General features: G+C 43.1%; 1 protein-coding gene across 5 annotated transcripts; it reads left to right on the plus strand.

Moving 5' to 3' along the window:
* The first annotated feature begins 845 nt into the window (after positions 1-845).
* On the plus strand, positions 846-116,769 carry MFHAS1 (multifunctional ROCO family signaling regulator 1). Of its 5 annotated transcripts, XM_079909142.1 has the most exons (6): positions 846-3,987; positions 96,555-96,626; positions 97,841-97,967; positions 109,230-109,339; positions 113,943-114,141; positions 116,240-116,769. In XM_079909142.1, exons 1-4 carry the CDS (start codon positions 990-992, stop codon positions 109,255-109,257), a joined length of 3,225 nt encoding a protein of 1,074 aa, XP_079765268.1. In that variant the 5' UTR covers positions 846-989; the 3' UTR covers positions 109,258-109,339; positions 113,943-114,141; positions 116,240-116,769. The 5 variants fall into 5 exon arrangements, with proteins under 5 accessions (XP_079765268.1, XP_079765267.1, XP_079765269.1 ...); XM_079909141.1 differs by lacking the exon at positions 109,230-109,339; XM_079909143.1 differs by lacking the exons at positions 113,943-114,141; positions 116,240-116,769 and adding an exon at positions 112,511-112,530.
* Positions 116,770-144,179: the final 27,410 nt, after the last annotated feature.

Here is a 144,179-nt window from a genome sequence, read left to right on the forward strand (position 1 = left end):
TTTTGTTTAGTCACACTCTCCTTTTAAGCTCCTACAAAGAAACCCAGGGCCCTGCATGCTGCCAGTTCCACTAGGGTGTGGATGTAGAGGATGTAGAGGAAGGGGGATGAGGAATCAGTAAGGGAGGCCAGGGATCCGAAACGAGAGGGAGGAAGAGAAAGATATGATTAGAGGCGCAGGGCCAACAAAGAGCCAGACGCAGGCGAACCCAAGCGCCCTGCACCCGGGACGGACCCCAGGCGCGCCTCCAGCCCAGCGCAGTCCACGCCGCCGGCCTGCACCGGGCGAGGCGCCCCCAGCCCGCACCCGAGGCGGGTCAGTGGCCCCCGCCCCCGGGGCGGTGCCGGGAACACGCGGCGCCTCCGGCGGTCACGTGGGGGCCGCTCCGCCGGGCGGCGCTGCTGCTTCCCGATCGCACCCTCCCAGTGCCGGGGACGCGGCGTTCGTGCTCCCGCCGGAGCCTGGGGAAGCGGAGAGCAGGAGGCGGCCCGGCCCTGCGTCCACAGGATGCCCGCCGCGGAGCCGGGCGCCGCCGTCCTCGTGGAGCAGGCGGAGGCGACGACGCTGCGGGCCGCGAGGCCACGGCGGCAAGGGTAGCGGGGCTGGAGTTGGCCCCGAGGCGCCGAAGGCGGGCGGAGTGGGAGGAGGAGCGGCAGGCATCCTCCGCGGCGCGGCGGGCGGGCGGCGGCCCTGCTGCCCCGGCGCGCCCCTGGCCCGGGAGCCCGGAGAATGCGAGCTGCGCTCCCCGCCGGCCGCCGCCTCCCCCCGCGCCGTGCGCCCGGCGACCCCCGGAGCTGCTTGCGTCGCCGCCGCCCCCCAGCTGCGGGCGCCCGGCCGCTGGCTGCGCTAGGACCCGCCGCCGCCGGTCGCCGAGGGCTGGTAGGAAGGGAGGAGCGGGAGCGAAAGGGCCCCGGAGACTGGCGCCCGCCGGGGCGCAGCGCGGCATGTAGCTGCGGGCTCCCGCGCGAGGGTGTCGGCCCGGCCCCGCCATGGCTGGGACGGACAGCGGGAACCTGAAGACGGTGAGGCTGTGGCGGGACGCCGCCCTGCGCGCCAGGAAGCTGCGGAGCAACCTGCGGCAGCTCAGCCTCAGCGCGGCCGGGGGCTGCCCGGGCACCGACCAGCTCGACTCTCCCGACGCGCCCCAGCTTGTGCTGCCGGCCAACATCGGGGACATTGAGGTGCTGAACCTGGGGAACAACGGCCTGGAGGAGGTGCCCGACGGGCTGGGCTCGGCGCTGGGCAGCCTCCGCGTCCTGGTCCTGCGCCGGAACCGCTTCGCCCGGCTGCCCCCAGCGGTGGCCGAGCTGGGCCATCACCTAACCGAGCTGGACGTGAGCCACAACCGGCTGAGCGTCCTAAGCGCCGAGGTGGTGAGCGCTCTGCGCGAGCTGAGGAAGCTCAACCTCAGCCACAACCAGCTGCCCGCCCTGCCCGCCCAGCTGGGTGCGCTGGTCCACCTGGAGGAGCTGGACGTCAGCTTTAACCGCCTGGCGCACCTGCCCGACTCCCTCTCCTGCCTCTCCCGCCTGCGCACCCTCGACGTGGACCACAACCAGCTCACGGCTTTTCCGTGGCAGCTGCTGCAGCTGGCGGCCCTGGAGGAGCTCGATGTGTCCAGCAACCGGCTGCGGGGCCTACCTGAGGATATCAGTGCCCTGCGTGCCCTCAAGATCCTCTGGCTGAGCGGGACCGAGCTTGGCACCCTGCCCAGCGGCTTCTGCGAGCTGGCCAGCCTGGAGAGCCTCATGCTGGACAACAACGGGCTGCAGGCTTTACCCGCCCAGTTCAGCCGCCTGCAGCGACTCAAGATGCTCAACCTCTCTTCCAACCTCTTGGAGGAGTTCCCTGCCGCGCTGCTGCCCCTGGCTGGTCTGGAGGAGCTCTACCTTAGTCGCAACCAGCTCACTTCCGTGCCGTCCCTGATCTCGGGCCTGGGCCGTCTTCTCACCCTGTGGCTGGATAATAACCGGCTCCGCTACCTGCCTGACTCCATCGTGGAGCTCACGGGCCTGGAGGAGCTGGTCCTGCAGGGGAACCAGATCGCTGTGCTGCCAGACAACTTTGGCCGGCTCTCCCGGGTGGGCCTGTGGAAGATCAGGGACAACCCGCTGATCCAGCCCCCCTACGAGGTCTGTATGAAGGGGATCCCCTACATCGCAGCTTACCAGAAGGAGCTGGCTCATTCCCAGCCGGCGGTCCAGCCCCGCCTCAAGCTGCTCCTGATGGGCCATAAAGCTGCAGGAAAGACCCTGCTCCGTCGCTGCCTCACCGAGGACAGAGTGGAGGGGAACCAAGGAGGAGGGGACAAGGAGAAGAGCCACCCGCCTTCACCTCCTCCCGTGAGCAAGGGCATCGAGGTGACCAGCTGGACAGCGGATGCCTCCCGGGGCCTGCGGTTCATCGTGTATGACTTAGCCGGGGATGACAGTTATGAGGTGATTCAGCCCTTCTTCCTCTCCCCGGGGGCCCTTTATGTGCTGGTGGTGAACTTGGCCACCTATGAGCCGCTCCGCTTTCCCACCACCGTGGGCTCCTTCCTGCATCGGGTAGGGGCCCGGGTGCCTCACGCCGTGGTGTGCGTTGTGGGCACGCACGCCGACCTCTGCGGGGAGCAGGAGCTGGAGGAGAAGTGTCTGGACATCCACCGCCAGATCGCCCTGCAGGAGAAGCATGACGCTGAGGGGCTGAGCCGGCTGGCCCAGGTGGTGGATGAGGCACTGGCCCGGGACTTTGAGCTCCGCTCCGCCAGCCCCCATGCAGCCTACTACGGTGTGTCCGACAAGAACCTTCGGCGGCGCAAGGCCCACTTTCAGTACCTGCTCAACCACCGGCTGCAGATCCTCTCCCCTGTGCTGCCCGTGAGCTGCAGGGACCCACGCCATATACAGCGCCTGCGGGACAAACTGCTCTCAGTGGCCGAGCACCGGGAAATCTTCCCCAACCTCCACAGAGTACTGCCTCGGTCCTGGCAGGTGCTGGAGGAGCTGCACTTCCAGCCCCCTCAGGCGCAGCGGCTCTGGCTCAGCTGGTGGGACTCGGCTCGCCTGGGCCTGCAGGCCGGCCTGACCGAGGACCGGCTGCAGAGCGCCCTCTCCTACCTGCACGAGAGCGGCAAGCTGCTCTACTTTGAGGACAGCCCGGCCCTCAAGGAGCACGTCTTCCACAACCTCTCCCGCCTCATCGACATCCTCAACGTCTTCTTCCAGAGGGATCCTTCCTTGCTGCTGCATAAACTGCTCCTGGGGACCAGCGGCGAGGGCGAGGCTGAGAGCCGGGGTGGAAGCTCCCCGCTGATGGCGCCGCCCGCCCCAAGCCAGGATGCGCTCCGGGCCACCCAGCTCCATCATTATGTGGAAGGCTTTCTGCTGCATGGACTCCTGCCGGCCCACGTCATCCGGCTGCTGCTGAAGCCTCACATCCAGGCTCAGCAGGACCTGCAGCTCCTGCTGGAGCTGCTGGAGAAGATGGGACTCTGTTACTGCCTCAACAAAGCCAAGGGCAAGCCTCTGAATGGGTCCACGGCCTGGTACAAGTTCCCGTGCTATGTGCAGAACGAGGTGCCCCACGCGGAGGCCTGGATTAACGGGACCAACCTGGCCGGGCAGTCCTTTGTGGCTGAGCAGTTGCAGATTGAATATAGTTTTCCCTTCACCTTTCCACCCAGCTTGTTTGCACGCTACAGCGTCCAGATCAACAGCCATGTGGTGCACAGGTCGGATGGCAAACTTCAGATCTTTGCATACAGAGGGAAAGTCCCTGTGGTGGTGAGTTACAGACCTGCCAAGGGGGTCCTGCAGCCGGACACCCTGTCCATTGCCAGCCACGCATCCTTACCGAACATATGGACGGCATGGCAAGCCATAACCCCCTTAGTAGAGGAACTGAATGTCCTACTTCAGGAATGGCCTGGACTGCACTACACTGTGCACATTCTTTGTTCTAAGTGCCTTAAGAGAGGGTCACCGAATCCACACGCTTTCCCAGGTAAGAGGGGAGAGGGATGTGTCTCCCTTGCGGTATGTTTTAAGATGCATTTTGGGAAGATATTTGTTTCTCCTTTGGCAGACTGTTTGCTTAACCTCACTGGCTCCCCAGGAAAGCTTTTCAAGGAAAATAGAGGAGGATTTGGGGACAAGCAAAAGGCAGTAAGTACGTTAGCTATATGAATACAGTCCCCAGTATCATGTATCATACTCTTCTAATAGAAAGACTCAAACTTCCAAGGTGGGTTCCAGTCAAAACATTTCGGATCTCCTTTTCCCTCTTCCCAATTCAGCCCGCCTTTCCTGGAAGGAAATTTCAGATGGTTGAACAGAAGATGAGTGGTGTCTGATGCCGAGCCCTGGGCTATAATGCTTATTAGACACATGTCGAAGGGGTGCTCTGAGTTTGAGATGTCTAGTCTCATATTCTTTTGTTTAAGTTCAGAGTGTGACCATAATGCAGAAATTATTGCTCCTTTTTCTTAAGAAATTCCAGAGAAGAATGTTTCGTAATCGGGGTGAATGATGGATTAGTAAAGACAAAAATGTCAGTCTGTAAGGCATGACTCAATCCTGGGATCACTGTTTCACCCACTGCACTCTAGGGTATGAAAGAGCGATTACTGAAATCTCTAAGGGGAGTTTTTTGGGTATTTCTGGGTAATTTTGTGCTTTACCAACATCTTAAGGCCCGGGTTTTGGTTAAGTGTTAGAGAGTGGAGCTTTATGGAGGTGCTTTGTAAGAGATGGAAGGGACAAGAAACTGACGCGAGTTTTTGTTGGTTTTTTTTCCTCTTTTGGGGAGTGTTTTCCAGCAGACTTTTTTTTTTTTTATTTTTAAACTGTTTCAGGTGAGTGGGAGAATTCCAGGACTGGTAGGATTTTTCAAGCCTGGTTAATTGGTATCTAAGTGTCTATTTGGGAACGGGTCCATTTCTTCACCCTTTGGAACTCTTCTCTAAACAGCTCTGATTTTTGTGAAGCAGGCTTAGTTAACATTCCAAGTGTCCTAAGGACAAACCCAATAATAGCATCACTGCCAGTTTCTCCCCTCGGTCCCCCACCTCTGGGTACATTGAGGGGGGTGATGAAACGGAAGACTGTATGCCACTGTCATCTTTGTCCTGGTCTGAATGCTGCTCGTAATAGTATCGGGAAGGAATTGGACACCAATATTTCCGAAGGTAACATCTCCCTGTTGCCCTAGATCTGGGCTGAGTTTAATTCATCAGCTGAAAAAAGCCACCATATCCAGTTACCAGTCAATTAAGCTGTCCATTCTGTATGATTATCTGGTGTCTCGTCACAGTTGGTAGCCCTTTCAGTTTGTTTTATATTTGCCATTGTCTTTATTCATGAAAGCAAAATTCTTCTCTATTGTGCCACTAAATTGAAGAAAGTGGTTGAGAATTACATATTCACAGAGCATATTATTGAAGGAGCTACTTAAAGCCAGTTCTTAACACAAAGATGGAGCATTAATAAAACTGGTGTTATTAACAACAAAGGGGAACACATAGGTTATTGAACAAGTAAGGATCTATGCAGAGGAATTCGAAGAACTTTGAAGAGTAAACAATGAGGCTGATTTTTTTTTTTCTAATCTCAGCTCTTTATTTTTCAACAGTCATAAATTCCACAAACAAGCTGTCTCCAGATGCAGAGACAACCCCATTCTCTTGTTATTGTTTTGCCTTTTTGTCTTTCAAGGAGGTCACCTGGTTTGCGATCCAGGCTATAGGGAAGAGGTGGCTTTCTCAACGTAAAAAGCAATTAAATGATTGAAAATTGTCAAATTATCTTATGTAGTGAGTAGGAATAACTCATCAGCTGTTTTTATAATATGGACTGTAGGTTTCTGTCTTGTTCATGGTCAGAGAAAGAAATTATCTTTTTTGCTTCGTTCAGGATTGATTTCTGTCAAAAGCAGCAGAGGGTACAGAGTAGCGGGAAAAGATGATTATAGTACATTTATTACATTAAGAAGACAAAGAAAAAACCACATTTTCCTCTTTCATAATTTTCTGTGATAGCCATCATTTGTTAGTATTTGTCACAACTCTGAAAGATTTGAGAAGAGCTAAAATAATGAAAAGCTAGAAGGTGATGTAGGAACAAACATATAACGTTCGGTGTTCAGTTAGTGAGGGCATACATTTAAAAATATGCTCAATGAGTCCCTGGATTATTAAAATATATTGTAACTCAGCAGAAACCTTTGAATCTCTTGGTAGCCTTTTGTTTCTTTAAGAAGTCATTTTGCTTTTTAGAGACATGAAAAAAGTTGGTAGGCTTTTGTTTCTTTAAGAAGTCATTTTGCTTTTTAGAAACATGAAAAAAGTTGGTTACTTAGTTTTACATTTTATTAAAGTGTCAGGTTATCTTGTAAATTAGCAATTTTATATACAATGGTGAAAAAACACTGTTAAATTTGTTTCAGCTTCAAGACATTAAGATTAAATAGGAAATTAAAGTGTCTCCTTTGATTTTATATGGAAGAAACAAAGTTGCATTATCTTAAAAAGTAAGTGTGTGTGTGTGTGTGTGTGTGTGTGTGTGTGTGTGTGTGTGTGTGTGTGTGTGAAAAGCCCATTTTGGCCCTGTGTCTGTGGATGGGACATTGAATTTTCTGGTCTGAGCTGCACTGAGGTAGTTGGCCTAGGGAAGTATAACGCTAGATTTCTCTTTTCTTATTTTGATTTACAAAAGAAATGCAATGTTTTGGAAAATCCTTAGTCACCAGGCCACTTGTTTCGAAAAGTTCTTGTAAAAAAGATCTAAGCACTGTGTCAGAGAGGTCACCTGTTTGTTTCATTTGAGATAAATGGGTTGGGTGATCAGAGGGGCTTTCGGAAACTCAAAGAAGGCCCATGATGCAGCCTACAGGTCAGGTGTGAGTCTTTATTACTTTCTGCAACTTTACTGCCAGCACCTGACCGCCAGGTTGCCTCCTCCTTAACAAGGGAACTCTGTGGAATGTTCTTGGCCTTGAGTAAGTTTCTTCTTGCGGGATATTTATCTATGCTCTCGTTCTTTTCCACCAACATGACATCTAAACCAGGAGAGCTGACTGCTCCTGAGGTTGGATAATGTGTGGCCTACGGATGTAAGATGTGGAGGTGAGGACGGAGGTCCACAGCGAGATTCTAGTGCTCTGCTATTTCAGTATTTGAAAGGATGCTGTGTGTTTTTAAATTGGAAGAGTGCATCTTGGTGAGTTGAACTTGGGCCGCGTGTGATTTTTCATGAAATATCCTACTCTCCAAATTATTCAAGGTCACTCTTAAGAATAATTAGAAAGCAACCCAGAGCAGTAGGCAGAGAATTGGTAGATGATCTTTTATATATTTGATCCCTTTCATTCACTCAGTTGCTTAGCACCCTGCCGCTTCTCCCTAGTCAAGTGCCTTTTGTCCTTGTTTAATTTCTTACACACTCTGTACCTCTCTGAAGCCCTCAGTGAATTTTGCCTTGTTCTGTAGCTGTTTGTGTAGGTCATAATATCTCTTTGATTAGCTTGTTCACTTGCTTCCTCCAAGCAGGAAACATGCCTGAGGCTTTGTGGCTTCTGTAAGAGCCTCTCAACTGTCTGCTGGATGACTGGTCTTTGTGAGAAATCTCTTTTTTGTTTTCTTTGGTAGTCACACACTCTGTCAGATTCCCAGGTGGTACTCTTGCAGTCATCTCGCTTTGTCCTGTGTCCCAGCTTCCCTCCCCCACACTTGTCCCTCTGGTGTTCTCCTCGTCACTGTATTACTGGCCTTGCCCTTGAATGGGCCCTTCACTTTGACCACTGAAGCAAAGCAAAATTCTTGCCTTGTTCTATCTCAGTTTTAGAGTTCCTGGAATTTGAGCATGACCTAGTTGCTTAGATTGAATTAGTCATTGTTTTTAATTTTGCAAAGGTTATTAAATATCTTTCTGGTTTGGCTTTATTAATACTGACGCTGCTCGGCTTTTGTTTTTGTGGAGAGGCCTCTTTGAACTCTCTTGGGCTTTGTTTCATAGAAACATCAAAACCTTCATCATGCAGTGGATGAAAGAAACTCCCTGCGTAACAGAATTCAAAGACTTGAAAGGCCTTTGGAGTGTTCAAATTGTTTTGAATATTAGGTGCCTCTTCTTTAAACTCTAGAATAAACTCTCAAGTCCATCCCTGCACAAGTTTAGAATTTCCTAGAGAAAGTATTTTTTAATTTGTTAACAGACATTTAGTGTCGTCCTCTGCCACCTGCTCGTCTCATCCTCCAGGAAACCTCACCTATTTTAGTTCTTACTCATTTCCTTCATCTGAACACCTAGAACACGTATAGGGTGTACTTCACAGGGTTTTTCTGAGCATTAGGTGAGAGACTGTGTCGAGGAAAGCAGTTACCCCCCCCCCCCACCGTGTCTGGAGGAAGTGAGGGTGGGGATGGCTGACATGGGAGTGAGCATTTCTGGTTGATTTCTCCCTTCACCCACCAACTTGCTTCTCTCTATGGGAGTGTGTTTTGATTAAGGATCTGACCATCCATCCATCAGGGAGCTTTTTTTTTTTTTTTAAAATGCAGGGGACCAGTAGTGCTGGTCTCATCTCTTGCCCTCTCTTGTCTGCTGCAGCCGAGGCCCTTCGGGGCTGGAGAGGAGAGTTGTTTGTGTTTCAGGCTCTGCTTGGGGCAGGCCCAGCCCCGTCTCTGTTCCCCTGGTTCACCTGCTCTGATTGCAAAACCAGGTGTCAGGTTGCTGTCAGGTTTACTGTCCTCTGGGGGCCGGCTACCTTCACTTCAGTGGGGAGGGCTGTGGAGGCCTCATCTTGGCCTGCCTTCCACAAACCTGCTCTGGCACTCGTGAAGCTGACCCTTCGGATCCCAATTTAGTGCCTCGAGTCTGCATGGCCTGTAGAACCCAGAGTGATTGACAGACATCTCAGACAGCCACAGCATACGTACGATGACGTGTCTTTCTTGAACCACCAAGACCCTCTCCGTGAAAGGTGTGGCAGTTTGCTCTGCGGTTGTACCCTCACTTCTCTGAGTTCTGATGTCTCATGTGACGGCACACCGCGCCCTGGATGGTGCCTGGCACAGGGCCGAGCAGGTAGAAGGGATTCAAAGCGGATTGGTTATTTTTGAAGAACTCAAAAAATTCTAGTGTTTCTTAATTGATTCCTTGGCAGAGTGGTGTTTTTTAGGTTGCTTGTGATGTTTTTTATCTCAAAGTGTGTACTTTTTTTTTTTTTTTTTTGTGGTACGCGGGCCTCTCACTGTTGTGGCCTCTCCCGTTGCGGAGCACAGGCTCCGGACGCGCAGGCTCAGCGGCCATGGCTCACGGGCCTAGCCGCTCGGCGGCATGTTGGATCTTCCCGCACCGGGGCACGAACCCGTGTCCCCTGCACTGGCAGGCGGACTCTCAACCACTGTGCCACCAGGGAAGCCCTCAAAGTGTGTACTTTAAGAGAAGCATGTATAATTTTCCCATGGGATTTTTCTGCCACATCAATCCCTGCCCTCTGTGTACATCCTCCTGACTCTTACAGAGATTGGGGAGGAGTGGGCGACGGGCAGCTTATCAGGATGAAGGTGAGTGAAGGGTGGGAGTTGGCTACAGAAAGCTTCCACTACCTGACATCACAGTCACTCTCCTTGAGGCAGTGGGTACTCCCCTCCCTCCTGTCTCATAGCTCTTTTTTTCTTTCCTTTTTCTTTTATTTTTTTGGGAATTTTTGAATTTTCTTTATACAGCAGGTTTGTATTATCCATTTTATACATATTAGTGTGTACATGTCAATCCCAATCTCCCAATTCATCACACCATACCCGCCTACCCCCCGCCCCCATTGTCCACTTTCCCCCCTTGGTGTCCATAGGTTTGTTCTCTACATCTGTGTCTCTATTTCTGGCCTGCAAACCGGTTCATCTGTACCATTTTTCTAGGTTCCACATATATGCGTTAATATATGATATTGTTTTTTTCTGAGTTACTTCACTCTGTATGACAGTCTCTAGATCCATCCACATCTCAACAAATGACCAATTTTGTTCCTTTTTATGGCTGAGTAATATTCCATTGTATATATGTACCACATCTTCTTTATCCATTCCTCTGTCGATGGGCATTTAGGTTGCTTCCATGACCTGGCTATTGTAAATAGTGCTTCAGTGAACATTGGGGTGCATGTGTCATTTTGAATTATGGTTTTCTCGGGGTATATGCCCAGTAGTGGGATTGCTGGATCATATGGTAATTGTAGTTTTAGTTTTTTAAGAAACCTCCATACTCTTCTCCATAGTGGCTGTATCAATTTAGATTCCCCACCAACAGTGCAAGAGGGTTCCCTTTTCTCCACACCCTCTCCAACATTTGTTGTTTGTAGATTTTCTGATGATGCCCATTCTAACTAGTGTGAGGTGATACATCATTGTAGTTTTGATTTGCATTTCTCTAATAATTAGTGATGTTGAGCAGCTTTTCATGTGCTTCTTGGCCATCTGTATGTCTTTTGGAGAAATGTCTATTTAGGTCTTCTGCCCATTTTTGGATTGATTGTTTGTCCTTTTAATATTGAGCTGCATAAGCTGTTTATATATTGTGGAGATTAATCCTTTGTCCATTGATTCGTTTGCAAATATTTTCTCCCATTCTGAGGGTTTTCTTTTCATCTTGTTTGTAGTTTCCTTTGCTTTGCAAAAGCTTTTAAGTTTCATTAGGTCCCATTTGTTTATTTTTGTTTTTATTTCCATTACTTTAGGAGGTGGATCAAAAAAGACCTTGCTGCGATTTATGTCAGAGTGTTCTTCCTGTGTTTTCCTCTAAGAGCTTTATAGTGTCCAGTCTTACATTTAGGTCTCTAATCCATCTGGAGTTTATTTGTTTATGGTGTTAGGTAGTGTTCTAATTTCATTCTTTTACATGTAGCTGTCCAGTTTTCCCAGCACCACTTATTGAAGAGACTGTCTTTTCTCCACTGAATATCCTTGCCTCCTTTGTCATAGATTAGTTGACCATAGGTGTGTGGGTTTATCTCTGGGCTTTCTATCCTCTTCCATTGATCTATATTTCTGTTTTTGTGCCAGCACCATATTGTGTTGATTACTGTAGCTTTGTAGTATAGTCGGAAGTCAGGAAGTCTGATTCCTCCAGCTCTGTTTTTTTCCCTCAAGACTGCTTTGGCTATTCGGGGTCTTTTGTGTCTCCATACAAATTTTAAGATTTTTTTGTTCTAGCTCTGTGAAAAATGCCATTGGTAATTTATCCGTAGATTGCTTTGGGTAGTATAGTCATTTTCACAATATTGATTCTTCCAATCCAAGAACATGGTGTATCTCTCCATCTGTTTGTATCATCTTTATTTCATCAGTGTGTTATAGTTTTCTGCATACAGGTCTTTTGTCTCCCTAGGTAGGTTTATTCTTGGTATTTTATTCTTTTTGTTGCAATGGTAAATGGGAGTGTTTCCTTAATTTCTCTTTCAGATTTTTCATCATTAGTGTATAGTAATGCAAGAGATTTCTGTGCATTAATTTTGTATCCTGCTACTTTACCAAATTCATTGATTAGCTCTAGTAGTTGTCTGGTGGCATCTTTAGGATTCTCTATGTATAGTTTCATGTCATCTGCAAACAGTGATAGTTTTACTTCTTTTCCAATTTGTATTCCTTTTATTTCTTTTTCTTCTTTGATTGCCGTGGCTAGGACTTCCAAAACTATGTTGAATAATAGTGGTGAGAGTGGACATCCTTGTCTTGTTCCTGATCTTAGAGGAAATGCATTCAGTTTTTTACCATTGAGAATGATGTTTGCTGTGCGTTTGTCGTATATGGCTTTTATTATGTTGAGGTAGGTTCCCTCTATGCTCACTTTCTGGAGAGTTTTTATCATAAATGGATGTTGAATTTTGTCAAAAGCTTTTTCTGCATCTATTGAGATGATCGCATGGTTTTCCTTCAATTTGTTAATATGGTGTATCACATTGATTGATTTGCGTATATTGACGAATCCTTGCATCCCTGGGATAAATTTCACTTGATCGTGGTGTATGATCTTTTTAATGTGTTTTTGGATTCTGTTTGCTAGTATTATTTTGAGGATTTTTGCATCTATATTCATCAGTAATATTGATCTGTAATTTTCTTTTTTTGTAGTATCTTTGTCTGGTTTTGGTATCAGGGTGATGGTGGCCTCATAGAATGAGTTTGGGAGTGTTCCTTCCTCTGCAATTTTGAAAAAGTTTAAGAAGGATGGGTGTTAGCTCTTTTCTAAATGTTTGATAGAATTCACCTGTGAAGCCATCTGGTCCTGGACTTTTGTTTGTTGGAAGATTTTTAATCACAGTTTCAATATTATGACTTGTGACTGGTCTGTTCATATTTTCTATTTCTTCCTGGTTCAGTCTAGGAAGGTTATACCTTTCTAAGAATTTGTCCATTTCTTCCAGGTTGTCCATTTTACTGGCATAGAGTTGCTTGTAGTAGTCTCTTAGGATGCTTTGTACTTCTGCAGTGTCTGTTGTAACTTCTCCTTTTTCATTTCTAATTTTATTGAGTTGAGTCCTCTTCCTCTTTTTCTTGATGAGTCTGGCTAATGGTTTATCCATTTTGTTTATCTTCTCAAAGAACCAGCTTTTAGTTTTTCTGATCTTTGCTATTGTTTTCTTTGTTTCTATTTCATTTATTTCTGCTCTGTTCTTTATGATTTCTTTCCATCTACTAACTTTGGGTTTTGTTTGTTCTTCTTTCCCTAGTTCCTTTAGATGTAAGGTTAGATTGTGTATTTGAGGTTTTTCTTGTTTCTTGAGGTAGGCTTGTATTGCTATAAAGTTCCCTCTTAGCACCGCTTTTGCTGCATCCCGTAGGTTTTGGATCATGGTGTTTTCGTTGTAATTTATCTCTAGGTATTTTTTGCTTTCCTCTTTGATTTCTTCAGTCATCTCTTGGTTATTTAGTAACATATAGTTTAGCGTCCATGTGTTTGTGTTTTTTACGTGTTTTCCCCTGTAACTGATTTCTAATTGCCTAGTGTTGTGGTCAGAAAAGATGTTTGAAATGGTTTCAGTTTTCTTAAATTTACCAAGGCTTGATTTGTGACCCAAGATGTGATTTATCCTGGAGAATGTTCTGTGTGCACTTGAGAAGAAAGTGTAATCTGCTATCTTTGGATGGAATGTCCTGTAAATATCAATTAAATCTATCTGGTCTACTGTGTCATTTAAAGCTTGTGTTTCCTTATTAATTTTCTGTTTGGATGGTCTGTCCATTGGTGTAAGTGAGGTGTTCAAGTCCCCCACTATTGTTGTGATTTCCTCTCTTATACCTGTTAGCAGTTGCCTTATGTATTGAGGTCCTCCTATGTTGGGTGCATATATATTTATAATTGTTATATCTTCTTCTTGGATTGATCCCTTGATCATTATGTAGTGTCCTTCCTTGTCTCTTTTTTTAATAAATTTATTTATTTATTTATTTATTTTTGGCTGTGTTGGGTCTTCGTTGCTGTGTGTGGGCTTTCTCTAGTTGCGGCGAGTGGGGGCTATTCTTTGTTGCGGTGTGTGGGTTTCTCACTGCAGTGGCTTCTCGTTGCGGAGCATGGGCTCTAGGCGTATGGGCTTCAGTAGTTGTGGCACGTGGGCTCAGTAGTTGTGGCTGGTGGGCTCAAGAGCTCAGGTTCAATAGTTGTGGCACACGGGCTTAGTTGCTCCGCGGCATGTGGGATCTTCCCGAACCAGGGCTCGAACCCGTATCCCCTGCATTGGCAGGCAGATTCTTAACCACTGCGCCACCAGGGAAGTCCCCTTCCTTGTCTCTTGTAACATTCTTTATTTTAAAGTCTATTTTACCTGATAGTATTGCAACTCCAGCTTTCTTTTGATTTCCATTTTCATGGAATATCTTTTTCCATCCCCTCACTTTCAGCCTGTATGTGTCCCTAGGTCTGAAGTGGGTCTATTGTAGACGGCATATATATGCGTCTTGTTTTTATATCCATTCAGCCCGTCTGTGTCTTTTGGCTGGGGCATTTAATCCATTTACATTCAAGGTCATTATTGGATGCATGTTCCTGTTAACCATTTTCTTAATTGTTTTGGGATTGTTTTTGTAGGTCCTTTTCTTCTCTTTTGTTTCCCACTTAGAGAAGTTCCTTTAGCATTTGTTGTAGAGCTGGTTTGGTGGTGCTGAATTCTCTTAGCTTTTGCTTGTCTGTAAAGCTTTTGATTTCTCTATCGAATCTGAATGAGATCCTTGCTGGGTAGAGTAATCTTGGTTGTAGGTTCTTCCCTTTCATCACTTTAAGTATGTCATGCCACTCCCTTCTGGCTTGTAGAGTTTCTGCTGAGAAATCAGCTGTTAACCTTATGGGAGTTCCCTTGTATGTTATTTGTTGTTTTTCCCTTGTTGCTTTCAATAGTGTTTCTTTGTCTTTAATTTTTGCCAATTTGAGTACTATGTGTCTCGGCATGTTTCTCCTTGGGTTTATCCTGCCTGGGACTCTGTGCCCTTCCTGAACTTGGGTGGCTATTTCCTTTCCCATGTTAGGGAAGTTTTCGACTGTAATCTCTTCAAATATTTTCTCTGGTCCTTTCTCTCTCTTCCTTCTGGGACCCCTATAATGCGAATGTTGTTGTGTTTAATGTTGTCCCAGAGGTCTCTTAGGCTGTCTTCCTTTCTTTTCACTCATTTTTCTTTATTCTGTTCCATGTCATAGCTCTTTCTTTCTAACTAGCCCCCTACCCTTCCTTGACATTGGCCTTAAGAAGTGGGAAAGTATAAATGGTAAGGAGAGTGAAGGTCTGATGGTGGCAATGCAGGAAAGAAGGTGTTTTCCGTGGTGTGTCCCAGCTGTTTTGCCTTCTTCCAAGTGCTGTTGCTTTCCAGAAGCTCCTTCCAGGTTTCTTGCTGGTTTGAGTTCAGGGGAGACCGTAGAAGAGTTGCTGGCCGGAACGAACGCAGCGATGGTTCGTGTGTGCTATACTCTGTGGTAACAACTCCCAGACACCACTGCCAGCGGGCCTGACTTATTCATGGAGAGCAAGGAGAAAACATTTTCAGTTATTTTTATTTTTGGCGCAGAATGCAAGAAAACATTTTCTCATTTTTCCTTCCTCGACCTAATCTCTTAGCTGCAAATAGTGATGCCTTGTTTCTTAAAGAGTAAATTAGCGAAAAACCATCAGCAAACTTCTTTCTCTTTAGCTGTCGGTTTACAGATGGCAAGGAATACTGAAGGCGAAAGAAAGTGGGAGTGGGGAGCATGGGAGCAGGGGAGAGGCGTTCGGGTCCTGGTGAGTTACTGAGGTGGGTTCGCATGGCCATCGCGAGCCTGGAGCCTGTTTGACCGCCTCAGGAAGGAACTTCCTGCCCTGGACTGGCAGCCCTAGGCACCCGGGCTGTCCCAGCTGTTTCCTTCGCTTTTGCAAATCTGTGCACAAGGGTGCTTAGGAGAAGGGCAAGGAGGAAAGGAAGTTGTGTTAAGTTGTGTAAGTTGTTGTGTTAAGTTGTATCAAGACTGCTCTTTGAGGGTTCCCTGTTTTGTGCCTGCCTTTCTGCTTTTTGGGTGGGGTGGCTTACCGAGTCTAGCCCTGCTGCTTTCTTCCTCCTCTTCCTCCTTTTTATCCAGGTGAAATTCACATACATGAAATTAACCTTTTTTTTTTTTTTTTTTTTTTGCTGTACGCGGGCCTCTCACTGCCGTGGCCTCTCCAGTTGCGGAGCACAGGCTCCGGACGCGCAGGCTCAGCCGCCATGGCTCACGAGCCCAGCCGCTCCGCAGCATGTGGGATCTTCCCGGACCGGGGCACGAACCCGCGTCCCCTGCATCGGCAGGCGGACTCTCAACCACTGCGCCGCCAGGGAAGCCCGAAATTAACCTTTTTTTAAAAAAAAATTATTTTTGGCTGTGTTGGGTTTTCATTTCTGTGTGAGGGCTTTCTCTAGTTGTGGCAAGTGGGGGCCACTCTTTATCACGGTGCGCGGGCCTCTCACTATCGCGGTCTCTCATGTTGCGGAGCACAGGCTCCAGACGCGCAGGCTCAGTAGTTGTGGCTCACGGGCCTAGTTGCTCCGAGGCATGTGGGATCTTCCCGGACCAGGGCTGGAACCCGTGTCCCCTGGCAGGTAGATTCTCAACCACTGTGCCACCAGGGAAGCCCAACCGTTTTCTTTCTTTTTTTTTTTTTTTTTTTTGCGATACGCGGGCCTCTCACTGTTGTGGCCTCTCCCGTTGCGGAGCACAGGCTCCGGACACGCAGGCTTAGCGACCATGGCTCACGGGCTTAGCCGCTCCGCGGCATGTGGGATCTTCCCGGACCGGGGCACGAACCCATGTCCCCTGCATTGGCAGCTGGACTCTCAACCACTGCGCCACCAGGGAAGCCCCCAACCGTTTTCTTTTAATGTAAAGTTTTTTGTTTTTTTTTGATGAGTAACATAGGCAAAATTAAAGTCAAAATTTTATTTAAAGAATTCGTGTTATGATTCCCTCCACTGCCAATCACCTTAGTTCCTCAATGTTTGAGTCATAATCTTCAAGATAGTCCTTTTAAAAAGAACTTTTGCTCAGACCACAGTTGTCATATTAGTAAGTCCACAATTGTGTTTAGTTGGGATTCTTTGATCTCTACTTGAATAGGAGATGCTTCAAAAATTCCCCACCTGTAATCTTTGGGTTCCAGTTTCTTCAAGCAATTTACTTTAGGGCCCTGGAAGTTAAATTGTAGGAAGTACATTAATATTTTGGCAGATGATCTAAAATGTATTGTTCCTTCATCATTTCTAACATTGAAAAGCTTTGTGACATCCAGTTTTCACTCACGAGCCTAGCAAAACATGTTACAGGTCTCCTTGTCACCACTGCAGTAAACTTACTGTGATGGAAACAAATCCTGTGTCTCAGTGTGGCCGCATCAGTAATATCTGGACACCATGCACGACAGTTCCCATTTGCATCTAGAATGAAGCTTGAAATGAACCATTTTACAGTGAACAGTTCCCTGGCGTTTAGTGTACTCACAGTGCTATGCAGCCACAGCTGTAAGTCAGGTGCTTCTGGAGGGAAGGAGCCAATCAGGTCGGTGGCTTTCTTCCTGGGGCGAATGTTCTGGAACTCTTTTGCCAGACTCTTTGTGGCAACTTTCCTTCTAAGACATGACTTGAGAAGGGATTTTTAAGCTAGGCCTTGAGATGCCACGTTGATGAACCTCCTTTAGCACAGCTGCCATGAGAATCCTCTTCCTTAGTGTTGATGGGAGGACAGAAAGTAGGACATGGAGACTTCTGGTCTGTGCTGTGCATATGTGACTTAATTGGGGGCTGACACACAAAGGACATGTAGGAGAGAAGCACAAATAAGTACTGTGTAATTACTGTCTTCTGTACAGTGCTTTCTTCCCATATAGATTTTGAGTAGAGTTCTGGAATGATTGGCAAGGCCATAGGCAGGTATGAGGGTTAAGGGGATGGGGTTGCATTGATTCAAAATTAGGTTGTTACCAGATTAGGCAGACAAGTGTACCATACGTTTATGAGCTGGATGCTGTCATCAATCACTGTTGGGTACCTTCTGTAAACAGAAGTCTGTACCAAACTGGGATTTTTAGGAGAATAAAATAAAATACCTGGCCGTGGTCATGAGGAGCTGAGATGGGATTTTGGTTGATGTAGTTGTTGACTCTGGTACATATGGAATCTGACTATATATGGAGAAATTCATTGCATGTTTGAGGAATGACTGGAAAAAACTGGCTTTTGATTTTCTAGAAGAAAATGTCATATGGAAAAAAATCAGGTATAATTTTGAATTTGCTTGACATAGTCATTCTTTTCAGTTATCTACAGTTTAGATCATTTGTTTGCAAGAAATCTCAGGCAGATCTCGAGAGGATGCTGAAAAAGGAAAAGGCATTGTTTCTGAGGATTTCTCAAAACTTCCAAAACTAATCAGCCTTTTAAGAGGAGGGAAGTGCCTCCTCTTCAGGAATCTTTTACATGTTTCAGAGTCGTTTATGGATTTGCTTCTGTTTTGAGAGGGATTGCCATCAGCAGTGACTTCTGAACCCCAAAGACTGCGTGAACACTGCCTCCAAAGACAGTCTAAATTAAATCGGGTACTGCCATATTAAAAAGATATGGCTGGGCTTCCCTGGTGGCGCAGTGGTTGAGAGTCCGCCTGCCGATGCAGGGGATGCGGGTTCGTGCCCCGGTCCGGGAAGATCCCACATGCCGCGGAGCGGCTGGGCCCGTGAGCCATGGCCGCTGAGCCTGCGCGTCCGGAGCCTGTGCTCCGCAACGAGAGAGGCCACAACAGTGAGAGGCCCGCGTACCGCAAAAAAAAAAAAGATATGGCTGCTGTTTAGAGATGTCTTTGTTGAGGGACACTTTGTTGGGGTGGTTTACTATTCTTAGCATATTAAATGTTGAGAGAATTAAAGAGTTAATTTTCTTGGGTCCTCCCCACTCCTAAAATGAAGCATGTGATCTGAACATTGTATTAGTACTGTGTTACAGTAGTAGTGAATTTGGAGGTAATAGAACACGCCTCCCTTTCTTTCTTTCTTTTTTTTTTGAAAAGAGGATGTTTAGAAAAAAGATAATGGAGAAGGAAAATATGAAATCAAAATAATATTTCTCCTAGGTACTATTGTTTTATGAACTTTATTACTGTTCCCATGAGATTCTTATTTTTCATGCCATAGAGGTTATTATTGTATTAATCATCACATCAGTCATTCTAAGGATATAGGGTTGGGAGAAAATATGATAATCGGTGACACTGTTGAGTTCCTGTCATGTTCTAGAGACAGTGCTAAGTGCTTCTTATGGGTGAGCTCACTGAATCCCCCCAGCAACCCTAGGGGGTCGATATTGTCATTGTTCTGACTTTCAGGGGGAGAAATTGAATATCAGAAAGTTAAGTGAGTCCCCCAGAATTAGAACACTCTGGGATTTCAGCCCCGACCCTCTGCTTCTACCCTCTGTCCTGCTCTGCCCCTCGGGGTCAGGTTGCCCACTACCCTCCAGGGTACACAAACTCACCTCTGTCCCCCTCTTTCCTAGACATCCATTCTGTGTCACTGCGTGCTGTTCACTGTCTCAGTGTTGGACATACAGGGTCTGGTAAGGCATGGGACCTGCCCACGCAGAGGTCAGCAGAGGTCATGGTCAGGTGCCAGTGAGAGGTATGGTCTCAGAGAGGGGTTCCTGAAAGGGCTGCATTGCAACTGAGTGTGATTTCCAGTCCCAGTCAATCACATGGAGAAGTGCGGAAGGGTATTTCAAATTAGAATGTCTCTTAAAAAGGCGGAGGGCGTTCAGATAGATCAGCAGGCTGTGCCTGGGGATGGGTGTGTGTGCACAAAAGCAGTTAGCAGTTGTCATAAAGAAGAGGCTTCTTGATGGTAAGTATCATTTATGGACTGGTCAGAGTTTGCCAGTGGCCACTGCTGCCCCGTGAGCTAGAGTTTTGGGAGCTCTATCCGAGCTCATTCCTTGTCCATCAGGCAGGGCTCTGTCGAGACCATGGAGGGGATTTACGGCTCAGAGAGCTGGAGGGTGGTTTCAGATGATTTGCTCAGGCTCGCGATCAAGTTACTGTCGGGCTGACAGAACACCTGTCCTGTGTGATCCCTGGCTAAGCGTGCCCCTGGTCCGGTTCTCTGGTCTGAGTCCAGAGAGAACACGCACGTTGGCTGCTCCCCCAGCCAGATGGCTGCATGCCTCTGCGATCACTAGGAATGTATCCAGAACATCGATTTTCCTGACTTGAAATCTTACCATAACAGATCCTGCAATAAAGGCGAATTTAGCTGTAACACAAATAGCATTTTATTCTGGACTGAGTTTCCCTGTCTTTACTTTGGGATTTCTTGTGACACCACAGACTGACTGCAAATACTGTTCTTTTAATTAATTTTGCACCGATGGAACAGGATATTTTATGCACTTTGTTTGGACTCCACTTACCACGCTGTGATGGCGTCTTCTTGCACCTTTCATCATATCACCACTGGAGTTTGTCTTCCCCTGCCTCTCAATTTATCAAAATATACTTAGTTACATTTTAGTTGAAATCCTAGGAGGTGCAAGATATTAAAAAACTTTGTTTTGTTTATATTTGCTTAATAGTTTGACTTGAAACACTTGGAATTTTGTGTTGCATTTTAAAACGGAAGCATTATAATATAGTGGTTATTTGCAAGGGCTCTTGAGACTCTGCTGGGTTCGAATCCCTGTTCCACTTGTTAGCTGTGTGACTTTGGTTGTCATAATAGTTTCTGTCTCATAGGCTGGCCCTGCATGTTGAGTTAATACAAGTAAAATGCTTTGAACAATGCTTGACGCATGGCAGGGCTCCCTTAGGTATTAGCTGCTGCAGCGGATGTTTCTACCGTTATTCCAGAAAGCACAAGTCTAAAGATCTATTTAGAAATCTGATAAGCTTATGGATAAAAGTCTCTTTTCATAGGAGTATAGTACAGTGTGATTCCTATTCATGAATACCTTACGCTTTTTTCAAAATGCATTTTTCCCATTATTAAAACATTTGCAAACTTGGAGTATAAAGGGGAAAAAAATACTCATAGTTGGTATCTAACATAATTACACATTTTGCTCTATTTCTTTTCAGTTTTTTTCCCTTTAAGTTTAGGTTTATTAAAATGTGATAATCATATTTTATAAATAATTAAAAAAAATTTTAACCTAAGCTACCATGAGTATGGTTTCATGTTACTAGTAGCTACACAGTAATTATAAATGCTTGCATAATAGTACATCAAGGAAGTGTTTACCTTTGTTTATTTAAACATTAGACACTTGAGTAGTTTCAAGTTTTGTTGTTATGAGTAATTCTGTGATGACTGTACTTCTTTATAAAAGCTCTTATTTGGGCAGTAATCCTAGAAACAGACTCATTGAGTCAAAGGCAAAGAATGTCTAAGGTTCAGTACATGCTTATGTTGCTTTTCATTTGAGGAACACTGTGCTACCTGCATAGGATTCTAGAATGATTTCACTGCATTTCCTCAGCATTGGGTATCATCTTAAAAATGCACTAACAATGAATGGAAAACAATATATCACTGATAGATCAAATTTTAATTAGGGAACATGCATGTTTTCCTCTATGAATGTTGCCTAATTGTGTTGCTTCTTTTGTGAATTGTCTGATCATGTCTTTTGGGATCGTCTTATTGGTATTTTTTTTTAATCACAGTGATTTCTTATAATCATAGAGTTCAGTTTACATTAACACTTTATATATGAAAGATGATAACCTTTTGACTATCAAACTGTCAGGGAGGGGAACACTTCCCTCTACCCATTTTGGTTCTTTTGGCTGGTCTAATAATTAAGTTGACACAAGGCAGATTAAGAGGAGGAAAAAAACAAATTTAATTTCACATGGATGGGGGTGCTATAGATAGGGGACCTAAGAACTGACCAAAGCAGGCTGTTTATATACCTTTTAGACAAAGAAACAATAAATTTGTGAAGAACTGACAAGATAAACTTAGGCTTGGGTACTAATTAATGAAGAAGCTAAGCAGTTTGTTTATACAGCCTTCTCTACCTTGAGTTCCCTATCTCTGGCGATTAGAATATCTCTACTTTCGGGGTTGGGACAAAGGAGGGTCAGAGTCCTTCTTGTAGTGGCTGTTTAACTTTAATTCAAAATAGTATGTCAAAGTGGCATATTTTGGGGTGGCCTGCCCTGACCCCCTTCATCCTTAAGGTGTTTTTGCCTTTTTGATGTTTAAAAAACTTAGGATGTTTTGAAGTTTTAAATTTCATTTGATACAATGTATTGATAGCTTCCTTTGTGATTGAATGAAATACCATTACTATTTTTCTGAATGCAGAGAAGTAACAGAAGGGATCACACAGTGAACCATAATTCTTTACCCATATAACGTCTACTGACCATAAAAAAGTAATACCTGTACGTGGATGGTATATTCAACAGCAAAAACCCCTCTCACCCCCCTCCCCGAGGCCCCTTTCTCCTCAGTAAACTGTTTCTTGTTATTGCTTTCAAGGAAAATAAAACATGTATTTGCAAATATTTTAACCTGAAAGAGATCATGCTGTAGTCATTGCTCAGCACCTTGCTTTTGGTCACGTAAAATATATTTTGGAGATGTTTCCATATGAGCAGTTATAAACCTATTGTGTGTGTGTACATACACATATAGCATAATATTCTACCAATGGATGTACTGTTTAGTTAGTCGTATATTGACAGACCTTTGGTTCTTTCCAGATTATTTTATAGATTTTTTTTTTTTTTTCTCGGTACGCGGGCCTCTCACTGTTGTGGCCTCTCCCATTGCGGAGCACAGGCTCCGGACGCACAAGCTCAGTGGCCATGGCTCACGGGCCCAGCCGCTCCGCGGCATGTGGGATCATCCCAGACCGGGGCACGAACCCGTGTCCCCTGCATCGGCAGGCGGACTCTCAACCACTGCGCCACCAGGGAAGCCCTATTTTATAGATTTTAAACTAAGTTCTCCACCTTCCAGAATTTTATTTCCTTCAGGGTTGGTGACCCCTCTTTGTGTTCAGGACACTGTCGAGATGCAATTAGAAAAAGACAAATCTCTGAGTCAAATGATGGGACTTAAAAAGGGGCTTGGGAATAATAAAAGCTTAACTCTGTCATTTAAAATAAGGGTAATCTTTTTAATTGGCTTCTGTGATGCCTAGTGGAATACCATTGTTTGCAGCATAATTATGCATTTCCCAGCTTAATTCATCCATTATAACATGATGTAATGTTTAGACATACATAGCAATAATTACAAATCTCGCGTGTCTTCAGATAAATATACCACTGATCAAAATAAGACAGTGGCAGCACGAATAGTGCTGTGTCCATGGGAGACATTAATGAAAAATAATTGATAATGAACCGTATCTCATTGGCTCAAAACATTGCTTGGTAGAAACATGCCTTTCTATCCCAACTGTCATGTAGAGGCCAGTCCCCCTGTGCCAGTGGGGCCGTTTTCACTTCTGCCCTGTAACTAGCCCCAGAGTTCCACACCATTGTATTTTCTAGACCTCAGCTTCGTGTGTTATGCACAGATGTGCCCTGGATATTTTATCCTGGGACCAGTAGGGGTCAAAATTTAAGAGATTATCTGAACTGTCTGCTTCTCTGTGTGTGTGTGTCATGAATAAAGAATGGGTCTAACCCAGCCCACTAAAATGTGTTTGACCTGGAAGAACAGTAAACAATTAAATCCTGGTAGAGTGGCTTGTGTGTTTAAAAAGCTACTTAGTTGTGTATTTTGCTTAAAGCAAACAAAATCATCATCAGTCAGGTTCTTGGAGAAAAGAGATTGTTCACAGGGTCCAATGAAGTGTTTGGTCTTTAAAATCCTCCTTCTTATAGTAAATGTCCAGATTGGTTCAGACAGCATGGAGGGAAAGAGGAAGCCACGTTTTCTGAACATGTTATTCAAGCAAATATTGGCTGGGATTCTTGACTCACCTTAGCTGTACATCGACATGGCATAGCTGAGGTGCCTTTGATTCAGGGGGCTTGTTACAGGTGAATCACATGGGGAAGAGCTAAAAAGAGAGATGGGAATTTTCTAGAACGCTGTGACGCCCCAAACAGCTCACTGGTCTCCTGAGAGCTGGGTCATTTCGTGTCCAGGTTACAGAAACAAAAAATGAGATGCGAAGCCCCTGTAGGAGGATGCATCTGTCTCCTTTACTGACACTACTCACCCCCAGATGGCTAGTGAGTGGCATGGCCCTGGTTGTGCCCCCCTCTAGTTTGGGGCAGGTGTTCTTTTGAATTTCTTTCTTTTATTAAGCCTCTGCGGCTATGCATGCCTTCTCCCCTCCCCGAGAAAAACACACATGCTCACCCTCTGGTCACTGTATAATGTAGTGTGCATTCCCACTGGCTAGTACCTTGTTTCCATCTTTTTACTCTTGGTGTAGGGAGAAGGAAAATTCACTAGTTTTCTGTTTGGTCGTTTCAGGAATTTGCCTTTGGGGCTCTTGGACCAGGCTTTCCTGTAGCCACACAGAGTTTATCGGGTCTGTGTTAACCTCTCAACCACTTCTTGAAAACTGTTGATGCCGCTGAGCCTTGACTGTGTGACAGGGCATAGCATTAAAATCTCACCCAGATAGCGTCCCAGATGATGGCGTCTTGTTGATTACCAGGGCTGTTAAAATTTTTTTGCTGAGCCAAAAAAAACAGGTGACTGTTTCCAGGAATTGAAAAGCTGCTGCACACCCGGTCCCAGGTGTTCCATGAAGGTTGGATCACTCATGTCATCCCTTTTTACAGTCCATAAATCTTCTGATTTATTTTGCCATCTGGGATTCAAGACATGTTTATTCGTGGGGGGATTTCCATTGAAATCAGAGCCCGCTGTCAAGCAGGAGAAAGAATCAGGAATTAGAATGGTGTACATTGTTCTTTGTTAGAAAAGGACCCTCGTTCTTTGGTTGTAGACAAATATTTGCTTTTGCAGAATCTAGTGGTGTGTCGGTGCCTTTGTTCGCATCCATGCGACAAGCACGCTCTCTCGCCTTCTAAGGACTCAGGTGCACACCGGGCGCAATCTGATAATGCTTGGAATTTGGGTGTGTGCTACTGAAAGTACGAATACCTTTCTGCTTCCTACTCCTCTGACTTAGCTAATTTCTGTAATGGGACAGATCTTTATCCCAAGGAGTCTACATAGTTTCCTACGGAGGGTGATATTGGAAAAAATGTCCCTTTAACTATAGCTAGAGATGAATATTGCCATTTCTTGTGTTATGCTAAACCAGCATCAGAGCAAGAGGCCTTACATCTTTTATCTTTCCAAGCCAGTGGATTAGGGAGGAAAGAAGCCTGGATCTCTGGAAAGCCACCCTGAACCTCAGTTTCTTCATCTGTGAATGAGGAGAAATAATTCTAACACTTCCTAAGCATTCGCTCTTGCTATCACAGCCTCCTCAGATGTTATGAGTATTTAAACGAATTCATGCACGCCAAGGGTCCAGAGTAGTTTTTACCACATAGTATTGGGTTGGCCAAAAAGTTCGTTCAGGGTTTTCCTTAAGATGCGATGAAAAACCCGAAAGAACTTCTTGGCCAGCCTACTCCATGTTAGCTCATGATCCCTGTTTCCAGGGGAGGAACTTGGTTGGGTACGTGTGGCAGGGCCCAGGCTGTCCTCCAGAACCTACGTTCTCTGCCACCACCCTATACTGTCTCTCAGGAGGATGATAGCTTTCCACCTGCCATGAACGGGTGGTTGGTTGAATGAAAAATGGAATAACATGTGCGAAAGACGTGTGTTTAACTCTGCAGTGACAGACTGTAAGCGTTAACTGGGAATCTACAGTGACGATAGGGCGGGTGATGGGGAGTCCGGGGTCAATAGGCCTTGATCCCAGGAAGCTGCAGTTTAGGGAAGTGATGCACACAGTAAATGTACAGTTGCAGTGCTGTGTAATAAATGCCAAGTTAAAAAAGATCTCCAGGGGCCAGGAGAGGCCTGAGGAGGGCAGCTCTCTGGAACCCCATGGGTGGGGTTGGATGGGTGGGAGCAGGTCTCTAGCTGAGTGGAGGTGATGCTAGAGGACTTTCTGCAAACCACCAGGTCCCCTGAAGTGCGATGGAGCTGGGGCAGGGAAGGGGGTCGCACAGATTATCAGGAGCCAGTTCTTTTACTTATCAGTGCACATGCCATGTCAATATTTTTTAGCCTATCTACCTGATAAGCTAAAATTCTTGGCAGAATTCTTGGCAGCATGATATAAAGCTAAAATATTTTTAGTTGATTTGATGATTTTTTTTTCCCCCTAGGGTGAGAAGGACATATTGAAGGGTCAGATGGGGGAAGTGTCAAGTGTACCTTTTGTAAGACCACTCAGGGCAGCGGCATGGAAGATGGACGTGAATGGAGTGGGAATAGAGTCAGGGGATCACTCTGAGGTCATTCAGACGTTATATGATACGGGACCCCAGGCAAGTCCCTAGGAATGAAGGAAACAGTCCCGGATGTGAATGAGGGCCTCTCCGCCTGGCTGGGAGATCTTGGGCGAGCTAAGTATGTCTCTGGGCCTCACTTTCCCGTCAAGCTAAGTACCTCTTGGGGCCTCACTTGCCTGCCATGTCTCTTTGATCGGGTGTACGGGATGGGATGGATTTTAACCACAGTGAGGAGAAAACTGGGGCGTGTATTTTTAAAACAGAAAGCAGAAGTGATTTGATAAGATTAATTTCAACAGAACTGATATATGTTGCCTGCTGGCTTACTAGTTTTATTAGGGCTCCCTCCCTATGATGGAAACCAAGTGAGTTCTAGTAGATGTGTCGTCTTAGGTTTGTAAGTAATGTCATTTGCAGAAGAGTAAAGTTCCCCATTTGTTCCTCAATTTGGAAGGATCGTGTAGAAATCAGCAACTTTAAAAATACCCAGCAACCTTTCACCAATTTAAAATATTGAAAGGATAAATGATGCTGATGGCGGCTGGCTGGGCATCATGAATTATGGATGTGGCGTGCCCTGGAGCTCTTTATGGCTGTGCATGACGAATCATCTTTTGTTCTAGTTTATTTTCATTGGGGTGCTTGTAAAAGAAGAGGTCAAAGCCAATGCATTAAAGAGATCTGTTTGGGGTAGGATGATCGTTTTTTGCCATCCTATTCTGTTAGTTGCTTTCGTTGGCGCTTTGTTTATTCATTGTCAAATTGGTCCGCAGTAGGGTGGGATCTGGGGACAGTGGCGGAGGACCCCCTGTGGAGTTAACAGCTGTGGGTCAGGCTAATGATAGAGCAGGGGGCTCGCACACCCCTTGTTGGTTCCCTGCGTCTCTAAAGCAATTCTCTTCCTGCTCCCTTCTTTCTCTGAGCTTCACCCTCTTTAAATTCTTCAAGGCAGTGGGCGGCCATGAAGTAAAAACGGGTTTATGCTCCGTATAAAAGCAGGTGAGGCCTTAAGCACTTTATAACCTGATAATAGTAAAATAAAATAAATTGGAATAAATTATTCACATGCCCATGATCTTTTCTCCCACTAATTTTCTCTAGACTCTCAATGCAATTAGAGAGGATTAAAAAAACATGAAACACAGCAGAAAATTAGTTTGTGCTCTTTTTTCCCCCTCCCCTCCCCTCCCCTGGCCAAGATTCCTTTAGAATCTGAGTATGCTATCCAAGGTACCATTTAAATTTCATACATGAAGTCATGATGACTGTAAGTGGAAGCTGGTGGTCACATTGCTTATTTTGGTCATTCATATCTCCTTTCTGTAGTGAAAGCGCTACCTACTTTGTGAGGGCCGAGCCTCCCAGACACAGATATCAGACCTGGCTCACCTAGAATCAATTAGAAAAGGTCTACCCACCGCATTTCGTTTGTGGTTAGGTGAGCTGTCTCATCTGCCCTAAGACGATCGATTGTGGGATGCTCAGAGGCAAACATCGAAATAGTTGGGAGTGGCTCCAGATCGAGGCTCCAAGGCCCACGGCTGCCTCTGGAAGTGCACATCTACCGAGGGCTGGTCCGTGTATTCATCAGAGTTCCAATGTAGTCAGATGCAAAACGTTGGGGCTATTCTGATTTCAGTGGTTAATTACGGTTTTAGCTCATACTAAAATTAAAAAAAAAAATCTTTGCAGGAAAAACTATTTAACTCAGTTTGTCTGTATTATTAACTAAAAGACATAACACAGTGTGCATGCAATGTAGAGAAATGGGATAACGCCTGGAGGTTACACATAGGTAGAAATTTGCCTGGATACGCATCCACTTAATCCTGTATTCATTCAGCAGAAATTCACGGAGGCCTCCCAGCAAGGGCCGGGCACCAGGGGACTTCCAGCAGGAATCACGCTCAGGGCCTGTCCTCAAGGACCTTGGTCCAGAAAGAGAGATGAGGCTTAGGCACCACTATGAGACATTGTAAAATGGGTCTAGACCCTGTGCCATGAGAATTCAGTAGAGAAAGAGACTCCTTCCAACTGAGTGGGTCATAGAGAAACTAGAATTCCACTTACAGGTGGTGGGAAAGGCATGTTGTGAACAAAGAATTTACAAATGGTCCTTTTTTCTTCTAGGTCTTTTTCATCAATCAAATCCCTGGGCTTTTAACCTGTTAGCTAAAAAAGTGCAGTAATTCATAATTTCTGAATTACTATTAGCCCGTTCTCATGTAATGATACTTTGCATTGCTTTTCAAATCCTGGGATTGAAATAATAATAAAAGAGTAGGAACACTGATTATTTAAAATTTTTTTCTATGCGATACATACAGGGGACATGATGTACCTCCTTTTATTTTTACGCTATTTTTGGAACGTTTATTTTCTTTGCTATCCTAGGAACAGTTAAAGGCATACTTCCAGTAGTGTGAGATTACATTTTTAATTTGTGCTATAAACGTGGAACGGTTTATATGGTGAAGAATTCAGTGGGTCTACCTACACTATTAACCACTGTGATTTTAATAAACCATAGCCTTTGTTTAATTGCATCCTCTGCTAGCACAGACTTGAAGAGCTCAGTCCATCTGCTTTATTGTCGTTTCCTTCTATTGAGTCCTGTTTTGTTTCCCCTTCTCTACTATACGAATGCGTCTTAGTAATACAGGAAATATTGTGACTGTACTATGTGAAGCTGAGCCGTATGCTGAAAGTAGATCATACCAAGCCATTTCTCTCTCTCTCCCTCGTTTTGCTCAGTATCACCTTCTAAATTTATAGTTATTTGCAAATGATGGGATTATACTTTCAGGATTGTCTTGTATCAGATATGTAGCTCCCCATTCTCTAAAGAAGCCTTATTATGCAAATTAGATGCATTTTCTTGATTCATGAATTCATATCGTGATTTTATTTGGGGATCCCTCGAGGTAATCGCTTACTCGGGTGGTTCAGAAGACGGGAGGGATCCAAGTCATACAGTGAACATTTTCCATCACATAAAGGCAGTTCTATCTTCCGCAGAAAATCAATGAAGCAATCACTGTGACAATATGTTGGAGACTGGAGAAAGAAGATCAATCAGTGGTCATTTAGGATCACTGTTCCTTTTTCCCAACTCTAAGAGTGATCTTTACTGGGTAATCACAGAGCCCTCTTCTAGGTCCCCATTTAAATGCCTCAGTTTTATCCTCTGAAAAAACAATGATCAGGTAGGAGAGCGCTTGGGGCAGGCAAAGGCACTTTACCTGGAAGTGGGTAAAGAGCTTCCCCAGGTTCCTTGGGAATATTTTTCTATTTTCCTGCTTCAAGAAAGAGCATAATAAAAATACTTCAGCAGGAAGTAAAGCTCTCCCCAAATTGCTAAGTCCCGGGAGACCCAGGATTGGAGCATCTTCGCTATCAGCTCCTTTTGAGGCTGGCACGTCGGTGCTTCCTTGCAAAAGTGAGCTCAGCAGGGCGTGGAGGACGCCAGCTCTGCAGTGGAAGTGGTCCCTGTCCTTATTGCCCTGTGTTCCCCAGTAAACTAAGAGGACACCAGCTCTCTATAATAACCAGGCTTCTGACCCTTTTTTGGCCTTTTTGGACTATGAAAATTTAGTTTTTCTAAGATACTGAATGTCAATTTTGGGAACAAAAAGTAGTTGGATTAAGGGGCTATAGTTTAATAGCGGTAACTGGATTTTTTTTTTTATTGATGTATAGTTGATTTACAATGTTGTATTAATTTCTGCTGTACAGCCAAGTGACTCAGTTACACATATACATTCTTTTTTCTAGTCTTTTCCATTATGGTTTATCCCAGACTCAATTTTTATATGTAATTACTAGGAATTTCAGAGGAGTCACAGGCAGCTCACCTGGAGCAGCCTAAGATTTGACACCTGAGTGACTTAAGTTGCACTCAGCAGCCACTTTCTAAAATGAAGAGAAGGTGTCCAGAGAGTCATTGATATCATGTGTCATCTGCTGTTTTTTGGCGTGACTCCCCCCCTGCAGGGCTTTCCTGGACCATGACCCTTGTTGAGTTAGCAGTCCTTCTGAGTTAAGGTAACTCGTAATCCCTGCCCTTACCAGCTTATACCGTTTGTCTGCCTTCCCTTTTTTGTTTTAAACATCTTTATTTGAGTATGATTGCTTTACAATGTTGTGTTAGTTTCTGCTGTATAATAAAGTGAAGCAGCTACATGCATACATATATCCCCATATCCCCTCCCTGTTGCGTCTCCCTCCCACCCTCCCTATCCCACCCCTCTAGGTGGTCACAAAGCACCGAGCTGATCGCCCTGTGCTATGCAGCTGCTTCCCACTAGCTATCTATTTTACGTTTGGTAGTGTATATATGTCAATGTTATTCTCTCACTTCGTCCCAGCTTACCCTTCCCCCTCCCCGTGTCCTCAAGTCCATTCTCTACGTCTGTGTCTTTATTCCTGTCCTGCCCCTAGGTTCATCAGAACCATTTTATTTTAGATTCCATATATATGTGTTAGCATACGGTATTTGATTTTTCTCTTTCTGACTTACTTCACTCTGTATGACAGACTCTAGGTCCATCCACCTCACTACAAATAACTCAATTTCATTTCTTTTTATGGCTGAGTAATATTCCATTGTATATATGCGCCACATCTTCTTTAACCATTCATCTGTCGATGGACACTTAGGTTGCTTCCATGTCCTGGCTATTGTAAATAGTGCTGCAATGAACATTTTGGTACATGACTCTTTTCAAATTATGGGTTTCTCAGGGTATATGCCCAGTAGTGGGATTGCTGGGTCATATGGTAGTTCTATTTTTAGTTTTTTAAGGAACCTCCATACTGTTCTCCATAGTGACTGTATCAATTTACATTCCTACCAACAGTGCAGGAGGGTTCCCTTTTCTCCACACCCTCTCCAGCATTTATTGTTTGTAGGTTTTTTGATGATGGCCATTCTGACCGGTATGAGGTGATACCTCATTGTAGTTTTGATTTGCATTTCTCTAATGATTAGTGATGTTGAGCATCTTTTCATGTGTTTGTTGGCAATCCGTATATCTTCTTTGGAGAAATGTCTATTTAGATCTTCTGCCCTTTTTTGGATTGGGTTGTTTTTTTGACATTGAGCTGCATGAGCTGCTTGTAATTAATCCTTTGTCCGTTGCTTCATTTGCAAATATTTTCTCCCATTCTGAGGGTTGTCTTCTCATCTTTTTTATGGTTTCCTTTGATGTGCAGAAGCTTTTAAGTTTCATTAAGTCCCATTTGTTTATTTTTGTGTTTATTTCCATTTCTCCAGGAGGTGGGTCAGAAAGGATCTTGCTGTGATTTACGTCATAGAGTGTTCCACCTATGTTTTCCTCTAAGAGTTTTATAGTGTCTGGCCTTACATTTCGGTCTTTAATCCATTTTGAGTTTATTTTTGTGTATGGTGTTAGGGTGTGTTCTAATTTCATTCTTTCACATGTAGCTGTCCAGTTTTCCCAGCACCACTTATTGAAGAGGCTGTCTTTTCTCCATTATATACTCTTGCCTCCTTTATCAAAGATAAGGTGACCATATGTGTGTAGGTTTACCTCTGGACTTTCTATCCTGTTTCATCGATCTGTATTTCTGTTTTTGTGCCAGTACCATACTGTCTTCATTACTGTAGCTTTGTAGTATAGTCTGAAGTTCCCTGCCCATTTTTAATCATTGTATCCAGGAGTTTCCAATTCTGCCTTTTGAGTTTAGTTTCTTCAAGGAGAGCTAGGTTTTTATGAGGAAAGAATTTCTAAGCTTCTCATTTTTTGAAACTTTTTTTTTTTTTTTTAACTTAGGTGGACTCTTAATTGACTTGTTTGGGACCTAGATATCCTTTTTAGTAGCTAATTCACACATAAAGGCAAAAGAAATCTCAAGTAATCTTTCGGATGAGAACATTTCAGTGCTGTGTTATATGACTTTATGATATCTCATCTTAGTTCCTGTTTTTCTTCCCTCCCTCCCTCCTTCCTTCCTTTATTCCTGTTTTCTTCTCTTTCTTTCTTTCTTTCTTTTTTTTTTTAAACAGAGCCTAGAGCCTGTAGTTGAGTTTATCTTGGGATGCAACTGGGAAAATTCACTTTACCTGATAAAGAAAATAAACTTCAAAAGCATCTGGTAGATAGCTGGTACACATTACAGGAAGGGAATAGCTAATTTTATGCTGACTGTAGTTCTGTAAGATGATGTAAATATGTTTGAATATTTTAGGGGAAAGAAATGTAACAAGTGATTTCACCCAAACAGTTATTTGTGGTCTTCTGCATTTGGACCTGTCTGAAACACATCCAAGTCAACAGAAGAATATTGGGAATGTGAATTTGGTCCAAGGAATGTTGAACATATTTTTGCTGTGTCATTTTCAGTATGAAGGCACTGTGTCACTAATGTGTGAGCTGGAGGGAAGAAGGGGCGGAGGAGTGGGGGCAGGGCCATCTTGTTGCACAGTTCCACTGCAGGCAGCATGAGCAGTGCCCCTGGCATCATGCCCTGAACAGCCCTCTTGGCCATTGGCAACAGGCCTGGTTGGCTTGTGGGTAGAAATATCTTTGTTCACTCATTTATTCATTTGTGGTTATAGCTGGTTAGGGGTGAAGTCCAAACTCAGAATGAACCAGGTCATAGCACCCCAGGGAAATCGGTCTCTAAGGCTGGCCATAGGGGTAGGAATCAGATGGTCAACACAGAGGTTAGCGACGTTTTGTTGATGTGGTCTGGAGAAATCTAAGGGGTAGAGACCAAGAGTCCAGGGGGTCATGGCTGGTAGAACAAGAGCATAAGTGAGAGCCTGTTGTTGGTGAGGTCAACTGGGTAGGAATTCTGTATGCCCCCATCTAAGCAGGAAGTAGATGAAGGGCTTTGAAGCTCCCTGGAATGTGTAGAAGGAGCCACTGTTAATTTCAGAAAGGGATGGGGGGGATGGAGTGGGCAACAGCATCAATTGGAGGTCTTATGCTGTATCCATTGGGAGTGAATTGTCCCATAGAGAATCAATCACCAGTTATTAAATTATTTAAAAATAGGTATTCTAAGTTGAGGGATTTATGCTATCTGACTTCCTTTGAAGGAAGGAACTGCTATGGTGACAGAAAGCAAATCAGGGGCTGATGGTGTGGGCAGGGGATGGACTACAAGGGAACTTTTGTGGGTGATGGAAATATTCCACATCATGATTGTGGTGGGGATGACAAGACTGGATTCTAAGTTGAGGGATTTATACTGCCTGACTTCAAAACTTCCTTTGAAGCTACAGTAATCAAGACAGTGTTGTATTGGTGTAAGGACAGATAAATCAATCAGTAGAACAGAATAGACCCATATATATGGTTAATTGATTTTTGACAAAGGTACAAAATAATTCAGTGAGGGAGAGATAATATTTTCAAAAATAGTGCTGAAACAATTAGTTATCTGTATTCATAAAAATGAACCTTGACCTCTACCTTGTACCATACACACAAATTCACTTGAAATGAATCATAGGTCTAAATATAAGAGCTAAGACTGTAAAATCTTACGAAGAAAGCATAGGAGACTCCTATGCTTATGAAGAAAGCATAGGAGAAACTCCTGTGCTTACGAAAATTTTGCTATATAGGACTTAATCAAAATGCAAAACTTTTGGTCTTCAAAAGACCTGTTAAGAAAATGAAGAGGCCATCCATAGTTCAGGAGAAAATATTTGCAAAACGTATACCTGATAAAAACCAAAACAGAACTCTTACAAGTCAATAATTATAAAACCAAATTAAAAACTGGGCAAAAGATTTGAATAAACACTTCCCCAAACAGGGTGTATGAATGGCAAATAAGCATATTAAAAGATAGTAGCATCACTAGTCATTAGAGAAACACAAATTAAAACCCATAGGAGATATAGCTACCCACCCGCTAGAATGGCAAAGATTAAAAAGACTGACCAGACAAAGTGCTGGTGAGGATTTGTAACAACTGGGGTTCTCCTCATTGCTACTGGGAATGTAAAGTGGTGTAACCATTGGAAAACAGTTTGGTAGTTTCTAATAAATTTAAACATGCATTTACCATACAATTTAGCAATTTCATTCCTTGGTATTCACCCAAGAGAAATGAAAATCTGTGTTTATAAAAAGATTTATACACAAATGTTTATAATAGCTTTTTTCATAATGGCCAAATATTGGAAACAACTTGTCTGCTAAATAGATAAATTGTGGTATATTACTTAGCAATAAAAAGAAGTGAACTACTGATGAAACAGTGTAGATGAATGTCAAGAGCATTGTGCTAAGTGAAAGAAGCCAAACACAAAAATGTACGTACTTTTGGGCTTGAATCCAATTATAGGAAATTCTAGAAAGGCAAAACTGCTGTGGTGAGAGAAAGCAAATGGACTACAAGGGAACTTTTGTGGGTGATGGAAATATTCCACATCATGATTGTGGTGGGGATGACAAGACTGGATATGTTTGTCGAACTGCATCAACTATTACACTTAAAATTAGGGAATTTTATTATATGTAAATTATACCTCATTAAAGCTAATTTTAAAATAAGTTCTGGTTAAAATAATTCCTTCGCTATCCTGAAACACATTTTTTCACATTAACGTGGTATATGCCTTGTGATCCTATCCTTTGTATATGAATTTTTTTTAATTAATTAATTTTTAAAAATTATTTTTATTTATTTTTGTCTGCATTGGGCCTTCGTTGCTGCGCGCGGGCTTTCTCTAGTTGCGGCGAGCGGGGGCTACTCTTCGTTGCAGTGCGAGGGCCTCTCATTGTGGTGGCTTCTCGTTGTGGAGCACAGGCTCTAGGTGCACGGGCTTCAGTAGTTGCAGCACCTGGGCTCAGTAGTTACAGCACGCGGGCTCTAGGGTGCACAGGCTTCAGTAGTTGTGGCACGCAGGCTCAGTAGTTGTGGCTCACAGGCTCTAGAGTGCAGGCTCAGTAGCTGTGGTGCACGGGCTTAGTTGCTCTGCGGCATGTGGGATCTTCCTGGACCAGAGATTGAACCCGTGTCCCCTGCATTGGCAGGCGGATTCTTAACCACTGCGCCACCAGGGAAGTCCTGTATATGAATATTTTGATAAGTGGAACATGTTATGAAGATACATCCAGATTTCCCACCTATGTTTGTGTGATTGGTTATATTCTATTATGTTGAACCATATGAAATTGTTGATATCCAGTAATTTTTGAACTGTAAAAGTGGCAGTTTCCTGTTCAACTAAGAGAAGAAATTTTGTTTGTTTTCTAATTCATTGGAAAGACTTTTGGCAGTGGTTACAGCTCAAGATTATGTGGCAGTGGTCAAATTTCAAGGGTTTTGTAAGCCAAAAAGCCTAAATTTTTGTTCTAAGTTATGCATTTTCTTTTCCCTCATTTTGCTTTTTCAGTTCAGTAGATGTTTCATGTATCTATCGCTTTTAGGGCGTTACACTTGGAATTACAGTGGATGGATATAAAGATGAGTTTGTTGCCCTTGCCCGGAAGAATTTAGGTGATGAAATTAAAAGACATGTATAGACTTTGCCATAATCACGACTGTGAAATACAGCTCTTAGTCACTGCTGTCTCCATTGTAGTAATTATAGAAAGGTATTTGGATTTTCTTACTGAAGAAACAAGTGCTGTGGATGTGTATATATAAATCTATGTGCGTATGAGCCTAAAGAAAAACTAGAAACAAGGTCAGCAATTTGCATAATATTCGAGTCTGCCAAGAGCAAGCATCTCTTAACCTTTTTCAAGAAAAGTCTGTATTGTTTGCCGTTACTTAGTGGATGACCTCACACTGACTCTTTCTTTAGTTATCCATTGACTGTATTGAGCTGTGGGTCATAAGTGAGGTGAGCACTGCTTAAGAAGGTTTGCTTCTGGGTGTCTTTGTGGCCTTTTGTTTGGTGTGCAGAAGATGTGGGGAAAGTGGCTGTCACTTCATCCTAAGACTAAATTTCATTGTTTGTTGACTTGGTGACAGGGGCCACACTACGCATCAAATGAAGAACCCTGGGAAACTTCTAAAGACGTATTCTAGAGCATTCAGTACAACACTGTGTCCAGGCTGGTCAACTTGATGCCCAGTTTTCTTAGGTTTCTGAGTGGAGACCCATCTGAGCAAAATGGAAAACAACAGAATGCATGCTAAATTTATGCCTCCTAACTCTGGTGTATTTCCTCCTTCTCTTCTCCTAAATAAGTCCAGGGGACTGAGAGGGCTATTCTTTTTATGTGGAGTGAAGCTATTCTAGCGGTCAGATGAGATTGTTGATAGTTGACACATAGCACATAGGCTGTTATTTTTGGACCTCTGCCCCAGAAGAGCATGTACCCAAGAAATGATGTTATATAAGTGGGATGGGTTTCCATGTTTTGTTCTGTGCTCTCTTTGTGGCGTCTCACAGCTGTTTGTGTGTGTTACCTCTGACAATAGCCTTTACTTTTGATCAAGGATTTGCAGTTCTCAGAGGGAGCAGGCATACTCAAATTAAGTACTGCAGTCGTTTTTTTGGTGCCATTGTGGGGCAGTGGGAGAGAGTCCATGGTTTGGAGCAGCCAGATGTGGCTCAGTCCTAGATCCTCCACCCTAAGGTGTATAATCCTGGGCAAGTTGTTTAATTTTGAGCTGCCACTTTCCTTATCTGAAAAGTGGGATTAATGCTGCTGTCACTTAAAACTGTTGAAAAATAGACACTAACTGCCAATATTCTTTTTAAAATAGTCTTTTAAAAATTATCATACAGAAAAAAAAATTATCATATAGTAAAATTGACTTTTTTCAGCGTATAATCCTATGACTTTTAACTCATGTATAGATTCATGTAATCACCACCACAATCAAGGTACAGGAAAATCCTATTACCCCCTGAAAACTCCCTCCTGCTGACCCTTTATAATCACATCCTTCCTCCTTCACAAAGACTTGTTCTTGAAAAGGGTCATGGGGTACAAATCATGCTTAATTTATATTTCATATCACTCTAAACTTACGGAAATCTTTAGCTTATGACGAAAAAAATGCATATGTCAGGAATCACTTTTCTATTTGTGACAGGAGAATGTGCGTGTGTGTGCACACGCGCGTGACGCACAAAAAGAGCAACATGGAATTTTTTTCTTCTCCCTTCACCCCTTTCTTAGGAAATACTTACATAATCCTGCACATTGGAGAAGCTAAACTCCAGAAAAGTCTAATTCCCAAACGATGTCCTCTGTTTTGAGATTCTTTCTAATGAAATCATACATTAACATGAAATTTAACAAAATCGTGTTTGGTACCACATTTAACATCAGCTCCAACAAGGTTGTAAAATATGCACTTTGTCTATAAAATCCTTCCATCTTTTGAGGCAGAGTTCTTTGAAAAATGGTATCTGCCCTAAGTTACTTGCAGTCTAATTTAAGAGACAAAACTTAAGACAAGCCTTCCTGTCCCTTATGAGTTGAATTGTACCCCGCCTCAAAAAAAAAAAAAAAAAAGACATATTGGAGTCTTAACCCCCAGTACCTCAGAATGTGATCTTACTTGGAGATAGAGTCATTATAGAAGTAAGTAAAAATGAAATCATTAGGGGCCAATTAGGGTGGGCCCTAATCCAGTATGACTCCATGTCTTTATAAAAAGGGGAAATGTGGACTCAGAGACACGCACACAGGGGAAGGTACCATGTGAGGCGAAAGGCAGAGATTGGGGTGCTGCATCTATAAGCCGAGAAATTTCAAAGAACCAAAGATAGCCAGCACAGTGCAGAAGCTGGGGGAGGGGCATGGACCAGATTCTCCTTCACGACTCTCGGAAGAAACCACCCTGCCAAACGCCTTGATCTTGAACTTCCAGCCTCCGGAACTGTGAGAAAATACATTTCTGTTGTTTCGAGTCCAGCTGGTGGTATTTTGTATGGCAGCTCTAGGACATTAATACACTGTCCTTAATAAAAACTGCCAATTTTCAATGGCGGTTTCTTGGTGTACAGGAAGAAAGGACACTGGTGTTTGGTAAATTTGGAGTCTCAGTGCTGATGACCACTCAGTATATGATGTGGATGTTCCCTGGTGCTGACACCTCCATGTGTAGAACACAGTATTTTCTTGACTCTTTTTTTTTTTTTTTTGCGGTGCGCGGGCCTCTCACTGCTGTGGCCTCTCCCGTTGCGGAGCACAGGCTCCGGACGCGCAGGCTCAGCGGCCATGGCTCACGGGCCCAGCCTCTCCCTGGCACGTGGGATCCTCCCGGACCAGGGCACGAACCCGCGTCTCCTGCATCGGCAGGCGGAGTCTCAACCACTGCGCCACCAGGGAAGCTTCTCTGCTTTACATTTTTTAAAAATGTGGTATTTGAAGGTCCAAATTCATAGGGCATATTTACATAATCTACTTAAAAATTCTCTGATCCCACTGAGACCTCCTGACCTTTCCACTTTTATATTGTCTTCCAGCCCCACTCATGTCCTCACTTCCTCACCCAGTTTAAACTGCGTGGCCCATTACTGACTATTCACCTCAGTTCCCTTAGCCCAGGTTCCATTCTGGTGTTCATGTATTTGAACTCAGATGCAGAAAAACAACCAAGGAAAAAGCAGGCATAGGAAGAAACTTTCTCACCTTCCCACCACTACATTTACCAGCTGACTTGTGTGCACGCCCATATGCCTACTCCGGCTTGCCTGTTGTGATACAGGAACCATCCCTGCCCTGGCCAGTTATTCGCAGGACACCTTCTACTCTCTCTACTCAGAAGCCCTTCATCCTACAGTGAGTGCTGCCCCCTCTCTCCTGCTTCACCAGTTTCCCCTCTGCTTGATCAATCCTTCAGCAGATCATCAGACTGTAGCATGTCCTTTCTTAAAACAAACAACCAAAGCATGTTTTCACTTTATGGTCCATGCTAGCTGTTGTCTCTATCCTGTTTATAGTAAAGTTCCTTGAAAATGTTGTTCATCCTCCACATTTGCATCCGTACTTCCCATTCCTTCTCTGAGTCTCTTTCAGTCCAACTTTGTCCCCACCGCTGATCCAGAGCCGCTCTTGCCGTGCTCTCCAGTGATGTGCGTGTGGTCAGCTGTCAGTTCTCAGCGTGCCCTCCACGTGACCCCGCTGTTGTTCCCTCTGTCCTTCTGGAGACACTGGCTTCCCCAGGCATCCTGTTTCTTCACTGCTTTGGGGACATCATTTGCCCAGCTGGCTTCTTATCTCACTGGGTGCTCAGTCCCCTTTGCTGGATGTGCTTCCTCATCCCAGCATGAAGTGTCCCAGGCCACCAGGGATGGCTCCGGCCTCAGACTTCTGCTCTCTCTCCTCTAGCAGAGATTGGCAGAATTTTCTGAAAAAAGTCTTTTTTCAACAAATCTTTTAAGTTTTGTGGGCCACATAGTCTGTCACAGTTATTCAACTGCCAAGACAGCCCTAGATATTACGTAAATAAATGAGTGCGACTGTGTTCCAGTAAAACTATTAATCGACTCTCATATTTTAATTTCATATTGTTTTTATGCATCAAGAAATACTACTTTTTTACCATTTCAAAATGTAAAAACCATTCTTAGCTCACAGGTCATGTAAAAATAGGCTGTAGCCTGTCATACAAAAATCAGCCGTAGTTTGCTGATACCCGCTCTGCATCACAAAGTGATGTCATCCAACCTTGGTGTTACTGTATCACACATACGTAGATAAATGAAGAATGTATACTTTCAGCTCTAACTATTCCTTGAATTTCAGACTAACGTATTCAGCTCCCTGTGTTATATCTCCACTTGAATGTCCAATAGGCATCTCATGTCTAAAACAGAGCTCTTGATTTTTTTCTCCCCTCTCAAAGCTACTTCTCTGAGTGGGTTCAACTTTAGTAAAAGTACACAGGTAATGCAGCCATCCCAGATTGTGGTGGAAAGGAAGGGTAGGGATTCTGGAGTCAGACGTGTGTTCAAATCCCAACATTCTGCTCCTTGCTAGCTATGGGACCTTGAGAAAGTTACCTGCCTTCTCCCTCTCTTGAAATATGAAAAAGACCTACTTTAAAGGCATGCGAGGATGGCGAATACTGTGCCTGGCCTATAATAGGCTCAGTAGATCGTAGAAACTACAGTAAGAAGCCACCTACATGTAGATATCAGATGAAGGAGAAAATTTTTATAGTCTATTTACATAATAGAATAAAGACAGCTTACCAAAGCAGAGTATAAATTAGAGAAAATGGACATTCAGATAGGTAAAATAATCGATCAGTTTCCACCTTGCACAGGTAGGGCAACCCTGAAAACTGGACGTCTCATGAACCTCTGGCCAGTTTAGCTCTATTGGAGGATGCTATGGGTTGAATTGTGTCCTCCTCAAATTCATCTACTGAAGTCCTAAGTCCTGCTACCTCAGAGTGTGACCTTATTTGGAGACAGTCTTGACAGAGATAATTAAGTTAGAAAGAATTCCTTAGATGGGCCTATTTCAATCTGTCTGGCATCCTCATCTTAAAAAGGAGAAATCTGGAGACAGACAAGCAAACAGGGAAAACACGGACATCTCCAAGCCAAGGAGGGGGCCCGATTCAGATTCTCCTTTGAAACCCTCAGAAGGAACCAACCTGGCGGACACCTTGATTTTGGACTTCTAGCTTCCAGAACTGATACAATACATTTCTGTGGTTTAAGCCACTCAATTTGTGGTCCTTTGTTATGGCAGCTGCCATGGGGCACCGATACAGGAAGGATCAGGTAGACTTCATTAGCTTGGGCACCGATATAGGAAGGATCAGGTAGCCTTCATTAGCTTGGCTTGACTTACAATCTCTACTAACACTTGCAGTTGTTTTTCAGTGCCTCTAAGTTGTGCACCCTGCCCCGTATCGCTACTGACGAAAGAGGGTCATGTCATGAGTTCAGAGCTGCAGTTACTCTCTGGGCTAAGTTCTGAGGTCCCCAGATTCACTGATCTCTAAACACCCAGCCAGTGCAAACCCTAGGAGTCTGTGAATTAGAGCTGTGGTTCCCAAAGTGTGGAGTGTAGATTATCAGTCCCGGGAGATCCTCTGAAAAAGGGTTTCTGGTCAATTTAATTTCAGAAAAACTGTATTTTGTAGAGCTTTTTTTGAAAAACACCAAGTATCTTAGCATATGAGGAAGCTTCTGAGAAGTTCCACAGTTAAGAAATGTGATGAGCCTAGTTTAAGGAAGTATTCTTCAAACTTATGTGACCACAGAGCCTCTGTGTGTGTGTGTGTGTGTGTGTGTGTGTGTGTGTGCATAAAACACTTGTGTATATCCCCCAGAGCTGGTGTTATATAGAATATATTCAATACTTTGAGAAATGCTGATAGAAAAATCTTGCTCACGTTCATCGTATGGCTTTTTTTTTTTTTTGTCTGCGTTGGGTCTTCGTTGCTGTGCGGGGGCTTTCTCTAGTTGTGGCGAGCGGGGGCTACTCTTCATTGCGGTGCACGGGCTTCTCATTGCGGTGGCTTCTCTTGTTGTGGAGCACGGGCTCTAGGTGTGCGGGCTTCAGTAGTTGTGTCACACAGGCTCAGTAGTTGTGGCTCATGGGCTCTAGAGTGCGGGTTCAGTAGTTGTGGCGCACGGTCTTAGTTGCTCCATGGCATCTGGGATCTTCCCGGACCAGGGCTCGAACCTGTGTCCCCTGCATTGGCAGGTGGATTCTTAACCACTGCGCCACCAGGGAAGCCCCATTGTATGGCTTTTTTGACTCAGAATACTTTATCAGTTATGGATATTTTCACTTTTCTTTTACCTATTTGGGTCTGATCCATGAGCATAAACTTTTTTTTTTACAGTTTTATTGAAGTGTAATTGACATACAGTAAACTGCACATATTTCAAGTGTACAGTTTGATAAGTTTTGACCTATGTGTATTCCCATGAGATCATCACCACAATCAAGATAATGAAAGTATCCACCCGAAAGGCATGAGCATTTTTAATATAGTTGTAATCATAGTATCACATAATCACTTTAAGTAGCACTGACCTAGTCTGTAGCTTTAGGTCCCAGTAAAATAAATAACTCAATACTGAACCCTCTTAGCCTCCAAAACTGGATGGGCCTTTTTTTTTTTCTGGCTGCGTTGGGTCTTTGTTGCTGTGTGTCAGTTTTCTCTAGTTGTGGTGAGCAGGGGCTTCTCTTTGTTGTGGTTCGTGGGCTCTCGTTGCAGTGGCTTCTCTTGTTGTGGAGCACGGGCTCTAGGCACGGGGCTTCAGGAGTTGTGGCACGCAGGCTTAGTTGCTCCGAGGTATGTGGATCTTCCTGGACCAGGGATCGAACCCGTGTCCCCTGCATTGGATTGGCAGGCGGATTCTTATCCACTGCTCCACCAGGGAAGTCCCAGGATGGGCCATTTTAACAGTTTTCTCATATATCAAAGCATAATAAAAAGATGTTAAAAAAAAAGTACTTTGATATGTTTATATTTAGATGACATGGGGACATCTCAGTGTATTTCCTTCACTATACAAAAGCTAAGTCTATTCCATAGAGCTATTGAAAGGATTAAATACGACACTAAAAAGCGTAAAAGTGCATTACTATGGCTGGCACATTATAGGCACTTACGAAACCATTTCCTTCCCTTCTTGGTTCTTTAACCACTCCCTACCCCCTTCTAGTTTGAGTTCACATGGCTATTGCTCTAGCTTGGGTTGTCAGGCTCAAAGGTGGGGAAATGACCCAGGTCATTGTATTAGAGCATTTTGTTTGATGCAGCTCAGGTATTGGAATCGTCTTGGTTTTTCTTAGTGTTTAGAAAATGTTTTACCAAAAGTTGGTGTTGGTGGGTTCTTGATGACAATGTGTATGTGTCAACAAATGGTGCAGTTCAGATGGAACTTTCCTGACTGTAGAGGAAAACTTACCTTAGGTTTTAGGCTTTTTTTTTTTTTTTTTTTGGCTGCACTGTGTGGCTTGTGGGATCTTAATTCCCCAACCAGGTATTGAATCTGGGCCCACGGTAGTGAAAGCACTAAGTTTTAACCACTGGACCACCGGGGAATGCCTTGTTTTAGGCATTTTTAAAACTAGTTTGTAACAGTCACTTTTTGTTGGGTTAAAGATAGTTAAAAGTCATATACGTCTATTGAGTTCACAAAACAGAAGACTAATTTTGAACTCATTTTTAACTAAATTATTCTTAGAATTAATTTCATTTTAATTCATCTCACTTAACAGTTATCTGTACTCACTTTTGTTTTTAATTTTATATATGCACTAACTATATATTTTACATATACCACTTATGTGTATCTATATTATGTTTTTAATTATACATTACTTATGTATATTATTAAATGTGGTTGAGGTGACTAGACCATCTGTGGCTGAATAAGAGGAAGAAGAAAATATCTAGGCCCAGAAGATTCACATGTTTATTTTAAGGCAGAAAATGTTTGCATATGTTGGCTTGAACAATATCTCAATTATGGAGTCAGAGATCTGAAAGGGCTATTAAATTAGAAGTAAGCCTATCCTGGGTTGGTTAACTGATAAAAGTTGGGTTGACTATTTAATACTTAAACAGTGGGGGCACATCTGGAATTTATTTACCTTTCGTGAACTTTCTGATTCAACCTCTATTGCTTTGAATTGATAAAGTTTTTGTTTGTTTGTTTGTTTTGTTTCCTTTTTTTCCTGCTTTGTTTAATGGGCTAAATTTGGTTTTGGCTTTTTTATGATTTTTTTTTTCCCTCCCTCCCTCCCTCCCTCCCTCCCTTCCTTCCTTCTCTAGAATTTGGCAGTGCTTTCCAAAGTGTTTCCTTCTGCACTGCCTCCGAAACAAAATTATAAACAAGTTGGCTTCTTTTTTGATATAGTATGAAATAGTGTTTTTACTTTTCTGACTTGTAAAAGTGTCTGGTTTGGAGTAAGTTTTAACGTTAGGCCTTGAAAGATGAGAACTTGAGTTCTACTCATTTCTCTTTAGCACCTAGAGAATCGTGTTTGTTGTTAGGAAAGTGTATGAGCAGAACTGTGTGGCTGCAGGGTTCCCTGCTTGCAGTAATAACCGAATGCATGCCCGTGGTAGGGAATCTGGCTCATAGGGTTGAAGCTTCATGAACACCATCCGTTAACTCATCAACATTACAAGGTGTGTGCTAAGTGCCATGACGATGCTCTGTTCTGCGGATGCAAAGATGAATAGGCTCGGAATAAGAGGCCAATTTCATTTTTTAAAGTATTAGTGTTTTTAACACTGAACTATGAGACCTTGTGAGTAAAGTGATACAAAGTTAATTACCCAATTTTAAGTCTTTGAATTATTGTCTTTTGTGTAATATATGTCCTTGGTTTCCCACTGATGGACCCCAGAGCCTTACCTAATGCCCTTGGCAATGATCACGCCCTCTTTTCTGTGATCTAAGGCAATTCCAGCAGGAAATACATACACACCACCTTTTTCTTAGCTTCCTTTTCTCCCAACTTGCCTTTTGCTTTCTCTCCTATGATCTCAAAATCAAGGGGTAATGAAGTGGCTCTTCACGAGAAGGTGCGGGAGACTTCTAGGCCAGAGATGTTTCTGTGCCAGGCGGTGCACATCACACCTCCTGGGCACCCTCTGAGGATGACATGAGGTGGTCAGGTCTCTCTGACACCGTCCTTGCCTGACCCCACCTGACCAGTGGATTCTGTGCCTTGCCCAGCGCCCGTGGCTGCTGGCACCAAAGACAGCTCGAGATAAAGGGAGAGCTAGTTTTCCAAATATGGGCCCAAAATCTTCCTTGCAGAGCTGTGCGCATGAGTTATATGTGGGGAATCCCTGCTCTCAGCGGAAATGGGGAAGACTGTCCTCTACACTGTGTTCGAAACAGACAGACTCCCAGCCTGTGGGAGCTCCCCAGGCTCCAGGATGAAGAGTATTTGGCTCTGTTAACAACTCAGTTTATTCTCTAATCTGTCTTTTCAAATCTGTTTTATGGCCAGTATCCTCTAACTTTCCCCAGATTACCTCGACAGTAACTTGCTTCAGGTGTAAATAATGGCAGAAAGCGGAATGAATGATCTTCACAATTGTTCAGCTTTCCGGGTTCCCACTTGGAGACGGTGTGCATTTGGTAACGTTCGGTTTCCTCATCCACATGACCCTTAGTGAGGAACCAAATTCAAGCCACGCTACTCTCTGCTTTTACGCAGGTTCCTGTGAGGTTAGCAACACAGCTCTGGGTCAAGGAGAGAAGTTCGTAACTCCTGGAAGTTTCAGAAGCTTCAGCTTAGCTCGGGGTTTGCTTCTTCCTCTGGATGTTACTCCTAAAGGAGGAATGGTGGGTGATGTCCAGTCAGGGAAGAACACTTAGAACACTTAGCAAGTTCATGTGTCAGGATTGTAGAATATAGAGAATTCTAGAATAAAAAAATGTTTACTTTCATTGCAAAAAATAGGAATATTTGTGTGCTACGTTAGGATTTAGTGGCTCCTTTGCCTGTGTTTCCGAAAGCACTTGGTAAGTGCCTCTGATCCTCTGTGGCAAGCTGCATTGTTCTGGTTCTCACCAGACTGTGAGCTCCTTGGGGTCAGACGCCATGTCTTATTCATCTTTGCTCTCACAAGCCGTAGTGCAGTGTCAGGGTCGCCAGATAAAATGTAGGATGCTTAATGAAATTTGAATTTCAGATCAACAGCAAGCAAATTTTATTCTAAGTATGTCCCATATATACATATATTGTTAAATTTGAGTTTTAGATAAGCAACAAATAATTTTTAGTATAAATATGTCTCATGCAATATTCAGATTTAATTGGCGATCCTGTAAACTTGCTAAATCAGGCAACCCTATGTAATGTCCCTTACTTGGAAACAATTTTTTAACCCAAATAGGTATAATTCTATAATGTGACCCCAACTAAGGCCAATCAAGGTGTTCACTGGGCTTGTAGGAGGGGAACTGCAAATAGGAGTAATTCCCTCCTTCACAAATAGCATTTGGGAAGATGAACCATTTTACCTACTACAACTGCATAGCCTTGATGGTAGAAAAATGTAGCTAGGACCTGAATTAATGAGTTTTCTAGTGCTTCTGGCCTTCTCTGAGCCAGGCAGTCCTAACCCAAGTTTTTTTTTTTTTTTTTTTTTTGTGGTACGCGGGCCTCTCACTGTTATGGCCTCTCCCATTGCGGAGCACAGGCTCCGGACGCGCAGGCTCAGCGGCCATGGCTCACGGGCCCAGCCGCTCCGTGGCACGTGGGATCTTCCCGGACCGGGGCACGAACCCGTGTCCCCTACATCGGCAGGCGGACTCTCAACCACTGTGCCACCAGGGAAGCCCCCTAACCCAAGTTTTTTATGGTAATAATGAGCAGCCATTTTGGGAGATTGTGCATATTAACTAATAAAATATTTGTCTGGGTTTATGGAACTGTGGTTAAGAGGTACTGGCCTCTTCCTCTCTTTCTGCTGTTTCTGTTCTTCTGAGTACAGCTCTCCAATGCTCCCCTTCCTTCCCGGAAGATGGGAAGGGGCAGGCAGGACAGGAGTTTGTCATCTGTTGAGCTAGAGGGACATCACTTCATGGGATCACTTCATGGGATGTGTGAGTGTGTATGTGTGGGTTGGTGTATATCCACAGTATAAGTAAATAAGCATGAGTGGGTGTTAAATCCCCATTTTTATAGGAGGAGAAAGTAGAGCAGGTAGGGGTGAAGTCAGCAGCTTGAGAAGCAGACATATAGGCTGAGTCAGGCCGCTGCTGTTGCTGAGAATAGAATTGGGACCTCCTGCCTCCTTTGGGTTAAATGGGTTTTTTTAGGCTATCTTCCCATCTGCAAAGTAAGGTTCTGAAATAGGTCTGGGTATAAATGTTTTTGTGGAAATATAAACAGTTCTGACCTAAGTATTTGGAAGTGAGGATTCATGCCCTTCTCCCAGAATGTAAATTTGACTCATTAGGGCTAACAGCAATTATAGCCTAATATAAGAGACGGTTAACAGACTTTGTTCTGCTGTCAGCCACATTAGAGCTTTGCATGGTGGGGGGCGCTATGTTGGCTCTACCCTATTAGGGAAAGCAAAAATAGGAAGCTTTTTCTCTAGACTTGAGCACCAAATCAATGTATGGTTATTAAAAGCATCAGTGACAAATGGCCATGACAGTTGGAATCTCAGACTTAATGAAGGGCGATGGTGTCCTGATAACGCCGCATTTGCAAAGAAACAAAACGCTCCCATTGGTTTTGAAGCCATGGAGACCCGCAAATGCCAGATAGAAAACTGGGTGTGGTCCCTAGGAGGAGGAGCTTCAAGATGGCGGAAGAGTAAGACACACCTTCCTCCCCACAAATACATCAGAAATACATCTACATGGAACAGCTCCTACAGAACACCTACTGAACGCTGGCAGAAGACCTCAGACCTCCCAAAAGGCAAGAAACTCCCCCACGTACCTGGGTAGGGCAAAAGAAAAAAGAATAAACAAAGACAAAAGAATAGGGATGGGACCTGCGCCAGTGGGAGGAAGCTGTGAAGAAGGAGAGGTTTCCACACACTAGAAGCCCCTTCGCAGGCGGAGACTGCGGGTGGCCGAGGGGGGAAGCTTCGGTGCCGCGGAGGAGAGCGCAGCAACAGGGGTGCGGAGGGCAAAGCGGGGAGATTTCCGCACAGATGATCGGTGCCGACCGCCACTCACCGCCCGAGAGGCTTTTCTGCTCACCCCGGGCGGGCGGGGCTGGGAGCTGAGGCTCGGGCTTCGGTCGGAGCGCAGGGAGAGGACTAGGGTTGGCGGCGTGAACACAGCCTGAAGGGGCTAGTGCGCCACGGCTAGCCAGGAGGGAGTCCGGAGAAAAGTCTGGAGCTGCCGAAGAGGCAAGAGGCTTTTTCTTGCCTCTTTGTTTCCTGGTGCGCGAGGAGAGGGGATTCAGAGCGCCGCTTAAAGGAGCTCCAGAGACGGGCGCGAGCCTCGGCTAAAAGTGCGGACCCCAGAGACGGGCATGGGACGCTAAGGCTGCTGCTGCCGCCACCAAGAAGCCTGTGTGCGAGCACAGGTCACTATCCACACCTCCCCTCCTGGGAGCCTGTGCAGCCCGCCACTGCCAGGGTCCCGGGATCCAGGGACAACTTCCCCGGGAGAACGCACGGCGCGCCTCAGGCTGGTGCAAGGTCCCGCTGGCCTCTGCCGCCACAGACCTGCCCCGCATTCCATACCCCTCCCTCCCCCTGGCCTGAGTGAGCCAGAGCCCCTGAAATAGCTGCTCCTTTAACCCCGTCCTGTCTGAGCGAAGAACAGATGCCCTCAGGCGAGCTACACGCAGAGGCGGGGCGAAATCCAAAGCTGAACCCCAGGAGCTGTGCGAACAAAGAAGAGAAAGGGAAATCTCTCCCAGCAGGCTCAGGAGCAGTGGATTAAATCTCCACAGTCAACTTGCTGTACCCTGCATCTGTGGAATACCTGAATAGACAACGAATCATCCCAAAATTGAGGCGGTAGCCTTTGGAAGCAACTGTAGACTTCGGGTTTGCTTTCTGCAAATATTAAAAGCAGCAAGGGAAAAACAACAAGTAACACAACAAGTAACAACAAAGGGAATCCCCATAAGGTTAACAGCTGATCTTTCAGCAGAAACTCTGGAAGCCAAAAGGGAGTGGCAGGACATATTTAAAGTGATGAAAGAGAAGAACCTACAACCAAGATTACTCTACCTAGCAAGGATCTCATTCAGATTTGATGGAGAAATTAAAAGCTTTACAGACAAGCAAAAGCTAAGAGAATTCATCACCACCAAACCAGCTTTACAACAAATGCTAAAGGAACTTCTCTAGAGAAATGCAAATCAAAACTACAATGAGATATCATCTCACACCGGTCAGAATGGCCATCATGGCCATCATCAAAAAATCTACAGAAAGTAAATGCTGAAGAGGATGTGGAGAAAAGAGAACCCTCTTGCACTGTTGGTGGGAATGTAAATTGGTACAGACACTATGGCGAACAGTGTGGAAGTTCCTTAAAAAACTAAAAATAGAACTACCATATGACCCAGTAATCCCGCTACTGGACATATATCCTGAGAAAACCATCATTCAGAAAGAGTCACGGGGCTTCCCTGGTGGCGCAGTGGTTGAGAGTCTGCCTGCCGATGCAGGAGACATGGGTTCATGCCCCAGTCCGGGAAGATCCCACATGCCACGGAGCGGCTGGGCCCGTGAGCCATGGCCGCTGAGCCTGCGCGTCCGGAGCCTGTGCTCCGCAACGGGAGAGGCCACAGCAGTGAGAGGCCCACATACCGCAAAAAAAAAAAAAAAAAGAGTCATGTACCAAAATGTTCATTGCAGCTCTATTTACAATAGCCAGGACATGGAAGTAACCTAAGTGTCCATCAACAGATGAATGGATAAAGAAGATGTTGCGGGGCTTCCCTGGTGGCGCAGTGGTTGGGAGTCCGCCTGCCGATGCAGGGGACACCGGTTCGTGCCCCGGTCAGGGAAGATCCCACATGCCGCAGAGCGGCTGGGCCCATGAGCCATGGCCGCTGAGACTGCACGTCCGGAGCCTGTGCTCTGCAACGGAAGAGGCCACAACAGTGGGAGGCCCGCGTACCGGAAAAAAAAAAAAAAAAAAAAAGAAGATGTTGCACATATATACAATGGAATATTACTCAGCCATAAAAAGGAATGAAACTGAGTTATTTGTAGTGAGGTGGATAGACCTGAGACTGTCATACAGAGTGAAGTAAGTCAGAAAGAGAAAAAAAATACCGTATGCTAACACATATATATGGAATCTAAAAAAAAAGAAAAGAAAAAAAAAGATCAGAAAAACCTAGGGGCAAGACGGGAATAAAGATGCAGACCTTCTAGAGAATGACTTGAGGATACGGGGAGGGGGAAGGGTAAGCTGGGACAAAGTGAGAGAGTGGCATGGACATATATACACTACCAAACGTAAGGTAGATAGCTAGTGGGAAGCAGCTGCATAGCACAGGGAGATCAGCTCGGTGCTTTTTGACCACCTAGAGGGGTGGGATAGGGAGGGTGGGAGGGAGGGAGACGCAAGAGGGAAGAGATATGAGGACATATGTATATGTATAACTGATTCACCTTGTTATAAAGCAGAAACTAACACACTATTGTAAAGCAATTATACTCCAATAAAGTTGTTAAAGAAAGAAAACTGGGTGTGGTATGTTTTCATTAGTCATGCTAATGACGCATGTAACACATCAGGCACTCCTGAATCCTCAGTGCTCTGGAGGAAAGGGTATGGGGGGGGTCACGTGGTTGCTGGAGCTGGCTCTCCTTGACAGGAAGCTGGCATCCCACCCCCACTACCTGCATCTCTACAACTGGTCTCTGCAGAGGTGTTTCTGAAGAACATTCAGCCCTTAGGAGGGATCTTGATGACCTGGAATTTACACTAAGCTTCCACTTTGCCCATAGTAAATATTTTCTCTCCATCACCGAGGACTTACTGGGAATGGAGGACATGGTGATCACTTGAAGTCTCACAGGCCTGAATACCTTTGTTTTATGGGAGGCATCAAAACTTCCTATTTTTCCATTTACCTTAGTTTTAACATTCCTGCTAGTGTTTTCACTCAGATTGACTTCCTGCATTTGTTTTTATTTTAAGCGCATTCTTTGGTTAAAGTGTTACGAAGTGAATGGGAAGAGAAAAATAAGGCAAGGGGAAGGGGTACGTTATTCAAGAATACAGTTTTGTTTCCAGTTCTGTTTGCAACAGTAGCTAAGTGTTTTCCACTTTCTATTCTTCGCTGTTTCACAACACATTAAAACTCCATTTTTTAACGAATATGGTTAAACATTAGATGGCAGCTCCACATGGAGAGTTTGCAGAGGCTCTTTGGTGGAATCCAGACCTCACTTTTAGGAGGGTTCACGTGCACCTATGCATTCGTGAGGCATTTATTTGCTGACTGTCCATCGTGTCCCCTGAGACCCAGTGTCCTCACCTGCCAGCATACTACTCGTTTCAGTGACAGAAACTTGGCAAATATTAAGCGCCGGAAGAATACTGCATATCAATATTTGAGATCAGACAATAAAATCTAGTTCCTGTTAATCAGACACCCAAGTCAAAATCATAGCACAAATGAGAAGTACAGAGTCTTGTCAGCAGAATTGGGCATCCTGAAAACAACCAAAAGCTTAGTGAAAAAGGAAAGCAAACCTGGTACTTTTAGTTTGCTGTAATTCACCTAGCTCTGGAATTTTCTTCTAAACCCTTGAGAGAAACTTACACACGTAACCCTGGGTGGGACTTTTGGACTCTGAAGTACAAAGGTTCTCTGAAGGAGAAGCTGATCGGCTAGAGGTGATTGGTTCCAACCATGGTAAAACAGTTGATGGAGCTGTCAGGGTGGGTATGGGACCCGCTGGAGGAGGGTGGGGCTGGGTGGAGCCAGTCAGGGAGGGAGAGAAGGAGAGGAGAGGAGGAGATCACATGCGTGTTGAAGGGCCAGACTGATATGTAGTGCAGGGGCCTGGGAATTCAGGGTCTTGCGATATTATTTCTACTAATAAACTTTGTGACTTTGGACATCTCAACTCTCTGGTCCTGTCTCCTAATCTTTAAAATGAGGGGCTGGATTAAATGATTTTTAAAGTCTCTTCCAGGTTAAAAATTCTGCTCTCACTTGGAAACACAGTGTTAGGAAAATACCAGCACCGAAGTATGCTTTTCTAATATGGGAAGTATATATGGATTGGGTATCAGCAAAAATTACTATTGCTAATATTTTCTAAAATGTATAAAGTGGGAAGTTATTCGAGTGTATTGTGGCACCTGGGTTTAGCTATTTGTGTTTCAGTTAATGGAAGAGAACTTTAAGTGACTGTTAACTTTTACCAAGGGGTGCAGCTCAGAGTTAACAGTTTGTAAGGGCTAACTAGTTTACTAGCTGGTAGTTGCCACAGGATTTACAAGTTTGCAGTCTGATTTTTAGTTTTGGTAGCTCCACATCGAGTCAAGAATAGATGATTCACGTAAAATCATCTTCATAAGAACAGGCATATAATATTGGCTTTTCATTGCTGCTCAAGGGAAAGATTTTAAACTGTTAGGTTGAAGTAACTTAATTTCCTTTGCTTTTCTAAAAGTCTCTACCATCCTGAGAAAGTCTAGTGGTTTCTTCAGAGACCTGGCTGCTTTCTGTCTCAGAGTATTTAAGGAAAGTGCATTTTCTCAAAATGGAATTTTTCCTGGGTCACACCAGGCAATCAGGGCTTTGAGCCATAAACCATCTCCTAGGGTTTGGTTCCCTCTGAGAGAGAGGGAAAGGGGAAACTTTCACCCTTGCTAGAGAGTAAAGCTTGTCTACCCCTATGTGTTTGCAGTTTTTAAAAAGGAGTGGTTTATACAAAAGCCTAGCACCCTTGACCACAATAAAGCAGCACTTAGGCTTCTCATTTTGTGTCCAGGAGACACAGATGCATTTTTCAGCCCATGGAAGGCTCTTTTGGTACCAGATTTGGGCAGAATTCTGAGGGAACAGTAAAGGTACAAATGTGTGGCTGGGTAAATATCTTTATAATAACCCCACATTTTATATATATATATCGAATAAAAAAATATGTAAAATATTCCTATATAGTAATATGTATTACTATATGTTACATATTCCTAGATAGTAATATATATTATTATATATATAAATGATCAATATATATTATTACTATATATTACATATTATGCTATATCATTATAGTAATAAATGTTACTGACATAGAATTATATATACATCTGTAGGTATATATAGTTACACACACATACACATGTGGGTGGATGAAGGAATAAAAGTCAGTGAACTGTAAACTTTCAGAGGTAATTGTTTCAGAATGCTGTGTTTTCGGCTGTGTATCTTTACCATGATATTTGGGGAAGAAATGCTAAACTCAGTCAGTTTGCAGTATAAGAGGAAAGTAAGTGTAATGGTGCTTTGAAATCAGAAGTAAGTCTCCCTCCCACTTCCAAAAAAAAAAAAAAGGTTGTTTGATTTAACCACTTTTTTCCCCAGCCGGTTTCATGTGGGGAGGCCCACACTGACTGTGTTTGATAAAAGTAGTTGTGTTTATTTGTGTTAAGTAAACTGTAGGTTGGTGGCTTTCTCTAGTTGTCTGCATTTTTTAAAAGTCCTAATATTAGGACAAAAAGCTTTCTCATTTCTCTGTTGAATAGTTTACTTATTGGTTAAAAATGAGTATCCAGCTCTGTTATTAGTCAGAGGGCTTCCCATCAATTCATGAAGTGTTTCAGTATCTCAGTTTTCGGTTCAATGGTGAGGGGATTTTGAGTTCCCCGGGAGTTCTGTTTGGTGTTTCACTTGTGTCTCTTTATATTAATGGCTTTCATGTTTATTTCTTTGCTTGCGATGGAGAAGGAAATGAAATTGGATGACTTTTTTTTTTTTTTTATGCTTCAGCCCGACTGGCTCTTTATAAAATGGGGAGTAGAGTCACTCCCTCAAAATGGCTAATGAGTTCAACTGTGTGTAAATTGGGGTCATAGTCCTTTCTTTGAAGAATAGGAGGAGTGCTATTATGATAAACACGCTGGAAATGATTAAAGGTAAAATACAGCAGGACACAAGTGGCTGTTTCAAGCCTTTTGGTGGCAGGTGGGACACCCTCTGAGTCCAGCTAAAAGAGACTGAGAAGAAAGGGATCAGCCAGTGCAGCCCTGGCCGTGGGGATAAAACACTAGTCGCCGGGTGAATGTGCAAGCAGCCCACTTACATCAATGTCTATGTTGCGTTCTGTCTTTTCTCACCTTTTATCATAGGATGGGGAAGATATCCCAAAATAGGGAGCGATATTTGTGTACCGCTTTATCCAACCTGTGTGTGCCGTACCAAATGTACCCCCCCTCCAACGTCTGTGGGCGTTGCTCTTAAGCACGGATGTGGTAGGAAATTGAGGTTATTCAGCTCTGCAGGCTGTACTGAGTATTGCTTATACTAAGCAGGATATGCCATCAAAGAATCATTTGACTTTAGATGCCTCCTATTTGAAGTGGTTGGGAATAAAAATATTCCTTTCACCATTCATGATCAGGAAGAACTTTAGTCAGTACACGTTTTCTGAAGGGCTAGAATGTAAGGGGAAGTTACTGCAAAATGTATGCCGTGAGGTGTCTTTATTCAGGCAGTTAACTCATGACAATTTTAAAGATAGGGTGTTTGTATTTCTTAGTGTGTAACCACTCACTGTCTTATCAATAATGAATTCCTATTCTATTCCATATTATCTTTCTACAATTTAAGTGAATCCTATCTGCTTCTGAGAATCTTTCTCTCTCAAGACATTTCTGACTAGTTTATTGGAAACAAAAACCCTGTGGTTGTTCCTTCCAGGGATGATAAAATACATTTATTGTCAATGCATGAAAGTAGAAAGAAGAAAATAAAAATCACTTGTAATCTCACCAACTCTATGAGAGCTGGGAAGCCAATGGGGGTATTGGAGCTGAGAAAAAAAAAATTTAAGGAAATTTTTAATTAAATATTTTTAAAGGACCACAGAGGGGATGTGGTGAATACGCAAGGGGGAAAGCAGGAAGGGGAGGTAGGACTGTTGCAGTAGTCTGGGCAGGAAACAATGGTAGCTTGGAATGCATCCTAGCAGTGGAGCTGGTGAGCAGTGGTCAAATTCTAGATCTGATGGGAAGATGGAACTGAAGGGTTTATTGATAGGCTCTGGGTTATGAGAAAAAGAAGTAAAGAAAGACAAAGAGTTTTGTCCTGAACAGCCAGAATGATGGAGTTGCCACTTATTGAGCTGGGAAAGGCAGGGAGAGGGGGAAATTTTGATGGGAAAAATCAAAAGTTGAGTGTGCGCCCGTGTAGTTTTTTATTACGGTACTTATTCAAAACTTTGTCTCATTCGGTCTCCCTGGTGCTTTTCCACAGGGATAAGTGTGCTTTTATTAATAAATCTCAAGGCAACACTAAGCTTAAGGTATGGAAACTTTAAATCAAGGAAGGAAAAATTCCAGATAAAGATCAGAAAAGGCCAATGAGGAGAAGCATCCCCAGGCACCTGATAGCGGCCCCAGCAGGAGGGTCTTGTAAAAGGCAATTTAATTAAACTGTAGGCGTCTAACTGAGAGTCGTTCTCCAGACAGCCTCACAGAAGCCCTTTATGATCTTTTGTTCGTGCATTAGGCTCTAACTGGGTGTGTTTCCAGGTTTGTTCCAGGTTTGGACTTTGTTACCTGACGTGCTGTGTGATGGGGCTGTTATTACTAAAACGAAGTATGGATTTTCCCATGCATCATAGATCAGTTCTAATCATCTTTCCAATATTGGTTTGCACTGCGAAAGTCGTTTTTTGTTTTTCTTTTTAATGGAACTGTCTCTGCCTTTTACATGAACTAACCTAGAAAACTCCATTATTTGTTCTGATCATGCCTGAGAAAGAATGGCAATTTTTATGTATTTATTTATTTTTTTACGGTAAAGAATGGCAATTTTGAAGCAGAATCTTTTTTTTTTTAAGCCACTTTATTATCGTTGCATATGGCTCAAAGCGAGCTTGTTTAAATCTTTAAGGGCAAAAGAACATGTTCATTTAAAATACCAAGGGAGGTTACAGTTTACTTGGTTTTAAATGTCCTCATAGTCTTTATTCCAGCTCAAATGAGTTTTTTTCCTTCCTCCTTCATCTTTTATTGTTGTTGTCGTTCAACCTCACCCAAGAGTTGCTTCATTAATGCTGATAGTATTTGGGCCTTCTTTTAAAAATAAAGCAACAACCTAAGTGCCCAGGATTAGAACTTAAATTTGCTTATTTAGCCATGTTGATGGAGCATCCTGTGCGCCAGGCACTCTCTGAGGGGCTGGAATGCAGCAGTGACAGTCAACACCCCGGCTGTCCAGGAGCTGAAGATCTAGCTTGGTGTGTGTGTTGGGGGGATGGGTAGGTGATCAGTAACCCAGTATGAAAATATACACGTTAAGCTTTGAGTGAATATAAGGAGAGTCAGGACATAGAGAGCGATGGGCAGTGCGTGGGATTATCTGAGGAGGCATCTGAAGCTGAGATCTGATCTTGCACCAGCCTCCTGGTTTACGACAGAGAAGGTGGATGGAAGCCAGCCCTGCCTCTGCAGAATTAAAGCATTTTAACTGTGTAGTTTTAGATCTTCTCAGATAAGAAGCCGGTGCAAGGGTCCTGCTAATTTTTAACGACGACAGGAGTGATGTATGTGCCCGTGCATATTTTATTTGTATTTTTGTAAAGAAACCTGGTTAAGTGCGAATAGAGCGGTATTTGAAGAAAGTGGTACTGTTTCCCAAAGGGAACAAATAGCACATTTGAAGCCAGCCTCTGGTGAGAACATCTGTGGGTTATTTTTACCATTTTTAAGAGAGGTAGTCATATTGGGACAGTGATCGTATGACTTAGAATCATATCATTTTTAGGTCTGAAATGGAGGAACTTATAGAGACTGTGTAGTCTGATGTCTCTCATTTCTTTGAATGACAAAGCTGAAAAGGACAAGCTCCGCCCCGGGTTTCCCTGCTGGTTAGTGGAGGGGCTGACACCATGGTCCAGGGTTCTTTTCTTCTCCATCTACCATGCTTTTCCGTGTGATTAAAATCTGTGTCTCTATGCCTTTCAGCAAGATGTCCATGCAGTTAGGGCCCCAGAGAAGCACAGATGTTCAGTTATTTTAAATTGATCCTACAATTATTTATAAAATGTCTCTGCTGTTTATAGTTTGTCCTCTTTATGCATAATTCTGCCCCAGATAATGATAAAACAGAGAAATAATTCTTCAGTTTCTACTTTGCCATTTTTGGTTTGTTTTTACCAAACCTTAGTTTTGACCTTAGTGTAAAAGCTGAATTTAAAAGAAATGCTAGTCTCTCATTTTCAGCCTATAAGATATGAGTGGATTTGCTAGTGTTGATGGGGAAGGGGCACGGGGTGACATCCGGGGGAGAAATGACCGTGTCTCTACCTTCCCTTCTCTCTCCTTTTCCCCTTCCCTGCCTTGCCCCATCCACCCTGTATCCATCCATCTTTCACTCTAATTCTTTCTCTCTCACACAGACCTCCTCTTTTTCTCTCTCACATTCTTATGTGCAAACCTATTTTTGTTTGTTTTCACGTTGGTTAAAACCATGCTGTTGTAAATCCAAATTGCCAAACCACAAAGAGATAGTAGAGATAACATGGAGGGGCATGCAGTATTCTTCTGGCTTATTTCACTTGGTATAATATTCTCGAAGCTCATCCATGTTGTGTCATGTGTCAGAATTTCCTCTTTTTTTTTTTTTTTTTTTTTGCGGTACATGGGCTTCTTACTGCTGTGGCCTCTCCCGTTGCGGAGCACAGGCTCCGGACGTGCAGGCTTAGCGGCCATGGCTCACAGGCCTACCTGCTCTGCGGCATGTGGGATCCTCCCGGACCGGGGCACGAATCCCTGTCCCTGCATCGGCAGGCGAACTCCCAACCACTGCGCCACCAGGGAAGCCCTATACCACATTTTGCTTATTCATTCATCTGTCAGTGGACACTTGGGTTGCTTCCACATTTTAGCTCTTGTGAATAATGCTGTTATCAACATGGGCATAGAAATAGTTCTTTGAGATCTTGCTTTCCATTCTTTTGAGTATATACCCAGAAGTGAAATTGCTGGGTCATATAGTCATTCTGTCTTTAATTTCTTAAGGAACTGCCATAGTGTTTTCCACAGCAGCTATACCACTTTACATTCCCACCAGTACTTGTTATTTACTGGTTTTTTGATAGTAGCCATCCTAATGGGTGTGAAGTGGTATCTCACTGTGGTTTTGATTTGCATTTCCTTAATGATTAGTGATGTTGAGCATCTTTTCATGTGCTATTGGCTATTTATATATCTTCTTCGGAGAAAATCAAGTATTTGCTTAACTGCTATTTAAAATATTTTGTCCTGAATGCATAGCAGGATAACTTATTTGGTCATCTGCATCAAGAATATATAAAGATTGTTATACAGGAGAAACTAACAACATTGTAAAGCAATTATACTCCAATAAAGATGTTTATATATATATATATGAAGAGCTTGCCCAAATTAGCAGAGCACTTGCATCATCGTTTAAGAACTGCAGTGTTACGAACATCTGGTTGCTGATTACATATTGATAACAGTTTCTGTGTCAAAATGCCACATGAATATTTAGAGACGCAGAACTTAGTTATGTTTTGCCAGAGTTACAGGCCACTGTTCCCGCATTGCTGTTCCTAACTCAGTCCAACTTATACAAAAACATCTAAAAAAATTTACATGGAACTATTCTTACTCTCTACATTAGGCAGAATGAAACTCATACACATGTAAAGAGGCAGTAGATAAACAAGGAGACGACTATTACTGTGGGGAAGAAAAAGGAAGAAAGATTGGTTCACCTACAGAAAAATGATAAAATTCAGAGGAGAAAAGCAGTCAGATTTTTCAGACCCATGTGAGGAGAAAGGGGGACAAAAGAAAGCCAGCTCCACTTTATTTTTTCTCTCCTGAATTAATCTTGCACGTAAAAATTTCGAGTTCATGGATAGACGAATCTCTACACCCAGAAGTGTTTAAAATAGAAAGCTGGGTACTTTTTTCTAAGAAGTCTAGAGCCATTGATAGTAACAACTTGAAACAACCCAGAGAAGTAGACTTTTTTGAGTGAGACACAATCCAGAGTCTGGTACTACTCAAGCTACACTTTTTGTGGGAAACAACAGAGTAGCCTGAAATTTGCATTTGAAACAATAAACTCCCTCCTGCACCAGAGCCTGCACAGAATTGTTCAGTTGTGTTTAAAAAGAAATCCCTTACTTAGGTGTTTGGTTTTCTCCTCCTCCTCTTCCTCCCTGACTTGTATATGTTGTTTTAGAGCAGGTACATCTTAGGTCAGAGTTCAGCAAACTTTTTCTGTAAAGAGCTACATAGTAAATATTTTCAGCTTTGTAGGTCAGAGTCTCTCTGGCAACTACCCAACTCTGCTGTTGTAGCAAAGTGGAAAAGCAGAGTTGTACCATCTTGGAAGGCAGCCATGGATAATCGTTAAAAGACTGGCCATGGTTATATTCCAATAAAACTTTATTTACAAGAGCAGGCAGTGGCCCTAGTTTGGTGATCCCTGTTCTAACTAATTTCAGGAGGCCATGGGAAGTTTAATCTCAACGCATGGTTAATGAGAGCTGTCTCCAAATGTTGAGACATTTGGAGACAGCTCTCATTAACCATGCGTTGAGATTAAATGTCTCATTAACCATGCATTGAGATTAAATGTCTCTTCTCTGGTATTTTTGGGGTCCCAAATTTTTTTTTTTTTTTTTTTTTTTTTTTTGCGGTACGCGGGCCTCTCACTGTTGTGGCCTCTCTCGTTGCAGAGCACAGGCTCCGGACGCACAGGCTCAGCGGCCATGGCTCACGGGCCCAGCCGCTCCGCGGCATGTGGGATCTTCCCTGACCGGGGCACGAACCCGTGTCCTCTACATCGGCAGGCGGATTCTCCACCACTGTGCCACCAGGGAAGCCCCCCAAATATTCTTAGAGGGTTAAATGATCTTTTAAATTTTTAATTTGAAACCTTATTCAGTGACTAGAATCTTGAGGGAGTAAGAGATAAAAGCTTTATAAATATTTATAAATGCTAAAAATTAAATTGCTGAGATAAAATTTTGTTCTCATGAAAAGATAATTATATAACAAGTTTGGAATTCGCTCTTAATTTTCATTTCCTTGTGGAAACATCTTCATTGTGAGGAAAATTAGGGAATTAATGAACAAATGTTTCCTGAGCAAGAACTGTGGTGTTTAACTGGGGCCTGATGGCATCTACTGGGACATACTTCGTGCTCGAAGGCACTTACCATCTTGGAAAGATGCTCAAGGCCCGTGAGAGAGGATATTTTTTAAAATGTGTTTTAAGTTTTTTGGGGTATTTTACTTTAAAATAAACCCATTTTTGAGGTACAATTTACATATAGGAAAAATGCACCTATTTTAAGCGTTTGATAAATTCCCTGAGTTTTGACATGCAGCCACCATCCCAATCAAGATATGGAACATTTCCGTCTTCTCAAAAGGTGTCCCAACCCTCCCCCTGCCAAACCCCAGACAACCATTGATCTGCTTCCTGTCACCGTAGACTGGGATTGCCTGTTCTAGAATTCACGTAAATGGAATCACAGAGTATGTCCTCCCTTGCGTCTGGCTTAGAGGTTGCCAAACTTTCTTGGCTCACAAGACCTTTAGAGAATCAGTAATTTTTCTTGGAGTCACAAGTCAAAAGCAATACCTAACAGTTCCAATAGGTCCAGAGAACACAGTAGAAGTACTTGGCATGGTGTTCAGTTGTTGCTGCGTTTCCCTCCGAAATTTAAAATACCCTCTGGCACCTGTGAGTTCACCGTGGGGCCCTTGGGTGACATAGTGCAGAGTTTGGGAACCCGATGTCTAACTTCTTTAACTCAGCATAGCTTTTTGAGATATATTCATGTTGTTATGTGTGTTAGTAGTTTGTTCCCTTATTGCTGAGTAGTAGTCCATTTCAGAAAATACCAGGGTATATTCATTCACTTGATGGGGGCATTTGAGTTGCTCCACTTCTTGGCTACTGTGAACAAAACCAAATACGCATTCGTGTGTGAGTCTTTGTGAAGGCAGAAGCGTATTGTCATTTCTCTAAGAATAGAATTTTTGGGCCATATGATAAATGCATGTCTAACTTTATGAGAAACTGCCAACCTTTTCCAAGTGATCGTACCATTGCATTCCTGCCAACAATGTATGAAAATTCTAGCTGCTCCAGTTCTTGCCAATACTCGGTATTGTCAGTTTTTAAAAATTTTAGCCATTCTACTGAGTATGTTGTGTATCTTAGCATCGTTTCAGTTTGCGTTTCCCTGAAGACTAATGATGAGCATGTTTGCAAGTGTGCTTATTTGCCATTTGCGTGTGTGTGCGCGCGTGCGCCTGCACGTGAGTGGTGTCTATTCAGATCTTTTGCCCGTTATTCAATTGGGTTGCTTGTCTTCTTATTACTGAGTTGTAAGATTCTTTTCTTTTTTTAACATATTCTGGGTACAAGTCCTTTGCCAGATATATGTTTTACAAAGAGTTTCTCCCAGTTGGTGGCTCTCCTTTGCATTTTCTTAACAGTATCTTTTGAAGAAGAATAGTTTAAAATTACAATTTATCAGTGTTTGTTTTTTTTCTAGTTAGTACTTTTTTATTTTTTGGCTATCTCAAGGTTAAGATTTTCACCTAGGGCTTCCCTGGTGGTGCAGTGGTTAAGAATCCGCCTGCCAGTGCAGGGGACACGGGTTCGACCCCTGGTCTGGGAAGATCCCACATGCCGCAGAGCAACTAAGCCCGTGCGCCACAACTACTGAGCCTGCGCTCTAGAGCCCACGTGCCACAACTACTGAAGCACACGCGCCTAGAGCCCATGCTCCGCAACAAGAGAAGCCACCACAATGAGAAGCCTGTGCACCGCAACAAAGAATAGCCCCCGCTCGCCGCAACTAGAGAAAGCCCGCACGTAGCAATGAAGACCCAACACAGCCAAAAATAAATAAATTTGTTAAAAAAAGAAAAATTTTTTTTCACCTAAATTTTTTTCTATAAGTTTTATAATTTTGACTTTTACATTTTGGTCTAGGATCCACTTCAAGCTATTTTTTGTGTATGCCATGAAATGAACGTAGAGGTTTGGATTTTTTCCATACAGATTTCTGGTGGTTTCACTAGCATTTGTTGAGAAAACTGTCTTTCCCTTTGGAATTAACTAAAGCCTTTTGCCAAAAATCAGTTGACCGTGGATGTGCTTGTCTGCTTCTGAACTCTGTTCTGTCCCATTTATCTATGTCTATTCAAGATACCTTGATTATTGTAGATTTACAATGAGTTTTGAAATCAAGTTATGGAGAAAGATGTATTTTTAAGTTTGATTTCTTTTATCAAACTGTTTTCTCAAATACTTTATTCTAATTGCTTCTAAAAACGGAGTAAGCATATTTCTTTTTAGTCTTGGACATTAAAGTGACGTTAAAGGCAAGGGAAGTACACTGAGAATATAGCACAGTGATCCTGCTTCAGCACCAACTTTGATGACCTTTGGCCTCAGTTTTCCTGCCTGTCAATGAGAAGCTTTTAACTCCGGAATAGTCCCCCGCAATGTCCCATTTGAATCTAATAACCTGTCATCTTAGATGGATCATAAGCGATTTCCTCTTCTACTTGTGCGCTTTGCTGTGATTCAGGTTTTAAAATAGCCAAGCATAAACAATACTGAAAACCAGATAGCTTCGTGGAAGCAGTGCCTGGCACTAAATGATAACTTAGTGCGCTCTTAGTCGAAGTGCTTCAGGAAAATCTTGATGCCAGTGGGAGGCTTTCATTTATTTTAGGAGCTTTTACCGTCATTCCTTCCTTAGGCCTTTTATCTTGGTGTTTCCCAAGTCATTAGCTCTTGGTTATTGGGTCCGCAGACCAGAGGCTGTGGGGCTGCCTCTCCTATCAGGGTCCATGGATAAATCCCAGGATTGGAGGGAGCTAGAGGTGGTCTCACCCCCTGATCTTCAAAGTGTGGTCCTTGGACCAGCAGCCTTGGCATCATTTTGTCAGAAAAGCAGAATATCAGGTTGCACCCCAGACCTCCTGAGCCAGGTGTGCACAGGTATGTACCTTCAAGGTTGAGAAGCACTGATCAGGCTGGGCGGTGAGCATCGTCTCTGTGGCCTTTGCACCAGACCGTCTGGCCTCGGGACACCTCTGAGGGTGTAACCCCATTAGAGAACATCTGTTCCATTTGTGGATAGTTCTGTTCAAGTTTCTTTTTTCTCTTAATCTCCATCAGGCCTCCCATCTGCATTTCCAGGTAGGAAAAGATAGTCAGAGAAAAGTAGAAAGAAGGGATGGTTCCTATATTGTGAAAGTCAAAACATTTCCAAAAATCCCAGCAGACTTCTGCTTACATTTCATCGACGAGACTAACTGTCCCACGGCTCCCCAGACCTTCAGGGGGATCTGTGTGGGCAAGAACGAGGCACATGGTCTTCCCTGACATATCCCCCAGGGTCCTGTAGTGTGCAAGTCTGTGTTACAGTGTTTCTGGAAGGTGCCTGAGAAATGGACAACAGTAGTTACCTCTTCGGAACAGGCTGGCAGTCAGAAGCAAGAGGGACATTTATTTTTCACTTTATATTGTTCTTTCCTGCTGAGATTTTTTTTTTTTTTTTTTGGTAAAAAAACAATGTTAACTTTGAAGAAAGGAAGTTGACAGGAAGTTGACAGAACCCCTTGGGTACAGCTGTCCAACCAGTTCCTCAGAGCCTGGGGTCTTCAGCCTCCGCTGTAAGATGAAAGGTTAGATTAGATCCTATCTTGGACTCCTGGGTCTGAGCCTCTTCCAGTTAATTACACAATCTCCAGGAACCAGAGAAGGGGATTAAGAGTCAGCTCCTTGAGTCACAAAAGAAACCTAGCATCTTGAACAGGTTCTTATTGAGACTTTGTTATGGGCTGAATTGAGTCCCCCCAGTCCCCAAATTCATATGTTGAAGTCCTAACCCACACTACCCCAGAATGTGACTGTATCTGGAGAGAGGTGAGAAGGTTGAGGTCATGAGGTTGGGCCCTAATCCAGTACGACTGTGTCTTTATAAGAAGAGGAGATCTGGACACAGACACACACACAGAGAGGACCATGGGAAGACACAGGGAGAAGACAGCCACCTACAAGCCAGAGAAGAAACCAACCCTGTTGACACTTGGATTTCAGGCTTCTGGCCTCCAGCATTGCGAGATAATCCTTTCTGTTCTTTAAGCCACCCAGTCTGTGGTACTTTGTTACGGCAGCCCTGGCAAACAAATACAGTCTTCTGTCCCTTTAAACTTTTATGGGGATAGTTTTGTATTTTGCAGAATCGCCAGGATAGCTTGAGATTGCGCTGGACTTGGTTACTTCATCTAGTCCTGTTGCCAGGGAACCTGGAAGTACGGAACACGGGCTGGGAGCAGAGCTGGGTCTCTGGCAGGAAGAAGCACGTGTCTGTTACCGTGAGGCCAGCACCAGCGTCTCCCCAGGGCCTCATTGCCACGCACACCTCACTTCTGGGTTACTTGGAACCCCTCCTTCAGCTTGCTCGCCTCTTTTCTGATCCATCCTCTATCCTTGACCTTCAAAACCAATGGATGCTCTCCTGCGCTCTTGATTTTTTGCATGGCCTCTGGCTGAGAAGTCCATCTTGACCACAAATAGTTTTGCCTTTTAGGGAAGATCTGCACCTGTGCAGCTGGTGAGATTCGAGGGCGAATCCTGTGTTTAGAGTTACCTTATGATACCAGTTGGCAAGAATATATTCTACTTTTGATGAAGCAGGAAGGAGTGTGTGTGAGTGACACACACACACACCCACACCCACCCACTGGGGTCTCACACCTTCTCCAGCCCAGCACTCTGTCTGAGCCGGATCTTGGCCTTGATGGGGGTCGAAGGACTCTGAAATGGCCTGCAGTCTTCCAGTTTAAGGGAGACTCGATCTTTCCTGGGGCTCGATGAGGGCCAACTTTCTGAGCCGGAGTGGGCAGCGACTGCCAGGCACCCAGGCGTGCCCTGGGAGGGACTCTCAGGCCTGCGTTTCTAGGAGATGCCCGGGTGACTGAAGGTGAGCAGAGGCTGGCCTCGGGGCACTCTGCTCCCTGCCGAGCCCCTCAGGAGGAGGCCTCATTTGTGAGTCTTTGCCAGCCTGCTTACCAGTTTCTTCTCCCGGAAGCAGAGAGCATGGGTAGGATGGGGCAGCCTGGATGGGCAGCGTGTCCACCTTGCAGACACACTGGTGGTGTCGGAGCAGAGAGCCCGCACAGATGGAAATATTTAGGTCCGGCCAAGTGGCATGTAGCTGTGAGATCCTGGAGGACACTGTACTGATTGTGGCTCAGTGGGGAATGAAAAGGACTTCTATTTATATGGAAAATCAAATCTCACCACTTTTTCTATGATTTACCGTTGTTTTCTCACGCCAGGGAGATTTGCCGTGATGAGGACAGAGTAACAGGCCTTTCGTGCAAGCGCTCAGCTTTCCATTGTGCCCGCCACTGCTGAGCTCTTTGAAGCCCAGGAAGGCAGACGCATCTCTGGGTGGAGCGTTTTTCTGGCCGTATAATTTCATCAGCCCTGACTCTGCTCCGTGCTAAGCGTGAGGCTGAGCTCGCAGATAACACTCCTCTCGGTGCCAGTGGGATTCAGTACCTCGTGTGGAAGCAGGGGGTGGATGAACTGGGGAGGTGATGGAGGGTGGCTGTGGAGAGCCCGGGACATGTTTGTTTGCCTTATTTAAGAGATTGTTCTACTTCATGCTGCATTTGCGAGGCGTTTAACTTGAGAAGCCTAGAAAATTCAGTAGAAAATACATTTTCACAGTATTTTAAGCTGGAACAGACTATTTTAAGCTGAACAGACCCTGGAGATGAACCATTTCAGCTTCTTCCTTTTGAAGCTGAAGGCCTGAGGCCCAGAGGAGTCGGGGTTTGCCAGGAACTGGCAGGGACTTAGCACAGCACCAGGGTCAGAACCCAGGGCTCGATGCCAGGCTCCTGGCGCCTTCCCTTCCAGCAGGGATGGTCACCCGGCCTTCGCAAAAGTGTTTCCCTGGATACCAGAGGGATATGTTGTTAATCTTAAAGCCAAGGTTTCAAAAGTGTTTTTTATAATAATTTATTAGAGCTACATAATTCGTGGCAAATAATAACATAGTTAATGCACAAAATGGATACTCTCAATAAAAGCCAATTATTAATTATTATGCTCTGGAGCTCCAGTGGCGCAGTCAGTTAGCGCGCAGTACTTATATAATTATTATGTTCTGGTAAGAGCTCTTGAGCTAACTTAAGGGGGAAAAGGCAGGATTATGTGAAGAGTAGAGCCATCCCCAGGATCCAGGGAAGCCCCTGTGTACCAGGCTCTCTCTGTGTCTCCGTCATCCCGCCGCCCAGTCTGTTGGTACCCGCGGCCCGTCATTCTCTTTGTCCGTCACCCTGTCTCCCGTCTCCGGCCCCCCTGCCCCCGACTTGGTCCCCTCTCCCCGCCTCCATCCCCCGTCTCCCCTCTTGGGTTCCCTCGCATCTTCTGCCCCCCACCTCAGGTGTGGTCGCCCCTCAGTGCCAGCTCCGTCTCTCGCTATGGACTTGCCCCGTTTTCCCTTCTGCCCTCAGACCAGCTTGCTCTGCAGCTCACACGTGATCTGAGTGACTGTGCCCGCCTCACTCTGCTTCAGTCACCCCTCCCCACAGACCAGTTCTGTCTCTCACCCCACTTTCCAGTTCCCAGGGAGCCCTCCGACACACCTCCTCCAGCTTTTCTCACCGGGCGGCGTGTTGCTGCCTCACTCAGGAATGGACTGCCTGTGGCCAGGTGGCCGGCCCTGGTCTAGTTCTGGGGCCGGGGTCCTGGGGGCCTCAGGAGCTCTGGGGAAGGAAGCCGGCCTCGTGCTAAACACTTGTGCATATGTGACCTCATTCAGTCCTCACAGTGACCCTTTGACGTATCATCCCCAGTAGGGATGTGGAAACTCGGGCCCAGCACCAGTAAACCCATTGCCTGGGGACCCACGGCTGACAGGCAGCCTCCAAAGGCCGTCCTGCACCCTCCTCCTCCTCGTGCTGGGCTGTCCGGAAGTTACTCAGTGGATCCTTAATAAGTCAAAACGCTCTGATGCTAAGTAAACGCACTGTCTTTTGCATGAGTTTGGATGTTACTCCTAAGGCTTCTGAGTTATCAGTACGGGCTTGATATCGATAGGATTTTATAAAAACCTCACTTGATCCCCTTGTGGTATCTACCAACAGCTTCACATGCTTGGGATCCAGGAGGATTTCTTTGATCTAGATAAAGTCCTTGTAGAAACACCTAAGTAAGGTTTAAACATCACTCGCTGGTTTGCAGCATTTTTATTAATTTTATTTTATTTATTTTTGCTGTGTTGGGTCTTCGTTCCTGTGCGAGGTCTTTCTCTAGTTGCAGCGAGCGGGGGCCACTCTTCATCGCGGTGCGTGGGCCTCTCGCTATCGCGGCCTCTCTTGTTGCGGAGCACAGGCTCCAGAAGCACAGGCTCAGTAGTTGTGGCTCACGGGTCTAGTTGCTCTGCGGCATGTGGGATCCTCCCAGACCAGGGCTCGAACCCGTGTCCCCTGCATTAGCAGGCAGATTCTCAACCACTGCGCCACCAGGGAAGCCCAGGTTTGCAGAAGTTTTAAAAGCTCCTCCATCCCTTTTAAAGAAAGTGTGAAGCTCGCGTAAATCAAATTTGAATAATGAGTGGTGATTGACTTGTCTCTTCATAACCGCTGGCATCAGGAAAGATTTCATATGGACATGAGAACTGTATGCCTGTCTGCAGCGAGGTGAACATTCCTGGACTATCCTCCTTGCTGAACAAGGGTTGTAAGTACTTCGCTGCATTCCGTGAAATTTGCTGTGATGAAATCTAAGAACCAAGCGGTGCTGGTGAGGAGAGGCTTAGTAGTAAGTGACCTTCCATTTCCACTTCCTCCTCGTTATTTGACCTCCTGCCACGGGGACCTTGGAGGCATCCCGTAAGGGAAACCCCTAATCCCCCAGCAGTGCATTCTGGCTCCATCTGGCAGCTGCTTCCTCTCACACCCAAGGCCAGGCAGGCAGTGGCCTCAGACCTCGATGGGCGGCCAGCGTGAACGCATGTGTGACTGACGCCCAGATCCGGTCCTGTCCTGACTCAGTGTGTTCTCGCATCTCCTCAAGGGAGGAGAGCTAGGGAAGGATGCTGAAACTAGAGGCCTTGATTTGCTGGAGAGCTTTTCTCTGTCACTTGTGCTACTTTTTCTTAATCAAATGTGTGCTTTGGGTTTGTGAAAGCTTCCAGTAGCTTCTCCTACTAGATTGTTTAATGCCATGATGCAAGTGGCACCTCGGCTAGAGTCTGGAATCACACTTGACACTTGGCCAGGGCCCAGATTCCCTGACTGTCCAGCAGGCTGAGGTTTGCCACAGGGCGCCCCCGAGTTGGAGGTGCCCCCAGAACAGGAATCAGCCCCACGGCTGGGCCTGGGGAGACCACAGGGTCCCTTGTGGGCACACAGACCCACCCTCCAAGGGGCCGTGAGATTGTTTAGGAAATGGGGGTGGCCGAAACAAAAGAACCCCATTAAAAAAATGAATGTGTGACATGAGTCCGTTTGTGTAAAATTGTTTGTGGGAGTGAGGGAGGGGCAAGGAAGAGAAAGACATTGAGATGTGATGAATAAAGAAATTGGGAACAAATATAGTTCTCACTCTTAACACGACTGTCAGATGAAAGAAAGGAATGTTGCACTCATGCTTATGGTTTGATTTTGCCTGGTGGAAGAGAAATCAGTCCCAGAAATCCCTGCTGTGTGTATATGTTTTACCTGCATGTCCGAGCCAGGAGAAAGGGAAGGAAAGGTCCACACCAATCCATCCCTGGATACTTGGGAGGTGGGTAAGGGGGGAAAGGGATTATAGCCTCGTCTTTATATATTTTATGTTAATTTGCTTATTAAAACCAGCACTTGGTAACTTTCGTAATTCAAAACAATACATTTAAAGAAATCTTTAAAAAACAAGAAAGCCGTTCTAGGCGGGAAACAGGGCAAAAATTAATTTACACTGGGGGTAGATTATTTTAAGTTTTATGCCTAATGGGCAGTCTGTGTAAATGGTGTAAAACTCAAAGGGTACATAAGGCTGTATGGGGAAAGGAAAGTCTCCTCTCCACAGCCATCTGTCTCTCCTGAAGGCAGCCAGTTTTGCCAGATTCCTGCACGTCCTTTCAAGATGCTCTGTGTTTTTACAAACATAGATTTGTAAAAATAGGGCAAGAGAGAGTCCTGCCCCCGCAAAAAAAAACAGCAGCGTAATGTAAACACTGCTTGGGTCTTTTTGTTGGACATGTTGCTACATATAGAGCTGTCTGACTCCTTTTACACTGGTTGTATGATATTCCATTCTGTAAACTAGTCTTACTTAACCAGCCTGCTGCTGAACAGGCATTTCAGTTGTTTTCAGTCTCCTACTTTGGAAACAATGCTGAAGTAAATACCTGCGACTGTATCCTTGGACATTTATGGGTATATCCGTAGAATAAGTATTGTGAAGTGGATTGCTAAATTTCTCTCCAGAGAGGAGGGACAAATTGACACTTCCTTCAGAAATGTGTAAAAGTACTAGATATTCTTTAGAGAACAGTGCTGCCTTGGAGGTGGGTATAATATAAAGGCAGCAATAGGGATTTTAGGGAAGGCATTAGGAGAGTCAGGACCTTTTCAACTGCTCCTCTAAGGTACTTCTCTTTCCAGAAGTTATTTTTGCTCAAACCTTGGTTTTTGTTTCAGATTAATAAAGTCGTGAGGAAGAAATAAACATATAGTGAGCTGCTATTACGTGCCAGACATTGGGTTTGGTCAGTTGCAAATACCATTTAATTCTTGTAGCATTCCCATGAGGTATGTATTTGACGTTTACTATCCACAGTTCACAGATTAAAAAAATGAGGCTCAGAGAGGCTAGGTAACTTCCCCAGGGTCACACAGTGCATACGTGGCAGAGCCAGCTTTCCGACTTTGTCAGAGTGCTCATGTTCTTTTCATCTTTCTCCTTCTCTCTCTCTCAGAAATTTAGTAATCTCTGTAGCTCTAGCATTGCAGAAAATCTAGGGATGCACTGAACGATGAACTAGGTGTATAGTAGAAGACTGGTGTCACATGGTTGAACTAGGAATACGTGTCACTGCTTGTGCCTCAGGAGTCTTTTAAGTAGATTTGTGGGGTGTACAGAGGAAGTCTGCTGTTGGATTATATGGATTGTCCTTAATGTACAAAGGGCTGTGTGGCAAAAATTCTTTAACTCTGAAGGAGACGACACAGCCTAAGTAGGGTCTGCACAAAGCCAGTCAGCTTTTGCTGAGCTCTGGTTATAGTAAAGGGCAGAGGAAAGAAGAGGGGCTGAAAACAAGGACACAAAAGTCATTTTAGGAAAAAAAGTCCATTTAATGAGCTCTAGGGAACACTCAGCCTGCTGCCATACTCACTCATGAATTACAGTGGATTGTTGGTAAGCAAGACAAGAAACCAGGGAACCAACAAAACAAACAAAAATCAAGAGATTGTTTCTTACTGAACTCTTCTCAAATGAGATCAAGGAATTATGGTGAAATGCCACAGCTGTAAATCATTTCTGCTCCTGGTGGGGTTAGAAAGGGCTTTATAATATTTACCCTTTTTTTTTCAGACAGAGTTTAGGTCTGAGCAAAACCTTTTGTGTCCTCCAACCTCAAAGTTTATTGGGGATGGGAGTCCAAATTTGCTTTGACATACCATAAAAAGAATCTCATGAGCAGAGGGTCAAACTAATTTTGTAATATATGAATTATGCCCAGTGTTATTTTAAATAGTTTTTTTTTTTTTTTTTTGGTGATACGCGGGCCTCTCACTGTTGTGGCCTCTCCCGTTGCGGAGCACAGGCTCCGGACGCATAGGCTCAGCGGCCATGGCTCACGGGCCCAGCCGCTCCGCGGCATGTGGGATCTTCCCGGACCGGGGCAAGAACCCGTGTCCCCTGCATCGACAGGCGGAGTGTCAACCACTGCGCCACCAGGGAAGCCCTTTAAATAGATTTTAAACTAAAATATATAAATAAATTTTTACTGCTCTATATGATTCTGGGTTCTGAAACTTCTGCATGTCACATGCCTGATACATAACACACAGTGTCAGCCCCAGGAGACAGAAAACACTCCAGTGAAGCAAGCCAAAGAAACAAGATTCAAACAAGGTAAAGCGATGTGTAGACCAGGATTTTTCAGTTCTTTCCTGTCATGCTGAAGCTTCCAGCTCGTGAATAACAACACGTTTCCCTTGTCCTAGACACCCAAGAGTATGTCTCCTCTCTTGGGCATAAGAATCTCTAGAGTTACGTATGTGTAGTAAAGAGTGGACCCAGCTGGCATACTCACAATGACCACATTGTGTTGCTCGTACTTTAATACATTGCTCCACGATGGAGTTGCAATAAATGATATATTTGCTTTCTAGTCATGAATGAGATGCCTTACTGGATATACTCCAGGAAGGCCAGAGAAACTGGCTTCTAATCCATATGGAATAATTCACTGGTGAATTTCTTTCAGGATAGCCCATGATTTATCTAGAATATAATCTTTACATATCTGGATCCTTCAAACTAGACCAAAGGGAAAATCTGGGCTGCAAGCCTCAGTTAGAAATGTGGGATGGTGCTATGCTGACAGCTGGTGGTCCCTGACCTGTATCTTCCGAGACTAGAACCCAGTGTGGTGGATGACCAATTCACGCATTGAACAAAAGAAGACCTCCTACAAGGCAGTGTATGTGTTCATTACAGGTATGGCACTTAGGGCTAAGTACCATAAGGACTTCAAGAAAAAAAAAGGTAACACATGAAGCATATACGATAAGGAGGCAGCACAGTCCAGAGCACGAGCTCTGGAATCACACAGGCTTGGTGCGAATCCCGGCTAAGCCACTACCATCTGTATACCCTGAAGAACAGTCGAAGGTTTAAATGCTGTTTTACCAAATTTCGAAAAAGAAGTGAAGAAAGAACCTATCTGCCGGGAAGGGACATCGTGGGGTGCAGCATCCAGTCGCGTCAGGGCTCTGCATCCCCTGCTCAGAAACCTTCTCCGCCTGGCTCATGGTGATGCTGGCAGCTGAGCAGCCCTGGAGAAGGTGCTTCTGTCTCCAGGCCTCGCAGAGAAGCTGGGGAGGTCCCCGGAGGAGGCGGCCACACCCTGGCAAGATCTGGGTGGCTCCTGTGCTCAGCTCTGAGCAGGCTCTGGACTCTGAGCCCCCTGGGGGGGAAGGGCTGGCCGACACGTACCCAGGTGCTGAAGGGCCTGCAGAGCCGGTGCCCAGGCAGGGTGAGCTCTGGAGGAGAAGGCTTCCACAGTCCCAAACAGTCTCCACATGGTGGCCCATCCAGTGCCAAACACCTGCCACCCACAGCAAGAAGTCCCAGCCGCTAGAAAGTCCAGAAGGGGTCGGGCTCTGGGGCCCCACCCTTTGCCCAGGTTTCTACACGGGCTGGGCTTGCGTGTGCCCCCCACCCCTCCCCCCACCCACCCTTTGTGACGTGTACAATGGACATGTCATAAGCGCCAGGCTGAGCCATCCAGCGTCCAGTGCGTGCTAGACCTCGGGAGGAGTTAGAAGCTAGGGAGAAGCTCTCCCAGTTTCACACTCTAAGATGGCTCGGCGCACAACCGGTTCTACATGGGCAATTTACTTTGTCAATTTCGTACCTGGCTCCGCCGCCCCGCCGTGGGGCTCTGGTGGGCTGTCACCCGCTGGTTTTGCCCTCCCGGGAGGCTGCCACATCTGACTGGGACCACCCCGCTGCTCCAGCGCCTGCCTTCTGCCCTGGTCCCGGGCTGTCCTACCGGGATCGAGTGCCTTTATCGTCTGGCTTTTACACGCACCAAAAAGGCAGGATCCCATCCAGCAGGCCAGGTACTCCCGTCTGGGGATGCTTCCCTCGGTGAACTGGAGGGACTCGCCAAAGAAGCCCGTGCTGTCTGCTCATAATTCCATGATGTTCGGCCACTCTAGAACCATCAAGATTCCTCCACCGGGGCGCAAATTTACCCTCGTGCGTTCACCACCTGAGCGGGCAGTCAAGGTTAGGAAGCCGGTACCATCCAGTCACCTCCCACTTCCTTGCCCAAAGAAGAGTGAGGTGAAGGTCCCAAGAAGAGCCCCGAAGAGGCATGGCAAAGATGGAGGATCACACAGAGACCGAAGGAGAGGACGATCGGAAGAGGGGCCACCGTAGCAGTGGGGATATACCATTGACATCTAGGCCCCAGGAGGCCAGTGGAGTCCTCACTTCCCTCAAGTGCAATGCTGAGCCTCTGGACCTCCTTCCTGAGCACCCAGAAGACAAGTACTGTTCTAAGTGCTTAGCAAATGTTAACTCAATCCTCATAATTGCAACCCTATAGGTAGGTATTATTCGTAATATTCACCTTTTTTTGGGGAAACTGAGGCCCAGAGAGGTTGAATAGCTTGTCTAATGTCACACAGTAAGTAGGTGGCAAAAACCCAGGATTAAAACCAGACCGTCTAGACTTTCATCACGTTGCTGTGTCACCTTATTATAAGTTGTGTTTAGGGAAGGGGCTAAGTTGACAAGACTCTGAACTAAAAGCAGAAGGGAGAAATGAGAAAATGAGTGATCCTCGAAACTAGAGAGGATGTAGGCTCAGAAATTTCTGGTGATGAGACCCAGAAGAACAAGAACTTGGTTGGAATATTAACTTGGGGTAGTATCTGAATCCATTGAGAAATGCTTTTGTTTTCTTTAAATTTTAGAAAGGCCAGTTGGATGAAGATTAATGAAAAAAAAGTAGAAAGGAAAAGAATAAGTGCCTTAAGTGAGACATAACCTCTTCCCTCTAAGTAATAGGGGTGGAGGTCCTGTGGGAAAGGATGGAGCTCTCTCTACCAGGTTTGTTAGCCAGGATGAACAAGGAGAAAAATGGCAGCCATTGTACCGGTTTTCATGATCCCTCAAAAGCAAGGCTTCAGTTTCCAAGAATGGCAAATGGTAGCATACCTACCGTGTGTCAGACATGCCACTGTGTTTCCAGTTTCTCCATTTTAATTGGAGAAATAGTTCCTATGAGGTACGCATTAGTTCCCTATGGCCGCTGTAACAAATTACTACAAATGTGGTTGCTTACAACACACTTATTTTCTTATGGTTCTGGAAGACAGAGGTCCAAAACCAGTTTCCCTGGGCTGGAACCAGGAGTTGACAAGGCCATCCATCCTCCTTCTAGAGGCTCTAAGCGAGAATCTGTTTCCTCGCCAGCATTCCTTGACTTCTGTCCACATCAGTCCAACTCCAACTTCATCATCACATTCTCTCTGGAGTAGAAACTCCCTCTGCCTCTCTCTTACGAGAACACCAGTGGTTACATCTGGGTCCATCCAGGGAGTCCAGGAGAATCTCCCCATCTCAAGACCCTTACTTTCATCCCATTGGCAAAGTGCCTTCTGCCATTTAAGGTGACATTCACAGGTTCTGGGGATTAGAATGTGGACATTTGGGGGCAATGGTATCATTCAGTCTACTACAAGGTAGATGCTATTATCTTTCTCAGATGCAGGAAATGAAGTTTAGGGAAGTAATTTGTCTCAGGTCTATAATTTCCAGAGCAGAGATTTAAATTCTGGCAGTGAGACTTCAGGACACTCTAAACAACTTTAATCTGTGTCCTTAACTACTGCATAATCCTTGTTTAAGAGTCACACTTAGGTATCAAGACCCAATTGAATAAAACACTATGTACTGTCTCCTCTTTCACTTTGTTTGTCTGGTGTATTTATGAAGCTTGCCCAGAGCAGAAGAGTTCAGAAAATTGTTATGCAGGTTTACTAAGAGAAAGCATTTACTGTTTGATATGCACTGAGTAATGGAAGGCTTTTTTAAAATAGAATATGCCACCAAGTAGTGTTATCACCATTTTACATATTTAAACAACTAGACAACGACAACGAAAAGCTGCAGATGCAAAGGTGTCAGGGACATGTCTAAAGGCAGCCTGCCAGAAAAAGGGCTGGTACCAGATGCCAGATGCCCAGGTCTGAATTCATCCTATCCAGTCCTGATTAAGCACCTGTTCAGAGGGATTGTGGCTCATCACCCAACACCTGAGTCTCTATATCCCAGCTTCAAGACGGAAATATTGTACTGACCACTAACTCATAATCTTCTATCCCCATCCTTTGTGGGACAGAACTTGGCACTTCTAAGATCCTTTCCTGCTTGAGAAAGAGCAGAGCGGCCTTTGCTCCTCTGGCTGTGACCTACCGTGCTTTGCAAAGGTGATGTGGCGAGTGCAGCTGCAAACCCATCTCCACTATCACACATCTATGGAAAATTCCAGTCAGGTTTTAGACCCAGTCACAGTACATTTTTCTGAGGATCAGTAATGATTTGCTGAGGATCAGTAATGCTCTCCGTCTGCTGGCTGACAAGGGCATGATCTCTGTGCTTACTGGACTCCATCTGTCGGCTCCTCTCTGACACAGTTGTCCGTGGGATTCCTTAGGAATATTTGCGGTATTTAGGCACAATTTCAGGAGCTGCTCTTTCCTGTATCCTCTCATTTCTTAATCAACGTTTCCCAGTTAAGACTATAAATAATTCAACTTGGGTGGGTTATCGGAGGCATTCTTTCCTACTCTACTCCATTTGAATCTCTGTGCTCTTTAAGTTTCCCATACGTGGCATCACATATCTCCCATCATCGCTATTTTCAGCAGTCGGGGCTACAAAGGTAATTGGCAAGTTCATTAGCCTTTCCATTTCTTTCCCTCTTGGTTGTTTAAGAGTGATTTGCGGGCTTCCCTGGTGGTGCAGTGGTTGAGAGTCCGCCTGCCGATGCAGGGGACACGGGTTCGTGCCCCGGTCTGGGAAGATCCCACATGTGGCGGAGCGGCTGGGCCCGTGAGCCATGGCCGCTGAGCCTGCGCGTCCGGAGCCTGTGCTCTGCAACGGGAGAGGCCACAGCAGTGAGAGGACCGCGTACCGCAAAAAAAAAAAAAAAAAAAGTGATTTGCTAAAGACTGTGCGTTTCGATGTTTTGCAAAGCTCAGTGGTACAGAGACAATATTGGAGTTCTGCCCTGTAGAAATAGACCTTCTGTCAATTGTTCTCCTTCTCTTATAGAACAGAAAAGAGATTCATCTTTCACACAGTTACTCAAGGTTTCTCTACTTGCATTGCCAAGGATCTGGATAGGACTGGGAGTACTCCACATTTTCTGTTGGAAGGTACTTTGCATTCCATAAAACTAAATCCACACCATATGAGAACTTTAGTCTAACCTCTCATCTACTGATTCATGAAGTTTGACTCACTGAGATTTCCCCTCCTCGTACTATTGTGAAGAAAAGAATTGTTGGCCAAATCCATGGCCAAATGTTTGTATTATGTTTCCTAGTTTGTCAGTTATCTTTATGTTTGGATTGCCTTTTGTCGTGCAGAATTCTTTAATTTTTATGAAGTCACATCAACTCTTTTTCTTTATGATATCTCAGTTTCATGTTCTGCTTAGGGACAGACTTCCTCATAACAATAATATGATTTCTTATCCTATTTTACATTCTTCTAGGTATTTGTTTCTTGCAATAGAATATTACCAAATATATGCTGCACATGCAGTCCTCGCTCTGAACAGCTTGCCCATGCATGAATTTCAGTTACCATGATTTAGTGAAATAATCCCAGGACCCCAACAAAACAATCAAATTTCAGTTACTGCCATATTAACTGTGAGGAAGTGCATAAAGTACAAACTTCACAGCTAGTTCTTAAGTCCACAAATCTCCCTGGATATAACAGATGTGTATCATGATCAGTAAACAATCAGGTCCCTTCTTTCAAAGTCTGTAGGTGCTTGGTCACTGTGCATGTTATTCAGTTCACGTATAGACAGCAAGGTCCATGTATTGCTTGGAATTGAACCGTTTAATCTTCAAGTATTTTGGAATTTTCCAGCTTTGTTTTTGTTATTGATTTCCAGTTTGACCTCACCGTGGTCTGAGAACAGACTCTATATGATTTCTGATGTTTGAAATTTGTTAGAGTGTGTTTTATGGCCCAGAACGTGGTCTGTCTTGGTGTATACTTCATGTGAGGTTGAGACAATGTGTATTCTACTCTTGTTGGATGAAGCGGTCTGTAGACATTTATTGTATCCATTTGGTTGATGGCGTTGTTGAATTCAGCTATGTCCGTACTGATTTTCTGCCTGATGGATTTGTCCATTGATGATAGAGGCGGGTAGAAATCTCCAACTATGATAGTGGATTTCTCTCTTTCTCCTTGCAGTTCTATCAGTTTTGTCTCATGGATTTTGATGCTTTCTTGTTAGGCACATAAGCATTAAGAACTGTTATGTCTTCTTGGAGAATTGACCCCTTTTTCATTATGGAATGCCCCTTTTTGTGCCTGATAATTTTCTTTGCTCTGCTTTGTCTGAAATTGATACAGCTTCTGAAACTTTCTTTTAATTAGTGTTAGCATGATGTATCTTTCCCCAGCCCTTTACTTTTAAGCTATATGTGCCTTCATATCTAAAGTAGATTTCTTACGTTTGGATCTTGTTTACCGATCCTCTGTGACGATCTCTGTCTTTTAATTGGTGTATTTATACCATTGGTGTTTAAAATGATTACTGATATCATTGGATTAATATCTACCATAGTTGTTACTGTTTCATATTTATTGCCATTGTTCTTTGTTCCTTTTTTATATTCCACTCTTTTTCTGCCATTTCTGGTTTTAATCAAGCATTTTATATGATTCACTTTTCTCTTCCTTGAAAATCCAGACACGGTGGACTGGTGAAATTAACTGCAGTGCATAGTCCTTTAGTGATGTAGTGTTACAGAAGCATTGCATAGTCTTATGATTAGGTCTCAGTCCTATAATGAGCATATGCTCCTCAGCTATGAATGTCACAATTGCCTCTCAGTATTTTCCCTCACCTTAGGCGAAATGCAGTGGCTGGATATTTCCCTTCCCCCAGGTCAGTTAGGCTCTGACAAAACCCCATAGGTTAGGCCTCTGGTAAAACAGTTTCTCCTGAGGGCAGGCCTTATGAAGAATAGCAGAATGCTCTGGTGTTTTCAAAATTGCTCCTTTCACCCTCCCCCTGCCAGAATTCCAAGGGGACTTGCCTTTGACCTTCACCTGGTAGTCACAAACTGGTAGAGCTCAAGAGACAAAACTCGTAATAGGATAGGGGCTTCCCTGGAGTTTTTACGTCACAGACTTTTCCACACAAGCCTCCAGCAATCCGTCAAATACAGTTCAGGTTTTCCTACCTCACTATTGGTTTCCACAGAGATTTCTGCTCTTGGGTTTCTGTTCCGGTAAGTTGTTATTCTCTGTATCTGCTATTCTGCCTCTCCAGTTTTGGGCACAGTGATTTTTCCTGTGACCTCACTTCTCTAATGAATCTAAGAAGAATTGTTGATTTTTCAGTTTGTTCAGATATTTACCTGTTAGGACAGAGTGGCAACTTCCAAGCTCCTTCCATGCTGGACTCAAAACTAGACGTCTCATAAGTCTTTTTACAATGGAATAAAACGTTAATTCTCAATATTTCTAATGTTTTAGGTTGCACTGTATTAACTAAATATAAGGTTTACTAAATTTTAAGTCTATCTATAACTTTATAACCAACAAGAGAGTTTCTAGTACTTTTGTCAGAAAGATTTTAAGGTCATAGAACAACAATATTTTCCCAGTCGATCATTAAGATCAACTTTGCGCAGTTCAGCTTGTATGATCATTTTTGTAGTTCCACAGTGAGGACAGCCTGTATTTTATTTACCCTATATTTTATTTCTCATATATACATGGGTTCCTCTTCTGGTTTAATAATATACTGATGTACTGTTATAGCTTATTAGATTTTTTTTAAACTACTGAAATTTGGAGTGTGTTTTGATATTGGATAAGGACATTTCTTTCCTCATTACAACTTTACCCTACTTTAAAATATCTGCTTTATGGTGATAAATCCCTCTTGATCATAATGACTTCTTAAAAATACGTTGCTGGAATCTATTTGCTAATATTAGTTAGAACTTAAGATCTTAAAAGAAATGTGCTTCTAGTTACTTTTTGGGTAAATTTTCCATATCTGATTTTTGTATTAGGACTCTTCTAGCTTTTTTAATACATTGGAAAATAACTGATGTCTTTCTAAGGTGTATATCTTTGATTATATTTTCTAATTTCATAAAGCTACTTGTATTCTCTACTCAAAATATGCGTAAATATTGGCTGCATATAACATCAATAATCAGCCATTTTGTCCAGATTTTCAAGTGTGTTGGTATAAAGCTAGCATAGTATTCTTTTGTAATCAAAAAAACAAATTCTCTCTGTTTTATAGCTAGTCCCATCTCTATCATATTTGCCAAATATTGCTTATTTTACTGGTCTTTCTTTTGGTTTTATTTGTCAAGTTGACTGCTTTTCTTCTCTATTTTTGACTTTCTCTTGATTAATTTTGTCCTCCCACTCTTTTGGATTTACCTTGTTCTTTTTCTACGTCTACTGTCCATTTCCTGTAGCTTCAAGAGCCATTTTCAACAACTCGGTGAGCTCTGCCGGCTGTGTCACGGCCACTTCATCATATGCCATTAAAACCTAATCTCATACACTGAGTGAAGACTCAGCAGCCTTATCTTGCTTTCACAATTGTTCTATGGCCTTGCATCCTTCTTCTTCTCCTAAAGTAGCACTATCATCAGGGAAAATTCTAGTGGGCCGCATGCTACTTATAAGGCTTGCCTTTCCTCCAGTTTCATAATAAAAGAAAAAACATTTCCACCCTTTTTTTGATGTTGATCGAAAATTTAGCAACACTTCTCTGCACTGTATTCAAATCCAGAAATATAAGCAAGTCTTCATGCACACAGGCTCACTGAAATGTCATAATTTTAAACTGTGTATGACCTCGGACAATGACCTTTCCAAATACTCCATGAAATGTCATAATTTTAAACTATGTATGACCTTGGACAATGACCTTTCCAAATACTCCATGCTCCCCCTTTCTTCCTAGGTGTTCGGAGTTTTTCATTCCTACAACATCTTTTACACATGGTCAATTTGTGTCATAAGCTCTTCCTCCCTCCCACTCTGAGTCTATATCCAAAGGAGACATCATCATTATTTGAAGAGATGTCTGTACTCCCATGGTCATTGTAGCATTATTCACAAGAGCCAAGGTATGGAAACAACCTAAGTGTCCATAGTAGATGAACAGATAAAGGAAATATGGCATATATATATATATATACACACACACACACACACACACACACACACACACACACACACACACACAGAGACATATACATACAATGGAATATTATTCAACCTTTAAAAAGAAGATAATCCTATCATTTAAGACAACATGGATAAAACTGGAGGACACTATGCCAAGTGAAATAAGACAAATAGTGCATGATATCACTTATATGTGGACTCTAAAAAAATAACTAAATAAACTCTTCCTTCCCTGGACATTTTCCTCAGCAGACTCTAGCAGCCTCTACTATGCGTCTCATCTTTTTTTCTTTGTACCATATCACAACCCCAGGGAACCTGGGGTAAATACAGGGAACCTGTATTTACTGATGTGTATCTAGATTATAGTTTACCATTGTTCTTTTTCTTCGTAATCCATTCCTTCCACTTCTGGCATCAGAACCTCATTTTTCCTTTGGAGAAGTCCTTGTGATTCAGGTAGGCTGGGTGTCTCCTCGGCAGTGATGCTCTGACTGAAGCACGAAGCCCGTGTAATCCTACAACGTTCTGAAACAGTATTGGCCATGATGACTTGGCACTTGCAGTCCATACCAGAATGCGTAGGTGAAGGATGTACGGCTAGATAAAGGCTAGAGCCACAGTGAGGAGGAAAATAGGAGGGCGATGGCTCCCACATCGGTGAGCTGGGGTGGGGTTCGGGGGCATGGCTGCAGCGAGGATGAGAGCTGACACCAAAATACAGGGCAACAGGAAGCTTGCTTAGGTGGAATTGTTAAAAGTGTCACTGCTAAGAGGAATGGGGCCATTTATTATTTTTGAAAGTCAAATGTTTGTAGATTGGCAACTGTCTATACTTTTTGTTTCAAATGGCTTCATTAGACTAATAACCTCTGATACAAATGGGCTTCAATTAAAAAGCTTGGATATAATTTGGTGTAATATCTCAGCTCAAGAAATAAGGAGACTTTTCCTCCCATAAAAGCCAGGGTAAATTTTCTCGTAAGTGGTAGAGGTTATTATGGTACTTACTCATTTTTTCTGTTCATTTAATCAAAATTGGTGCAATTTCCACTTGATGGAGATTAGATGGTGCTCTTTTGAGCTAATGTTGTGAGTCAGTCACTAGACTACTTTGTGCTTCAAGACTGAAAGAAGCCATTGTCCTTATGTCTTCTTGCCCTTAGCCTTGTCTTCTCCGGGTAGTTCTGGGGGATAGTGTTGGATGAATTGAAGCTTATGTCTCACCTCTAAGTGATGATACTCTTCAGCTTACAATAGGCAGAGAGTAATTCCCTGAGATGGAAGAGGAAGCCAAGCTTACAGGTCTCTAGATGGTTAGAGATGGAGGGAGTATGTTTACCTGGACTTACCCTGCCATAGGTGTCAGCTCTTACACGTCTATCCCTCAGCAGCAGACGCTGGTGTGTTTCCATATTACTGCTATGCCCTGAAAGTTTATAACCATCAACTATGTTTAACCACTTTGATCTATTAATTTAATAGCCATTGGTAGGTAGTGTCACCTGCCAATTATTATTAGGTATTAGATAGTATCTACTATTATTATTATTAGAACTTTCTATATGATTGAGTATAGCTTCAGTCTGAGTTTCATCTAACAGAATATACTTTTTTTGTTTTACAAATATCACGTGAGACACACATGAAATAATCATAAATAAAAGCTGAAAAAAGAATCTCAGCAAAAAAGATGCATGCTTATGTGACATTTCTGCCTTCTAGGGCTTTGCTCTGAGATTCCCTAATTTTTCAGTTTGGAAGTCATGGGATATGGTAAATGAAATGTATCCTTCCCAAATCTGTCAAGCATTTCATTTTGGTGGGGAGGGTGGTCACGCTGTAACACCAGTTGGTGTTTCTTGCTGATAGTTTGGGGTTTTAGTTAACTATAGGGTTTGTTTCTAATTGAGATATAGTTGAGATGTAATTGGCGCACAGTCTGAAAGTACACAATTTGGTAAGTTTTGAGCTGTGTATTTACCCATAAAGCCATCACCACAATCAAGAAAATGAACAAATCCCCCTCCCTCGGGAGTTTCCTCTGGGTCACTCCGATCCCTTCCTGTCTGCCACCTCCACCCCAGATAACCACTGATTTACTATAGATTAGTTTCCATTTTCTGGAATTCTATATAATGGGATCATACAGTATGCACTCTTTTCTGGTCTGGCTTCGTTTCCTCAGCATAGTTATTTTTGGCTTCATCTGTGTTGTGTATACCCATGGTTCATTCCCTTTTATTGCTGGCCTGTATTCCATTGTATGGATATACCACAGTTTATCATCTGCTCACCTTTTAATGGACATTTGGGTTGCTCCTGGATTTTGACTACTTCGGATGAAACTGCTATGAACATTTATATAGAGATCTTTGATTGGGTTTATGCGTTCTCTTCTCTTGGGTAAAAGTTTAAGAGTGACTAGCTGGATCACATGGCAGGTGTATGTTTCCACTTTTCAAGAAATGCCACCAGCAGTGTTGGGAGTTCCAGTTCCTCCAGTCCTCACTAACGCTGGGTGTGGTCAGCCTTTTTTGTTTAGACACTCTAATAGATGTGAAGGGTATCTCGTTCTGGTTGTGGTTGCATTTCCCTAATGAGTAATGATGTTGAGCATCTTTTCATGTGCTTATTTACCATTGGTACACCTTGATTGGAGACATGTCTGTTCAAACTTTTTTTTTTTTTTTTTTTTTTTGTGGTACGCGGGCCTCTCACTGCTGTGGCCTCTCCCGTTGCGGAGCACAGGCTCCGGACGCGCAGGCTCAGCGGCCATGGCTCACGGGCCCAGCCGCTCCACGGCATGTGGGATCCTCCCGGACCGGGGCACGAACCCATGTCCCCTGCATCGGCAGGCGGACTCCCAACCACTGCGCCACCAGGGAAGCCCTGTTCAAACTTTTGCTGCCCCCTTTTTATTGGGTTTTTTTCTTCTTACTGAGTTTTTAGAGTTCTGTATATATTCTGTATACAAACCCTTTTATCAGATACATGCTTTGCAAATCTTTCCTCCTAGTCTGTGTCTTTTCATTCATTGTCTTTGGAGGAACATAAGTTTTTAACTTTGATGACGGGTTTATCATTTAGAAAGAAACTATTTTATTCACAATATCAAAAGTACTTTAAGACTTATAAAAACACTTCCACTTTCAGCTAAGATAGAGTAACAGAGACTGTATTTACTCTTGCACCTGGGAAAAAACTCCAGCGAAGTATATAAAATAATGATTTTCAAGACCCTGAGCATCAGATGACAAAGGACAATGATCCCGAGATATGGGAAACAAATGAGATGAGTCCCATAATTGGCCCAGCGTAGTGCCTTGAGAGTGTCCAGGCTGCGGTGCAGGGGGCGGAGCTGAGACAGACCCTCTGAATTAAGGAGCCCAGGGTGACCAGAGTTTGCAGGACACAGGACCGGAGAGAAGAGACCTCCAGAGGGTTCCCTGGAGAAGCCAGCAGGGTGCTGATCAGCGCATGTGTGTGAGCAAACTCTCTGAGACTGGGGAAAGTGGGCGGTGCTAAGGTCTCATTTCAGCTCCTCCTACCCACCCCCAGAGCGCTAAGTAACTTGTGGCATCTCTGTTCCCTATTCCCCACCCCCACTCTCTAAATAACCCATTTCCAACGATAGTTAAGAAGAGGGCATTTTTAGCTACACTTAACAGGTCTTCCTAAAGAGTCTCTGAGTCTTGTAATTCTCAGAATTTAGAATACCTTTCAAGATGTTGGCATTAGAATCTTCCCAAATGGGTCTTGAGTTTGGCATGACTTTTAGTTTGTAAAAGATGCGAGAACCAGGTAGGACAGAAAAGCAGAGTGAGTTCCAGAGCGGAGCACTCCTGGGTTGTGTGCCAGGCCTGGCGTGTGGAGGAAGCAATGATACGCCGAGAAGTCTGACACCTGCCCAGCTGGGCCTTCGTGTGCCCTTGGGAAGAGGAGGGTGTAGACTGTGGCCCTGATGGCCTGACTGTGCGCCACACCAGTGTCAGATTTGGAACCACAGACCTGAGGGAGCTCGAGAAGCCGCCTTGTATATGCCATCCACTTACGGACTCATCAAACGATCGATTCTTCTTCACCATCTGTCTCAGGCCTGCTATGGTCCGGGCACTGTGCTGGATGCTTGGATCCAACAGTGAGCGTGAGAAGTCCCCACACTCGTGGCTCTTACATTCTAGTAGAGGAGACACACCATCAACCAGTATATGTCAGGTGCACAGAAGCACCATAAGAAAAGTAAAGCAGGTGATGGGATGTGGGTGACCAGGAGGTTGGGGGTGGTCAGGGAGTTCTTTCTGGGGTGGTGACATCTGAGCAGAGACTTGAATGAAGCTTGTATGGGGAGGGGGATGGGGACCTAAGTGGTGAAAACGGGGTCCTGAGGTGGGAGTGTGCTTTATAAGGAAGCCAGTGGGGCTAGAGCAGGATGAGGAAGGAGTGAGGGGCAGGAGAATGGAGCAGATGACACCGGACCCTGCAGATGTGTGAGTGACAAAGGAGGCGGCAGAGGATCTGAGGAGATGAGTAACATGGTCTGACGTGCCCTGGGAGGGAATTGCTCTGGCTTCAGTGGGGAATAGACTGTGGGGTCAGGAGACCGCCATACATCCGGGTTGATGGTGGCATGGACCAGGGAGCTGAGGAAGTGGTCGGATGCCGATGGGTTTGAAGCTGGAGCAGTGGGACGTGCCGATGTATTCAGTGTGTGGTGTGAGAGAAGAAGGGCGTAAAAAATGACCCCATGTGTTTTGTCCAAAGTAACTGAAGGACAGAGTGGACACTCACAGACACGGGAAGCCTGGGAAAGGAGTAGCCTGGTGGGGCGTGAGGCCAGTGGGAATCAGGAGTTTGATTTTGGTGTTTAATCAGTGTTTAATAGGCAATGAGATCTCAGTTGATATTCAGGCCGGAAGTCAGGACTGGAGGTGACCTGAGACCACGGCCAGGGGAGTGGACTGAGCTACCCCGAGAAATGGTTCTTTCCCCTGAGGAAGCCAGTCCTGTTTGGGGGTCCCATACTTTCTAACGGGTGTCAACACTTTTCATGATTACATTTTCTTTGCACTGAGGCTTCATTTGAAAGCCAGCTGCACCTGCCCGCAGGAAGGTGTACCTGAAAAATAAGAAAAAATAGACTTAAATAATTAAATAAGAATTCTTTCTTGTTCACAGTTACAACTTTGCAGAGGCTGGAGAGTCTAAGGAGGGCTCGGTTTCCATTGGTCGTGCAATGTAACATTTTTCAGGACGCCAGGGATGCTTTTTGTTTAAAATGGCCTCAAGTCCAGGCTGGATCTTCTGGGAATGAAACTTGGGTGGGGGGAGTAGATAAAGAAAAGCTGGTGTTGGAAGAGGGTCCTGGCTGGAACACGGTCCCAGTAGTGTCTGTTTATGCAAGTGGGAGATATTATTCATGTGCAAAATAAGGCGGCTGAACCGTCTCAAGCTTTCTTCCAGCCTCAAGGCTCTGTGGGTCTGACCCTAAGTCTGTGGGGTCTCTCAGCAACCCCTCACCCAGAGGAATTCATTTCTCCTGCCCCCTCCCTTCCTCCAAGAAAACCGATCCGCAGGAATTCTTAGCTTCGTTCTGAGACCTGAAGCCAAAATACAGTTTCTGATCATCCTTCAGGACTTCAGGTGCCTCCCTTAGTCCTTCAAAACCAGGTCGATTTTGACAAGGCTGCCTGGCCAGTGTTTCAAATTTCAGTTCAGGTCCTAAAAGTTCCTCCCGTTTTTCAGTTGAAAGGAGAACTCAGGTTGGAGGGAGACAGTTTTAGTCTGAAGGCTTTTATGAAACTGTCTGTATTCACTCACTCCTCTGAGCCTGGAGCCGTTTCCAGTAAGAAGGAGGTGACAGGCTCTCCAAATAAAGAGTCACCTTTTGAAAGCACTCCAGCCCAGCAGCATGGGGGCTTTTGATGATCCTGACTTGCGTCTTGAGAAGGGGGCAGGCCAGCGCTGGGTTTGGGCTCTGTTCCTCCCCCCGCCCCCCCTTAGCGTACTTTGATCTGTGAAGCATGTCTAATCGTCGGCCAAGTCTGCTAGAACTTTATCCAGAGCCGGAAAAGGGGAAATATTTTTCCTTTCTTGGGTGGATTTGTATTTATATAAACCCTTAGCAATGCTGATGGAGCCAAGTGGCCGGCACACACGTCTGAGGAGCTGGAATGACTGAGTGGCGGGAACAGGCAGGGCAGCGTGTCCCTCTGTCCCTGGTCAGCTTTGACACGGGTCAGACCTACTGAAGGTCAGGAGAGGGTGGTATAAGTCTTCACGTGCCTTTTGCTGAAGGATGTGCTTGTTCGTAAGGCCGTTTGTGCAACGGCTTGAGCTGAGCCAGCAACTGATCAGTTAACTCCAGGTCGTAACTCCAGTGAGACACCTGTATGTGTATGAATGATTAGGTCACTATTTCTTTTGTCATCACTAAGAGTATAGGGTTGTGGGAGGCCTTAGCTGTCCTCTGAAACTTTAACCTCGGAAGCTTGACCTTTTCACAGTGTGTCCCGTTATTGATTTTACTTGCATGAATCTGTCTACATCTTTTTGGTCAAGCCCTTGCCATTTCTCATGGGTAGTGAGTTTTTACTCTTCTTTTATTGAGGCAACATTGATTTATAACATTATATAAGTTTCAGGTGTACATTATATTTCTACATCTGTACACCCTACAGTGTGCTCACCACCAAAAATTCAGTTTCTATCCATCACCATCTATTTCCTCCTTTTTACCCTCCCCCCATCCCTTCCCCTCTGGGAATCACTATTCTGTTCTTTGCATCTACCTGTTTTTGTTTAGTTTGGTTTGTTCATTTAGTTATTATTAGTTTTTTATATTCCACATATGAGTGACATCAGACAGTATTTGTCTTTCTCCATCTGACTTCTTTCACGGTGATGAATTTAATTTTTTTTATTCTTTTGGCCGTGCTGCACAGCATGTGGGAGCTTAGTTCCCCTGACCAGGGATTGAATCCGTGCCCCTTGCATTGGAAGCACTGTGTCTTAACCACTGGACCACCAGGGAAGTCCAGGGTGGTGAATTTTTAAAGCCTGCTTACCATCGATATGAAGGCTTTCTTGTCCTAAAACCACCTTGTTGAAGTGGTACCTCACTGTTCTACATTTCTAGGATATAGCATGATTTGCTTTCAGATATTCTCGAGGAATCTTGTACAGAATCTAAAGACAGGCTCTCTTGTTCTTGTGATATCGCGATTTGTATATTATCTGGGCTAGTCTGGGACTGATAAAGGTGCTGACAACAGCCAGTGTATAGAACGTTGATATAAAGCAATCTATTATTTTGCTATTTTTGACTCTTTTAGAACCAAAAGCAAACCCAGTGTAGGCACCCCAGTTTCTGGCAACTTCCCTGGAGTAATTCTGCTACATATTAATAAACACCACAGGAGCCACGTTTACCTGCTGTCTCGGGATGTTTATCCTGGTCTCCAGGAATGTTTATTTTGTGTCTGTTGGGGTCTCATACTTCAGCAGGGAATCTTCCCAAAGTTTCTCCCTGGCATCTCATCCCAGTTCTGTGATGGACACTTGGGGAAGGAAACTCCTTGGGCACCCTGGGACTCTTTCAGCAGGTGGAGAGAATCCAGGCGGAAAAGCAGCCTGGAGGAGGAGGAGAAGATGGGGACTTTTGTTCCACCGCAGGTGATGGAAATAGGGGGGCTGTAGAAGGGGAATTTCAAAGCACTGAGTTATGAGGAAGTGGTGGGGAAGAATGGTACAGAGGGTTGCATGTGGTCAAACAAAAACACAAAAAAGAAAAAAACGACATTAGGAAAAGGAAGTGTAAGCTTGTAATGTGAGGGAAGAAGATTTACAAAGAAATTTTGTCAGCAGTTCCCCCCCCACCGCCTTGGTTGAACTTTTGCCAAGTGCTTGATCTGAGGTCCCAGCTCTTTTGATCCAGAAGAGACCTATGTGATGATCCATCCAGGAGGGGCCCTGGACCAAATGCCACTATTCTCAGTTTAGCATACCTGAGATGTTCAGTCACCTCCTGTTCCTCAAACAAACAAAAAGCTTTCTGAAATTAAAAGCAAACATTACTATGAGGACAGTCATCTTCTGTCAGGAATTGGGTTAAACAAGGAAAAGCTAGGCTTGTCTGCTCCAGATGGGCACCTGCCATAAAAGGAAAAATTTCAAAGTGTCCATCATGTGTGCCCGGCTTGCGGGGACGCTTGGCTTCCACTGAGTTACTCATCAGGAAAGTCTGAGTGCTTCACAGGTTAGCATCATGGAATAAGTCAGAGAAGGAATCAAGAGTGTGGCCTTTGTCTTTCCTTCTGCCTGTAACTGTCACCACTGTCACCACCTTGGAGGATGTTGGGAAGACGCTGAAGTGTTGAAATTTCGTTTGTTCGGTGCAGCCTAATGACAAGCCATGAAGACTCACTGAAGATAGGTACTGAGTTATACCTTAGTTCAAGGTCATCCCTAAGAACCCCAACTGGCCTGCTTCTGTTTTGCTTACAGGTTGTCCTCTCTCTTTTTTTTTTTCTTTTTTTTTTTTTGCGGTACGCGGGCCTCTCACTGTTGTGGCCTCTCCTGTTGCAGAGCACAGGCTCCGGACGCGCAGGCTCAGCGGCCATGGCTCACGGGCCCAGCTGCTCCACGGCATGTGGGATCTTCCCAGACTGGGGCACGAACCCATGTCCCCTGCATCGGCAGGCGGACTCTCAACCACTGTGCCACCAGGGAAGCCCTGTAACATTTTTTTAGATTACACATATAAATGATCATATGATATGTGTCTTTCTCTGTCTGACTTACTTCACTCAGTATGACAGTCTCTAGGTCCATCCATGTTAAATGTCATCATTCTTTGTTATGGCTGAGTAATATTCCATTGTATATATGTACCATATCTTCGTTATCCACTCCTCTGTCAATGGACATTTAGGTTGCTTTCATGTCTTGGCTATTGTAAATAGTGCTGCAATGAACATTGGGGTGTATGTATCTTTTCGAATTATGGTTTTCTCCAGACATATGCCCAGGAGTGGGATTTTGGATCATATGGTAGCTCTGTAAGTCTTTTAAGGAACCTTCATACTGTTCTCCATAATAGTTGTACCAATTTACATTCCCACCAACAGTGTAGGAGGGTTCCCTTTTCTCCACACCCTCTCCAGCTTTTATTGTTGGTAGACGTCTTGATGATGGCCATTCTGACTGGTGTGAGGTGATATCTCATTGTAGTTTTCATCTGCATTTCTCTAATAATTCATGTGCTTTTGGCCATCTGTGTATGTCTTCTTTGGAGAAATGTTTATTTAGATCATCCACCCATTTTTTGCTTTTTTTTTCTTTTTCTTTTTTTGTATTGAGCTGCATGAGCTGTTTATATCTTGGAGATTAATCCCTTGTCAGTCGCATCATTTGCAAATGTTTTCTCCCATTCTGTGGATTGTCTTTTTGTTTTATGGCTTCCTTTGCTGTGCAAAAGATTTTAAGTTTCATTATGTCCCATTTGTTTATTTTTGTTTGTATTTTCATTACTCTAGTAGGTGGGTCAAAAATAATCTTGCTGCAATTTATGTCGGAGAGTGTTCTGCCTATGTTTTCCTCTTAGAGTTTTATAGTATCCGGCCTTACATTTAGGTCTTTAATCCATTTTGAGTTTATTTTTGCATATGGTGTTAGTGTTCTAATTTCATTCTTTTACATGTAGTTGTCCTGTTCTCCCAGCACCACTTACTGAAGTGACTGTCTTTTCTCCATTGTATATTCTTGCCTCCTTTGTCATGGATTAGTTGATCATAGGTGTGTAGGTTTATTTCTGGGCTTTCTGTCCTGTTCCACTGATCTATATTTCTGTTTTTGTGCCAGTACCATACTGTTTTGATGACTGTAGCTTTGTAGTATAGTCCGAAGTCAGGGAGCCTGATTCCTCCAGCTCCGTTTTTCTTTCTCAAGATGGCTTTGGCTATTCGGGGTCGTTTGTGCTTCCATACAAATTGTAAACTTTTTTGTTCTAGTTTCTGTAAAAAATGGCATTGGTAATTTGCTAAGTATTGCATAGACTGACTTTTGATAAAAATCTGTTTTCAATAGCAAGCACATGTTATTTCACCATTGTTGTTTTTTTTAGTGGAAATGTCTACCATACAGATGGCTTTCTTACCACATAACCCACTCTGGAAAAGACGTGGACACCCCTGATTATCTTTTCAAAAGAGCAGTTCATCACATTGGCCTCCAGGGCCTTTGCGCTGGGCTCCTTTCTCTCTTTTTTACATTCTTTTTTATAATTAATTTATTTTTATTATTTATTTATTTATTTTTGGCTGCGTTGGGTCTTCGTTGCTGCACGCGGGCTTTCTCTAGTTGCGGTGAGTGGGGGCTACTCTGTTGTGGTGCGTGAGCTTCTCATTGTGGTGGCTTCTCGTTGTGGAGCACTGGCTCTAGGCACACGGGTTTCAGTAGTTATGGCATGTGGGCTCAGTAGCTGTGGCACATGGGCTTAGTTGCTCCACAGCATGTGGGATCTTCCTGGACCAGGGTTCGAACCCATGTCCCCTGCATTGGAAGGCGGATTCTTTTTTGCGGTACGCGGGCCTCTCACTGCTGTGGCGTCTCCCGTTGCGGAGCACAGGCTCCAGACGTGCAGGCTCAGCGGCCATGGCTCACAGGCCCAGCTGCCCCGCGGCACACAGGATCCTCCCGGACCGGGGCACCAACCCGCGTCCCCCACATTGGCAGGCAGACTGTCAACCACTGCGCCACCAGGGAAGCCCAGAAGGCGGATTCTTAACCACTGGACCACCAAGGAAGTCCCTCCTTTCTCTTCTTTATCTTCTGAGCCTTGTGATCTTTCACTCATTCTATCACTCACTCCTCCATCTACCCACCTGTTCATTGTAGTAGTTCAGACACGGAGACTTAGAGCTGGAGAAAACTCAGAGAGGAACAAGGCCATCTCCTTAATTGTGTTTTTCGGGTGTGGGATACCCAGCTCAGAGTACAAGTGGCAAGTACAACGTAATTCACCGCTTCGTGGAAATCTGTCTCTGGCTGTGGTTCCCACTTCTGCCTCCCATTCTTTCCTCAGCCCTCTTCAGTCACACACCCGTCCCCACCTTTCTGCTTCTGTCAAAGCCTCCAGTCACCTCCAAGCCCAGTGGTCCCGTCTCCGTTGTTACTTTGCTTGTCCACTCAGCAGAGTTGAGCACAGCTGGTCACTCCCTTTTCTTGAAGGAGTTTGGTTTCCTTTGTGAAGCCACGTTCTTCCTGTTCTCCTTCTGCCTCCTTGGCAGTTCCTGGCTGGCCTCTCTCCTTTTCAGCCTCTAAACTTTCAGTGCTCTAAACTTGGAGCACCCCAGGCTGTCTGTTTCCTTTTTCTTCTTTATCTACTCAATTTCCTGGGTGATGTCATTCACTTGTATGCCTTTCCAGATCATGTGTTTGCTGATTCCTCCCAAATCTCTACCTCCAGTCTTAACCTTTTCCTGCAAATCCAGAACTGAATGTGTAATTCCACAATTAATATCTATCACCCTGTTGTCTAACAGTCAGATCTAACTTGGCCAAAACAGAACTCCTAATTTCTCCCCTTCCCACTAACAGTCTTCTCGCTTAGTCTTGCAAGTAGTACCACCAGCTGCCGTCTTCCCACACCAAAGGTTTGGAGTTATCCTTGGTTCGTCTCTGCATCTTACCTCCACATCCAATTCACTGGCAAGTCCTGCTGACCGTCTATGAAACATAACGCCAGTCTCTCCAGACCAGGCCTCCACCACCTCTCACCCAGGCTCCTCTGTGAGCCTTCTTATGGCTTCCTTGCCTTCATTTTGCCATCCCACACAGCAGCCAGAGGGATCCTTAGATCAGATGTCATTACTCCATTCAAAACCTTCCATATGGCTCCGCACCACTTAGAATCAAAACCAAACATTTTCCCCTGTCTGCAGAGTCCATGATCTGGGCCTCACTGTCTTGCCTCTTCGTCTTGTCCCGTTTCCCCTTCACCCCATGATCTAGATTCTTCTCTGGGCAGCCAAGCATCTTCCTACTTTCATGACTTTGCATTAGCGGTTTCCTCTGCCTGGAATGTTCTTCCCATGACTTGCTTCTCTTTGTCGTTCAGCTTTCAGCATAAACGTCACCTCCTCAGAGAGGCATCCTGGGCAACCCAGTCGCTCCCTATCTCATTAGCCTGTTTTAATAATCTGTGTAACAAGTTTTTAATAAGTTATGTAGTTTGTTCCTTACTAATCTTCCTTCTAGACTGTAAGCGCCACGAAATCAGGGGTCTTTGTGTACCTTATTCGCTGCTGTTCTCTCAGAGTCTGTGGTGCTGTCTCACATTAATTGGTGGTTGTTATGTACCTGTTAAATGAATGAGTGAACTCAGTGGCAGAACCAGGCCTAGGACATAAGATTTTCCTCTTTCGTTTCACATCTAATTTATACCAGGATGTCTTTTGCCAGTAAAGTTATCCTAGCTCCAAGTTATTGATATCTCCTGTTTACTTAAAGGTTATGGTAAAATTTCCAAAAACAATTCCAAAGCCAAATTACCTTTAATCCATTTTGATTTTAAATTTACTTTTAAACTTCACCTTTTATTTCAATATGTTGGAAAATACCACATTCAATGACATTTTATGACCTATATCCTTTGGTTTTTAAACTTAAAATTGTTTCCATTTATTCCAAGTGACTATTATAAAGTGGTACTTTAAGACACTTTTATAAGTTGGGAAGATCACACTTCCATAGTTGTGCATAATTTTTACCTCTGTGAAAACGATGTTGGCCAGAGATGGGCCCAGTCGCGGTCTCGGAGATGGAAGGACCAGATCTGTTTGTGCTCTTGACACAGGCTCGCTGTGCTACTTCCTGCACATCAGTTTCTCTTCTAAAAATGGTCATAATTCATAGTCACAAAATGGATTTTTTTAAAAAAACAGGACTACCAAAAAGTACAACCTAGTCTATTTATGTTATTTCTTTGGAACAGCAGCCAAGCTGGAGCTGCCCAGCCCTGGGCCTGAGGGAGGTGCTGTGCTGTGCTGAAGCTCAGCCGTGGGGACCGGCCCCTAAAACGGCATGAGGTGGCCAGGTCTGCAAATGTCGGTTTTGTGGGAACCAGTAGGTACTGGGAGATCTCTTCTGCTCCCTTTTCTCACACTCTCAAGTGTGCACAGTGGTGCATTTTTCTTATTTTTTATTCAAGTGTACTTGCTTTACAGTATTATGTTAGTCTCAGGTGTACAGCACAGTGATTCATTTTTGCAGATTATACTCCATTATACGTTATTATGAGATAATGGCTATAGTTCCTTGGGCTATACAGTATATCCTTGTTGCTTATCTATTTTCTGTATAGTACTTTGTATCTGTTAATCCCCTACTCCTAAACTGTCCCTCTTCCCCTTTGGTAACCACTAGTTTGTTTTCTCTGAGTCTGTTTCTGTTCTGCTATATACACTTGTTTGTATTATTTTTTAGATTCCACATATAAATGGTATCATACAGTATTTGTTTTTCTCTCTCTGACTTATTTCACTAGACGTAATATTCTCTAGGTCCATCCATGTTGCTGCAAATGGTAATATTCCATTATTTGTATATACCACATCTTCATTATCCAGTTGTCTGTTGATGGGCACTTGGGTTGCTTCCATATCTTGGCCATTGTAAATAGTGCTGCTGTGAACACTGGGGTGCATGTATCTTTTCAAATTAGTGTTTTCATTTTTTCCCAGATACATACCCAGGAGTGGAATTGCTGGATCCTATGGTAGTTCTATTCTTAATTTTTTGAGGAACCTCCATACTGTTTTCCATAGTGGCTGCACTAACTTACATTCACAGTGTTTACCTCTCCTTTGTATATACTTTCTGGCCTTTGTTTGTTTTAAGACAAGATGTCCTTTTATCTCTGTCTGGCGTTTGTCTTCATATAAAAGCGACCGTGGAGTTCTCCCGTCTTTGCTGCCTTTGATAACGCGGTGGGCTTGCAAAGTGGGAGCCTTCCTGCTCCTCAGGTTCTGAGGATGCTGCCTTTGCCCTGAGGGGATGTGGGAAACATGCGTTTGTGTATCATTGCATCTCATCCAGAGTCACACTTAAAAGACAGCAGTGAACTTTGCGGGGTGGAGGAGTGAGCTTCAGAATATTCAAGCTGAAAGAGGCCTTGAAGAAATCTGGATAATTCCTTATTTAATAGAATCTACATAATTGCTTGTTTTAATTTCCAGACCGCTTTTGCTGTTTTGAGGGATGTTCATAACTCAGATCTTTACCCTGGATCAGGAAGTGGGTTTTATTTGTACTGAAAAGACATGTTTTAGGCTTTTAATATCGTGGTTTGTGTCGTCAGAGTGATACATTTTTAGTATTTTGCATAATGTGCCCAGTATTTGTGAATTCTGATGATTAGCAGAAAAAGACCAGCCATTTCACTTATCTCCTGTAGTTTAAAAATAAATCATAATAAAACTTGGTGTTCTATTCTTCCACAGGGGAAAAACAGCTAATGAGCGTTCACTAGCATTTTAATGCCAGAAATCTTGAGACAGAGTGATTAAGTAAGAATAGCTTTTCATAACTTTAATAGGCACAGGGAGACTGTGTAGTGGCCTAATACAGCCTCAGTAGATGCGGTGGTCTGTTCATCCAGCCAAGTTTCTGCTACTTCAGGAAGACTGTGTAAAAACCGCACATGAATAGAGAATATCCAACAGAGGAGAAAGCATCAGCATTTAAAGCTGGCATCTCCCTTCAGTGTGAAGCATTCTTAGCCTTTTTTTTTTTAATTGATTCAAGCATAAGAATAAACAAATAACCTCAGGACCATTTAATCTTGAATGACCCATTTCACTCCACATCCAGTTGTGTTCCTTATCAGTTTATGTTTCTAATGAGAACATACTTTCAAATTTACTTTCTACACAGAAATATTGGTCTCATAATTTTTAATGACTACAGAGAATTCTGTCTTCTGAATTGTGTCATAGGTTTTAATCATTTCCCCTTTGTTGAATATTTGAGAGGGTTACTAAGTTTTCACTGTGTTATGAATAGTGTTGCTATGAGCAATCATTGTATAATTTTTGTAAGAAAGGCCCACTTCCTTGAAGCGAATTCCTAAAAATGGAAATATACCAGGTCACATGAATATTTCTCCTTCCTCTATTGGTAACATTTTCTATAAATATAACATTTTTTTTGCAGCTGCCACCAACTTTGGAATTTATCTTTTTTATTAGCGTTTGCTAGTGATGACTGATGTGTCATCACTAAATGACTGATTTAGTGATGACTAAATTCCCCACATTTCCAGGTCTTTTCCAGTCCTGGAAATCAGTCGTTCTCTAGCATCACATAACTTCCTAGGGGGCATCCACTGCACAGTACCATAGTTCTTTTTTTTGTGGACTCGACTTTCTCCAGTGCCGAAGCCCTCCACATCACAGGCCTTGCTTTAGACTGCTGTATCCCTGCAGCTCCTCACACAGTAACATCTCCCTAATTAGGTGCTCAACCAATAGCCTGTGCTTTAGTTTGAAAATCAAGTTTGTGTTACGGAAATCGGAGCCAATTAGCTTCTATTTTAGTCGCCAACACGTTAGGAACCACTATTCGTGTTACTGATAAGATAGTTTTTTGTTGTTTTTTTTTTTTTTTTTGAGAGGAAAAATCCGTTTCTCTTACTTTCTTAATTTAGCAACTGGGCACGTTTCCGAAATCCTCAGAATCTGGCCCCAAGCAGTAGCTTGTCGGAGTGCACGCATGTCTTGGAGCTCGTGAACTGTTCTGTTTCTTGCTCATCTGCACAGCACCAAGTGAATTTTTCGTATGCATGAAATTTCTCAGTGCCTTCGACTTTCCTGCTGTTTCAGTGGCTGGCAGTGCTGCTAGGGGTACGGCCCACACAAAACCAGTTCCCTGGACCTGGGTGATTCTGGGCATCTGGGGCAGGGTGGGGGGCACTAAAGCTCTTGGTTTAATAGAAATTGATAGCCAATGCTTAATAGTCAACTGTAAATTATTTCCGGTTCTCTGGCAAAACCTACACTATTCCCAGCAAGGAAGCCAGCGGTGCAGGAACGGGAGCCTGGGGTCGCGGCTTGACATCTACATTTGTTATCCTGGGCCCTCAGGCACTTGCAGGAAGGAGGAGCAGAGGCCTGTGTGAAATTGCCACCAGGAGAGAGTTCTTGGGGGAAGCCAGAGATTCCCAGTCTGGGTTCAAGCCTTGGGGGTAATCTTGGGACAGAAAGTAGAAACTGAAAGTATCAGGTGAGGAAGCAGTGGAGGGCGGTCCCGGACTGGGGGTGTTAACAGGCCTGGGTGGTTCAGAGCATTCTCTTGGTGCAGTGCTAGCCCCATGGTAGGTGGTGGGTTTAAAGCTCTCTGTGGGACTCCGAGCAAATCTGTTAAACTCAGAGACCTTCTGACTTGTAAAGTGGTATTTGGACTGGATGACTTCCAAGTCTCAGTCTGGTGCAACATGCTCTTACTTTGGTTCATTTTATGGCTTCGAGAGCATTTAATGTTTACGTTTTTAATTTGCCTTTTTATATTTTGAGATCTTTTCCTAGCTGGTGTTGGAGCAGAATTCTGATACCCATGTATCCATGATACAAGCTAATGATGCTAAATTAACTTTTGCAGTCATTCGGTGTTTACATTAGTTTGGTTAAGGAACTCAAATTACATTTGGTTTGTATTCTGCAAAGCCATATAAAATTGTTCGAACCAGGAAACAGCTGTCTTTCATAGAAGTACAAAGATGTCAATGGTTAGTTCATTACTGAATAATAGCATTTTTGGATTACTTTTCTAGGAGAGATGTGTTCTGGAGTAAAGAAGCAGTCCCCACTTTGGGGGGACGGGTATCAGAGGGTGGCAGCAAAAGGTAAGGGCCCCAGAGATGGGTTCCCAAGGTCACAGCCCGAGTCTGCCCCTTGTTAGCCTTGACTCTGGGTACATCACATAACCTCCCTGAACGTTAGCTTCCTCATTTGCAAAGTGAGGATAAACCTTATAGTAACATTGTAAAGATGAAATGAGATGTACATTTAAAGCTGTCCATTCAGTGCTGGCACATGGGCATGCTCTATCAATGTGAGTTCGCTGAAGGTGAGACGTTTAGATACACGGCATTTGCAGTCAAAGGATTTTTTTGTATCCTCACATGAATGGCATATACTTTGGGGTCCCCAGAATTTCAAATCAGTAATACAAGTGATGGCTGTTGATGTTTTATTTCCAGTAGCATCTTTCCCCAGTTGGCAGATGTTTTGGTTTCATTTATTTACTTTCTAGGTATAAGTAGGGGAATTTAGGCAATAATGCACCATTGTCCACCAAAAGCTGTTTTTTGAATTTTCTGAGCAAGAGCTGGCCATGAAAACAGAGAAAGGGCAGAGGGTGCTACTGGGTAAGCGGACAGTGGGGAGGAAAGCAAGAAACGGAAGGCATCACTGCTCTTGGGGATTTGATGATCTGGTTGGAGAGATCGTATCTGGGGCAGGCAGAGTACGCAGGTATCCTCTGGGGTGACTTACTAGCTCCCATTACTCATAAGAGAGCATTGTGTTGGTCCTTTACAAATCCGCACACATACCTACCCAGGAAACCCTCTTGCCAGCATGAACCAGCCTGTTTACCTTGATAACACACCTTTAGTCAGCTGCATTTCCAGATCATTAATACGGGGCTTTGTTGCAAGGCTGCTGTGAATTCCATCTGCCCCCATCCTCATTATGAACACCTCCTTGGCAGCCCTGCTTCTCCGGGCTCGAGGGATCCTGGTAACGTCTAGATAAAGATCTCTGGAGCCCATCTGGGGAAAGGAAGGTGAGGAAAAGAGTGGCAGATGCTGTCTTTGTCCGGAATGGTAGCCTTCCTGCCATCACCATTAGAATGTTCTCCACAGTGATGCAGATGAGCCAGTGAGAGCAGAGCCAGTTCTGCTCTGGTTGCACATTTGTTCTCTGATTCCACTGTCTGCAGACCCTTCCCGTCGTCCTCACTACCTGCCCTGCTCCCTGTTTCCTCTACCCCCTCTCTAAGGTGGCCTCATTTTTGAAGGCAAATCTCACTAATGCATATTTCTCTCTCCTGCAGGGGAGTTGCTGAGTCAGCCCAGACCAGAAGGCGTGGCAGAGATCATTTGCCCCAAGAATGGCAGCGAGCGAGTGAATGTTGCCTTGGTTTACCCACCCACACCGACTGTGATCAGCCCATGTTCCAAGTGAGTTCTGAACCCGCAGCCCCTGTCCCTCACTCCTGAGAACAAAAATCCAGGTTAAAGTACCTTTCATCAAACCTGGAAATGCTCCCCCAGGGCAGACCTAGTTATCTGGGCAACAGCAAAACTATGGCTTATACAACAAACTAGGAACTTTCATTTTTTGTTATTTGTGACTTTTTTTTTTTTTACTTTTGCTGATAAAAGAACATTTTAAAACAGCTTTTTTGAGATTTTGTTCACATATTATACAGCTCACTTGTTTAAAGTGTATGATTCATTGTTTTTTAGTATATTTGCAGGTATATGCAACCAAAAAGAGCGATTTTTTTTTTTTGATAGAGAGTCATAATTCTGTCATTGTAGTATGAAGTGGGCCCTCATTTTAGAAAACAGCGAGGGCTCATTAAATAAGAAAAGCTGGCAGAAAATCTGTAGCAGATCCTTTTTTCTTGTGGGTCTCTGATTCTCTATCAGTCCTCGACAATCAGAAGCTGTGTGGTTTTTTCCCACCTTCCCCAAAATGGACTTAAAGACACAGAATGTACCCATGTGAACTAACTTTTGGATACAAGGTTAGCTTAGCATTAAACTCAGATGATAAACTTAGGTTAAACTCATCTGTTTGGTTTCTTCTGTAGTGTTAAGAACTGAACAGGCCACTTTAGACTGAGATGAAATACCTTTCTACTGCAAATCTTGAAAAGCAGTAAGTAGTCCCTGGTCCTCTGGGTGATACCAACAAAGTATTCATGAAGGAGACTTCAAGCATTTTTCTTCCTAGTTGACCACATAGAATATTTTTTCCATATCTAAGCTTTGTATAGGGATGTTGGAAAGTTCGTATTTGAGAATGGTGACCTGTTACGGCCTCTTGAGAAACTTGCTGTCAGGCTGCATTCCTGAGAGTTTGTGTGATAGGAACTTATGTCTCCGACCCTCCAAGTATCAGCTTTCCTGCCCTTGATATGCTGTCTGCAGAGCAAGGGTCTGCTGGGGATTTCTCATTCATTAGCCAGCTGTCCCTTTTCTCCAAACCGGGTGACTCATTAGACAGAACATCCCTAATCCGTCTTTGCTGCAAAATGTCACTGAACACCCAAGGGAAAGTCTTTTCTCATGCTCTTCTATTCAGAATGCTTTTTAGGTTAACTTATCACTAATATATGACCCTATGACATTGTGAAACCTTGAAATGCTTCTTAGGATTACCCAGTAACTAAATACGAACCAGAACATTCCCCTGTCCTGAGCGTACCAAACATCAGAAATGTTACCATTCTCTGAATTGGTATACACTGGTGCCTTTCTTACACATAGGGTAAGGATAAAGGGATATGATAAAAAACAGGGTCTGGAACGGAGGGAAACAATTGTGCAATAGGCTTTGCAGGGGTGTAGATTTTCCTGAGCCAGGAGAGACGGTAACCTATTGTTTTGCCATAGCCACGTGGCATTTAATAGACGAGATAGAGGTTGGAGTTAAAATATCCACTTGCACGAGAAACCACAGTGGCGCCGAGCCAGAGTTAGTGTCTTCTCACCGGCTTCTGTTGTACTGCCACAGAACGACATTTACACCAAGCTGCAGAAATGCTATCAGCTCCGCTCTCTTCCAGTTTATCATACCTGAAATGAACAAGCAGCTTTAAAGCCCTGGGTAATCAGAGCCACATGACCTGAGACTTCTAGATGCTGGAGGGGATACCTTTAGGGACTGAACTGCTTTTGACCCAGCTCTGTGAACAGGTTTATTTTGAAATGGATTTTTAAGAAAAGGTCTCATACAGTGGATGGCAGATTTAGAGGGTAACTCTCAATTCTAAATGAAGGAATATCCTTGAGAACAAAATGGAAACAAACAGTCAGGCCCTGCACAGCCCAGTGGAATCTCTAATTTACAAGTGGATGGCAATGTATTGGAAGTGGGATTTGGGGATCGATGAGGAAAGCTGTCCCAGGAGGTGGTCGTTAGGTCCAGACAGCTTGGGTCTGAGCCTGAGAGCTTCTGAGAGTTAGACTTAGGGTCTCAGCGGACAGTAGAAATTGGTAGGCTGGAGTTATTGCCCTGGTTTTGCAACTCCAGCCCCAGTTAACTTAGGCAAGTCACTAGGGAGTGACCTTTTACTGCTCTCTCCTCCTCTAAAATGTAGGTCGATGGTCAAGATCAGACTTTCTTCATCAGGCACGTGTGTATCAGAATTTCCAGGGCCAGGCACTAGTCTTTAAGAAAACGAGTCACTCAGATGATTGTCATGTGTGTGCCAGACATTCTGCTCGTTGAGATCCCCTCCAGGGCTCCCAGGCCAGTGAGTCTCATCTTCAGGAGAATTCTTAATAACTCTGCCAGGACGACAGGCGGCAACCAGAGCCATCCCAGGAAAACCAGAATAATCACCCTACTCTTAGGTCATTGATCCAGATCTTACAGTGGTTTTAAAAAGGCGTCCCAAGCTCTTCGTTGACCAGTTTACCACTCTCCTTTATAGGTCAAATGAGACTTGTCATTAACGGCCTGCCTTTGACCATGTGTAAAATAATGGTGCTACTACGAGCTTTATAAGGAAAAACCATTGATGACTGTTATTTGATTGGATCTTCCTTATGAATTCCAAGCTTCTCTATTTCTCATTTTTTAAAATTTCGAGGTGTGTTATTCACCTACAGACAGAGAATAAAGAGCAAGTAGTGATTTTTTTTTTAAAAAAGTGGCTTATTCTCCTAATTCACCTTGGATGATGGTGAAGTGTCTGCCAGCGTTCCACGGGGAAGAGGTTATGAAGTGAATGAAATGCCTGGCCTTCGGCACCTCGCTCTCCAAGGAGAAACGTATCAACTGAGTGACTTCTTGGTCCCTTGGCTCATATCAGATAGAAATACGAGTCATTTCCATACTTTGGCAATCCTGGGCTGATTTTCAAGGATATTTGCCTTGGAGATGAGATGAAAATTCGTCTAGCAGCAGATTTGCTGGGTTGCTTTGAAAAATTCTGACCTCCTTAAGGATATGGATTCTGTCTGATAAACATTTTTTTAAAGCTTTGGTATACTTTCATACCATCAAACTTACCCATTCAGTGATGGTTCCTATATTTACAGAGCTGTGCAGCTGTCACCACAATCTCATTTTAGAACATTTTCATCAAAGAGAAATTTCATGCCCATGCCCACCTGCAGTCACTGTGTCTAATACAATACCTAGTTCCATGCAGAAAATAAGTAATTTTTAGTGCCACTTTCAGGAATGGTTTTGCTCCCTGGTGTGTTGGTATTAAACAGATTTGTGAGTTTTAAGGAAATTCGTACAAACGCTTGTTATCCTTGGCCCAGTGCAGTCTGAAGGCAGTGGAGTGACGTGTACCCCTGCTGCCAGCCCCGTTTACTGAACAGTAGAAGGGAAATGGAGTTTCTTGGAGGGAAATCAGCCTCCTTCAGAACTCTACCTATACCTAAAGTATAGGTAGCAATTTTTAAAAACAAAGACTTAGTTGTTAAGAGCAGTTTTAGGTTCACAGTAAAATCGAGCAGAAGGTACAGAAAGACCCCATCTACCCCCTGCCCTGGCCACACACAGCCTCCCCAACCAGACTGGAACATTTGTCACAGGTGATGAACCTACACTGACACCTTGTTATCACCCGAAGCCCACGCTTTACATTAGGGTTCACACTTGATGTTGTACGTTTCATGGGTTTGGACAAATACAGAATGACATGTATCTACCATTACAGTATCTTATACAATATTTTCATTGCCCTAAAAAATCCTCTGCATTCCCCCTCTTTACCCCTCCCTCCCCTCTTCCCTCTTAACCCTTGGCACCCACTGATCTTCCTTTTTTTAGCTTTATTGGGATGTAATTGACAGATAAGTAAGATATTTAAAGTGTACACTGTGGTAATTTGATATCCGTATGCACTGTGAAAGGATTCCCACCATGTAGTTAATTAACACATCCATCTGTCACGTATTTATCCTTCAGAACTTCTGAGCAGCAGCCTAAGTGACCTTTAATATAGACAGGGATACTGAGCCTTGGACTTTAGGGATCATAAAGGGCAAAAATATACTTTCAGTGGGAAAAGCAAAGCAAGTACAATAGAAGGATTTTTTTTTTCATTAAAAAATTATTTGTGAATTCCTGTCTCATCCTGTTGCTTTACAGGTTGAGACACTTTAAAATTTCAGCTCAGAAGGGAAGTGTGAACTTCTTTGGGCAAATTGCAGCTTGCTATTTGCCTTTCATTTGTAGATAACTTATGGACTATTTCTTTCTCATTTCCAAAGAGATTTTCCTCCTTTACCAGTTAAAATATATATTCTGAAAAACTGCCACTTGACTCAATTTGTCTACTGATTTTCATTTAAAAGACATGATTCAGAAGGTTAGCTATGAAAATGTTTTACCTTAAGAAATACTGGAGATACATACAGTGGGTGGGGACAAGATGGCGGAGTAGAAGGACGTGAGCTCACCGCCTCTCATGAAAACAACAAAATCACAACTAACTACTGAACAACTATCAATAAAAAAATGATGGAACCTACCAAAAAAGATCCTACATCCAAAGACAGAAGAAACCACAGCAGCACAGTAGGAGCTGTGCAATCACGATAAAATCAAATCCCATACCTGCCAGGTGGGCAAACCACCAACTGGAACATAACTGTATCATAGAGGTTCTCCCACAGGAGTGAGAGTTCTGAACCCCACATCAGGCTCCCCAGCCTGGGGGTCTGGTTTCAGGAGGAGGAGCCCCCAGAGCATCTGGCTTTGAAGGCCAGTGGGATTTGATCACAGGAATTCCACAGGACTGGGGGAAACAGAAACTCCAGTCCTGGAGAGTGCACACAAGGCCTCATGTGCACTAGGACCCAGGGGAAAAAGCAGTGACCTCACAAGAGCCTGGGCCAAACCTATCTGCTGGTATTGGAGGGTCTCCTACTGGTGGGGGGAGGGGGAACGACTTTGGCTCACTGTGGGGACAAAGACACTGGTGGCGGTAGTTCTGGGGAGTACTCATTGGTGCAAGTCCTCCTGGAGGCTGCCATTTTCTCACCAAGACCTGGCCCCAGCCACCAGCCTGTAGGCTGCAGTGCTGGGAGGCCTCAGGTCAGACAAGCATCAGGGTGGGAACACAGCCCCACCCATCAGCAGACAGGCTGCCTCAAGTCTTCCTGAGCCCACAGCTGCCCACTAAACACACCCCTTGACAGGGCCCTGCCCACCAGAGGGACAAGACCCAGCTCCACCCACAAGTGGGCAGAAACTAGTCCCTCCCACCAGGAAGCCTGCACAAGCCCCTTAGATCAGTCTCATCCACCAGGGGGCAGACAGCAGAAGCCAAGAAGAACTACAACTCTGCAGCCTATGGAATGGAAACCACAATGACAGAAAGTTAGACAAAATGAGCCAGCAGAGGAATATGTCCCAGACGAAGGAACAAGATAAAACCTCAAAAGAACAACTAAGTGAATTGGAGATAAGCAACCTAACTGGAAAAGAATTCAGAGTAATGATGGTAAAGATGATCCAAGATCTTGGAAAAAGAACGGAAGCATACATCGAGAAGATACAAGAAATGTTTAACAAAGAGCTAGAAGATCTAAATAACAAACATAGATGAACAATACAATAACTGAAATGAAAAATACACTAGAAAGAATCAATAGAACAAATGAGGCAGAAGAACGGATAAGTGAGCTGGAAGACAGAATGGTGGAAATCACTGCTGTGGACAAGAATAAAGAAAAAAGAGTGAAAAGAAATAAGGGCAATCTAAGAGAACTCTGGGACACCATTAAACACACCAACACTCACATTATAGGGGTCCCAGAAGGAGAAGAGACAGAGAAAGGACCTGAGAAAATATCTAAGGAGATAGTAGCTGAAAACTTCCCTAACATGGGAAAGGAAACAGTCACCCAAGTCCAGGAAGCACAGAGAGTCCCAGGCAGCATAAACCCAAGGAGGAACACACAAAGGCACATAGTAACCAAACTGACAAAAATTAAAGACAAAGAGAAAAAATTAAAAGCAACAAGGGAAAAGCAACAAAACATATAAGGGAATTCCCATAGGTAATCAGCTGATTTCTCAGCAGAAACTGCAGGCCAGAAGGGAATGGCATGATATATTTAAAGTGATGAAAGGGAAGAACCTACAACCAGGAATACTCTATCCAGCAAGGCTCTCATTCAGATTTGACGTAGAAATCAGAAGCTTTACAGACAAGCAAAAGCTAAGAGATTTCAGCACCACCAGACCAGCTTTGCAACAAATGCTAAAGGAACTTCTCTAAGTGGAAAAGAAAAGGCCACAACTAGAAACAAGAAAATTACAAATGGAAAATCTCACTGGTAAAGGCAAACATTACAGTAAAGGTAGCAAGTCATCCACACACAAAATGATATGAAAGCCAGCAGTCGTGAAAAGAGAATACAAATGCAGGATATCAGAAATGCATTTGAAATTAAAAGGCCAGCAACTTAAAACAATCCTGTTTTTATATAGATTGCTGTATTAAAACCTCATAGTAACCACAAACCAAAAATCTACAATAGATGCACACACAAAAAAGAATAAGGAATCCAAACACAACAGTAAAGTTAGTCATCAAATCACAAGAGAAGAGAACAAAAGAGGAAAGAAAAAAGACCTACAAAAACAAACCCAAAATAATTAATAAAATGGCAATAAGAACCTACATATCAATAATTGCCTTAAACGTAAACAGACTAAATGCTCCAACCAAAAGACATGGACTGGCTGAATGGATACAAAAACAAGACTTGTATATATGCTGTCTACAAGTGACCCACTTCAGATCTAGGGACACATACAGACTGAAAGTGAGGGGAATGAAAAAGGCAAATGGAAATCAAAAGAAAGCTGGAGTAGCAATGCTCATATCAAACAAAATAGACTTTAAAATAAAAACTGTTCCAAGAGACAAGGAAGGACACCACATAATGATGAAGGGATCAATCCAAAAAGAAGATATAACAATTGTAAATATAAACGCACGCGGCATAGGAGCACCTCAATATATAAGGCAAATACTAACAGCCATAAAAGGAGAAATCAACAGTAACATGATAATAGTGGCAGATTTTAACACACCACTTTCATCAATGGACAGATCATCCAGACAGAAAATCAGTAAGGAAACACAGGCCTTAAATGACACATTAGACCAGATAGACTTATTGATATTTATATCCATCCAAATGCAGCAGAATACACATTCTTTTCCAGTGCACATGGAACATTCTTGAGGATTGATCATATGCTGGGCCACAAATCAAGCCTCTGTAAATTTAAGAAAACTGAAATCATATCAAGCATCTTTTCCAAACACAATGAGGTTAGAAATCAACTACAAGGAAAAAACTGTAAAAAGCACAAATACGTGGAGGCTAAACAATATGATACTAAACAACCAATGGATCACTGAAGAAATCAAAGACAAAATCAAAAAAATACCTAGAGACAAATGACAACAAAAGCATGACAATCCAAAACCTATGGGGCACAGCAAAAGCAGTTCTAAGAGGGAAGTTTATTGCAATACAATCTTACTCAATCTCAGAATCTTACAATCTCAGAAAACAAGAAAAATCTCAAACAACCTAACCTTACACCTAAGGCAGCCAAAGAAAGAACAAACAAAACCCAAAGTTAGCAGAAGGAAAGAGATCATAAAAATCAGAGCAGAAATAAATGAAATAGAGAGGAAGAACACAATTGAAAAAAAACCAGTGGAAAAAATAAATAAAAACCAGTGAAACTAAAAGCTCGTTCTTTGAAAAGATAAAATAGATAAACCTAAACAAAATTGATAAAAAAAGGCAGAGGAACTCAAATCAATAAAATTAGAAATGAAAAAGGAGATGTTACAGCTGACACCACAGAAATACAAAGGATCATAAGAGACTACTACAAGCAACTACATGCCAATAAAATGGACAACCTGGAAGAAATGGACAAATTCTTAGAAAGATACAATCTCCCAAGACTGAACCAGGAAGAAAAAGAAAATATGAACAGACCAATCACAAGTACTGAAATTGAAACTGTGATTGAAAAACTCCCAACAAACAGTCCAGGACCTGATGGCCTCACAGGTGAATTCTATCAAACATTTAGAGAAGAGTTAACACTTATCCTTCCAAAACTCTTCCAAAAATTTGCAGAGGAAGGAACACTCCCAAACTCATTCTATGAGGCCACTATCACCCTGATACCAAAACCAGATAAAGATACCACAAAAAAAGAGAAAATTACAAGCCAATATCACTGATGAACACAGACACAAAAATCCTCAACAAAACACTAGCAAACCGAATCCCACAATGCATTAAAAGGATCATATACCATGATCGATACATCATGATACTACATAGAAAATCCTAAAGATGCTACTAGAAAACTACTAGAGCTCATCAATGAATTTGGTAAAGTTGCATGAAATACACAGAAATCTCTTGCATTCCTATACACTAACAACAAAAGATCAGAAAGAGAAATTAAGGGAAAAATCTCATTTATCGTCCCATCAAAAAGAATAAAATACCTAGGAATAAACCTACCTAAGGAGGCAAAAGACCTGTACTCAGAAAACTATAAGACACTGATGAAAGAAATCAAAGAAGACACAAACAGATGGAGAGATATACCATGTTATTGGATTGGAAGAATCAATATTATCAAAATGACTATACTACCCAAAGCAATCTACAGACTCAATGCAATCCCTATCAAATTACCAATGGCATTTTTCACGGAATTAGAACAAAAAATTTTACAAACTGTATGGAAACACAAAAGGCCCCAAATAGCCAAAGCAATCCTGAGAAAGAAAAACAGAGCTGGAGGAATCAGTTCCCTGACTTCAGATTATACTACAAAGCTACAGTAATCAAAACAGTATGGTGCTGGTGCTGAAACAGAAATACAGATCAATGGAACAGGATAGAAAGCCCAGAAATAAAACCACACACCTATGGTCAATTAATCTATGACAGAAGAGACAAGACTACACAATGCAGAAAAGACAGCCTCTTCAATAAGTGGTGCTGGGAAAACTGGACAGCTACATGTAAAAGAATGAAATTAAAACATTCTCGAACACCATACACAAAAATAAACCCAAAATGGATTAAAGACCTAAATGTAAGGCTGGATACTATAAAACTCTTAGAGGACAACATAGGCAGAACACTCTTTGACATAAATCGTAGCAATATCTTTTTGGATCCACCTCCTAGAGTAATGAAAATAAAAATAAACAAATGGAACCTAATTAAACTTAAATGCTTTATCACAGCAAAGGAAACCATAAACAAAACGAAAAGAAACCCCACAGAATGGGAGAAAATATTTGCAAACGATATGACCAACAAGTGATTAATTTCCAAAATTTACAAATAACTCATGTGGCTCAATATCAAAAGAAACAACAACCCAATCAAAAAATGGGCAGAAAACCTAAACCGACATTTCTTCAAAGAAGACATACAGATGACCAAGAGGCACATGAAAAGATGCTCAACATCACTAATTATTAGAGAAATGCACATCAAAACTATAATGAGATATCACCTCACACCAGTCAGAATATGGCCATCATTAAAAAGTCTACGAACAATAAATGCTGGAGAAGGTGTGGAGAAAAGGGAATCCTCCTGCACTGTTGGTAGGAATGTAAATTGGTACAGCCACTATGGACAACAGTACGAAGGTTCCTTAAAAAACTAAAAAGAGCTACCATATGACCCAGCAATCCCACTCCTGGGCATATATCTGGAGAAAACCATGGTTCAAAAGGATACGTGCACCACAATGTTGCAGTGCTGTACACTATAGCCAAGCCATGGAAGCAAACTAAATGTCCATCAACAGATGAATGAATAAAGAAGATGTGCTACATATATACAATGGAATATTACTCAGCCATTAAAAAGAATGAAATAATGCCCTTTGCAGCAACATGGAGGGACCTGGAGTTTATCATATTAAGTGAAGTCAGACAAAGACAAATACATGATATCGCTTATATGTGGAATCTTTAAAAAATGATACAAATGAACTTATTTACGAAACAGAAACAGACTCACAGACATAGAAACCAAACTTATGGTTACCAACGGGGAAAGGTGGGTGGGAGGGATAAATCGGGAGATTGGGGTCGACATATACACACTACTATATTTAAAATAGATAACCAACAAGGACCTACTGTATAGCACAGGGAACTCTATTCAATACTCTCTATTGGTCTGTATGGGGAAAGAATCTAAAACAGGGTGAGTATATGCATATGTATAACAGTTTCACTTTGCTGTACACCTGAAACTAACCCAACACTGTAAATCACCTACAGTCCAATATAAACATTTTTTTAAAAGACATACTGGAATGCAACTTACACTCCCATGTGGCTTCTTAACGGACTGGTCCTTGAACATGCAGGAAACAGAAAAGTATCATTTTTATCTTCTGGCCGTTGCCATTTCTTTTGTGGTGCTACCCTATCTGTCTGTGGAGTGGTGGAACTGAAGAAGGAAGCAAATTCTGATTTTGGCAGGTCATGTGTTACAGAATTAGAAAAAATGGGCTGGTTTGAAAATTGCTGGGCAAAGCTTTCTCCTTTCCAGAAAGTATTACCGATAATAAAGGACAAGGCTCACACTGCATTTCAAACTTGGATTACTGCGTATATACTATAGCGTTCCAATTCAAGTAAGATTCCAGCTACTTACTGTTCGCAAGTATTCTCAAACCCATAGTGATTACTTTGCATAGGAATTTTGGCAGTTACATTGTTATGACATAAGGATATTTAAGACCAACTAAGCCTTTTGTAAAAAGTAGGATGAAGATTCTGTGGCCTTTACCTCACCAAATAAATAGGCAAAGTATGTTTAACTGCACTCAGATTCGTAAGGACTCGATTAAAAAACCTTTTTTTTAAGGAATGGATGAATTTGGCTTAATCCCAATGGAGAATTTTTCACTGATCTCAGAAGTGTAAAACATGAAGGGTGGGGATGGGATGGAATTTCAGAAGGAAAGGAGGCTTAAATGTGGAGGTTGCCTGTGGGGTGTATCACAATGATTTGCATTGATTTGTTTTGTTCTTTGTAAGGAGTAAGAGGGCTCCTTGCCTTGTTGCTTTCACGACTGGGAGGAATAGTGTTTCTTTGATTATTCAGTCTCCCATCAGCCACATTGATACTGGAATTTGTTCCCTCTCTGCTTAGGTATCTCCACACTTTCTTGGACAATTAAGTGGAAAAGATAGTCTTCTTTCCCTTATGCCATCATTTTTACTGTACCCAATCTGTGACTTTAGGAGCACCAATTTTTAAGGGTAAGTCTCTGGGAAGCAGAGAGGGTTTCTTAAATAGGTAAGGGCCTCCTAAGGACTTGGGGAGTTTAGGGAAAAAAAGGGGGAGGATGGGCTTGGGACGAAGAGATTCCATACAGCAGGACATTTTAAGATTACAAATCTTTTACTTATCCAGAATCAAGACATATTGGAGAATTAAAAATAAGAAAACTGCTCAATTCTTTTGCCTAATTTACTATAATGCATATATCAGTCACCTTAGATCCTTTTTGGAAAAAAGTCATTTTAAAAAACTCATTCTAATGTAACGCAAGAATATAACATCAGGAAAAGCTCAAGCTGATTAACACAGCAAACCATTTTTTTAAAATCCTGAGTTTCCCACTTTGTAGCTAATTGACTATTTATTTATTTATTGGCTGCGTTGGGTCTTTGTTGCTGTGTGAGGGCTTTTCTCTGGTTGTGGCGAGCGGTGCACTGGCTTCTCATTGCGGTGGCTTCTCTTGTTGCAGAGCACAGGCTCTAGGTGCACGGGCTTCAGTAGTTGCAGCAAACGGGCTCAGTAGTTGTGGCTCATGGGCTCTAGAACACAGGCTCAGTAGTTGTGGTGCAAGGGCTTAGTTGCTCCGCAGCACGTGGGATCTTCCCGGACCAGGGCTCGAACCCGTGTCCCCTGCATTGGCAGGTGGATTCTTAACCACTGCGCCACCAGGGAAGTCCCAGCAAACAGCTTTTTAAAAGCAGTGTTGGTATTTACTTTCTCAAGGCAGTTTGACAGGCTCTGCAGTTATGCCCTGAGTTTGAATCCGGCTGTGTGTTAGCGCTGTGACAGGTGCAGATCACAGCAGCACTATCTCCTGAGCACGTTCTGTGCATTTAGACAGTTTCAGGGGAAGCATTTAGCATTATTCCTTACACAGATTAAGTAGCGCTCAATAAATCCAGCTGCTGTTATTTCTATCAGAAATATTAGTATGTACACCATGCATAACATATAAAGGTAATAATAGAAAGCAAAATTTCAAAATCCAAATATAAATGCTAGAGTAAAATCCACTCACTGACTTACCTAGGACTGTTTTGCTTATTAATTGAGGTACCGGCGCAAGGCAGGTAGATGTGTGTGCTGAGTAGGCAGGAGAGCAGGCTGGCTCACCTTCCCCTCCACCACCACGAAGGGGTCAAGGTGAAGTACATGCAGATCTGTTTATGAGGCCACCTGCAGCTACTTAGTAAACGTCAGTGTCCTAAACCCATCTTCCTGGGATAAAGAGATGAGTGGGATCGTTCCTTTCATATTGTAGATGCCAGTGCCCATGTGCCTGGACAAACTCCTTATACGGTGGGAATGGAAGATTGGAGATACATGAGGCCAAGAGATCAGGAAACGACTGCCGGAGAAAAGACAGTTTATTACAGTTCCTTCGGGGAGGGGCACGCCGTGCCCTGGGGGGGGCGGGGCTGCGTGGGGAAGCACCTGTGGGCCAGGAGGCGGAGGGGAGGGGCCTGTGCTGTGGTCTCTGCGGCAAGGTACGGGCAAGGCAGGGGAACACATGTAGGATGGGCCAGTTTGGGTAGTTTCTGCGGGCTCTGGAGCCTGGCCCTGGTGTGATCAGGGCAGGTGGAGAGTGGCCTGGAGTATGAGAGCCTGGTCAACGGGGTGGTCAGGCGTGTGGACTCCGGACTCGCTGGTTTGCATGAGAAGCACGCTCGCGTCTGAGTTGTTCACTACGTGTGGGCACTAACGGGCTGACCCTGGGAGGGGCAGTCTCTCCACGGTGGGCAAGGCCGCAGAGGTCAAAGCATCAGAGGACAGAAAAGACCCGCTTAACGTCAATACAACAGGGTGTGGCTTCACCGTCAGCCTGAGCTTCTAAAGAAGCTGAATGCGTTTGCTGTGTCCCAGGAAGAGCAGGCTCCGAAACCTGAGGGGATTCTGGGGCGAGCCCCCCAGCTGACCCCTCCCTTCAGCTGCGGGCCTGTTTCCATCGTCCCGCCCGGCTGCTCCCTTGGACGTGCCATGGCCCCACAGCGCACATCTCGTCCCCTGCCCCGGAGCTCTTCACTGCCCGTGCCTCCTCCCGTCTCCGCGCGTCTGCCCACTCAACCCTTCCCGCTCCCTCTTCCCACGCGCAGTCAGCCTTCCACTGCGACCTGCTACCCCACCTCATCGTGTGTCTTGAATGAGCGAATCTGGCCATGGAACTTTTCTCTTCGGCCCGTGCTTTCCTGTAGGTCCTCCTGTCTCTGCCAAGATCCCTGTCATTGAGTCTCACCTGGCCGCCTCCTCGCTAGTCTTCTTGTCCTTGAAACCAATTGATTTTTCAACATCAGACCCCATCAGTTTTCTATTGAAAAGCCTTGACTGGCTTCCTGGTGATTACGGTGCAGGTTCAAAATCCCAGACATGACACACAAGGCTTCCCCAGCAGACCCCAGCCACCCTTCTGACTTGTGACACTCCCTTCCTGTGGAGGGTCAGCCACACCTGACCTCTGGCCGGCTCTCGGGCCACAGCTAGCTGCCACCCCTTCTCTCCTACCTGATGAAGGCCCATATTCCCTAAGACTCAGGACATGTGTCACCTCCTCTGAGAAGCCACCCCCAGTCCTTCTAACTGTACTCAGACCCTCTTTCCTTCACATCTCCTTAATACTTCTCATCCACCCCCTTACCGAAATGATCTCAGAGTAGCTTGGCTGTTTTTGCCTGTGACTTTTTCATCACATCTTATTCCTTATTCATTCAGCAGATCTTTGTTGAGTATTTGCCCTCTACAATGCATTATGCCAACTGTTGAGGGTAGAGAAATAATAGAGATCCCGCAAGAATCTAATAGCCTCCTTGGGGAGAATGGGAACCAAAGACACAACCAGAGAAACTTGCGAATGTCTAATTCCAATTAAAATGTGATACCTGCAGCGACAGGTGTATCGACAAAGTCCTGTGGACACAGAGAAGAAAGAACTCTGCCGGACAATCAAGAGAAGCTCCAGGAAGTAGCATTTGAGGTGGATCTTGACAGATGAGGGCGACTTTGAGATGGAAGAGCAGGGAGAGGTGGGGAGGGTTGGTGATTCCATGGCTCTTCTCTTCCCCTAAGCGCCCGCACAAGAAAAATGATATCCACGTGGAAAAACGCTCAAACCAGTTTTCCTTTTTCTCCCTTGAACACTGGAATATTCCCTCTAGGTGCCCTTGATTACGTATCCTTGTGTTTCTCAGTCTTACTAGCGGCTCAGGGGAGCAGACAGCCAGACACAGCTGCCTGCATTTCTCAAGGTTAGATTCAGTGAGAAAAGCGTAACGCAGCACCTCCCCCCCCCCCCATGAAGCTGGAACTCACACGTCACCAGAGTTAACTGCTTAGTTGGGTTCAGTGTTCACACTGCCATCCTCTTTACACTTAGATTTATGATGACTTGAGTCTGAGGCAGTTTTCAAAACCTTCTCTACTGGGAAGTTTACTCTATTAATAGGCCTTCCAAAAGTCCATATGCCTCAGTGCCATAGAAATGTGAAACTACCCCCTAGGGCCCCAAATATTCCAGCCTTGCTTTTAGCTGTCAAGCATACTTCGGAGTCAAATAACCCTCTTTAAAGGCCTGGCCCTGCTGCCCACTGGTGTGTGCTCTCGGGGAAGTTATTTAACCTATTGGAACCTCAGCTTCTTTCTTGGTGAATGCAGAGCTTACCTGATAGAGTGTGATGAGTTAGGATTAATCAAATAATGCAACATGGTGAACGAGGTGATTCCTAGTGTATAGTAAGTACTTAGTAAATGGAAGGTGCGTATTTTTGGTGATGTTATTAATATTATGCTCAGCCAGTTCTTATGTGGGCTAGAGAGATGTCTTAGGTAGATACTGAATTATCAGTTTCCAAAAAATCAGGCAGCATGAAGACAGATGTGGGGTGGAGGGTGGGAGAAGCAGGTAATAACCCCTTTATGTCTTTGTATGTTTTATTAAATGTTGTCAAAACACTTTAAAAAATATCACGTCATGTGTCATTATAGGAAAGCTAAAATAAGGGATGGGAGCATTTGACACGTTTTCGTCTAACCCTTTTGTCTGGATTGAATGCCACTTGGTTTAATTAGTTGATGATACAGCAGTTTCTTCATTTTATTTTCATCCAACTCCAGCTTTTAGTTTGGCAGTCTATAAGTAAAATCATGCTCTTTAGTCCAGATAGACACTCATTCTCACTTCTTAGTACTGATATATATTCCTACTGGTAGAGGGTTATTTAGTGTGTCTATGTGTGTTTCCTGAAAGGAAGCAGTGCTGTGTTTAGAGTTCAGGATTCTTGATCAGAAATCTAGTTAAGCTGTGAAATTACAATGGAACAGGTAGTTACAGCTAATTCGTCTAGTTTTCTCTTTGTGTCTGATCTTAATGCCATAGACAGAAATGTTTGACTAGGTTTCTAGTAAAAAGCCTCTTTCCTTTGTAGGAACATTGGTTGCCTGCATTTACAATTTTATACGGAGCTCTAGAAGTAGACATGAAAATCAGTGGTGCAAAAAAAAACCAGTATGACTTGCAGTTCTTATCATTGAGAATATCGTTTCCTATTTCCTTTGTTCATTTCTGTGCTTTCTTCTCATCTACCCACATAGGAAGAGCGTTGGTGAAAAGCACAGAAACCAGTGACTTTTATGGCTGTGGAATTTCCATGGAGAAAAGAGCATCAGAACGCGCCTGGACCATCTTTTGTCCCCGGCAAACCCTCCACACTCCCTGGCGTGTTCTGTGAATTTGAGTGCATGTGTGTTCAGGGTGCTTTCAGGGAGGAAGCACACCTAGCCTCTAGACAAGGTGGGGAGAGGCGGGGCGGGGCGGGGGGGGGGGAGGATGAGAGAGACTGTGGAGCAAATGTTTTACAACCTGAACCTCAGAACTGTGATCCTCCAAGGAGAGCGCTACTTGAAGAAAAAAAAAAAAGTCGAATGGCTTCTCAGGGATTTTATTTTCCGTGCACATGTAAGCCATAATTCCAGTACAGGCGGCAGTATTTAGAGCACTCAGATTTCAGTTCTGTTAAATGTGAAAGAGAGATCGACTGACCATTCATTGCTGTTCCGTAACTAGTGTAAAATATGTATATGTTTATCTTTATTTTTATAATATGCAAATACATTTAAATTTATACAGTTTGAAGCTTCTAGAGTTAGTTCACACTGGGTGCAATATTCTGATGAGAACTGTGCCAAGATGGGGCTGATTTCTTATTTCAGTATAGGACCTTTTGTTTATTCTTTAATTCTCTGCAGATTAAAAAAAAGATACGTATCTCTCTGCCCATGGATTAAGGGTTGGTTCATAGAGTCTGACGATAATCAGCAAGAACTTTGAACATGCATTTCAGGTCAGGCGGTGTCCGTCCTTTTAAATAAAGGTCCCTGCCTGTAACCTGTTGGGCAGGGTAGGAGGATTTTTCCTTTTCTTTGCCCCCACATATCACTAGTGTTGGGCAGAGTCTTCCTTGCTCCGGGCTTTGTGATGACTGTGAGTTGTTACTGGGTGATAGTCTGACGGAGGCCTGGCGATTAAGATTCTTCGGGGGACAGGGATTAAGGGATCCACAAATCCAAGGAAAAGCAGAGTTTTGCAATAGCTTCAGATAACCAGGAGTCAGTTCTGAAGCATGTAAAGAGCTCTGCTAATAAGTCCTTTCTTTTCTGCCCCCAGAAAAGAGTCTGTGAAATTTAGTAGAGCACTCTGAAAGCCCTCCACATCTGGTGTAAGACCGAAAGATAGCGAGTTGCCTAACTGGAGAGCATAAGCCCACATTGGTTATTTTATAAATACAGAGCCTCTGATTGGATGGTCTACTGCCAAGAACTAGTAAAACCCTGGTTTTAAAATCTCTGCGAGGTAAAACTTAAAAAGCCAACCAACCAAACTGCTCTCTCTTCTCCTCACCGGGGCCAAACAGCATCTGCTGCAATAGTAACAACATTCTTAGAAGAGTGTGCCTGACTCTGTTTACATCTGCCTCCTCTGCGTGTTGATTGAAAATGTGTAAAACTGTTTCTCACCCCTGTAAGGCAAGAAAAATGAGTCAGCTGGTATTATTCTTTTACTTCTTCTATAAAGTAGTGACTCTTGGAATGCCACAGTATACGACGTCCCCACATATTTTTGAAAGAAGAAACAAGCAAGTGGCTGCATTGTGAAAAATCGTGAATAATTTTTGTAGATTATTTTGTGCCCCAGGAGGTAACTTTATTAACTCCAGAACCTCAGTGAAACAAGTATGACTTCTTATAATCATAAAATCAAATGGGATCAGACTAGTTCTGCATTTTAATACTTGAATATGACACCTCAAATTTGCATTTTCTTTTGGAACAGTCACGAGATTCACCTTCTTAATCCTTTTGTCACAGTTCTCCTGTGCGTGTGTGTGTGTGTGTGTGTGTGTGTGTGTGTAAGTGTAAACTGAATGGTAACATTTAATTGCTTTATGGACCATTGAATTGTTGGGCATAAATGTTTTTTCAATCGGCACAAACAGTTCCTGAACTGTCAAATTAACCGACTTTGACCAGGAACAGACTTGTAAATGACTTCAGGCTAACTCCCCAGGGGACCATATTAAATGAAAATAAAAAAGCTCCTTTGGGTGACATACCCTGCAAAGTATGTGCTCTTGTCATGAACATAGATGCCCACATTCTTAATATCTGCTATTTTTGGACAAGTGATGTTTTGTGCTGTCATCTGAACCCTAGAGAAGCAGTATAAGAAGAAAGTTTGGTGTCACATATATTTTAGCAAAAAGGTCATCATGATAGAGGGTCATGTGACCAAAAGCAGCTCCAGAAAAGCTTGAGAACTTGCTTCACGGTTGGGGGAGGGTCGGAGATACAGAAAACATTCTGCTCTATAGGAATTTTCTTCGTTTATGCAGGAAGTTCCATTTTCTCTTTCAACACCTGGGAAGACTCAGCCGGGGAGGCTGACAGGCAATTCGTAAGCACAAGGGGAATCTTTTCCAACCAAGACGTCCCTGCCTCGCAAACAAAAGCCCTCCAAGTTTGTTATGGTTTCTATTCCTGCATCTTGTGGTATCAAAACCACTTCCTGGAATTGTAAAAGCGCTGCCAGAACAAATGTTTTTCCCTCTTGCAAGAAAAAACGACAGTGCTTGTATTTCACACTTGTGCACTGGACTCTCTTGAATGAATAAAATGGAAAGGGTTTGGTGTCATTCCTGATGAGGTGTGTGAATTGTAATTGTGGTTTCCTATTTAATTGTCATAACCAGGCAGAAATTTAAAAAAAAACAAAAAAGTTTAATAAAAACACAAAGAAATGGTTAAGCAGTTGTATTTCCAGAGTTGAGTTATTTCTGTCTGTTTTTGTTTGTTTCGGTTTTATCAGTTAGGAACTCACTACATTCCATTTTTAGTTCTGAAGGCACTTTTGAGCCACAGGAGGTAGATGGCGGCAGCTCTGGTTGTGGACTGAGCTCCCAGGAAGGAAACGACTGAATCTGTTTCATACTCTGCCTCCACCTTCAGGCTGGAGATTCAGGTCTTGAATATCGACCGTCTCTTAAACCAGAACCTTTTTTCAGCGATCTATGTTCCTATCAAAGCTTATAAAATTATGATTGGTTTGCAAGTTCCCTTCTCCTGGCCTTTCTTTGCCCCGGGGGAGGGGTGGGGTCTGTACTTGCTGGCTGAAGGGGCTGACCCTTGGGTACTGATTCCCGCCCCACCCACCCCCAGCTTTTTGTTTGTTTGTTTGTTGTTGTTTCTAAAGGACTGTTGAGATAAGGATAAGGAAAGGAAAAGCATGTGGCTGCTTCTTGCAGAGGTAACAGCCTCTGGGGAAGGACCTGGTGCAGACGAGCCCTGCCCTGAGGCGCTGGGGCATTGGGGACACAGAAGAAAGGGCCCCCTCCACTAGGAGGGGCCTCACTGTGAAACTCCTGAGAAGGTAGGTGGGGCCACTGTGTGCTCTGAATCCATGTCTCCCTCTGCCAGTGGAAAAGCCGAAACCACGTGCTGATCAGAATTTTCCAGAGTAGCAAAGCATCCCAATGTTCACAGCAGCACTATTTACAATAGCCAAGACATGGAAGCAACCTAAATGTCCATCGACAGAGTCATGGATAAAGAAGATGTGGTATCTATAGACGATGGAATATTACTCGGCCGTAAAAAAGATCGAAATAATGCCACTTGCAGCAACATAGATGGACCTAGAGATTATCATACTAATTGAAGTGAGACAGAGAAAGACAAATATCATATGATATCACTTATATGTGCAATCTAATAAAGAATGATACAAATGAATTTATTTACAGAACAGAATCAGACTCACAGATCTCAGAATCAAACTTATGGTTACCCAAGGCGAAACGAGGGGACCGGGGAATGAGAGATTAGGAGATTGGGATTGACATGTACACACTACTATATATAAAACAGGTAACTAATAAGGACCTACTGTGTATATAGCACAGGGAACTCTGCTCAATATTCTGCAATAACCTATATGGGAAAAGAATCTGAAGAAGAATGGATATATATGTATATAACTGATTCACTTCGCTGTGTACCTGAAACTAACACAACACTGGAAATCAACTATACTCCAATAAAAACTTTTTAAAAAAGCAGGGAAAGAAAAGGTATGCCCCCCATGGACGGGCTGGCTCTTACAGCTGTGTCCCAGGTAAAGCAAAGTCCTCAGATTCTGTGCCACCACTAACCCTCCTGAGTTGGAGAGAACACAAGGAACATCAATTGCCTCTTTGGGCCTCGTTTCCCTTCACCAGGAAGCTTGGGGTTCTTTAAACTTGCTAAGTAGGTCACAGACAAGCAGACGTCCCTGGTGACGCTTTGAAACGCATTATTCATCACATACATATATCCTTCCCTCCCAAGGCTACGTCTCCTGTTTCATTGTGAGCTCTCTGAAGTAGATTCCTAGTTTGCTTTGAATACAGTGTCCCACAAGTGGTGGATTCAAAAGCTCAGGGTTTCCCTTGCCCGTGAGTTACCCGGCAGTGCTGGGAAGAAGGAACATCACCTGGCAGAACCGGCTCCCAGAACTGTTGCACCCAGTAGGGAGGGATGTAGAGTTACTGGAAGAGGTTTAGAAAGCACATAACCCTTTAAAATCTGGGTCTGACAGCATGAGAAAATTCCCCTGGTATCAGAAACCCTATTTGAATATTTAGGCTCAAGAAAGAAATATCTTCATCTTTATACACAAGAAATAACTCATTATTGCCCAAACGGCTCCATGAAACATTCGTGTCTCCTGAGTGACTAAGAAATGTTCCTCTGTAAAAGGGTTCTGAGAACTAGTAAGTTTGAGAAAGCTGCATAAATAAAGCTTAAATTTTTGCTGCAGGATTCAGAACCGTTTAGATGCTGAGATAAATTGTGAGTGTCCAAAAGGGGCACAGAATGCATTTCCACAGGGGCTGGAGAGTGGACGGATGTCTGTGGACATTCTCTGAGACCAGCATTTCCAAAGTACAGGATGTCTACTGCCAATGAGACCGGGGCACTTGTAGGTGAGGCAGATGTAGGCTCAACCAATAGAGAATCACTTTTCTTTGGAGGCCTTTTACTTTCGTAGGAGGTAGGATTGTACGGTGGTTAAGATCACCCCTCCAGACGGCCTCCGTTGGAATCCTCACCATGCCATCTAGTTACCTTGTGCCTCAGCGTCCTCATGTGTAGGATGGAGAAAACCATCTACCTCATACAGCTGTGATGGATATCCAATGAGCTTCTATGTGTAAAGGACTTAGGACAGGGCTTAGTACCGGTCATCAAATACAGCTAATGTTATTCTATTAATGTGCATAGTTCTCTTTTTTACCGGGAAAGCTGGTCTCAAGTTCTTTGTCTTTGACTGTATTTAACTAGAATTCTTAACATTGTTTGTCTTCATCATATTTACTAACTGGTTATTCGCACTGGTGATAAAACAGCTGCTTTAAAAATAAATGCATTTAGAAAGAAATACTTCAAATGTATGAAAAAGAAAAATATGAAGTGAATAAGTGCAGGTGGTACACAAATATAGAAAAAATGGTGACAATACGGCAAAAATTATCAAGATGGTATGTGAGCATCTCGGTAACGTAATGGAGGGACCCAATCTGGGACCCAGCCTAACGCCAGCTACAGAGGGACCAGGCAATTTCCCCGGAAGTCTGAAGGACAACCCCACCACAAAAGCTTTTAAAGCTACTTCCCCCAGTTTTAAAATTTCTGCTAGAAAACTGTACAGAAAGATTACAGAAGAATGATTATTAGAAAATGAATATTTCTTAAATTTGAAATTGAAAGTAAGTTCTGCATTCTTAAATGTTTCTTTCAGTGCAGCCGAACTTTTCATACAAATACAACTCTGAAACTCGGGAAAATTCGATTTGTGAAAATGTTAATGTGCTTTCGGAAGCCCTTATAGGTATGACACTTTTTCTCTGAATATTTTACTGAAGGCAAACTGAAAAAGTGCACTCACATGTTTCACTCATCAGAAATCAAAGCAAAATCTCGCTAACCGATTTAGTACACATCAAACAGAACAAATTGCTTGGATTCATTTTATAGTCACTCAGTCCTTGAGAAATCATGGCATGAAATTAAGTTGGGTACAGGCCACATGCCCAGTGAGTGTTGAGGGGCAGATGTATAATGCCTGGCAACCCAGTAACGTTCATTTTCTTTTCTCTCCTGCTCCAAAAAGCATGTCAAGATGGCAGCTGAGCTCAGTGGAAATTCTCCCCAGCAAAACAAAGTGGGGAAAATTGTTATTTTTTTTAAAGAAAGAACCACAAACAATTATTTTTAAATTTCTGACAAGGGGCTTCCCTGGTGGCACAGTGGTTAAGAATCCGCCTGCCAATGCAGGGGACACAGGTTTGAGCCCTGGTCTGGGATGATTCCACATGCTGCAGAGCAACTAAGCCCATATGCCACAACTACTGAGCCCGTGCGCCACAACTACTGAACGCACATACCACAACTACTGAGGCCCGCGCACCTAGAGCCTGTGCTCCGCAACAAGAGAAGCCACCACAATGAGAAGCCCGCACACCGCAACGAAGAGTATAGCCCTGCTCGCCGCACTAGAGAAAGCCCACGTGCAGCAACGAAGACCCAACACAGCCAAAAATAATAAATATATATTTTTAAAAATCTCTGACAATTGTCCTGAGGACATACAGCAAATGGAGAAATAGTCATTCTAGAAAATCTATGAAGTATAAGCTCAGCCAGCACCTGTGACCTTTGAGCCATGACCTCCCTAAACCCTCCCCGCCCACAGCTCCATGTTCTGGAAACGCTACCCTGGGTCCTCTCTTCTGAGCAGGCGTGGCCAAGAAGATGGAGGTTCTCTCTCCTGTTAATGCCCCATCTGGGGCTATGGTTTCACCTTGGGAGAGACAGGCTGCCCGCATCTCACATCCTCCCCAGTATTTTATTGCAGAAGCTCTATTCCAGGCAAGAGTGGCCAAGAGACTAGGGCCTCCTTGCACTCGTAGCGCTGAAGCTCCACCACAGGCAGGACAGACCAAGGCTACCGGGGGCTTGAATGCTCCTGCCCCAGCTCTCAAGCAGGGTGGAGATTCCACCCAGGAGGGGCCAAGAAGACAAGGGGCTACCGTTTCTGCCTCCCTCAGCGCCCACTTGTAGAGCAGGGGTGTCACTCCCAGAAAAAGAGGGTCCCCACCCTCAGTTCCAGTGTAGGGCACAGGGGTTTGTCCAGGGGCAAGGCAGGCCATAAAGATGAAGGTCTCCACCGCTCTGCCTGAGGAGGCTTTCTTTGGAACAGAGCCCAGAGAACTGCATACCTAAGCGTGTTGTCAAAAGCAATGGCGATGTGGTGGAGAGCATTAAAGGAGGCGGGTAGCTCCACGGTGCAAGTAAAGCAGCAGAGCGCCCGGAAGTTCAAGAGAACCAGAGAAAGAGCCCAGGAAGCGTCCTCCTGGGATCCCAGTCCATCTGGGGGTGCTCAGGCTGCACCACTGAGGAGTAATCAGAGCAGGATTGGGACAGACTTCAAAGCATCCCCAAACCAACACACAGACCCACCAACACGGCAGAAGCTTCACTGGCACAACACAACCTCTGAAAAAATACTGACTGAACAGTAAGCTACTCCAACCCAGGGGGCTACTCCTAGGAAGCCAAGTTTGTAACTAAAAATCACACTTATTCCTGGGAGCCTGGAAGACTGCATGTCCAAGACGGAGCCCTCTCAGAAGTGATCAGAGAGGGAATTCCAAGCTGCTAGTCCCTGGCTGAATGTGGAGCCAAAAATGTAAATTCCCTGAAGTGGGATAGCAACCTACAAGCTAGACACACACCCAACAGTAAAGGGTAAAAAGCTAACTGAGGAAGGGGCTGAAGCACAACTTTTGACCAACAAGTGACTTATGCAGAACTAGAGCAACCCCTTGGAAACTAGGCTAAAAGATAAAAATAAGGGGGAAAATCTGAGCAGGGACATCAAAGAACACCCCCCCATAAAGGAAATTATGTAAGTAGTGATAAAAACTGTATAATTGCATACATCTTCTCCTTTCTTCTCTTGACTGGTTTAAAACAATTGCACAAAACAATATATAATATGTATTGTTGGTCCCATAACAATGATAATAAAAGCACAAAGGAGGTGGGTAGGACTAAGCTGCATTGAAGTAAGGAAATGATACCAGATGGTAACTGAAATCCAAAGGAAGAAACAAAGTGAGCCAAAAGGGTAAATAAGAAAGCTTTTCTAACAAAAGTTATAGTGTATACTCCTTTCTTCTCTCTGCTTCTTTAAAAGGCATGTTAAAGTGATGATTATAACAATGTATTGTTTTGTAATATGTATAACAATAATAGCACCGAAAAGGGTGGAGGAAATGAAGTTATATAGGAGGAAAGTTTCTATATTTCACTGGAACTAAGCCAGTATAAATCTGAGGTAGACTCTGCTAAGTTAACATGTTTATTGTAAGATTTAGAGCAATCCTTAAGAAAGTAATTCAAAAATATATTTAAGAAACCATTAAAGGAATTAAAATGTTACACTAGAAAACACCCACTTACTGTAAAAGCAAGCCGTAAAAGGAGGAATAGAGGAGCAAAATGTTATGAGACATAGAACAAAAATCCGTATGGTAGACATAAATCTACCTACATCATTAATAACACTAATGTGAATGGATTAAGCAACTCAACCAAATGAGAGACTGTCTGATTGGATTAAAAATTATGCTTTCTACAAGAGGCAGATTTTAATTTAAAAATACAAATAGGTGGAAAGTAATAGGATGGGAAAAGATAAGCCAGGCAAAAAACCAAAACAAACAAAAAACAACCCAAAACAAAGAACAACCACCGCAACAGAGCTGGAGTGGCTACTAATATCAGACAAAATGGATAATAAAATAAGCAAACAAAATGTTACTAGAGACAAAGAGGCACATTTTATTATGAACATTGGTCAATCCATCAGGAAAGAAAGGAAATTTGAGACATGCACAAAAATATAAAGATTAAACAACACAGTACTAAATAACCAATGGTCAAAGAAGAAAGCACTAGAGAAATTAGAAAATGCTTTAAGATAAATGAAATTGAAAACACAAAATATGGAAATTTATGGGATATAGCTAAAGCAGTATGCTAGAGAAATTTAGAGCTGTAAATACCTATTTTCAAAAGAAGAAATATCTCAAATCAATAACCTAAACTTCACCTTCAGAAGCTAGAAAAAAGATAAGCACACTAAACCCAAAACAAGCAGAAGGGAGGAAATAATAAAGAGCAGAAAAAGAGAACAGAAAAACAGAAAAAAAAAATCAACAAAACCAAAAGTTGATACTTCGGAGAGGTTCACGAAATCAACAAACCTTTGGCAGGACTGATCAAGAAAAGTTCAAATTTGAGAGAAGACTCAAATTACTAAAACCTGAATAAAAGGACATCATTACTGACCTCATAGAAATAAAAAGGATTGTAAGAGAATGCTATGAACAACTGTATGGCTGTAACTTAGATCAGTGGTCCCCAACCTTTTTGGCACCAGGGACTGGTTTCGTGGAAGGCGATTCTTCTACAGACTGGTGGTGGGGTGGGGTAGTTCAGGAGGTAATGCGAGTGATGGGGAGAGGCAGATGAAGCTTTGCTCACTCGCTGCTCACCTCCTGCTGTGCGGCCTGGTTCCTAACAGGCCACAGACTGGTAGCAGTCTGCGGCCCGGAGCTTAGGGACCCCTGACTTAGATAACCCAGACAAAATGGACAAATTCCTACAGGCACAAATTATCAAAACCATCTCAAGAAGGAATAAGAAATCTGACTAGATCCAAGAAAAGGGACTGAATTTGTAAATTTAAAACCTTCCCACAAATACTAGGACCAGATGGCTTCACTAGTGAAGTATACCAAATCTTGAAAGAACTAATACTAATCCTTTCCAAATTCTTCCAAAAAATAGAATAGCACTCTTGTGCTGCAAACAATACCATCAATAAAATGAAAAGACAACCCAAAATAGGAGAAAATATTTGCAAATCATATAACTGTTAAGGGACTTCTATCAGAATATATAAAGAACTCTCAAAACTCAGTAAGATAAATAACCCAATTTAAAAATGGGATAGGATTTGAATAGATATTTCTCCAAAGAACATATGCAAGTAGTCAATAAGTACATGAAAAGATACTCAACATCACTGGCTATGAGGTAAATGCAAATCAAAATCTCAGTGAGGTACCGCCTCACACCTACCATGATGGCTATGATAAAAAAAAAGATAGACAATAACAAGGGTTGACAAGGATGTGGAGAAATTGGAACTCTCACATATTGCTAGTAAAATTGTAAAGACACTTGGGCAAATAGTTTGGCAGTTCTTCAAAATGTTAAACATAGAGTTACCTATGACTGGATCATTCCACTCCTCTACTCCAAGTTTATACCCAAGAGAAATAAAAGCACACATCCATCCAAAACTTGTCAACAAATGTTTACGGCAGCACAACTCCTGATAGCCAAAAAGTGGAAACAACCCAAATGTGCATCTGCTGATGAATGGATAACTAAGATGTGGTATATCCATACAATGGAATATCATCTGGCAATAAAAAGAAACAAGGTACTGACACGTTATCACTTGGAGGAACCTTAATGCTGGGTAAAAGAAGCCAGTGACAGAAGGCCACATGTTGTATGATTCCATTTATATGAAATATCCAGAATAGGCAAATATGCAGTGGTTGCTTAGGGCTGGAGAGAGGAGGGATAGGAAATAACTGCTAATGGGTACAGGGTTTCTTTTGGAGGAATGTATTGGTCATGGTTCTCTAGAGAAACAGAACCAGTAGCATATATTGGAAAGATTATAAGAAAGTGGATTGTGTGATTATGGAGGCTGGCAAGTCCAAAATCTGTAGAGCCAATGTCCCATTTGAAGGCCATCTATCAGGAGAATTCTGTCTTATTCAGGGCAAAGTCAGCCTTTTGGTCTACTCAGGCCTTCACCTGATTAGATGAGGCCCACCCACATAATGAAGGGCAATCTGCTGTTGTAAAAGCCAAGGGCCTGGGCTTCTATGAGAACAAAGGCAGAGCATGATGGGGTCAAATTGAGAATAGAATGATGAGTCTTTCTCATGAAGACACAGAACTGAAATAAAGGAAAATATCTGGGGGCAATGAGTTGTTAGGCAGCCGCCCAGTGGCACGGTAGAGTCCGAGGACATGAAAGCATATAGAGCCAGCAGCCTGTGCCCTAACAAAAGCCCTTCCACAATACTGTGCCTACTGAACACAGTTCCAATTCCTCGGTCAATTGGCATAAATCTCAGGTCGCTCTGTTCCCTCTACAGGTGTGCTTGAGACAATCAGTGCGACCACACCCAGTTCTGAGGGAAACACCTGTACCCACAGCACCTGCTGCCCCTCTTCCAGTCCAGCATCGCTGGTTGAACTAGCAATGGGCAACTGGGCACCTAGGATGCAAAAGCTGTCCAGGCCAACCAGTGTCCTGCTGGAAATGCAGAAGACTGAGCCAACCAACCGCAGGAGCAGAGGGAATGTCGTGCTATGGAGAGCCTCGTCAGGGTGGCGGTTATGGCCACTTCCAGACCAAGGTTAAGATGGAGCACACAGCTGGCTGAAGCAGAGGAAGCTGGCCGAAGAATGCAGAAAAGCACGCCAGGGACCACACCCCTGTGGCTGGGTCTGGACACAGGGGTTCCTGGAGTCCCCTCCATTGTTCCAGTCCAAATATATTCCTAAAGTGGCACACCTCCTCTGAGTCCCACCCATTCCTAGAGGTAATTCAAGTTGATCCCTGCATTTGCACCCCAAATACCCAGCTGCAGCAGTACCTCTTTCCTAGGAATTCCTTCACTCAATTATTGGGCACTCTAGAAAACCAACAAAGACACACAGTACAGCACAGGGCACTATGCTCAATATTTTGTAATAACCTATAAGGGAAAAGAATCTGAAAAAGAATTTGTATATATATAAAATATCTATTATAAATAACATTATATAATGTTATTTATAATATATACAAATTTATATAAATTCTTTTTTCATATATATACATATATATATAACTGAATCACTTTGCTGTACACCTGAAACTAACACAACATTGTAAATCAACTAGACTTCAATTTAAAAAATGTAAAATTATTGGGCACTCAATACATGCTAGGTGCTGTGCGGCACTGGAGGTTCGGCACTAGATAAGGCAGACTGGGCCTTATTTTCTCGTGGTCAGAGCCCACTATGTTCGCTACTCACGCTGCATTACCCTCCTCCAGCCCTGTGCCCTGCACTCCCACACTCCCCGAGAGGTGCCTTTGGCTCACACTGTTTAGCAAGGTTCCTCTCCATAGAAATCCCCTCACCTGCTAAATGCCGCCCCCTCCCTGCAGCCTCCCAGGATCTCTCAGGCACAATTAACTCCCCTCTTTTCAACACAACTTAGCCCTTCTGTGGCCATCATGGCACTTCTGCCATTCTGCCTCAGAGTTGCAGTTATTTACACGCCTCTGTCATCTTCTCAACTTGAACTCGTTGAGAACAGGAACTGGGCCTGATTCCTATCACTGAATCTTCTCTCCAATGCATACTGGTTAAACCAAACTAAATTCAACTTGTGAGGAGCTGGGGAGAGAGAAAGTGAGGAGGACATACACGCGTTGCTGATTCTCAGCTTCCAATCCAAGCATACGGTCACAAGTCCCTCATTGTCACCCTGTCTCCTAGAGTACAATATAATTGGTGACATGTATCTAATGACTTTGGTCCAGCTGCCTTCCTCCGAATCCAAATCATCCCTAGCTCACAGACAAGCTAGTTATTTTTTCAGCCCTCGCACACGGTCAGTATCGCCCAGCCAGGAAGAAGGCATAATGAACTACTTCCAAGTGCTTTGAACGGGCAAAACTGTGTTTACACAATTACATGCAAACAAGCTAATGTGATGGCATTGCTGAGATTTAATAGTGCTGGGTCAGGAAATTATAGTCCCCTGCTTACACGTTTCACTGCAGATTGGTTTACGTGTCATCGGAAAAGAATCTCGATTTGGAGCTATTCCTTCGTGCACAGGGGGCTTGCTATAAATAAAGGGGTGGGGAAGGGAGTCCTTAAGTGAATTTTATTTCCTCCTGAGAGATGCATACAAAGGCAAGGGGATGCCTGTCTCCATCTGGGCTCCAGCAGAAAATTCCACTAACTACGTGCAGGTGGCAGCAGCATAAATAATAATAATAAAGGAGGTTTTCTCATGTGTCCAGGCTTCTCTCTCAACCAGTTCTGCTAAGTGCTGTTGACCTTGCCAAGACTCTATGGACATAGGCCAGAGACACAGCTAACACAACATAAGAAAGAGCCCTGAGCTTGCAATCGGAGGCCTAGTTAAAGACCCAGAGAGCCACTAACTAGCCATGGATCTGGGGCATGTCCCTGGGCTTCTTTAGGCCTTAAACTGCTTATCTGCCTACTCAACAATTGCTTAAAGTTCCTTCCAGGGTTATAGTTGAGTCTTTGCCAGGTCATTAGACTCCTGTCCCACAGCTACAACATTAGTGAGCTGACCCATCCACACGAGGGTCATTTTCTAATCACACGGTTCTCCACGTGACTAACCGTGTGTCTGCCACACGGTGGCCTAAGGTAATGGGGTTTGGCTGGGGTGCTGACACTTTGCCTCTTACTCACACATGGTATTAGGGGAACGGCCTCCAGAACCGCCGTCTCCTTAGCTACAGAGTCTAAAAGGCAGTTAATGAGCCAATTCATGAGATCACTGGCCTTCCAGGATTTTATCACTGGGTTATTTTTAAATTCAAGTGAAAAGAACTAAATGTTCAAGTTCTTAAATGGAGAGGTTGGAGGAGTGATCCATTTTCTGTGCAAGGGTGATCCCTTGTAAAAATGAGAGGGCATTCAACACAGCTAAAGGGAAACAGTCAATCTGGCTTCACCAGAAATGTTTACAACCTGGGGCCCCTATAGAACGCTGTTCTTGGAACCTGTGTTTTGAAAACGTGGACTGACTGGACTATAATGTGAGGCATTTCTGAGGCCAAACTCCCAGACAGAATCCAAAACAGACTTGGGTTGCATTATGAGGATTGTAAAATACAGATGTTAATCAAGTTGCTAAGAAGGATCATATCAGTAAACAACTTATTTTTGACATCTTGTGCCATCTGGCGCTATAAACATTCCCACACAGTGTGCTTTTCAAGTTTGCCCCTTTTGCACATATGCTGAGGCCACGGCAGTGGAAACTGGACCACTTTGGAGAGCAATTAGGAATAGCTATCAAAAGGCATCAATGTGTCCAAATTTTATCCCACTCTCAGCAATCTATCCCAATATCATAAAGATATGGCAAAAGATCTATGTATAAGAATGTTTCTAGCAAAAATTTAAAGCAACAATGGGGAAATAATTCAGTAGAAATATACGATAGTAAACATCATTAAAATGATGCTTAAGAATGTTTCATAACATAGAAAAATTTTTGCTACAATTTTAAGTGAAAAACAGAGGTTGTAAGTTTTTTTGTTTGTTTTGTTTTTTGCAGTATGCAGGCCTCTCACTGTTGTGGCCTCTCCCGTCGCGGAGCACAGGCTCCGGACGCACAGGCTCAGCGGCCATGGCTCACGGGCCCAGCCGCTCCGCGGCATGTGGGATCTTCCCGGACCGGGGCAAGAACACGTGTCCCCTGAATCGGCAGGCGGACTCTCAACCACTGCGCCACCAGGGAAGCCCTGTAAGTTTTATATATAATATTTTTTCAACACTTGTGAGAACAAATAGACAAAAAGATGCAAGACAAAATGCTACCAGATTACTTTAGATTTGGGAGGGCAGATGATGTTCCCCCCCCCTTTCCACTTTACTCGGCTTTCCAAATTACCCACAATAAGTTTTCCTTGAAATTATAATATCATTACAAAAAACTGAGTGTCCCTTAGAGGACAACCCCTTCCCTCATTGGTGACCTTATTTCCCTGTTCATCACCACCATGCCTTTCTCCCTGCAGACGCAATGGACACAAGAAAATCAAAGCCACAGAATTCACTTCTGCAGGTGATGATTATAAATGTCACAGCCCATATTGACAAGTTTGATGGAGAGTTCCAAGATGGGTGGGTGGGGGCAATATCCTATCTATCTTCAAACCATTATTTTGAAGACAACAGGAAGAAACATGGCAAAATGGGCATCCATGGACCACCGCTTAGTGCTGAAACCCTAAGCATCACCCAAGAGCCAGATGAACGCAGACTAACCCAGCACATCTCCATCCTCCAGGAAGGCCCTGGGGACTTCACACTTTCTCTTGGAACAGGCTTTTTACTTGGTGAAAGCCTGGAACTACAGGAAGGTTCCAGCATTTTGTCCCCTAAATTAAATCATCCTAAAAGAAGTCAGGGTAGGAGATTGGTTCAAGATGGTGGAGTAGAAGGACGAGCTCTCACTCCCTCTTGCAAGAGCACCAGAATCACAACTAACTGCTGAACAATCATCGACAGGAAGGCACTGGAACTCACCAAAAAAGGTACCCCACATCCAAAGACAAAGGAGAAGCTGCAGTGAGATGATAGGAGGGGCGCAATCACAATAAAATAAAATCCTGTAACTGCAGGGTGGGTGACTCACAAACTGGAGAACACTTATACCACAGAAGTCCACCCACTGGAGTGAAGGTTCTGAGCCCCACGTCAGGCTTCCCAACCTGGGGGTCTGGCAATAGGAGGAGGAATTCCTAGAGAATCAGACTTTGAAGGCTAGTGGGATTTGATTGCAGGACTTCCATAGGACTGGGGGAAACAGAGACTCCACTCTTGTAGGGCACATACAAAGTAGTGTGCACATCAGGACCCAGGGGAAGGAGCGGTGACCCCATAGGAGACTGAACCTGACCTACCTGCTAGTGTTGGAGGGTCTCCTGCAGAGGCGGGGGGCACCTGTGGCTCACCAAGAGACAAGGACACTGGCAGCAGAAGTTCTGGGAAGTACTCCTTGGCATGAGCCCTCCCTGAGTCTGCCATTAGCCTGACCAAAGAGCCTGTAGCCTAAAGTGCAGGGTCGCCTCAGGCCAAACAACCAAAAGGGAGGGAACTCAGCCCCACCCATCAGACAAGCGGATTAAAGTTTTACTGAGCTCTGCCCACCAGAGCAACACCCAGCTCTACCCACCGCCAGTCCCTCCCATTAGAAACTTGCACAAGCCTCTTAGATAGCCTCAACCACTGGAGGGCACACAGCAAAAGCAAGAAGAACTACAATCCTGCAGCCTGTGGAACAAAAACCACATTCACAGAAAGATAGACAAGATGAAAAGGCAGAGAGCTATGTACCAGATGAAGGAACATGATAAAACCCCAGAAAAACAACTAAATGAAGTAGAGATAAGCAACCTTCCAGAAAAAGAATTCAGAATAATGATAGTGAAGATGATCCAGGCCCTTGGAAAAAGAATGGAGGCAAAGTTTGAGAAGATGCAAGAAATGTTTAATAAAGACCTAGAAGAATTAAAGAACAAAGAAACAGAGATGAACAATACAGTAACTGAAACGAAAAATACACTAGAAGGAATCAACAGCAGAATAACTAAGGCAGAAGAACGGATAAGTGACCTGGAAGACACAATGGTGGAACTTACTGCTGCGGAACAGAATAAAGAGAAAAGGATGAAAAGAAATGAAGACAGCCTAAGAGACCTCTGGGACAACATTAAACGCAACAACATTCGCATTATAGGGGTCCCAAAAGGAGAAGAGAGAGAAAGGACCCGAGAAAATATTTGAAGAGATTACAGTCAAAACTTCCCTAACATGGGAAAGGAACTAGCCACCCAAGTCCAGGAAGCACAGAGAGTCCCATACAGGATAAACCCAAAGAGAAACACACAGAGACACATAGTAATCAAACTGGCAAAAATAAAAGGCAAAGAAAAATTATTAAAAGCAGCAAGGGAAAAACAACAAATACCATACAAGGGGACTCCCATAAGGTTAACAGCTGATTTCAGCAGAAACTCTACAAGCCAGAAGGGAGTGGATGATATACTTAAAGTGATGAAAGGGAAGAACCTACAACCAAGATTACTCTACCCAGCAAGGATCTCACTCAGATTCAAGAGAGAAATCAAAAGCTTTAGAGACAAGCAAAAGCTAAGAGAATTTAGCACCACCAAACTAGCTCTACAACAAATGCTAAAGAACCTTCTCTAATTGGGAAACAGAAGAGAAGAAAAGGACCTACAAAAACAAACAGAAAACAATTAAGAAAATGGTAACAGGAACATACATAACGATAATTACGTTAAACATGAATGGATTAACTGCTCCAACCAAAAGACACAGGCTTGCTGAATGGATACAAAAACAAGACCCATACATATGCTGTCTACAAGAGACCCACTTCAGACTTAGGGACACATCCACACTGAAAGTGAGGGGATGGAAAAAGATATTACATGCAAATGGAAATCAAAAGAAAGCTGGAGGGGCTTCCCTGGTGGCGCAGTGGTTGGGAGTCCGCCTGCCGATGCGGGGGACACGAGTTCGTGCCCTGGTCCGGGAAGATCCCACATGCCGCACAGCGGCTGGGCCCGTAAGCCATGGCCGCTGGGCCTGTGCGTCCGGAGCCTGTGCTCCGCAACGGGAGAGGCCACAACAGTGAGAGGCCCACGTACTGCAAAAAAAAAAAAAAAAAAAAAAAGAAAGCTGGAGAAAAAATACTCATATCGGATAAAATAGACTTTAAAATAAAGAATATTACAAGAGACAAGGAAGGACAGTACGTAATGGTCAAAGGATCAATCCAAGAAAAAGACATAACAATTATAAATATATATGCACCCAACATAGGAGCATCTCAATACATAAGGTAACTGCTAACAGCTATAAAAGAGGAAATAGACAGTAACACGGTAATAGTGGGCGACGTTAACACCTCACTTACACCAATGGACAGATCACTGAAACAGAAAATTAGTAAGGAAATACAAGCTTTAAATGGCACAGAGACCAGATAGATTTAATTGATATTTATAGGGCATTCCATCCAAAAACAGCAGATTACGCTTTCTTCTCAAGTGCACATGGAACATTCTCCAGGACAGATCACATCTTGTCTATGTGACCAAGCCTCAGTCACAAATCAAACCTTGGTAAATTTAAGTAAACTGAAATCATATCAAGCATCTTTTCTGACCACAACGCTATGAGATTAGAAATCAATTACAGGGAAAAAATCGTAAAAGACACAAGCACATGGAGGCTAAACAATACATTTCTAAATAACCAAGAGATCACTGAAGAAATCAAAGAGGAAATCAAAAAATACCTAGAGACAAATGACAATGAAAACACGACGATCCAAAACCTATGGGATGCAGCAAAAGCAGTTCTAAGAGGGAAGTTTATAGCTATACAATCCTACCGCAGGAAGCAACAAACATCTCAGACAACCTACGTTACACCTAAAGGAACCAGAGAAAGAAGAACAAACAAAACCCCAAGTTAGTAGAAGGAAAGAAGTCATAAAGATCAGAGCAGAAATAAATGAAATAGAAACAAAGAACACAATAGCAAAAATCAATAAAAATAAATGCTGGTTCTTTGAGAAGATAAACAAAATTGATAAACCATTAGCCAGACTCATCAAGAAAATGAGGACTCAAATCAATAAAATAAGAAATGAAAAAGGAGAAGTTACAACATCGCCATAGTTACAACATAGTTAAACCGCAGACATACAAAGCATCCTAAGAGACTACTACAAGCAACTCTACGCCAATAAAATGAACAACCTGGAAGAAATGGACAAATTCTTAGAAAGGTATATAACCTTCCAAGGCTGAACCAGGAAGAAATAGAAAATATGAACAGACCAATCATAAGTAATGAAATTGAAACTTTGATTAAAAATCTTCCAATAAACAAAAGCCCAGGACTAGATGGCTTCACAGGTGAATTTTATCAAACATTTAGAGAAGAGCTAACACCCATCCTTCTCAAACTCTTCCAAAATATTGCAGAGGAAGGAACATTCCCAAACTCATTCTACGAGGCCACCATCACCCTGATACCAACACCAGACAAAGATACTACAAAAAAAGAAAATTACAGACCAATATCACTGATGAATATAGAGGCAAAAATCCTCAACAAAATACTAGCAAACAGAATCCAACAACACAGTAAAAGGATCATACATCATGATCAAGTGGGATTTATCCTAGGGGTGCAAGGATTCTTCAATATACGCAAATCAATCAATGTGATACACCATATTAACAAACTGATGAAGAAAAACCACATGATCATCTCAATAGATGCAGAAAAAGCTTTTGACAACACCCATTTATGAAAACAACTCTCTAGAAAGTGGGCATAGAGGGAACCTATCTCAACATAATAAAGGCCATATATGACAAACCCACAGCAAACATCACTCTCAATGGTGAAAAACTGAAAGCATTTCCTCCAAGATCAGGAACAAGACAAGGATGTCCACTCTCACCACTATTATTCAACATAGTTTTGGAAGTCCTAGCCACGGCAATCAGAGAAGAAAAATAAAAGGAATCCAAATTGGAAAAGAAGAAGTAAAACCGTTACTGTCTGCAGATGACATGATACTATACAGAAAGAATCCTAAAGATGCCACCAGAAAACTACTAGAGCTAATCAATGAATTTGGTAAAGTTGCAGGATACAAAATTAATACACAGAAATCTCTTGCATTCCTATACACTAATGATGAAAAATCTGAAAGAGAAATTAAGGAAACACTCCCATTTACCACTGCAACAAAAAGAATAAAATACCTAGGAATAAACCTACCTAGAGCAACAAAAGACCTGTATGCAGAAAACTGTAAGACACTGATGAAAGAAATTAAAGATGATACAAACAGATGGAGAGATATACCATGTTCTTGGATTGGAAGAATCAATATTGTAAAAATGACTATATTACCCAAAGCAATCTACAGATTCAATCCAACCCCTATCAAATTACCAATGGTATTTTTTACAGAACTAGAACAAAAAAATCTTAAAATTTGTATGGAGATACAAAAGACCCCAAATAGCCAAAGCAGTCTTGAGGGAAAAAAACAGGGCTGGAGGAATGAGACTCCCTGACTTCAGACTATACTACAAAGCTACAGTAATCAAGACAATATGGTACTGGCACAAAAACAGAAATATAGATCAATGGAACAGGATAGAAATCCCAGAGATAAACCCACACATCTATGGTCAAGTAATCTATGACAAACGAGGCAAGGATATACAATGGAGAAAAGACAGTCTCTTCAATAAGTGGTGCTGGGAAAACTGGCCAGCTACATGTAAAAGAATGAAATTAGAACACTCCCTAACACCATACACAAAAATAAACTCTAAATGGATTAGAGACCTAAATGTAAGACCGGACACTATAAAACTCTTAGAGGAAAATATAGGAGGAACACTCTTTGACATAAATCACAGCAAGATCTTTTTTGATCCACCTCCTGGAGTAGTGGAAATAAAAACAAATAAACAAATGGGACCTAATGAAACTTGAAAGCTTTTGCAAAGCAAAGGAAACTACAAACAAGACAAAACGACAACCCTCAGAAGGGGAGAAAATATTTGCAAATGAATCAACGGACAAAGGATTAATCTCCAAAATACATAAACAGCTCATGCAGATCAATATTGAAAAAAACAAGCAACCCAATCCAAAAATGGGCAGAAGACCTAAATAGACATTTCTCCAAAGAAGACATACAGATGTCCAAGAAGCACATGAAAAGCTGCTCAACATCACTAATTATTAGAGAAATGCAAATCAAAACTACAATGAGGTATCACCTCACACCAGTTAGAATGGGCATCATCAGAACATCTACAAACAACGCATGCTGGAGAGGGTGTGGAGAAAAGGGAACCCTCTTGCACTGTTGGTGGGAATGTAAGTTGATACAGCCACTATGGAGAATAGTATGGAGGTTCCTTAAAAAACTAAAAATAGAACTACCATATGACCCAGCAATCCCACTACTGGGCATGTACCCAGAGAAAACTATAATTCAAAAAAACACATGCACCCCAATGTTCACTGCAGCACTGTTTACAATAGCCAGGTCATCAAAGCGACATAAATGCCCATCGACGCAACATAAATGCCCATCAACAGACGAATGGGTAAAGAAGATGTGGTACATATATACAACAGGATATTACTCAGCCATAAAAAGGAACAAAATTGGGTCATTTGTAGAGATGTGGATGGATCTAGAGACTGTCATACATAATGAAGCAAGTCTGAAAGAGAAAAAGAAATATCGTATATTAACGCATATATGTGGAACTTAGAAAAGTGGTACAGATGATCTGGTTTGCAGGGCAGAAATAGAGACAGAGATGTAGAGAACAAACGTATGGACACCAAGAGGGGAAAGTGGTGTTTGGGGGTGTGGTGGTGGTGGTGGGATGAACTGGGAATTTGGGATTGACCTGTATATACTAATATGTATAAAATGGATAACTAATAAGAACCTGCTGTATAAAAAAATAAAATAAAATTCAAAAAGAAAATAAAAGAAAAGAAGTCAGGGTAGTGCTAAGGTAAATCAGAGAGCAGATTCAAGCCTTGGGACTTTGGGCCATGTCCAGCATAGGAGCTTTTCCTGGAAGTTTGCCTCGTGGGATAACCCTGAATGTGCTTTGTAAGTTACACAGCACAGGAAGAAATCACATATGAAATGCTGGAACTGGGGGTGGAATCACAGAGGAAGAGGAGGTTATAGAGCATACACAGGGGTTTTAAAATACATTCAAAGACAGAGTCTGGAGGAAGATCCCCCAGAGTATTAACATCTCTGAATGACGAAATTATTGGTGTTGTTATTTTCCCTGTGATGCTATCCTGTATTTTCCAATGTTTGTATGTGTTGTGTTTGTAAGGAAAAGAGTTATTTTTATTTTTAACATGATAATTGAGGGATATGCAGAAAAGTCCATAGAAAAGACTCAGAAGGTGGTGGAGTAAGAGATCAATCTTCGTTTTTTTTAATACTTTCTTGGCATTTTCTAATTGTTTTGCAATGAAACTGCATTCCATTTCCCATCAGAAAAAAAAAAAAAACAGTTTTTTAAATGCATCCTCAATGGATTGTGGAGAAATGTTTTGTTTTCACAGCTAAGATGAAACAGGGTGGGAGGGGGAGGGATTTTCTCAGTGATTTGTTAGGTCTGGTTCATTAGAGGTCCACCTCAAGCCCAATGCTGTCAAAATTATTTACTAAGCATTTATTAAATAGTTAGGACTGTGCAAGAGTTCATTTGCTTCATTCATTCATTCAGAAATATTTTTATAACTATGTTTGCCTGTCCTGAAGAAACTTTCTGTCTTGCTGAGAATATAGATAAGTTAACAAACTATTATAGTCCTTCCTCAATATCCACGGGGGCTTGGTTCCAGGATCGCCCCCTGACCCATGCCATACCAAAATCTCAGGATGCTCACATGCCCTATATAAAATGGTGCAGGGACTTCCTTGGCAGTCCAGCAGTTAAGACTCTGTGCTTCCACTGCTGGGGCCACAGGTTCAATCCCTGGTTGGGGAACTAAGATCCTGCATGCCATGCAGCATGGCCGAAAAAGCAATAATAATATAAATAAATAAATAAAATGGTGCAGCACAGTTTGTGCTGTGTATCCGAGGGTTCTGCATCCACGGATTTGGATCTGCAGTTGGTTGAATCTGAGGATGCAAAACCGGAGGATACACAGAGCCAACTGTATAGTACAGCAGTGGTTCTTAAAATTTAGCATGCATCAGGATCATCTGAGGGGGTACTTCTTAAATCATAGGTTGCTGGGCTCTATCTTCAGACTTTCTGAGTCGGTCAGTCTGATCCCACATGATATTGGTGCTGCTGACCTGGGCTTCGCCCTTGGAGGACCACTGTATTATAAATGCTTGAAAGAGAGATAGCAGGTAGGGTGCTCTGGGAGCTCTGAGTTGCACCTCCATCAGATGGTGCGTCCCTATTGAAAGCTTTGAAAGTTGGGATGGGGGGAAAGGGAGAGGACGGGCCTGCAAGGCAGGATTTGCAATTAGTCCATGGAATCCTTGAAGCCTTACCAGGTAGATCTCTAGCCTACCATGCTGCCTCTTTCTGGATCTGACAACAGCCATTAACTCTTTTCCTGCTACTCTCTGGGACAGAATTCTCCCAATTCCATTTCTCTCCTACTTCCTCCCAAAACATTTTCCAGGCTCCAATGAAATCAGATATTCTACCTCTTCCAAAAAAGGACAGGCTTCCACCTGTAGGTGGCTAAAAATTGGCCTCAAAATAAAAAGGATCCCAAAGTACTTAAAACCGTGTTGAAGCCATGATGTAGGCTGAATGTTTGTGTCCCCCCAGAATGCATGTGTTGAAACCTAACCCCAAATGGGATTGTATTAGGAGGTGGGGGCCAATGGGAAGTGATTAGATCATAAGGGTGGAGCCCTCATGAATGGGATTAGTGCCCTTATAAAGAGTCCCCAGAGAGTGCCTTTGCTTTCTCTGCCACATGAGGACCCAGTGAGAAGCTGACCTGGTCTATGAACCAGGAAGCCAACCATCATCAGACACGGAATCTACCAATACCTTGATCTTGGACTGCTAAGCCTCCAGAACTGTGAGAAATAAATTTCTATTTTATATAAGCCACCCAGTCTATGGTATTTTGTTATAGCAGCCTGAACGGACTAAGGCACACCATTAGACACATGAAAGCATAAACTCGCCACTAGTGAGACAGATCACTAAAATTCAAGCCCTTTAAGAAGGAGGCTTTGATAATAATATGAGTACGATTAGGGCCTGCAGAGACTCTTCTGGGCATGGGAGGAAGACAAGGACCAACACCCACAACACTGGAAATGCTAATAAAACTGACCATGTTGGGTAAAGCCTTTGCTGAGGATGCAGTGACCCTGTGTAGTGACTCTGTTTTATAAGTGCATAATGTAACCAATGGTTTATCCAAGCCTGTGATCATAAAATGTTACAAAGGCTTCCTATATTATTAAAATAGTAAGGCCACTTATAAAATACTTTATGGATGAAGGTCAAAAAGATGATTACAGTGTTCCCTGGGTAGAAGTTCAGCTATATACAGGCTAAAAGCCAAACAGAAATGTCACAAGCTTCATTTTCTGCACCCACGAACATTGTATTTTGTCAACTAGGGCAGAGTTTAAATGTACCAGGACAGCTAACTCTTTAAAAGGATCCATAGAGCATATAATATTGCAGTAGTATACATACTCTCTAATTTATATTTTATATAAACTTGGAGTTTTACATATTAGGTGTCAGGGGTTATATCTGCAAATCTGAACGTCTGTAAGAGAGTCAGTATGTCATTACCTCATTTTTTCTCTTGAACAAATGTGTGTGTTTAAGGACCAAATATGAGAACAGCATAGAGAGGGGAAATTTTGGAGTCAAATTCATGCAGGTGAAATGATTTGTAGATCTCTCTTTTAACCTGGTGAATATTACCACTCACTTGTTCTTTCTTTCCCTTTCCTTGTCTTGCAGCTGATCTGATTTCTATTCCTCTATGTCTTAGGATACTACTTAGGGCAGTGAGAATACCATCCGTGAGAACGTTTTTCCCCAAATGCTTCATTTTACATTTTACCTCCAGATAGGTTACGGATAGAGTTGATTTAAGCTCTTGTTTGTACATTAATTCAGGGCATCAGAGTTTCGTGATTCTCTTTTAAAAGTGCTTATCTTGCATGTAAGAACTAGCCTGGTGAGCAAAAGATGAGGTGGAAATTATTATACCCAGTTTACAGATAGGAAAACCAGGACAATATAAATAAAAATCTTTGTTTTGAAATGGCATTTGTTCTTTAGAAATACCACCAAAATGGTCCTGGAAATATGTTTTACTACTTGTCAGAAAAAAAAAAGATTTTTTTTAATACACACCTAAATAAATTCCAAAGAGGAATAAGGAGGTTAAACGTAAAAACTAAAATGAAACAAACACTGGGAAAACAGTGAATATTTACTTGATTTCAGAATAGGGTTGGATTTTCTAAGAGCCATAAAGGAAATCACCACATTTGATTATTATGTATATCTTTTAAAAGTTCTGTCCATCTAAAAATACCATAGACAAAATAAGTGAAAGACAAATTTAAAAAAATATTTGCAACATACATGAAGCGATGGTATACAATAAAAAGAAACTGTAAAAATCAATTAAATTTAGCAAAATTATTGAACAACCTGGACAATTCACAAAAGGAGAAATGCAAATAGCAAATACACATATGAAAATTTTGGACTACATTATTTATGAAATGCACATTATGATTGTGCATACCCAACTAGCAAAGATTTTTAAAGATGCAAAATTCCTGCTAATGAGTGTGGTTTAGTGGATGTACACATACACAGCTGTCCCTTGGCATCCTCGGGGAATTGGTTCCAGTACCCTTGCCATACCAAACTCTGCAGATACTCAAGTCCCTTATATAAAACAGTGCAGTACAGTTTGCTCTCCATATCTTCAGATTCTTCATCCCCAGATATGGAGGGCCAACTGTACTATATAAACTATAAGACTTTGTGGGCAACTGGCAGTAAGTATTAAGTGCCTTAAAGGTGCCTATTACCTTTTTTCCCCCTGGTCCCCTTGGCCTTGTATATTTTTGGTTTTACAAATTTATTGGGGTATGATTGATATACCATAAACTGCACATATTTTAAGTGAACAGTTTGAAAAGTTTGATACACATATACACCCATAAAACTATCATCACAATCAAGCAAATGACCCCCAAATGTTTCTTTGTGTCCCTTTATGATCTATTCCTCTTTCCATCTCCATCCCCAAGTAAATGCTGCTGTGCTTTCTGTCACCATAGATTAATTTACATTTTTTAGAATTTCATACACATTAAATAATGCAGTACATCCTTTTTTTGGTCTCTGCTTATTCACTCAACATAATGATTGTGAGACTTATCCATGTTGTTGCATGTGTCTAGTTAATTCCTTTTTTTTTGCTGAGTAATATTCTATTTATGAATATAACCATAATTTATTCATTCACATGTCAACTGGCATAAAATTGTCCATTATCTTTTTCTAGATGTTTATTCTAAGAAAATAATAAGAGATTTGTTCAAAGATTTACATACAGGGATATATATTACAGCATTATTTACATTATCAAAAAATATTAGAGGCTATGTCCAACAGTAAGAAATAAATCAAGCAATTATAATCAATCCATTCAAAGAAAATGCAGCATTTAAAAACCACATTTTCAAAGAATTTTTAATCAACACAGGAAAGTCTTCATATATAATGTTAACTTTTTAAAAAGGGATAAAAAATTCATTATCTTAATTTTGGAAACTTAAATCATTGAAGTACTATTAGAAAGCAGAGGTGAATTCTATTATAACATGTATATGAGGAAGGTTGTCTAAGATTGAAAATCCAGAAGTAAAAAAGAAAAGAAAGAAAAAGAAAAGATTGATAAAAATCGTTTGATAAAAATCTTTTGCCAAAGAAATGAATAAAATCAAAATACACCTGATAAACTGGGAGAAAGGGGACTTCCTGGCAGTCCAGTGGTTAAGACTCTGTGCTTCCAATGCAGAGGCGCTGGTTCAATCCCTGGTTGGGGAACTAAGATCCCACATGCTGTGTGGTGCAGCCAGAAAAAAAACCCAAAAAACAAATGAAAAAACCTGAGAGAAAATATTTGCAATATGTATCACAGATAAATGGATAATGTCCCTAATACATAAAGAACTCTTTAAAATTAAGGGAAGGAAGACCAAAAACTAGGTAGAAAATGATACTAACATAGTTAATAATAAAAAAAGAAATCTAAAAATAGCCTAAACATGTGAAAAATGTTCAGTCCCACTCAATTAGGGAAATGCAAATTACAACTTCACTGAGATGCCATTTCTCACTTATCAGATTGGTGACAACTAAAAAGCATGGCAACACGTTCTATTAAAGAAATTGTGGGAAATAGATATTCTCATACTTTGCTGATGGGAATGGAAACTGGTACACCACCTTTGGAGGGGATTTTGGCAATATCTAATAATTGCACATCTATTTAAAACTATTTTTTGATCCAACAATTCCACTTCTAAGAATTTTCCCTGAAGACAGAACTCCAGCAAAATGAACATACATATACATATATTTATCGCAGAATTGTTTGTAATTTCAAAGTATTGGAAATAACCTAAATGCCTGTACATAAGAAGTTGAATCAACTATGGTATATTTATACAGTGTAGTACCTTGCACCTGTGAAAAAGAATGAGGGTCTCTCTGAACTGAGAGTGTCCAAGACACACTGCTGAACAGAAAAAAAAAATCAGTGTGCAAATGAATATCATACATTATTTTCTGTGTAACAAAAAAGTGGGGGAAATAAGAAAATATACTTGTATATGCTTATTTTTGCAAAAGGAATCCCAGAAGGATAGACTATAAATAATTGAGATTGGTAACCTTCAGGGCAGATGGATGGGAACAGGGTAGAATGGATGAAGGAAGTGACACTTTTTAAAGTAAGCTTTTTGTACAGTTTTGATTTTTAGAACCACATTTGTTTCACATACTTAGTGAATAAGTAAACAAATGATTAATTACTAATCAGAATCAATAAGGATATGGAATAAAAACTGCAAATAGAATATGAAGAGAAGCAAATAATCCTATTAGTAATTAAGATAACCATCATAGTGAAAGAGAGCTTGGGGAACCAGTCAAGTAATTTTTGAACACAGTAGTCTGATTTTATACCCTTAGGCTAAAGACGAAAACTATAAACAATTATTGCAGTTAGTAAGTTTGTTTTCCATAGTGGTGTACGCTAGCAATTCTGAAACGACTTTATGTATATTCTTGGATTGAGCAAATAAAGGGATCCAGGCTTTTACTATCAGAGAACGGAACTACAAATACACAAAGCACGAGGCTAGGATGTGCCCTGTGGTGTTGAATTGGAATTGAAGCTGTTAGCATAAACATATGGTTTTACATATATAAATATAGAAATCAACACGAACCTCAGGACATACACATATATCCCTGCTCTGTTTGCCGAGAACGTTGGAGAGCAATGACATCCCAGTAACAATGAATGCATTTAGTGCCCAGATCTGGTGTCTAAATATCATCCTCCACTAAAAGCAACTACTTCCTTGGAGAACTGGCTAGTTCCAGGGCTGGTGGAGCATCTTGCTATGCAGATAAGGGTGTGATCAAAGGATGATGGGGACTTGTCAAAAGAGCCATATCAAAGGGGCTCCCCCTGACCACCTGTGGGACAATCTGAGCATCAAAATAAATCAAGACAGCAACAGATTATAAATCAGACTCAAATGAGAATCTATGAGTATCTTATATCTTATAGTATTTATATCTTACACTGATATAAATAAGTGGATAACTAAATAAGTGGGGAGGAAAGAAAGTGATCCCTTATAGTAGAACACAAACTAACAAATGAGGGATGGTGGAATTAGAAAATCGCTATTTGGTAACCATCGTAATAATATTCGATTCAGGCAAGAATCATCAAGGATGGTTAAAAAAAAAAAAAAAAGTAGGTAGGGCTTCCCTGGTGGTGCAGTGGTTGAGAGTCGGCCTGCCGATGCAGGGGACATGGGTTTGTGCCCCGGTCCGGGAAGATCCCACATGCCGCGGAGCGGCTGGGCCCGTGAGCCATGGCCGCTGAGCCTGCGTGTCCAGAGCCTGTGCTCCACAACGGGAGAGGCCACAACAGTGAGAGGCCCGTGTACCGCAAAAAAAAAAAAAAAAAAAGTAGGTAAAAATTGGAAGATTAATAGGATTGTTACATAGTATCAAAGTTACCTCCCCACAAGATAGTTTTTTATTACAAAGGGCAAAATGGTATCATTTATGGTAGAGCATGTTGGCAGACACCACCTTAACCGACTGACCAAGGTTAACATCACCAGAATGTGTCAAAACCACAACACGTGCCCTTGATAAGATGCCTGGAGGAGAACTCCACCTTACTTCTGTGCATTTCTGCCGAAGATATGTGGCATGAAACTAATCATGAGGAAGCATCGACAAACCCAAACCTCTTTCACAGGGTAATTGGCCTGTACTCTTCAAAGATGTCACAGCCAGACAAGAAAAGCTGAAGAACCACCCAGATGAAAGGACACCAAAGAGACTAAGCGCCGTAAGTGATGCGGGGCTGGATCCTGGACAAGAACTTTTTTTTTTTTCTTTTGCTAAAAGAGCAATAAGGAGACAACTGGTGAAATGAAATAAATTCTGTAGATTGAATAATACAATAGTATCATTGCTAATTTTCTGATTTTGTTAAACCTAGTATGGGTATCTATAAGACTGGTCTTGTTTTTAGGGAATACATGCAGACACTCTTTAGGGGGCATCAGTTTGCATTGTGCCATTACATGGTGCAAAAATATATATATATATACATATGAGAGAGAGAGAGGAAGCAAATGTGATAAAATGTTAATACTTGGGGAATCTGGGTGAAGGGCATTTTGGAATTCTTTATACTATTTTTATAACTTTTCTGTAAACCTGAAACTATTTCAAAATAAATGGTAGAGATAGTGAGAAAAAAAAAGAAAAAAATCTTCTTTCTCAACCTCTCCCTCCCTCTCTCCTCTGTCTCTTTGTCTCTCTGACTCTATCACTCCACAAACCCACACACAGAAACATGTCCGAAGGAAATATAGCAAAACTGTTAATGGTGTTTATATCCAGATGGTGGGACATTACGTTTAGAATTAATCTTCTTGCAAAGGCAGCAAAGGCAAAAATAAACAAGTGGAACTACATCAATTAAAAAGCTTCTGCACAAAAGGAAACCGAATGAATGGGAAACAGTAAGATGAAAATACCACCTACCAAACAGAAGAAAAAATTTACAAATGATATATCTGATAAGGGATTAATATCCAAAATATCTAAAGAACTCATAAAACTCAATAGCAAAAAACAATCTGATTAAAGATTGGGCAGAGGATCTGAATAGACATTTTTTCAAAGCCGACATACAGATGGCCAACAAGTATGTGAAAAGTGCTCAACATGGCTAATTACTAGAGAAATGCAAATCAAAATCACGAGATACCACCTCACACTGTCAGAATGGCCATCATCAAAAAAAACAAGTGTTGCCAAGATGTGGAGAAAGAGTAACCCTTGTGCACTGTTGGAGGGAATGTAAATTGGTGCAGCCTTTACGGAAAACAGT

Source organism: Stenella coeruleoalba, assembly GCF_951394435.1.
Source record: "Stenella coeruleoalba genome assembly, chromosome: 21".
Taxonomy (NCBI): Eukaryota; Metazoa; Chordata; class Mammalia; order Artiodactyla; family Delphinidae; genus Stenella; species Stenella coeruleoalba.

Coding starts and splice junctions, on each gene's coding strand:
- MFHAS1 (XM_079909141.1), top strand. CDS start 990: ATGGCTGGGACGGACAGCGGGAACCTGAAGACGGTGAGGCTGTGGCGG. Junction 96,627..97,840: donor TCAGAGGGTGGCAGCAAAAG/GTAAGGGCCCCA, acceptor TCTCTCCTGCAG/GGGAGTTGCTGAGTCAGCCC. Junction 97,968..113,942: donor GTGATCAGCCCATGTTCCAA/GTGAGTTCTGAA, acceptor CTACCCACATAG/GAAGAGCGTTGGTGAAAAGC.